General features: G+C 42.4%; 8 protein-coding genes across 16 annotated transcripts in view; 3 read left to right on the forward strand and 5 right to left on the reverse strand.

The window, feature by feature from the left end:
- The first annotated feature begins 398 nt into the window (after positions 1-398).
- On the forward strand, positions 399-30590 carry LOC121615844 (target of Nesh-SH3). Of its 8 annotated transcripts, XM_041950306.1 has the most exons (23): positions 399-681; positions 8695-8874; positions 8962-9030; positions 9170-9302; positions 10412-10602; positions 11046-11089; positions 11838-11886; positions 12712-12777; positions 12997-13074; positions 15370-17280; positions 18315-18392; positions 18787-18975; positions 19781-19846; positions 22196-22258; positions 23869-23991; positions 24362-24451; positions 24565-24774; positions 25201-25306; positions 27846-27925; positions 28489-28518; positions 28670-28828; positions 29273-29395; positions 29485-30590. In XM_041950306.1, exons 1-23 carry the CDS (start codon positions 573-575, stop codon positions 29598-29600), a joined length of 4263 nt encoding a protein of 1420 aa, XP_041806240.1. In that variant the 5' UTR covers positions 399-572; the 3' UTR covers positions 29601-30590. The 8 variants fall into 8 exon arrangements, with proteins under 8 accessions (XP_041806240.1, XP_041806242.1, XP_041806243.1 ...); XM_041950308.1 differs by lacking the exon at positions 19781-19846; XM_041950309.1 differs by lacking the exon at positions 12997-13074.
- A 1060-nt stretch (positions 30591-31650) lies between these two features.
- On the reverse strand, positions 31651-48447 carry tfg (trafficking from ER to golgi regulator). Of its 2 annotated transcripts, none has more exons than XM_041950689.1 (8): positions 48305-48447; positions 46097-46310; positions 45752-45835; positions 42750-42896; positions 39346-39513; positions 39072-39218; positions 33073-33153; positions 31651-32923 (listed from the first exon to the last, which is right to left on the reverse strand). In XM_041950689.1, the coding sequence occupies exons 2-8, from the start codon at positions 46278-46280 to the stop codon at positions 32511-32513; spliced, it is 1224 nt and encodes a 407-aa protein (XP_041806623.1). In that variant the 5' UTR covers positions 46281-46310; positions 48305-48447; the 3' UTR covers positions 31651-32510. The 2 variants fall into 2 exon arrangements, with proteins under 2 accessions (XP_041806623.1, XP_041806622.1); XM_041950688.1 differs by having other exon boundaries at positions 33058-33153.
- An 817-nt stretch (positions 48448-49264) lies between these two features.
- jagn1a (jagunal homolog 1a) lies at positions 49265-49937 on the reverse strand. The gene is made up of 2 exons (XM_041951399.1): positions 49849-49937; positions 49265-49727 (listed from the first exon to the last, which is right to left on the reverse strand). The coding sequence occupies exons 1-2, from the start codon at positions 49935-49937 to the stop codon at positions 49265-49267; spliced, it is 552 nt and encodes a 183-aa protein (XP_041807333.1).
- A 3258-nt stretch (positions 49938-53195) lies between these two features.
- col8a1a (collagen, type VIII, alpha 1a) lies at positions 53196-55727 on the reverse strand. The gene is made up of 2 exons (XM_041951231.1): positions 55424-55727; positions 53196-55132 (listed from the first exon to the last, which is right to left on the reverse strand). The coding sequence occupies exons 1-2, from the start codon at positions 55716-55718 to the stop codon at positions 53196-53198; spliced, it is 2232 nt and encodes a 743-aa protein (XP_041807165.1). The 5' UTR covers positions 55719-55727.
- A 33758-nt stretch (positions 55728-89485) lies between these two features.
- dcbld2 (discoidin, CUB and LCCL domain containing 2) lies at positions 89486-108635 on the forward strand. The gene is made up of 15 exons (XM_041950341.1): positions 89486-89804; positions 92360-92584; positions 94265-94402; positions 99680-99731; positions 99824-99896; positions 102194-102327; positions 102471-102511; positions 102816-103031; positions 104037-104161; positions 104697-104844; positions 104936-105085; positions 105179-105272; positions 105373-105422; positions 105516-105650; positions 106530-108635. The coding sequence occupies exons 1-15, from the start codon at positions 89702-89704 to the stop codon at positions 106946-106948; spliced, it is 2103 nt and encodes a 700-aa protein (XP_041806275.1). The 5' UTR covers positions 89486-89701; the 3' UTR covers positions 106949-108635.
- Positions 108636-109216: 581 nt separating this feature from the next.
- On the reverse strand, positions 109217-112668 carry tmem30c (transmembrane protein 30C). The gene is made up of 7 exons (XM_041950343.1): positions 112051-112668; positions 111691-111807; positions 111282-111389; positions 110693-110783; positions 110463-110609; positions 110151-110363; positions 109217-109948 (listed from the first exon to the last, which is right to left on the reverse strand). Exons 1-7 carry the CDS (start codon positions 112246-112248, stop codon positions 109761-109763), a joined length of 1062 nt encoding a protein of 353 aa, XP_041806277.1. The 5' UTR covers positions 112249-112668; the 3' UTR covers positions 109217-109760.
- A 150-nt stretch (positions 112669-112818) lies between these two features.
- Positions 112819-115538, reverse strand: cmss1 (cms1 ribosomal small subunit homolog). The gene is made up of 10 exons (XM_041951037.1): positions 115532-115538; positions 115243-115379; positions 114544-114615; positions 114311-114446; positions 114154-114213; positions 113966-114068; positions 113810-113870; positions 113620-113707; positions 113446-113534; positions 112819-113132 (listed from the first exon to the last, which is right to left on the reverse strand). Exons 1-10 carry the CDS (start codon positions 115536-115538, stop codon positions 113049-113051), a joined length of 837 nt encoding a protein of 278 aa, XP_041806971.1. The 3' UTR covers positions 112819-113048.
- Positions 115539-130097: 14559 nt separating this feature from the next.
- The window catches only part of LOC121616080 (filamin A-interacting protein 1-like), a 16438-nt gene continuing 2356 nt past the window's right edge, over positions 130098-144179 (forward strand). The window contains exons 1-4 of the mRNA XM_041950706.1: positions 130098-130224; positions 130390-130560; positions 130970-131148; positions 143720-144179. The exon at positions 143720-144179 is cut by the window's right edge and continues 2356 nt beyond it. Of these exons, the coding sequence (XP_041806640.1) occupies positions 130123-130224; positions 130390-130560; positions 130970-131148; positions 143720-144179 (912 nt within the window). The 5' untranslated portion in view covers positions 130098-130122. The remainder of the gene's footprint in view (positions 130225-130389; positions 130561-130969; positions 131149-143719) is intronic.

The raw sequence follows: 144179 nt of genomic DNA on the forward strand, positions 1-144179 counted from the left end.
ATCTTTGAGTGTAACATATTGTGTATGAGACAACAGAATAGTGCATATTTGCACATGAGACAAGTTAAGTAGAGGAGAGACAGAAAGAGAGAGATAGAGGGGGAGAATAAGAACAATAAAGTGTCAAGAGGACTCTGCAGATGGAAAGAAGGATTACTGGGGACACACCAGGCTAAGCAGACAAAAAGGAGACAGAAGAGGGTGGGAAGCTTACAGAAAACCTTCACTCCTTTTCCAGAGAAAAAGAGTGTGAGGTGGAGGAAGAGAGAGAAAGAAAAGGAGAGATGAGGGAGGGTAGTGCGAGTGGGTGTGTCTGGCTCCGTCTGTCCCCTCCCTCCATTGTAGAGGTATAGATGGTGCAGGAGCAGCCTGCTGAAGTCCAGTCCAGTGAACTGCACTAGTCCTGAGAGCCACCAGCTCAGAGAAGTAGTCCAGCCATTCCAGAAACCTCCAGCCCGACTCCTGCAGCTGCAGCACACTAACATTTATCCAACCAACGTAGTGAGTGACAGCCCCTTGTTTCTGTGTCTCACTTCTGAGATTCCAGCAGCTCGTCACACCTGACAGCACAGATGATGATGGGGATGCAGCAACACTCACACAGCTTTCTGGTCCTTCTCCTCGTGGTCTTCATCTCTGGGATAGTTCTCTCTGGCCCCTCAACTCCCCGCAGGAGCAGAGGTAGGTGATGCTTGCATCAGCGTTGCTGCCTTCCAATGAGACGTCCACATCAGGGGACACTGTTAGTTGCCTGCAGAGTGATGTACTGCATGGACCAATGTTTGGTCTTCATGGTCTTCTCTGCTCTTGGGTGTCCTCCCACAGTCTGACATCCATATAGTGAAAGAGAACATCAGTGTGACTGCCTGTCTATGTTAGTCCTGTAATGCACTGATGACTTTTCCATGGTCTTTCTCTGCCTTCTGCCAAATGCATGCTGGGATTGGGTTGGAAAGACAATATGTCACAGTAAGATGGATATTTGTTTCAACGATAAATGACAGGACAAAGAGTTTTGGAACCATAATGAGACAGCCGTTCACTGCAAAGTATACTGAGTGATAGATACCATTTGACACATATAGTTTGTAACATCATGAAGGAAACTGGGGAAAAAAGAGGTTAATGAAGCTTCTGATGTGCAGAAATCTCCAAATACAGACATGCAGAGCACATACAAAAGTAGTAAAGGCAACAAGTGCCTTTCCGCAGATATCTCTCCATCTCCTTTCATAAATGATATCTACCTATATAATTATTACTCGATATAACCCTGATGACCACATTTGGCTTTAATGTAGCTCTGCCATGTGTTCCTCAGAAACTTGTTTTCAGTGTCTAAAATACATAGCAAGCTGTGCCCTATTGTTGTGGCACACTGTTCTTGCAATGCGCAAGTACAGTCAAACTGGGGGGCTCAAGGAGAGTGTTGTCCAAGTTTTTCTTTTATTATAATTTTTTTAAAGAGCCATGTACCATATGTTATTTTGCCAAATTAGTGTAATAAAAGCAATACATACTGTGCCCCCCAACCCCCATACACACAAATCACCTACATTTATTGAATAGGAGATTTGTATGGATTCATATTCAGTAAATGGATTTGATGCTGACCTATGATTGGGTAAAATGCTATTGAACCCAAAGCCTGAAAGGAAAATCAGCGTTCCCATCTTGAGCCACCTGTCAGGCTTTCAAACTGCCTTGATTAGAAAGCACTGTTTTTACGATCCCTGCGGTTTATCCACATTTCCCTGAAATGAGGTGAGCAGACACAGTGAAATAGGTCAGTTACTGCTCCCAGGTTTTAATGAAAGTGTTTCCAGGTGGGGGGTCAGGGGTTAGACTTGTAGACAACCTGCCGGGATGGCTTTCCTGGAACTGCATCCACCAAGCAGAAGGTCAGATGAGTTTATAAGCTGGCTAATTATTTTCATTCATTGCCTTGTGCAAAAGATTTTATATCGTTTCAAACCCATTACATCTCTTATTAAGGGATTTTATCAAGCCACCTGAAGAGAGCCTTTCAAATTAAACACAGACAGCGCGGTAGAAAAATCATTTCTGGCCAGCAGGAACCACACATGTCCAAAACGTTTCCAAGACATCAACAGCAACATGGAAATTATCACAGCATCTTTGCACTATATAAATCACTGACAAACCAAATCACTATTTGGATGCTTTTATCAATAGTTTGAAGATAAACAGTGTCAGAGCTCTCAAACCGCTCACCCCCACATGCAGCGTTTCCTTTGCCAACATCCCATAAAGGCAAGGATTAACCAGGCGCACTTCAGTAAGTGTATCATAGCATATCGAGCCCCTTCTGTCTGATTAGGATTCCCATGACATTCTTGGAAAGCAGCAAATTTTCCACAAACGTTTTCCATATTGTCTCATTATCTCACTGCTGTGTCAGTGCACACACACACACACACACACACACACACACACACACACACACACACACACACACACACACACTGGCTTTCCATCTCTGACTCTATGCTTTGCAGCCATGCTCTATTTTGCGAGTTAAACTCGGGCACCTTTTGGAGACTTTGATGGTAGTAAAAGTGATTTGAGGTGAGCAGACTGGAGTCGGTATGAAGAGGTAAGCACAGTGGAAAAGGCTGCTTCCAGTGCGTAACTGGCTGGCCGAACTTGGCCTGCAGACAAATCTCAATGTGCAGCTTTGGAAGCTGGATGAAAGGGGCCGTGTGTCTGTTTTTGCTTTGGGAGGAGAATTAAACGTCTGTATCTGTGTCCTTCTTGGATGAAGCCTCTGGTTTCAGAATGAAATATGTTATGCAATGAGGTGTTTGCTTTCTTGCGTCATAGATATTGTAGCATAATACACAGGTGTCAGAGTTCACTGGTCTAGGCACTGTTAGATGATCTGTACTTCCCAAGCTTTTTAACTCTCATTAACATGTGTTCTTCACTAGAATAACCAGAATAAGTGTGTCTGAGACGCTCTGTATCTGAATGACTTCAGTTCACTGTAATACAAGAAATAATTTACCACTTCACTCACTTCAGGACAATATATGGCCTGGAAACTGCTGCTGAGCCAGACAAAACATGGCCACCTGTCATGTACAGATTAATGAGAGGGGAATATGAAGGAAGAGAGGAGAGGAGATTGGAGGACAAGACAGATGAATTCAAAGCACTTTAGGAAGACCAGGTCGATGGAAAGATGGCGGCGGACACATATAGGACAGCAGAGATTGAGTGAAGGAGGAGAAGGATGGGATGGAGCAACGCCACAGGGGAAGGGAAAACAGCTGTTGCTCCGCTGAATCTGACAGGGGGGATATATAGTGTGAGAGCGGAGGGACCAGCATGGAAGCCCCCGAGGCGAGGGGGAAAATCTAGGAGTGTAATCCCAGGCACGGCTCTTTCCCTCTGGGTCGCAAGATGAGGCCTCCTGTGAACCTCGGAGACGGACCGGATCAAACAGGCTCCTGCTGTATTACAGTAGATAACCAGTGTTGTCCCGGCCTGCAGGCTCAGGATATTCCCATTAGAGCAAATGTAGGTCAGGTCAGCTCACCGGCTAAATTATCTCAAACCCTCCGTGCTCTGGCTGGCACGAGCCTCAGAGAGATTTTCACACTTCATTGCCTTAAATGAAGGTGACTGTTTTACCAAGGGGCCATAAAACATCTGCCTCTGTCTCCACGGTGCAGGAAGCCAAGTCTCCTCTCCACCTCTCGTCTTCCAGGACAGAAACCCGAGAGGCTGAAATACTGTAGGCGCTGCTTTGAGTCTCTCAGAGCACCAGCTCAACAAAGGCAGGATATCACGTGTGGCACACTCTGTTTAATTGATTGCGTGGACGTGAAGATGTGTGATACATCAAGGCAAGCTGACATGACTTCATTATTCTGTGTCACCTCCAACAACCAAAACTACCACATTAGTTTCAATGAGGAGCGGAAAAGTTCTTTTCCATCGCATATTTTGAAAACAAAACAAGCCTTGGAGCCCTGTTCCAAGTTCTTTGTTTTGTTGAGGCTTTGCTTCAGATATTTATAGTTCATTAGTTCACACATCAGCATGAGTGGAAAAGTCTTGTGGTGATCTCAGTGTATTTATTCTCTGAGAGTTTACTTTAACGCAGTCCTCCTCCTCATCTGAACCACGAGAGGGGAGAGACAGTGGAGTACGAGAGGGCTGCCAACGGTGGAAATCTGTGGCTTGATAATGTCGGACAGTAAATCAGGATGTGTTGATGCCAAAACTGCGCATACCATACAGATGCACATTTTAATGTTTATTTTCAAACACCAAACACGCATAAAAATATCATGTTGCACCGCAGTTGAAAGAGAAGAGACCGTGTTAGGCTGACAGCCACATTAACCCACTCCCTCTCCCAGAGGATAGTCCATCACTGCCGATGATCCAAGATAACCGCTCTGCAGAGCCAAGAGTTTCCAGTTTGAGGGTGTTTCGTCTTTTCGGGCCAGCAGGATTACATCCTCTGGCCATTAGTCCACAACAGCATGAATTTAATACTGGAGTGTTTATTGAATGATGTGGCATTGTTTATTGCATAATCTGACGTGTTTATTGGCTGACTCCCAGCATTATGATGGATTTGCTGGGGCAGTAATCGCTGATGAATTGTTCCCTGCATGAGGAGGGGTGCTCCGCTTATGTCATGAGTTTTAATTGAAGGGATTAGTCTTCACTATGAGATTTACAGGATATTTTATAATAGACTATCACTCACATTGAGACATTCATAAAACTGACTCCAAAATCTGTGACCAACTCTCCTTAACATAGCTATTATTTATTAAGACACGGCCTCTTTTTGGCCTCTTTGTAGGTGTCTATATGTGGCCATTGTGAATCTCTTTGTCATTGTTTTGCATCTCTTTGAAGTCGCTTTACGTCTCTTTGTCGTTGTTTTGCATCTCTCTGAGGTCGTTTACATCTCTTCTTTGTTGTTTTACATCCCTTTGAAGCCGCTTTATGTCTCTTTGTTCTTTTTGCTTCTCTTTTGTGTCCCATTTTGTCTCTTTGTAGTATTTTTTTTTTGCCTCTGTAGTTGTTTTGTGCTTCCTTTTGCATCCTATTTTATGTCTCCTTGTCGTCAACATTAACATGCACTTCAAACAGAGGCCCTTTTTCTGCCTGCTGGGCCTGTTCAGTAATTCATCCATGGTAATTGAGGGTAATATTATGGATTTGATTACACTCGTGTTTCATGTCTTTTGGTGAGGTCGTAAATCTTCAGTGATCTCTTGTGTTTCACTGAGGTCACCAGCAGAGCTGCCCGCACAAGGAATTTAAATTCAAATAATCAATAAATATTTTCCTCACTATTCATTGACTCAACTTCACACAACATGACTTTGTGGCATGGCAGTATTTTTTTGTTTTTGTTTAACTAAATTATTTTTCTTTGTACTGTAGTTGATTGATTATCAGGACTGTGACTGGATCCTGGAACTACTGATAAGTCTAAACAGTCCCTAAGTGGTGTGTGGGCCAAATGGCTGGGCTTTGGACGGGTTGTCCTGGGACTGAGCCAGTGTTTGCTTGTACTGGAGTTTAAAGTTGCCAGAGGTTTCCTAATGTTTTATACACTCTGAGCCCCTTTCCTTCTGAGCCAATCTCACTTGTGTTTTATCGGAAATATTGATGAGGGAATCAAAACAAATGCAGTTTTGATAGGAAACACATAGCTGGAAAAAGCATGAGGGCATTTTTCAAAAATCCAGGGCTTCCCCCTCTTTCACTGTCAGTGTCTGTTTTGGTGTCAGCAGCTGCTGGCATTTTTCCTCATGCAAAGTTCCATTATTTCATTTAATGCTGAAATATGAGCCAAGGACATGCTGCAGGGAGTTTAGTACAAGTCATTATCCAAGCAGAAAGTCTATTGTTTTAAGCCTAGTATGTTCAGACTGCAGGCACAAGTGGCCCAAATCAATTTTTTTGCTCACACATGACTCTGATCTGTTTTTTTTATGACAGTGTGAACAGCACACATGGAAGCTGGTATTTTCAATTCTGATTTGGGCTACTTTTCATATGTGGTCCTGAATCAGATACAGGCCAGATTTGTTTTGTTGTTTTTCAATGCAACCTCAGTCTGAAGAGTCTGGAATTCATGCAGCTTTCATATTCCACACTCGCTGGAACTGGACGTCTTGCCACAAGACTCTCATGGAGAGGCGCTGACAGATCCAACCAAAACTGCACATTAACATAGAAATGAAACCGTAAACACTGATGCATGCAGGTCAGTTCAGGACTGTGACCAATCCTGACTCGGATCTGATACTGGCTACATTTAAAAAATAATGTGAACAGTAAAAAAAAAAAAAAAAATGGATCTGAACAATAAAATCCAAATTGAGCACTATGGTTGAATTTATTAATGGGCTTTGATAGAAACAGCTTAATTTGACAAACCAGTATATCTTTCGTTTACCACTGTTCACCATTTATAATCCAAGCCTGCAATGGTGTGCTTATTTATTGTTTTACATGAGTGTCGGCCAACTGTCAGTCATAAGTCACGCTTCTGCAGCGGCCCAGCTGCTCTCATCTGAGTTGTCTGTTGTTTATTAGCGTGCCTTTTACAAACTGGCTTATTACTAACATGTCCAGTTCTTGGCTAGTTTTGACACATGACAGAGGCCAGTGATGAGAGAAAAATGAGCAAATTAATGGATTCTTTGAAATTTCAGAGAGTCACTTGTCAGTTCACTAGTTACAATATGCTCCATTGAGGCTGGCTTCATATATGTGTCATTTATATGTATATAGTTAAACGCTAACATAACACGGTCATAATTACAGCCAATAATGTTAATGAGTTTGTTTGGAAGGCAACAACACTTAAATAGCATACAAAGTTGTGATAATGATAAGCACCATCTACCCCTGCCCCTCTCTGTCCCATGAGAGATGGGCAGCTGGTGTCATTGGAGTCACATCTTAATGTCTAAATACATTAACAGCTTCTTCCAGCCCCATACACAATGAATACATCCACCAAATCAACGCAGGTTAATTCTCATGGGACTTACAGACACTAAAAGCTGCCTACACAGCATCATGTAAGTGCCTGACAATAATACACATGCTTAATGCAACTGTTCGCCTTAGTCACAGCTTTGTTCACAGAGTTTCCACTGTTACTGGCCTGAGCGCTGCCCTTGACCCTCACACCTTCTGTGACCTCAGCAATCTTAAACTCCTACAAAATACCAACACTGGAATTAATTAAAAATCATAACTATAGCAAAGAAAACCATATATTCAGTCGAGAAAGTAAAAAATAAAAGTTTCTTATTTACCTTTACTAACAAAAAAGCCCAACAGATATTATTTTCAGTGTCAGTGTGTACATGTACCACTCGCACACTCTAAAAAACTGCTCTTTCCTTCTGTTGTTTTTTTGTCTGTGAATACTACCTCTCATGTGCTCCTTTCTGTTTTTGCCTACAGTATTTTGCCAAGTGGCTCTCTGCAATCTCAAGGCCTCAGACCAAGTCACGTTTCCATGGTTGCTCTGTAAAAACCAGATCACATGTAACCTCTCTTGACTCTGGTTTATTATGACCCACCCTTTGATGGCTGTCCTCATGTAATATCTGTCCCCAGGCTGTGCTGATTAGGACGATATTCTGTAGAAGTCAGTTCTGGCACAAACTGGGCAGTTTCTTGTAAAGTGACGTTAGTGTGTCTCTGTGTGTGTGCATGTGCGCGAGTGTGTGTGTGTGGGAGAGAGAGAGAAAGAAAATACCTTATTTATGAGCCAGTATAATACCGTTTTCTTGTGACCTCGACATTGCCTTGCTCCCCTCAAGTTTTTATAGTGCATGCTCACATTTAGATTTAGATTTAAAATAACAGTATGTGTGTTTCAGAAGCCCATTCTGAGCACATATCTTACACCTGCTCATATACAGGCTTCATTGTATGCAGCTTATGATGCTTGCAAGTGGCAAATGAACCCTCTATAAATGTAATGCTCTTATCAGTTAGACAGCACGCAATAAAATGTGTTATTAGCTATTTCTCCTGGGGTTGCGCCCGCTTGATAAAATCACAGTTACTGGCTTTCAGTGAAACTTACACCTCAGCAGAAGCTAGACCAGCAGCAAGTATGCTTTAACTGCATGTACTCTGTGAGTGTTCCTGTGAAGTGATGGAGAACAGAAGTGTTGAATCTGGGAAGTGCAGCTCGTTAAAACAGAAGCATTTATGTAACTCTGCGAGCTCCTCTCTTTTACGAAAGAAGAGTGAAATGGAAAGACGGAGAAGTTAAAGGCTTGTTGAGGGTTGTTGATGCTGCAGTATTTACTTTCTATTACTTGTGATATGTATTTTGATCATTTTCTGTTGCTGTCTGTATGGATTTATCCTCATTTTTGGTGACATGTTAAATTTGTGGCATTTCTCATCTATTTTTAGGAACAACTATATCAAACTTCATTTCCCATGTGCTCATGAAAAAGTGCAGATGTGCTAATTAGAAACTGCCATGATGAAAGTGACTGAAAGCTTTTTTTTTTTTTTTGAAATACTTGAATTGGACTGAAGTATCCTGAACCTCACAGCTGTATGTCATGAGTGTGGCGATATTCTTAAAACCAACAAGACTTACAGAAACTACTGGAATGTTTGTTGGAACATTTGTGTCCTCTCTTGCCTCGCCAGTGAGACGTCAGAACATGAAAGTCCGTATCAACGCCACAGGGGACACCATCGTGATGAAGTTTTTGCGTCCCAGCCCTGACACCAAGCTCGAGGGTTACATCCTGGGCTACGGCAGCAGCATGTTCTCCAAACAGTTCATCCAGCTGCCCGAGAACGGACAGCCGTACGAGACCGAGTTCGGTAAGAAAGCTTGCGGATGTGTGTGTTTGCCCTGTCAGTCGGCTCAGAGGATCTATAATCTCCAGCTCGTCCTTCCTTTGTGTTTAGATGCTGAGCCCAAGTACCTTATCGCTGTCCAGCCCATCCCAACCAATGAGGTGAAAAAGCAGTGCACAGGTAATGCTTGTACGAGGATTTCATAGGAAAAAATCCTCTCTACGGTGACCTGATACAAGTGGCATGAAGACACGAAACATGAGCACTTGAGTGTCGAGGTGGACGTGGGGGTGAAAGTCAAATGCTCATTTGTTCTCAGGTAAAGTGGAACTGGAGAAGCCGCTACACTTGGTCATCGGCTCGGTGACACCCACCTCAGTCCTCCTGTCCTGGGGGACTCTGCTGAAAACCCCCTATGAAGGCAACGTCATGAATGACTGTCTTGAGGATGGGTGAGCTCACACGCTAACACACACACACATGTCCATTCAGTCTGTTGGTGGTCCAAGCTGTGATGTTTATTGCAGCGCAAAACAAGCTCATTCAACCACTGTGCATAACGTTAATGACTCAGCAGCCTATTATTTATGACAGAGACCAAATTATGGTTGTTTCTGTGGCTTTTGTGGTCTTTTAATAAGCTTTTTAACAAGCAAGCAATACACTGTGAATCACGGCCCGTCACCTGATTCAGTCAGTGACGAGGGTGATTCTGTAAAGTCAGTTCAGTTTGAAAATGTTTTGATTAAGTGTCATTTGAACACCTCTCCTGCCGCAGAGCAAAGACAGGCGGATGACTGGTACAGACGCACAGATGTACTGAAAAGCTTCCAGCTTCAGCCTTTTCATTACATGTACGCTGGCCTTATTGTAGTTTTGGTAAGCGTAGGAACAGATGGTGGACGGATAAGTCACTCGCACTCTCTCACACACTCACGGTTGTCTGGTATAACTGCATGAACAGTAAATGATTCCCTGAAGTCTCTCAGGTTACCGAGCAGTGGATCCAGGACAGCCTGTGCACACAGGTGTTAAGGAGAGGAGTCCACCCACACAACATATGCGACACAGTTTTCCTTCTTTCGGAGAAATACCATTTTGGAAGCATTTGATGAAAAACTCATACTCTGCCTTTTGGAACAAATCTCATCTTGGTTTTATGGCTAATATTAGTTTGATATGTATCTCCGGAAGACGGGAGAGAAGCATGCATCAGCCCTTGTGGGAAAAGAGTAAATGTCTGTCACAGCATCAAAACATTGTATCCTGTCCTTGCAGTCCATGCAGGAGTTGCTAAGACATTGTCAGCATTGTCGGCATAGGCCTACATACTGAATAATAGAAGACAATGGGATTTTATGGCATTTAAAACCGCAGTTCTACCATGACATTTAAGTGTAGCTGCCCCTAAAAGCAGCCTCTTGAATGAGAGACAAATGTGAAGACAAAAACGGCATTTCCTTTCACTTCAGCTAGATATTCTATCATCTGGATGTCTGAGTTTCTCAGCAGATGTAATATTTACTGTTTATGTGTTTGTGTTGCTCTGTCTTTGGCTCAGACACTACACAGTGCGTTACCGTGAGAGGAGCAGGAAGTGGAACTACCAGACCTGCCCGACTAGCGACACGGTCATTGACAATCTGAAGCCCAACACGGTCTATGAGTTCGGCGTCCAGCCCAGCTCTAAGGATGGCACTGGCATGTGGAGCAAGCCGGTCATTCACAACATCAGCACAGGGGGCGTCGAGGGTACGTTTGACGTGAGGTTCCCACATTATATCATCCCTCACAGCCTCACTAAAAGCGCTCTCTCTCTCTATGGCCATTATAGACAAGTGTCTCTAAAAAGTTTTGTTGATCAGAATCAGGAGAGATCCATGCAGTGCTAGAAAATGACTCTCTCTGTAATGTAGAAAACAGCTCTTTTGCTAATTTAGCAGTGTTTGAGTGGCATCACATCCAGATGCTGTATCATATTTCCACCCAGCAGATACTAACTAGTGTTACTGAGTGAAAACCATCTTGCGGTTAACTATCATTAAGCCTGAGGAACTCTTTCATTCAGTCCTCTGAGACGAAATGCATCTAAAACAAAGCATGTTTGTCATGTGGTTTCATGTCGTTCCCTCACTTTCCATTAGCTCCACTGCGCTGAACTCTGCACTGATTTATATCTTGTGTCATGTTTCTAGAGAAGGCCATCGGGAAAATCTTTAAACGTCCCCTCAACCCTGTGGTATGTATTGGACACACTTTTCAATTTCTTGTCAAAGCATAACCAAAGCATTATGGCTAATATTATGCACCAGTTTTTTAGGAAATTTTAAAGTCTCATTGAATTAATATGTGGAAACACTTGCCAGTATTTGTAGAATATGCTAAATGCAATAAATGTCATACACTAGTGAGAGTACTGAGACAGCACAGGTACACTCCCTCTCCTCAAACTGAATATTTTTGGGAACAGGGTGTATATTTGGAAAAGTCGATGTGCTTTAGAGTCCGTGTTGTGCACTTCAGTGAGCTTATGCTATTCTCAGGGTTGTTTGCCTCATTAATTTTCCATCCAACTGCCGAATGGAAACAGCAGCAGTGCAGCCAGGACCGGCCAAGCCGAGGGAGCAGTCAGTTGCTCGCTAACTTCTGGAGTGGAACAAAAGAGAGGAGAGGAAAAAAAAGGGAGATGAGAAGGATAGAAGAGGAAGGATAACGGGTTGAGAGGGGAAAGGTGGCACTGATTTAGGAGAACGCGGGCCTTATGCGTCACGTGCTCCTGGCTCCGTGCTCGTAAAACGTCACAGCTGTTGAGAATCAGCCACAACACTTGCCCTTCCAGAGGGAAACTTCCAACAACAAGCTTCCCACCAGGGACTTAACCAATTTGACACGGAGAAGAGTTATGACACACTGAGAGAGAGATGGCACTGAGGTCAAATGCCACAAGACTAATTCTTCTCCTTGTCTTTTTGTCTTCCACCCCTCAGAAACCCTTAACGCCAGGTCCACACTCCTTCCCCTACGCTCCTCGCCATGGTAAGCCAATAGAGACATACTGCTTTTATCAAACCCACTGAACCCCTTTTTAATACAGCGGCAGGATTTTTAAAACAAACTGTGATTTATCGCTGCTCAGAAATGTCTGTTTCAGCCCTTCTCACTGACCCCTGCTTTAAGACTCAGTACTGGAGGAATTTTAACAAGAATGCTGATTTATTGTTTTGCACACAGGACCTCATCACGTCCAGCCTCACGTTTTTAAAAATGATGCCATGTAGCGTAAAGCTGTGTCCACGATGACGAGCCAAGCACAAAATATTATGCTGGACTGTGAACGTGACGGCTTCTTGTAGTGATGAAACCTGCGTTTTAACCTTTAGGCGCACAACTCAAAACCCTCCGTACACTACCTGCCCTGCACCGAACAGACACAGTTAGCTACTAGCTAGTGAACCTAGTGGAGCATTTGGCAATTAAAGGGCCCTCAAGAATTGATGAAGGCCAAAAACAGAGAATGGATATTAATTCATTAATTCCCCAGGTGGCCAGACTTGCCATATCAACTTAAAAGGTGATAATGTGTCAGTGTTATGTTTACAGCATGTTTCCACTGCCCTATATGGCCAAACAACCTCAGTTACTTTGGGAATTAACATATAAGAAGCATTGGCATGAATATTTTTCTGATGGGTACAATACAAAATATTATGCAGATGACACTGTTCCCTCAAAAACACATTTTACTGGTGTGAAGCAGGTTCAGGAACATAATTCTTTTACATAACTCTTTTTTTCAGGACTATGAGGACATCTTATGTGTAACTTCTTAACCTAAAGCGTCTCCTCCTTTGTCCTTGTCAGTTCACCATAACAGGACCCAGGGCAGACTGCCCCTCTCCCGGAACATAGCCCCAAAGACAACTTTTGGTAATGACTTTTCTGACCTAAAGCTGAGTTCAGAGGTCAGAAAAAACTCTTGACCTTACGTTTGACCACTCGACCTGACATCTCTATCACTATCCTGCACATCTTAGCTCATTGTTTACTGTACATACATTAGTTTTTTGGGGGGTTTTTTGCACATTTTACAGGACGTACAGTAATAACCTTTCTCCCAGGTCTACTAACGTGCACTATATTTCTCAGCTCCAACCACAACTACTAAACAGGAATCTCTGTCGACCCCTGGACCCACACTGCCTGTGGTCACCAAACAGCCAATCGGTAAACAAGTGAATCTTTTTGACGAAAGCTTCATGGCTCTCATTCCGGCTGTATGTAGTCATAGACTCGGCAGACTGTAATTGAGAGGCTGTCAATGCTTTACAGTGTCCTTTGTAATTAGCTGCATGAGCAAGAGAAGCATGATCTGAGTGAGTACAGTAGCTGGACCCTCCCTGTGGAAGCCGAAGGTGTCAGCTGTTGGGGCTGTAATGAGGGAAAGGTAGGTGGCCTTGGCTGCATGGCGTTTTAGCAAAACAACAAAGCTTGCAGGGATTCTAAAGTTCTATCGTGTCAGTTATTTTCACAGTGACTGATTTGCAAGATATTTTCTAACCAATTTGATGAAAACACACCAACCAGCCCGTAGTACTGTAGAGGATCATCCCCAGTCCTTGAGAAAAAGCACAGAGAACCTTGTTAGGTGCTGCTCAGTCAAACAGTGCTTTTCACATCATATCTCAAATATACAGACAGTGTTTTTTTTAATTTTCACCGTCTGTCTCTTATATCTTTGCCATTTGTAAATCCATCATTGCCAACTTGGGCAGATCTTGCATCAGTCGAAAACACTACATACGATATGTTGTTCAATTTCACGACTGTTTTTTCTTTCAGTATTTACAGTCTGATTATTCATCTTAATTTTTACTGATTATAAACTTGAGGCTTTTGCTTTCAACGCAGCACAGGCGATGGAGTGAAGTCTGCATGACGGAACTGCATGCACCAAACAATCCTCTCTCTCCAGCAGGACCTCGAGCAGACTTTTATCTTCTACTTTTTCTTTGTTTTACCCTGTCCCTCTGTGTCCCCTTCTCCAGCATTTATACTTCTTTATATTGGCAAGCAACCTTAGTCGTATTAAATAAAATTTGAGTTTTATCATTCAAACGCTACGTCACAATTCAGGGCTCAGATATATCTGAATATGATCAAATTTTTACTTGCGCAGCTGTTGCTCACTATCCCACAATCCATTTCGCCCCAGTCAGTTGTAACATTCAGGTGATCCTCATCAATCAGAACATATCAAACACATTGCTTGGCCAAATATTTACCAGGCATTAGATTCAAGTAGTCATCGGTCACTGGTTAACATATTGTGTAATACAGCCAAACCAGTGTACTGTTTGTCAGCTGCCCATCATGTGTTCAAGTGAAACGCCATATTTTGTTGTGCTTTGCTGAGCACCTGAGGACAACATCCTTGCGATGAACTTTAATTAGATATGATCAACTTTTATTGATTCCCAGAGGAGAAATTCAGGTGGACGAATAAGCACAGGTAAATAGAGAAAGTAAAAAAATTGAATAATTAGGTGTGTATAAATCAAGAAAAGAAATTAAAGCTGTGTGATGAGCAGCAGCAAAAATGAGCAAGGAGCACTTGAATAAATCATAGGTTTGGTGTCAGTGACTGTCTTTTCTCATTTGGGGAAGAGGGTCAGGCTCGGTCTGGCCCTCTGGCCCATTTTAATGCGCTGAATTGACTCAGAGGATCCAGTCCCTGTTCTGAGACCCAGCTATAGTTTCCATTTCTCTTTAATATACAGGCGGCAATTCCAGGAAATGATCATTTGGCAAATGTTGTGACCTCTGTTCATGGTCGGTTGGTTATTTCCACTGAATTAGCCAACAACTAAAAAAACAGAGGTATTTTAAACATTACATGGCCATAAAGTTGAGTTTAGGTGCTAAAGGCCTGGAATATTTGCTTTGTCTTCCTGCTGTTTTTTTTTTTTTTTGTTCTTTTTGCTCTCTCTCTTATTTTCTGACTTCTTTTCTCTCTCTTTTTCTTTCACTGAGGTGAACATCTGATCAGATTGAACAATCAATTTAGAATGGTCCATCAAAAACACACAGCAAGCCATCAATCAGCAACCATTAAAGCCCCGGGGCACAGCCAATGGATTTGGATGGCCGTCGATCACAGGCGTCCTGGCCCTGGTGACCAAATCTGTCTGTAGTAACACGGCTGTTACATTGCAAATACCTCCATATGGTCTGTCTGGCTTTGAAATTAGACCCCCTCGATCAGATTAGTGCCAGGCAGAAGTTATTGTGTAACCTGTGCTTCAGTCCAAGGTTAGCTCTGCGAGGCCAGGAGCTGTTGGCACTTCTGCTGATCTAAATTTCAACTGTTCCCTAACTGCCTTTTTGTCTTGCTTTCATCATTTTCTAGACAATAAAATGACTCTTTTTTTTTTTTTTATTACAGAATATTATATATTAAATTATACTTTACAGCATAGTTGTGGCTTCATGGCCATATTTTCTCTCTCTCACACAACCCAGGAGGAGGAGACCTCTCCACATCTGTCTTGCCTCCTTTCCTGGAGGTCCTGTTAGCTCCCAAGCACCATCCACCACCACACATTACAGTCACCATGGCATCTGTGCCAGTCCCCCAGACAAATGTGGAGAAACATGGAGGACATCCTCTGAGTCCACCACAACAAAAGCCCAAGTCCCAACCTCATGCACAACCTCAACCAAACCCGCGACTCCAACCGCAGTATCGACCACAGCCAAAGCCCAAAGCCCAAAAACCTAGACAAAAGCCGCAGGCGAAGGCTCAGCCTCAACCAAAACCTCAACCAAAACCCATTTTCCAAACTCAGCCACAGCCAAAATTAACATCACAACCAAAACCCCAGACCCAGCCTCAACCAAAACCCCAGACCCAGCCTCAACCAAAACCCCAGACCCAACCTCAAACAAAACCCCAGACCCAACCAAAACCCCAGACACAGCCTCAAACAAAACCCCAGACCCAACCAAAACCCCAGACCCAACCTCAACCAAAACCCCAGACCCAACCTCAATCAAAACCCCAGACCCAACCTCAACCTAAATCCCAACCAGTATTCCAGCCCATACTCCAGACCCAGCCACAACTCCATCCAACATCCCAGCCCATATTCCAGACACAACCGCCATCACAATCCCAATCAACACCCCGGGTCATACTGCAAACCGAACCACAACATCAATCAACATCCCAGCCCATACTCCAGCCCCAATCACAACCACAACTCCAACCATCATCCAGGCCCACACTCCAAACCCAGCCACAACCAACATCCAAACCAACACTCCAGACCCAACCACAACCCGAACCCCAACCTCAACCACAATCCCAACACCAACCTCAGCCAACATCCCAGCCAGTACTCCAGAGCCAACCACAACCCAAACCTCAATCAGCATCCCAGCCCATACCCAATACAGAACCTCAACCCCAACCAAGACCCCAGTCCATACCTCAGATCCAACCAACATCCCAGCCCATACTCGAGACTCAACCTCCATTACGATTTCAGCCAAAAAAATATCCCCCATCACAGCCTCAAACAACTACCCAGCTCCAGGCTGAACCACAACCTCAACCAACACTCCGGCCCAAACACCAGCCCCAACCTCAAAAACAACCACATGTAAAGAACCACACTCAGCACCAAGTTCAACCAACTCTGCAGCCCACACCTCTGGCATATCGCCAAACAGCTAAACCAACACGCAAGCACATATCTCAGACACAACACTCACTACCAATGATTCACATCCAGCCCCAACCTCAACCAGAATCCACAACTCAGTCACAAACCTACACACATCCTAAACTAAAAATCCCAAAGACTCAACTAACCACCAAGCAGAAGTCTAAGGCCCAACCAACACCTAAACCAAAGATACATTTTCCCCAGCCCAAGCCCAAGACACAACCTCAAACCAAGAGCCAACCCAAGCCAAAAACAAGTCCTCAACCAAAGAGCCAACCCAAGCCAAAAACAAGTCCTCAACCAAAGAGCCAACCCAAGCCAAAAACAAGTCCTCAACCAAAGAGCCAACCCAAGCCCCAATCACCACCTCAACCAAAAACGCAGCCAAATCCTCAACAAAAACATCAGCAAAAGCCAAAACCCCGAACAAGAGACCAACAACAACCACACCCAAAGATTCAGCCATGGCCTCAATCACATCCTCCAACAATGACCCACGCCCAACCTGTAACTCATTCTCTAGCCATTCCCCAACCACAACCTTCACCAAAGACTGAGACTCAGTCCCAACTTGAACCTCTACCCAAGCCACACCCTGCATCTAGGCCCAAACCACAACCTCAACCTGGGCTTCAGTTTCAGTCTCAGACCAGGACCTACTCTGATGCCACCAAGGTCACCCCAAGGCAGGCTGTTCCTACGGGTAAAGACCCTAATTTTTGCCATCAGCAATCCACACAATCAAATATTTAGACTTTATCTAAAATTACAAATTAAAAGGGGGCATATTGACTGAAACTGTGATTGTATTTGTATTAAGTTTTTAAGGGAAACTTGTCTCAACCAGAGAGACATTTTTATTGTCAGAATATTTTCAGATAAATTCCACAGATTTTCAGGTAATCTCGCTGAGTTGCTGAAAATCTATAATTTAAATGAAACAGATTTTATATTAACTCCTCTAAACCATGATTAAATGATCGCAACTGGTAAAACAAAGTGAGAGTCCATATACACATGTGCCATCTTAATTGGTCTCTACAAGTAAGAGTTTACCCTTCATGGATATCACGATCACAACAAATACAACCCTGATTCCAAAAAAGTTTGGACGCTCTGTGAGAGTAAATAAAAACAAAAAGCAGTTATTTGCAAATGAACTTTGTTTTCTGACAATGGTTTAAGAAGTGTAACATCCTTCATACAATCATGTGTTCACAAAGTGGTGAACCTCGCTCCATCCTCGCTTGTGAACGACTGAGCCTTTCCAGGATGCTCCTTTCATACTTAATCATGATACTATCACCTGTTACCAATCAACCTGTTTACCTGTGGAATGATCCAAACAGGTGTTTTTGGAGCGTTCCACAACTTTCCCAGTCTTTTGTTGCTCCTGTCCCAACGTGTTTGAAACGTGTTGCTGCATCAAATTCAGAATAAGCAGATATTTACAAAAAAAGTTGATGGGGCAAAACATTAAATATGTTCTCTATGGACTGTTTTCGACTGAGCATTACATTACTTTGTAAAAGGATAAGCAAATTATCACATTCTGTTTCATCTATGTTTTACACAATATCAGAGCTTTTTTGGAATCATGGTTGTACCCTTACCAGCTGCATTGATTAAAAGCCCACAATCCTTGTGTTTTTAGGGTAGGATATGCCCCCTTTGAAGGTCAAAAATATATTCATATACAAATTATCTTAGATAAATAGTGAGTTTTCTTTCATACAGCTCCTAGTCCACGGGAAGAGGGCAAGCCTCTACCAAGACCTGCCCTGGCTACAGAGAAGGCTGGTAGTTACAATCAGGGTAAACACCATGACAAGTTTGTCCCATTACCATCTCTGCTTTTGTCAAGTCACATGGAACCCAGTGCTTTCAGTTGTACGTCAAACCACTGGATGATGTCACTGCTTCCCCATCTCCATCCTACCACCCTACACCACCCCACCTCATCATTATCCGTGCCTCCATGTGTGCCTCCATTTTCAGCCCAGCACACTCGCCTCACCCTTGCCCACTCACAACCAGAGCAGTCTGGCTAGTCCATTCTCATTTATGCCTCTCTGTCATTTCATTCATCATCTACTCTTCTACATTCCTTTTCACTGATGTGCTCTATCATTTATTCCATCTAGGTAAAGCTGTCAAACTCGGAAGTGGATCGTCCCTAACCTCCCCAATTGCCTTTCTGCTCATCTAGGTACCGGCGTCCTCAGATCATCCGTTGCTGAAGTTCCTCGTTCTCCCGTTAGCTCATCAGTTCCTCCAGCAGGAAGAAACACCACGCTGTCTCGTCCCCGGGTTCTTCCTCATTCCACTCGTAATAGTGTCCAACCATTTTCTCCATCCAAGACATTCACCACCCCTCTCAGCTCCAGCACACCTGGGGGTAATGGAGCACTCTCTTCCCTTCCTGTCATTCTCTCTTCCGAAGTAGCTACCTCAGGTGATCCTCTCATGTCAGCACTCTCATGCTCTCGCCTGCAGCCGTGCATCTGCAGAAGAAGACAAACTCACGGCTTTTGATTTAGCTCATGATCTGTGTTTGAATGTATACAATAGACATTGGGGCGCTTGTGTCTTTCTCCTTCTCTCCCTCAATCTTCCGCTTCACCTCCTTGTACAGTCCATATGTTCTCCACGCTCCGCCACATGTGCTCGGTGTGTACTTCACAGTTTTACCACGAGCAGCGGCGGCGTCTCCGGGGTCAGGGTCGTTAACATGATTTACGGCCCCGCTTGCTGGCCGGGTGGGAAGTCTGGCCACAGCACTGGCCAGGACACACCACATTTTACACCAGCCATGCCAAGCCAAGCACTGTGTAGACAGTACAGCCGCCAGAGCCAGCCTCTTTTTCTTTCGCTCTCTGTATCTCTTCCTCTCTCAAACACACCCGCACACTCCCCAAAGAGTCACAGAAGAAGAGAGAGTGAGAAATGTCAAACGATAGAATTTATGCTGTAAAGTCATGCCAATTCCATCTGTATGTCCAGAACATCTGTAAAACTGGGTTGAACACACAAACAAGTCTCCAGCTTTACTGTCGCTGACATTCAACAGCAAAAAAAGTAAGAAAATAGATAGTGAGAAAGAAAGACATCAAGCATTCTTTCTTCTCTTCTTATCTGGTATCAGTATGTTTCCCACAGTGGCACAAAACATTTTATAACAGACCTTTTTCTCCCTCCAACAGCCGATGGGGCGCATCATAGGGGCATTGCTCTTCCTAAAGCTGTGGTGTGGTCCAAAGAGAAACCTGGTAAAGACAAACCAAGATAACTCTCAGCGTTCCTCACTCACTAACCTAAGAATCACTGTTATGTCCCGTCCCACACAGTCACACTGATCTGCGCTTTTGTCACAATCCTCTCATGCTTTGTGAGTTTCAACTTGTCTGTCAGTGTGACGTTTTGTGTCTGGTCGTGGTCTGTGTTGTCCAAAACGTATAGACCAGAAGCTTATACTGAGACTAAAGCTATATACAATTCTAATTTTGCCATTATTTAGTCCACCGCACATATGGACTGGGAATCAGGAACTGGTTTGAATTAATTTGAGAATAGCTTTAGCCTGCTTGTTGTGAAAGGTGAGTGTGGTTTGCCCTTTTTTATGGTCAATCACATCGGTTCCATTCTGCCAGGCAGGCTCAGTTAATTAGAGTAATTGAATCCATCTCAAGTAGTAATGCAAACCACGTCTGGACCGCATGTATTAATGGTGAAGCTCCGCTCCCTCCTTGTTGTTTGGAACTGTGAAGAGAGGCTGTGCTTCAGTCCCGTGTCACAGCTGGTGTGTGTTATTTCTGGAAACTTTGACAGTTTCAGAGGTCTTCAAGGAGTCACAAGGCTCTCTGGAAGCAACTCTACAGAAAAGAATATTTCGCCTGCCACCCTGCACACACATCCAAACACAAAGCTCCTAATGTCTGTACCTTTCTTAAAAAAAACCCTAACCCACACATAGTTCACCTCCTCCCCTACAAAGTAAATGCAATCAAATGTATCTCACCCCGAAGTGGAAGCTACGTGACAGAAACCAGCGCTCACACCACTGCCGCTGGTTTACATCACAGATGTGAGTGTGAGGCCTTTGGCACATCAGAGACTCGGCCTTCTGTTTGAGGGGTTTATTGTGTGACAGCAAGCCAAACACACCCACTGTAGAAACTGTACCAACCAGATCATATTGTATACATTGCAGACATATTGTTGACATCCATATTGTTGACATCACATCTTATCACATTACATCACCGTGGCCGCGTCTCATTTCCTGCCCAGTTAATCATGACATCACTCGTTTGAGCTGCATGTGCCCCTATCATTCCTATTTGTATATCTTGAGACTGGCATTTAAATTACGGCATCATCATATTGTGTGACTTTATGTATGAACATGTGTTTGCCATTAGCTGTCAGTTATACCATGTGTGAGTCCGAGGCACTCGTGTTTTCTCAGAGTTAATCAGTGAGACTTGTTGGCAGATGATGTTTCAGTTGTCTTGATAGTCTCAACTGCTTTCTCTTGAGACATCGCTGATTTATGCTGACCAGGAGAAGGTCAGCTCCAGGGAGGAGAAGAATCCAAGAGAAGTGTTTTTTAGGTATGCTGACCTCAACAATTGGACACTTACAGAGTCTTGTCTGCAGGATGACCAAAAATTAATATATCTGAGATAAGGAAATGGCAAATGGTGAAGGGAGTGGATGCGCTGGAAATGAATCATAACAGTTAAAATGGATTAGCCCTAAGCTCTCTGATATGAAACATGTAAAGGAAACTTCATGTGTCAAGCCTCCCGGAGCCTCTCCACCATGACTAAGATATCAGAACAAAGATTTTGACAGATTATGATTTTTTAACAATATTAAATCACGGCAAAATCCCCCATGTTAAGAAATCTGGGCTTGACAGTTTGGTGTTTTCATTACAAAGCCTTGCTCGTCCTTCTAATGCCATGTGTTCATTAAAGCAGTTTAGAGTGAAACCGATCTGGTCTTCGTCTCACAGCTTGGCTTGATCATTATTTTATTGTTTTCTCTCTGGTGCAGGAATTTTGTGGAAAATTTCGTGGTCAGCATGAGATCCAAAAATAATTTTTCATAGAAGGGAGTCAAAATCATGCAAAAATGTTATTGGACCTGCTACATTACTTTTCTGTTTGGGATTCACTGAGGATTTTGAAATTCCTCTGTTATTCTTCTGGGGATTTAGGGTGAGTTTTTAAAGCACCGGTTTATGCTGTCATGGTTATTAAACTCTTGACGTGGTTTTCATTAGTCATAGGCCATGGCAGTGCTCTGTGGCAGCACTTCACAAAGTGACTTTTCAGCATTTCACATGCAATCAGCTCGGCTTTTATGTGCTTTATTGTTGCTTGTATTATGCCTGTGTTTGTGTACTCATTTTTCAGCGCACAGTATTACTGCGGTCTTCTGCCCTGCTTCATATCGCCTATAAACTTGACAGTCTTTCATCATTATTGCATCAAAATAACCAACAACGCTTGTTTTCAGTTTTGTGTTTCTCCTTCAGGGCCGACCACCTGTTCTGTTTCAATGTGATTCTTAATCTGAAATGGACTCTTGTTTCCCACAATTCCCTGCAGTTCTGCGTCCCCCTATTCCTGTCAACAAGAGACCCAACCTGGTGGGGAAACCCAGTGACCATGGTGAGGGAAACAGCAACGGCTGTACTGACCATTGAACACTGCTGCACCGTATGTAAACTGTAATTATACACAACACCGAGCCTCGGGACGGCTGGACCGAAGCTGCTTCTGAAGCCAGTGGTTCTCAAACATTTCCTTTGGATCCAGGAAATAATTTCCCACTCTTCTATGAACCAATTTAAATTTATAAACCATTTAACGTGTCATTATTACATACCATACAAGTCAATTAGTTATTTTAATCAAGTAACATTAAGGAGCATTATCAAGGATTTCCATCTGTCGTGATAAAGCTAGTCACAGGAATAGCTCAACCTTGTAAAAAAAAAGGCTTGTTTGTTTTCTTGCTGAGAGTTAGATGAAAAAACTATTTCATGTCTGTGCTATAAATGTGAAGCTACAGCAAGGCTTAGCACAAAGACTGGAAGCAGGGGAAAACAGCTAGCCTGCAACAAAGTCTGCCAAGCAACAAGCGAAGGTCCAAGGTTGAAGCCCCCAGTTGAACCACAAGTTGCTTTTACACTCCTTTTTGATACCAATTAAACAAACGAGACATATCAAATTGACTTTGCGGTGCTGGTTATGTGGATTTTGTTACCTTTGGACACAGCCAGACTAGCTGTTTCCCCGTTTCCTGTCTTTTTGCTAAGCTAAGCTAACAGGCCGCAGCTTTATAGTTATTAGGTTTACAGACATGAGAGTGGTATCGATCTCATCTACCTCTTGGAGAGAATGTGAACGAGCACATTTCCCTAAATGTCGGACTAAAATTTCCTCAGACTGCCACAGGTCGCTGACGGGCTTGTTTTCTACATGAACAGTAAACCTGAAGCAAATGTGCATCACTTTTGTTCATTTTTCCATGTCAAAAATCTGACCGTCTTGTATTTTACGTGTTGTTGTGCTGTCTGAATGAAGCCTGCTAAACTCAATCTTCATAGCCTCGCTAGTGTGAAAGTACTCTTGTTTGTTTATTAGTCCCACATGAGGCCGATTTCATCAACTTTAGTTCCACTACGCATTTTTCCACAAGGTCAAGTCTCGGCTGCGATACTACGTCCTCTGTTATAGTTTGAGAACTACTGGCTAATGTTCTGCAAACAAAAAAGTGCTTACAACTCTGAAAAAAAGCATGCAATGAATGAAATGTACAATGATAACTGATGAGCAAAGCAGCATTAATCTTAAGACTGCAGCTCATCTCAGTGGTCTTGATGCTGAGGCTTTTTTCTGGATCTCACACTGTTTTCTCTGTTTCTGCTCCTCGTCTCTTTCTCCACGTGAGTGTACTCATGCACAAAGGCCAATGTGTGTGTGTGTGTGTGTGTGTGTGTGTGTGTGTGTGTGTGACTCAGCACATGCTCCTTAGCATCTGGGCATCCTTGGTCTCAGCAGATGTATTCTGGCAGACCTTTTTCCCCTTTAAAGAGCACAAGAGATATTACTGAACAAGCGATCTCTGATCTTTCAGCAGCCAGGAAAAGGCCACTGACTTGCTCAGTGAGGATGGCCAGAGCAGATGGATCACAACTGTGTATGACTGTGAGTCAGATGATGAGGGTGAAGAACTGATCTCTCCTCCTCCTCCTCCTCCTCCTCTCTGTCCTCAGATAAACCCATGGACCTGAAACAAGGAGACAAGGAATCCATCTTGAAGCCATTCGCTTTGGTCACAGCCAAGCCCAAGCAAGAGCGCAGACAGCAGACCACCACCTTGGCCCCGGCAGTAAACAGTACGGCCGACACAACTTTTCATGTATCTTAGGAGGAAAGTTATGACTCCTTATCGTCGCTGCTTTCATCCCCCGCAGGAAAGACTGAGTGCCTCCATGAACGAGACAACAATATCACTGAAAAAGCCCTTTTACTTAATAAGCAGGAGATGTTGCTGCAGCTTGCAGGTGTACATCGTAGTAAGAAAGAAAAGGAGAACATTTTCAATATGGAGAGGCAGCCAAAGAGCCCGAGCGCAGGCCAGAGCAGGTGCTGGGCTGGCTTGTCATTTACCAGGGCCAGAGCTGTAAAAATGAGGACAGAGAGAGCTGCCAGGGACTGCTGGCACATCAATCCAACCCCAACCCCTCTCTCCCGTTTCCTTTTCAGGCAGCCGCTTTGACATAAATGAAAACTCCTCCATATTCAGGCCCTTGCCTGCGTCAGAGGTAGACATCATGGGCAAGAAGCGCTTTATAGGTAAGACTGCTTCATCACTAAGATCTCTCACAACTCTACGACGTACCACTGCATGAATGTACGTACACGTGCATGACTAAGATAACTGCTGCTTCTGTTGTACCCGTCTGCAGCTCCCCATGTGATCTACAAGACGGATAAGAAGCCAGATGAGCCGTGCTCTATCACCTCCTCCCTCGCTTACTTTCCTGATGAGGAGGGCAGTGATCAGAACGTGACTGGTCCTCCCCGCATACCTCCATCAAACCTCACGGTGGTAACTGTGGAGGGCTGCCCGTCCTTCGTCATTCTGGACTGGCAGAAATCTGACAATGAAACCAGAGGTATGGCACATACAAACGACCTTTGTCATTTTAAATAAAATACAGAAATGGGGTTTGAAGCCCTATTTAGCAATGCTGTCGGTCTCCCAGCCACCTTGGGTCAGTGAACCTCCAGGTTAGGGTTTGCGTCGGGTTTCACTTGCTTGCAAGTTTAGTTTTGTTTTGGAAAATGACCTCTGCTGTCAAGAACTCCACCTCTACTCAGTCGTGCTGTGTTGGTGGTACAGTTGTATATTTGCAATTACTGTCTAATAATGATGCATAAAGCCTTTTAATCTAATAATAATGAACTGACATCAGCAGTGTTTGAGCTTATGTTTGGATGCTTCGGAGGCTTTTCAGCATCACACCTTAACCACAGACTTCATACCCTCCGTCAAGTTCTCTGTCAGCAAAGAAGTTGAAATGTGAAATCTCCTTTGTCAGAGTATGAAGTCGTATCCACCACGAAAGGACCAAATGGAGAGGAGGTGTCAGTGCTGACGACTAACCAGACACACACAGCCGTGGAGAATCTCAAACCAGAGAGCAGGTATGTGACTCAGACATTATCATGGTGGACAGATTATCTCATGGGACGCGGTGGATTTTTTCCTTTAGTCTTCCAGCTGGCCAGGTACTGTTACTGTGTATCGTCAAGCCAATCTTACTTATACAGCCCAATATCAGACATAGCATCAAACCAGAATATGACACCCACTCATGCAGTCGATATTGTGTGTACAGAAGAGACCAACATAGAAAATGCAGTATGGACAATCAGGATGACAAAATTAGAGATCGATTATAAACACGTCTGTAGAATGAAACTGGGGAGATGTTGAGCAGCTTCATGTGTTGCCAAGCAGACCTGAGCCACACAAACTCCTCTCCACGGTGAACACCTGGACAGACCATCAAACAGAGTAAAACTCAAGCACACCACTCGCTCAGATAAGAGAAAGGAAACAAACGCACCCAGAGGGAGAGAGAGGAGGAGAGGCTGAATCTCCGGGAGGATGACGATCTAGATCCAAAACATGTGGAATGAGGCACCGACAGCCAAAGAGAGAGAGGCCAGAGGACGGCTGATGGTCCAGCACAGAGAAGCCAGAGTGAAAAGAGAGGAGGAGGAGGAGGAGGAGGAGAGAGACAAACAAATGGAGGGCCAGTCTGATAGTCACTGGGAAGGATCCCCTTGATGGACAAAACAACTAAACTTGTGGACTTGAATCCTGTAAACTACAAACTTAGCAGGCTAAAACTTGTGACCCTAATGTCAAACTTGACGTTAACACCTGTATTCCTATATAAAATAGCGGCTAATGCAGGCTAAGATTGATTCAGAAATAAAACATAACAACTCCAGAACGAATCACGGTGAAGCAGCACCTGAGCCTCTATAATTTTTTAATTAAAATACATTGAATTGAAGAAAATTATGAATCCATAAAGTATTTATTGTGAAACTGTGACTAAATAGGACAGTAAAAGAACGATAACATATATTCTATGAAACATCCACAGAGGGAATATAATTAAATATCTCCATTCCTCTTCTAGTACTTCAGCAGCTCTCTTTTCAGTCTCCTTCCTCTGATTCCAATTTAAGCTGCTCTTCAAGCATGACATAGTTTATATAAGCATGGCACTGGGCTAGCAGAGCTCCATGCCTGCTTGCAGGCTGTTTCTGGGTTCTGGCTCTGTTGACAGTATCATACAATGTTGAGACTTCAGCACCACTCAATGCCTCCCCAAAGCTTCGTCTCTGGTTAAGTGGACCCTCGTTGTTTGCGGTGGGTTCGTAGCTTTTTTCAGTCTCTTTGCTACCTCAGATGTCATTTGGAGTTGTTCCTCAAGCGTGATATAGTTGGCATTACCTGTAGGTAACCTGCAGTTTGGCACTTTGCAGCCTGAGACCTGTTGAAGCTCTCTCAATGAGTTGCGGTTTGCGACTTCGCAGCGGTAAGAGATTAAAAGGTGGGCTCTGTCTGGAGAGAGGTAAACATGCTGTTCACATGCAGACCCAGCTGCTGCAGGTGCAGCAGGCATTTCAGGAAGAGCCGGATCGTTTCCAGCCAGCTGCATCACGGTATCACATGCACAATCAGTGAGAGTAATTTCTGGCAAGCATTCGTCGAGCAGTCAGCTCACAGGAGCACCTGTGTCACCTGATGATCAGAATGGCTACTGAATGGCTAGGACCTCCAGGTGATTTGACAGTTTGTCATGGCATGATCAAAGGAAAAAGGAAAAAGAAAACCCACCCGCCCAAGTTAACATCACCATAAGATTGTCCACATACTATAAACCTTTTGCTTAAAGGTTCCCTGTGGACTTTTTGACCTCTAGTCAAGTCAGTTTGGAGCATTTTTTCTACGAGTGAGCCCCCGTTTTGTTTGTGTCTTCATCAGCAGAGGGGGTGAAAAAGAAGACTTCTTGCTAGTAAACATGGATGTAAGCGGCCCAGATTTCATACTGAAACAGACGAATCATTTTTTATTAGGAAGGAAAGGCTTTCATCATGTTTGTTAGACCTGAAGGATGCACTGAATGTAAACATTACTGTTGTTTGTGTACATGAAAAAGGACCTTTGACAAATGCTGCATGCTTGAACTGCTGGCTCAGTACATTGGTGTGGTTCCCTGTGGATCTCACAGAGTGAGGTGAATTGAGCGTGCTTTGTTTAGAAGCATTCACTTGTGCCCTTGCAGCCCGTGCGCTGAACTACGCTTGGTTCAGCGCACACAAACTGGCCAAAATGACACAAAAGCTGAGGAAATCTGGGTGGAGAAGGTCACTGAGTTTTTAATTAGATTTCAGCATCTGGAGTCTCAGAACTCACCAGAACCCTCCCCTGGGCTGGGTTTGCTGGCCCAGCTGTCGCCCGGACATCTGAACGCAGCACGTGGAATAATCATCAGCTCTCTCTCTCTTTCTCTCTCTCTCTGTCTCTCTCAGCCATTCTTCGCCATCAAAGGCATGAAAATATTATGTGTCCCAGTTCTGGAGTTGGGAGGCATTTAGATTGAAAACTCCTCAAAGCTTGGATCATGCCTTTTATTCCATTTTTTTTTCTATTTTATTTCAGTTATGAATTCAAAGTAACACCAAGGAATGAGCTGGGAACAGGACCCTCCAGTGATCCTGTGTCTTTTAGCACAGAATCAGGCAAGTTTTACAAACCATCTCATGCATTAAGGTCATACCAGAGAAAATACCTGATAAACCCTGATGAGGAGGCTAATTAGTAGCATGTTGATGCCACCTTGCACGTTGCTAATTATCAGGCAGTGAATGCTTTGACTCTCAGAAGGTGGACTAGGCAGTTGTTAGTCTAATGATTTCAACATGGCACTGGGGTCTGACTGATGAAGACTCAGGGATCTTGTCAGCTCACCACATGTCCTCTGAGGCTCATTTCTGACAGAGGCATATCATCCACCTGGTGATCGGAGCACTCTGAGCTAAATTTGCACCGATCATAAAGCAGCTGAAGTGCAGCCCTGAGCTGGTCATGAAAACCAGTGGAATGCTTTGCTTAATTGGCCTCCTGCCCTTGTGCAATCAAAGTGCAGCCTGTTGGGGCTGAACATTGTAAATACTATTCCAAATGGGCTCTGATACAAGTCTGGGTTTGTCTAGCACAGTAATTCAAGATGTCTCATGGCTATGTGTTGATTCTAAGTTGTTTTGATGACGTTATTCATTGCAACCTTCTCTCACGTTCGCAGCCGATCCACGAGTGAGCGAGTACGTTTCAGGTGAATAATGTCTTTTTTTCCCTGCTTATCTGTTTGTTCCATCAAATTTAAGCTTTTTTAAAAAAATAGTAAAACATCACTACTTTTGTATCCTGTTTATACAGATCACAAACAGTATATTAAGCAATTGACTTTAATGGATTCCTCACAGGCAAAGATGCCATCTGGACTCAGTTCCCATTTAAATCCGATGCCTACTCTGAATGCAGTGGAAAACAGTATGTGAAGAGAACTTGGTACCGAAAGTTTGTGGGCATCCAGCTCTGCAACTCCCTGAGATACAAGATCTACCTGAGTGATTCTCTCAACGGTAATTACAGATCGAAACATTAGTCAACTATGCAGCTGCTCAGGGTCCCCAGGGGCCATCAGCAAATTACAAATCACAGTGCATCTCCAAAATACCAGCTCTGAGGGAACTTCCCTGTTGCATTAAAGCATTTTTGCATTGTTAATAGGTGGTACGGTATGTGTTACTATGTATATTTTATATAGTTACAAGAGCCCACATAGCTGCTTAATTTAAAAAAATGCATTTAATAAAGTGGATCAATAAATAGAATGAAAGAATGAAAGTGAAATCTCGAAAAATAAACATGTTTCAGTTGAAAGACAAAAGATCCAAACATCATTCTGTAGAGAATCTGGGCATCCGTAACCAGTCCTCAGCAGACTTTTAAGACAGCCAAAAACCCCAAACTAGGAACAAACAAAACAAGGGATGAAAACCTTACTTCCTCTGTCTCCTCTGTAGGGAAGTTCTACAACATTGGCGATCAGACGGGTCACGGCGAGGACCATTGTCAGTTTGTGGATTCCTTCCTGGATGGACGGACCGGCAGCCAGATGTCTGCTGACCAGCTATCCAGCCGGCTAGGTATTTGACTTCCCCATAACCATTAACCATTATCATTTTAAGTCTTCAGTTATGCAGACTCTTAACCCTCCTCTGTGTCTTTGTGCCAGGATTTTATAGGGCGATGAGGCAGGAACCTGTCAGCTTTGGAGAGATTGGAGGGAAGTCACACATTACATACGTGGGCTGGTACGAGTGTGGCACACCCATACCTGGGAAGTGGTAAGACCCCGTGGGGCTGTGCAGGAAGGATGACTTCCTTGGTGGTGATAAAGAAGAAGACGCCTGATGAGGCCTGTTCAAATTACCATGGACACTGTAGGCGGTGTATCTGTTTGAACTCTGCCTGCTCTCCCGGATATGAACCTGTACAGCACTTTTAGGTGTCATCTCTATTGAGTGCATTTGTAACATTGGTCTTAATTTCTGTATCTATCGAAAATGTCAGGACAGACAAAAGAATGCAGGAGTTTGAGTGAACCAAAATGTTGAATATACAGTAATCACAGAGAAAATGTTGGGAAGCTGGCTCCCAAAGTGTAATAACTTGTATGATATTATTTATCAAGGGGATCGTTGCTGAATATTCTGTGTGTGTTCAGGCCTTTGAGACGAGAAAGTAAAAATTGTTCCCAATACTTGCATGTCAGTGAGCACACACATTGGGCCTTTCTGTACAGAAAGGTGCCAATCATACTTTCATTGTACATCTGGACTATGTAAAATACAAGTACACACAGACATGCAGAATCGACCTTCTGCTGGCCCTAAGGGATTATTAGCAGTTGCAGTTTGCACAGTATTAAACTTCTGTTCATATATGTATATGGTGTGAAATACAATTTGTATACCAGGGATCATATAGTTTGATATATTTCAGGTAAAAGATAAAACAGCTTTACCCAAATCGAGCCCCAATGTTTCTGCGGGGTCTCTTGGCAACGAAAGATTAATGTATTTGTAATGCTTGTGCAGTCATCCTGTATTTTCTAAAAGAATAAAATATATATGAAAAGGTATAAACACACAACCTGTGCTTCAATGTGGAAGTGACATAAGCAAATGACATAATTTATGTTTTTGTGTTCAGATTTTACTACAAAGTGTACATAAAGCATCATCAGACAGACATTACCAGGTTCTTTTCCACACCTGTCATGGCTGCAGTTGTTTCTGGTGCAACATGTATGTTTTCAGCAATAAATCTTGTGTTTATATCCACTGACATCCATTTCCATTTGACTTCAATGCCTTTTATGTTAAAGGAAAAGTTCGACATGTTGGGAGATCTGTCGCGCTCCGCTTTCTTGCAGAGATGTAACATAGATGAGACGATCGATGTGCACTCTCATGTCTGTCCAGAAAATATGAAGCCCACTAATTCAGTTTAGCACAAATACTGGAAACATTGGGAAACAGCTAGCCTGTTAACAACTCTCTCTACCAGCACCTCTAAAGCTCACAAATACATATCTAGTTAGTTTAATGCACACAAAAACTTAATGCGCTAATTATTGAACTTCAGAGGCCCTGGACAGGAGATTTTGTTGCCTTTGGAGAGCCAAGTTAGTTGTTTCTCCATTTCCAGTCTTAATGCTAAGCTAAGTTAGCTGGTTGCTGGCATTAGCCATTATTTAGTGTACAGACACAAGAGTAGGCTCAACATCTCTGCAAGAAAGCTGAGCACAGCGCATTTTCCAGAACGTCACATTTCCTTTAAGGGATGATGTATAGTCACTGGCACTGTTTCCGTGCTTAAGCTCTGATCTGAGTTGGATGAAGTGTAATTCCAAATTCCACTCCACAGGCAGAGACTAACCTGAGCTAATAAATCCTTAACATTGTGCTAACCCTATCAGCACTGCACACAATTCACAGTGGACAGAAACATCTAAAAAGAGTGGTTTCAGTTCAGCACAGGGGAGGTGAAAAGTGACGCTGAATACACTAATCTACATTATCTTTAATAAACCGGGTATGCTCAATTCTTCTCACTCAGGGAGACAGCTCGACATGAAAGATCAACCACATACTCGCATGCCACATGTCCCAGCCAACCACAACCCACAGGCAGGAAAACGAAATAGGAACACCAGCATTACTGCAGTTTTCCAAATCTGGGTGGAGGAGCTGAGGAAGAGAGAAGCCAAACTTAACAGAGACATGAACTCAGCAACCACAAAGAGAGAGAGAGTGTCAAGAGAAAGGCAGCAAGACAACGCTGGGCCAAGAGCTACACAATATCAAAACAAAAGGACGAAGAAAGGACTCCGACAGGGTCTCAATCATTTATTAGGTTCAAGAAAAAAATGTTACAGTTTATACATAAACAACTAATCTCACTTGAAGGTGGAATTTGATTTATTAGTAAAAACCAGTGATAAGAGAAAGAGAAAGAGGAATAGCAAGCTTTACTGGAGGTGATATAACAAGCTAAACAAACGAAGCCTTCTTCATGACGCTGGGATCTACACCTCCCATAAGCCATCACTTAGCTAGTGTTCCCAACATGGGGCAGTTTCATTGACACATCATTAATACCGACATGGTGGTGAAGTTGATCAAAAAAAGAAAAAACACAAAACAAACAGACAAAACAAATGACAGGTGGGTAACTTTTCATTCAGACAGCGTCTCATAAATGCATCTACACACAGTAATCTCAACACAAGCGGCTGAGATGTCTGTCGTTGACATGTGTGACACAAAGGCAGAATGTGGATGCTGATCTCACTCGCGAAATGAAGCGTTACCATGAAAAGAACAATAAACAGTTTGTGCAACAGCCTGTTTTGGTCTTCCAGGTGTGTGCAAACAGACTGGTTACAGTTTTACAATGACGGAGGCGAGAGGGCAGACACCGGTGGTGGTGGAGACAGGAGGGGGGGGGGGAGAAACACAAGGAACAGACACCAGGGCCAGAACAGAGCGGTGTGTTGGAGAGACGGCATACAAACACTAACCATCAGACTGGGGGAGCTGCTTGTTTCATATTTGGATTTGATATTTGTATGGGGGTGGGGGGAATGCAGAGCAGTAGACCATATTTCCTGCACCCACGCCAAACAGTTGGAGCCACATATAGGGTGGGGGATTTGAGGGGCGTGTGAGGATCGGCAACATCCGCTATCCTCTTTTACCGGTATCCAGGGCCTGGCTGAGTGTAGCCTTGGCCGTAAGGGGGGCGGTTGCGGGCATACGGGTTAGCAGCTCCTGGTGGAGGGGTGACGGTGCTGCCTGGAGGCGGGGTGTATCCAGGGCGGGGTTGGTACCCTGAGCCAGGCTGGGAGCTGGGCGGCATGCTGTAGTTGGCAGGCTGGGAGGCCTGGGAGGTATAGTTTTGAGGAGGGAAGCTTCCCGGTGCATACTGCTGGGCTCCCTGAGATGGATGGGGCTGCTGCTGGCCACCCTGGAAGCCCGGAGCTGGGGCTGGACCAGGGGCCGGAGCCTGGGAGGAGGGAGGTGCGTAGTTCTGAAACTGCTGCTGCTGCTGCGGCGGCTGCGGCTGTGGAGGGCCAGGCTGAGGGGCTCCGGGCTGAGTGCTGTATCCTGCAGAGAGGGGGAGGAAGGGACAGAGTCTCTTTGATTCGCTCGAGAGAGAGAGAGAGAGGAGAGAGCCAGCTTACTTCACAACACAGCAGCTACCTGTTCTATTTTAAAACCCTGACCACTTTCACTCTTACCAGGGTACTGCATACCGTACTGCTGCTGCTGCGGCGGGGCACCTGGTTGCTGAGGCGGATATCCACCTGGAGCCTGGTACTGCTGGTACACCTGACCTGAAGAGACAGGAACAAGCATTATCAGCACACATGAATCACAAAAATAAGATATCTAACCAAATATGAGCCACTATCCATTACATCTATGACCCCATTTACACTTCTGTATCCAGACACAGATGCGATTCAACACACTTTCCACATACATGTGTCTCTTTTTGCCAGATCACAAATCCGACTGTAATGTGTTATTTTTTCTAGATGCAAATCAAAATCAGTTGCACAGACCAATTACTGACGTAGTTACAGTTGAGAGGGCTAAAGATTACATGTCTTGGAGAGAGATGCATTTACAGCTTTTTAACATATGACTAAAATGCAATTGGATGCAATTTTTTTTTTTTTTTTAAATCAAATAGCTATCCAAGGCACATAAAGTAAATAAGTGTAAATGGGGTCTGTGTATCTTTATGGAAACACCTGTGTATCTGGACAGAATCACACACAACTGCTTCAACGAAAAACATCTGCAACCACTTTCGTTCAAGTATTTGTTGCTAAAAGCCCAGTACCCACAGGTATCTGTCTGTGGCACTTTACAGTAAGTCTTGGCTTGGAGCTAGAGCGCAGCATGCAGCTGCCCGAGCAGACATAAACACACAGACACACAAAAGTTAAGGATGCAATCATTGGAAACTGAGGCCGACATGTGTGTCATGATCCACACAGGCAAACCTGCAGCATCGGGACAAGGAGTTGTTTTCTAGACATGTCTGTGTTTGCAGACAGTGACTTCCTGTTACACTTCACTATGACTTCACCAGTCCACACTGCGTATGTGCACATGTTGAGGACGGTCGCCATCATCTCTACAACTCAAGCCATCACGACGGTGTGCCTTAAAATGAAATGCTGTAAAGACCTCTGGGAAGCCTGGAACATCATGCTAGACTTAACAACATCTGAGCAGGATCACGACTAATCTGTAATATCTTGCTCGACATAGATGTCAATGCAAATCTTTTTTATGTTTCAAAAACATGGAAACTTTTTTCGTCCATTTGCTCATCAAGTTTTCCACCGAGTGCCTGAATGTTCAGCAAACATGCAAAGACTTGGCGAACGAGTGTTCTCCCTTAACGAGGCCGAACTCTTCTCCAGCCTGGCATATAAATTGGGGTGACGACACATGAAAAGCACAGCGAGAGAAGGCATAATGAAAGAGGGTTCACTGGTTTTTCAAGCGCTGGTGCTGATTTTCCACTGTTTGGGACGGCTGATATTGTGACAACAAGCAAAACTTGAAAGGGACAATCAAGTTACTCTTTACTGGCAGATGACCTCAATAGTCAGAAATAACCTTCTTTTGCATCCACTGAATATATAGTCCAAGCAGCTGAGGCTCAATGAACCAGTAGAGAGCATGTCATATTAGACTATATGCATTGGTCTGGGAGACACTTGACGACTAAATATTTAGCTAGAAACAGTGCACCTCTGAAGTGTATTTTTATAAGCATTGGTGTGATGTGGCAACCATCTGTTATCTCACTGACAGCACCTTTAACATGAACACCATGGTCTTTATTGTGTGAGACGGCATGTGTGTTAAATTGGCTCCTTCTCCTGTTCTCTCCGGTCTGTAACCCATCATGGGTGTTATGTAAGAGTGATGGAAGGATGCGTGGCTGTTAGACCCTTTTGCCCCGAGGAGCTCATTTCACTCCAGTGGAGCCAAGGGGTCAACTATGAGTCTGCTGAGGGCTCAGAAATGACTCGGGGCTCACTGAAGACAGAGCTGCATTGCTTCAGCAGAAAAGGCCCAGAGTTGGGAAAATGATGTTCACTGTAACAAAGAAGAGTTGGCTGTAGTTCTGCTGACCTCTAAGCATGCCGAAAGAAGGAGTCATGAGAACAAGGTCCTATTTTTAAGTAAACATTTTACACCAAACACACATCTGCCCATCTGATAAAGGGCCTTACGCTAATGTTTGAGCCGTTGCTACAACATGTGTTTACAGGTTCTTTCTTGCACAGATGTAAATTATGGCCAAGGGTCTATCAGCATCTGACAGACAACACGTCAAAATATTTACCATCTACTTATGGATCCTGTTAGCAGCAGCATTCTTAAGGTAACAAGTAACCTAAGCTTGCATGAAAAGCTAGCTTAAGGCGACCCTTAAAAAGGCCAGACATGCTCAGCTGGCATCCAATGTTCTGTATTAACTTTTACAAATTCTTGCGCATCGACTGGCTTGTTATTCTGACGAACAGTCTGCAACCAGAGGCAGGAATAATGTGAGGACAAAGACTGCGGAGTGAGGAGAGGAGGCTGGACAGGATCTAGTTTAATGTCTTTGTGTGCCAACCATCTGCAGGAAGGAGTAGATGAACTGTTTGTTGCCACGATGGACTTGGAGATGTATCTAACAACCTGCTACAAGATTACAAGATGGTATAAAGCAAAAGCTTCCAATTCCTATAATAACAATACTTTACTGATGTCTGTGGGGAAATGATCTTTGTACTTGTCTCCCTCCACAGGCAGGCAAAGTGCAGATTAAGCAGATTTAATGCTTGCTGACACAGGGGTTTTAGTTGAATCTCAGTCCGACACTAATGAGCGGTCAGCCTAATTAAAACCTCAAATCCAGCCACATTCAGTACTTGACCTAGACCAGTGGTACCCAAACATTTTGTCTGACATACCCCCCACAGCCGTATCAGATGGGTTACAGTACCTCTTCATCACACCACCTGTCTTGCTCCAAATGTTTTTGTATGACTAATAGCAAACTGGATGTTATTTAAGATTATTAAATGTAAAAAAGGGGATAATACAATTATTCCAAAACTTCCCGAAACTCTTTTTTTTAAGTAGGTTTGTCTGCATTTGTACAACTACTTGGAGAGGCCAAAGCTGAATGTTTTAAACTTTTATCTGAGGATGTCCCGTTTAAGTGTTTTTGGCCTCCATTCCAATGCGAGGCCTTTAATACTGGATGTCTGCTGTTAGAGAGTCTGAACAGGTTCTTGCATATTTGTGTAAATGTTGATGAAAAATGCATCTGACATATTGAACAGCTGTAGCTGTTCTGACACGCATTATTTTTCACAAGCTGCTTGATTCAAATACTGAAAGGCCTTGGTTCAAAAATATTGCATTAATACAATGCGACTCCTGACATCTGAAATAGGCCCGATCAGCTTGGGACAACTTCACTTTTATTCATTCTAACGTTTAGGGGTTTTATTTCACCTTTTCTGTCTCTCGCTTGCTAAGTGGTCTTCGCAAAGTTACAACTAACACAGGTCATCCTGTGCAATTGGCTCATTATATCTGGTACAGTAGGTTTTTCGTTATTGTGTATAGAAATGTAGCACAGATTTGCCTGATACCATTTTTAATCCTATTTATGTGTTTATTTTCCTCATAATCAAATGTTTTATGGTAGAATTTTCTTAAAATTATCACCTTAATTCCTGTCAGTAGGCTTGGAAAGACTGCCAATTTGTGTAACTATGAAGAGCTTGGACTCCATGATAGTATTCCTGCATCACCACATCTAAATAAGTATGGAAAACCACTCATAATCAATCATCAAATCAGCAATAATAAGTGACTAATTAGACAAGAAATGCTGTTGTTTCTTCTGGTCCTCGTGTTAATGAAGGGACAGAAAGAACCACAACAGCTTGCAGTTGGTTCGGCTGTTTGTGTGCAACATGGTGTGTCGCTGGCTAACCCAGTAACTGAATAAGTCTTCTGTCTGCATAAACTCTTATTGAACACTTTGGATAGGCCCTGCAACGCCACGCCAAACCACAAACCACCAGTTAAATGGAAGTAGTCATACCACATGTGTGCTGATGTTGCAGGTGTTCTGAGGAGTCAGCAGTGTGACTGCTCTGATAGAATGAGAATAAAATGATGAAGCTGCTGCTCTCACAGGGTCCAAAAACAGACACCTCCTTAGCTCCAGTGGTCTCTTCCTTCAGCTCTTCCAAACCACAAGCTGAGAACAATCCAATCCAATTACAGCAGTGTGATAAACAATACGATATGCACCTCTGTGGCTGCACCTGCCTGGGCCATTCTACACTACAAAAGGAGAAACAAGCCAGAGAATTCCCTAATGTTAAGTGAGATACTTTGGATAAAGGAAATGGACACTTGAGATTGGCACAAAAGACCATTTCCTCCACTGAGCTGGATCCGAGTGGTATTGTGGTGAGAACACTTAGTGAAATAAGTCTTGGTCATTTGTGCCAACATCCTGCCTGATCCTTTGTTCATTTATCTTTATCTGGGCCTTGGGTCTGGGTCCAACATGTGCATGTTAAAAATCTCACACTGTGAGAGCTGTGATACGGTCTCTGCTGAGTAAGATAAACTCTAATTCCACTGATACTCTGTTTACACAGTGTTGATTAACACTCCACAGAGCTGAGACTCAAGGATCATTTCTCGTTCAGTGAGACTTGTTGCTTCGACAGTGTGTTTTTCTTACAGTGCCTTCAGTAAAGTGTAAATCAGTGAAATGAAAGCTTCTTTAAATATAAATTGGTTAAACAGAATATTGTGTATTCATCCTATCTAATATCCCCCTCGATTTGTTCCCTCAATTGAAATCCATTGCTTTCAATTTCTTGGCTTCCTCGAGTTTGCTTGACTCAAATCAAAACAATATTCTTCCACTCCATTAACATATCACCTCATCTAACAGCTGACAGGATGGAAGTGACACTGTCTGTAATCCAGTTCGAAAAAAAAAGAAGGTATGTGGAATTTAACCAACACAGCTCACTAAACGAAGGTAATACAGTATTGTCTAGTTCATTCTTTGATGCTACTCTGTCATACATATACTACCTTACATTATTGTTGTGTTCAGAGTGGTCACAGTCAAAGCAGGGTATGACACTGTATCTCACATACAGAAAAAAGGAAGGGCCGTTGTCGTGCATAACAGGCCTGTACTGTGATGTGAAGGCCCCAGTTGAGACAGGACTGAACTGGAACGAACAACATTATAAAAATAACAAACACTGCAGTTTGAATCCATCATGTTTATGATGTTTTTTTTTTGTTTGTTTTCCGAAATTTGAATTAGTTTTAAGGTTTTTACTCCAGTACTGTGTGTGTAAGATGACTTGCAGGGACATTTTAGGTAAGTGGGGCAGAGGGGAAATTAGCAGCTGGGGGGTGGGGGGTGGGGGGGGGTTTGAATATACAAGACACAGGACCCAAAGGAACCCTGCATAGCTGTTTTGGTACAACTTCTTCTTGGGAGTATTTCCTTTATTTTACTTTGTGTATTTTTCCATTGCTTTTCATATTTATTTGCTCCTCCGACCAATGGATGACCTTCTTTGGATAACACTGTTGAATTTGATTAGGTTTTGATTTATTCTACACAAATTCTTACATTAAAAATATTACAACGCTGAATAGCTTATGAATTATGGCAAAGGTTTGAGAGGGGAATAACATGTCTGTCTGGGTGGTGGACTGCTCCATCTGCTGCAGAAGCCAAAACTACAAATGCAGAATGCTTTAAAGATTAACTACCTGGCCTGTAAATCAAATCATACCAGCTGAAACTCACCAGAGGAGTTTATAAGATCCAAAGCAGAACTTCTCTTTGTCAGACAGAAGAGCTTGGATTGGTAGTTTAGGGCAACACATTCAAACTCTCTCAGCAGGGGGTGACACTTTTATGAGGCTACGTTGGTGGCAATGTTGGGAAAACATCTCATATAACAGCACCACTGTAAAAGAGAGTGCAATTGCTTAACCACCCATACTGCAGGGTCTCCAAATGCCTGTGGTCATTAGGATATTATCCCATCATGCATTCTTTCTAACAGAGACACATACCTGCAGCAGAGCATGTGTGTGTTCGCCAATTATGGTGTATTAAATATGGCATGCGTGTATTTGGGATTTCTTAGGGTTGCATGTGCCTCACCATCCATGCCAGCTGGGGGTCCCTGCTGTACTCCAGCATAGGGAGCCTGTGGTTGTGGGGGCACTCCTGGTTGAGGGGCTGCAGACGAGGAGGAGGCAATGCTGTCAGGGGTTCCTGAGCGCTCCTCTGGTGCAACTGCTGGGGGACCTGCTCAGATAGCACAGACGGAGACAGACATACAGAGGAGACGTTATTTACATGACAGCTAATACTGAAAACTTTCAAAAATGAATAGCGTCTTCTATTTTTTTTGTAGTTGTGAAGTGTGCAATACCTGGGGCCTGGTCCTCGCTCAGGCCAAAAGCGGAGATGACATTTTTGTTGACCTCGTCCTGGTTTTTTAATGGGTCAAAGGCTGACATGCTGGCTGCACTGACAGGAGTCACCTGTTTAACTGTGGGGTCTGCTGCCACCACTTTGCCTTCGCGTCCATCCACTGATTCTACAAACACAGTCACAGAAAAATTTAAAAACCAGCAGAGACAAAGACAAAAATGCCCCGAAAATGTGTTCCGGGGCATCCAGTGTAGTCAACGGATACCTAGATAAAGGATACTTGGACTAATACTTCCTATTCCTTATGTCAGTCATTGTTCACAGTTTGATTAGCAACTTGATTTTCAAATTTGACAACAGCTCAACAATTCGGCTTATCTCAGAACGCAGATAGCTGTTAAAAAAGATAATAAAAAGCTAAATTATGTCAGATGATAGCTGAAGGCTATGCAGCTATCAGAGACTGCATTTCGGGCAATGTCTTCTGTCTTTTTTGCTTTCCATGCGGACTGTTTACCTGCATGCAACCCAAGCCCAATCAAATGTGATTGGTCAGTACTACTGGGACTACGAACAAAAACCAGAATGCTTCTGATAAGAAAAACTTTTCCCTTGCCTACAGATTCTGCATTCATATGCAGATTTCTGTTTATAAATCCCACCTGTTTGTCTCAGAATGGTGCCAGAGGACAGCACTGAAAAATTGCAAAACGTTACAGCAGCCTACTACTATGCTGTAATGACTGCACATGTAAAGGCTTTGGCCACAGTTCTGATGATAATGGAAGGCCATCTTTAAACTTGGGATGTGCATCTGTGTGTAGGTGTGAGTGACCACAATCAAACTACACAAAACCAGCATTTTTTGCAGTACCAAATTAAAGCTCCAAATGTGGTGTATAATTCCAGACAAATCTTTCCAACAATGACTGACCCTTATAAACTGTCTCAGTCTGGTGCCAACATCCCTGTGGGAAACAGATCTTACAAACTGGCAGTGAGCATGCGGAATGTGAACAAGTCTTAATTGTTAACGAGGCCGCGTGATTCTCATCAGTGGGATTAAGAAAGCTTTGAGACAAAGTTTGCGATCTTAAAAATAAGAATAACAAAAAAAAAAAGAGAAGTCAAACCACCTGGACTGTGCGTGAATGCCACTACCTATGCCATAGGTTCAAAAGATTATCTTGTCTATCATACACACACGTGCAAGAGCTGTAAATTCATTTCCAATTTAAAAACTATTAATTTAACTAATGTATTAATATTAGTATGTCTGGGTGTTTTTAAGCAATGAGCAGAAGTTTTCATGTTATAAAAGAGCAGTGGTGGACACATGCAGTGGAGGAAAGACTGCAAATGACTCAAGACATTGCAAAGAGTACATGTGTTAAATCCAATACTGAGAGCAATATTTGGCAGTTTAAAAAAAATCCCACTATATATAGGCCCGTAGTAAATTTATTTTAACATAAGCAGATAACATATACAAACAATCTTGATATGGATTCCTTATATACAGTCATGTGAAAAAATTAGGACATCCTATGAAAACGTGTGTTTTTTGGCAAATTTAAAACGCATGGATATTTAATATCTATTTTAACAATACTGGGAGATTCAAGTAATATAACTAAACAAATAAAACTGAATAATATATTTTTAAAAACGTTCTGTAAAATGTAATAAAATAAAAATGCAATTTCTGTTGAGGAATAAATTGGGACACCCCGACATTTCTTCCCTCTTAAATTGGCTGAAATCAAACACAGGTGTATCACAGCAGGTGCACATGATTACAGCATTGTCACGCAGCATTTTGAAGGAGACTTGCCCTATTCAAACTTCAGTCATTCAGTTTGGTGTACTCCTGAGTGTTGAAGTGAGAGTAAACACCATGGTGAGATCAAAATACCTGTCTGAGGCCTTCAGAAAAAAGAGTGTTGCAGCATATGAGTCTGGTAAGGGATAGAAAAAGATCGCAAAAGATCTTGAAATCAGCCATTCCACTGTACGGAAAATAGTGGAGGAGGACATTCAAAACAACTGCCAACATGCCCAGGTCTGGCCGTCCAAGCAAGTTCACCCCGAGAGTACACCGCAAGATGCTTAAAGAAGTCTCCAAAAACCCTAAAATCTGATCACAGGACCTACAGCAGGTACTGGCGACTGCTGATGTGAAAGTGCATGCTTCTACAATCAGAAAGAGACTGCACAAGTTTAACTTTCACAGAAGGTGTGCAAGGAGGAAGCCTTTGCTCTCTAAGAGAAACATTAAGGCCTGACTGAAATTTGCCAGAGAGAACACAGACAAAGAACAGGACTTCTGGAATAATGTTCTTTGGACAGATGAGTGTAGAGTTGAATTATTTGAACACCAGAACAGAGGACATGTTTGGCGCACACCGAATACTGCGTTCCAGGAAAAGAACCTCATACCAACTGTGAAGCATGGAGGTGGACGTGTCATGGCTTGGGGATGCTTTGCTGCAACAGGACCTGGCCAGCTCACCGTCAGAGAATCTACCATTAATTCTACAGTGTATCAGAGGGGGTTGAAGAACGTGTGAGACCATCAGTAAGAAAATTGAAACTGAAGCGGAGCTGGACCCTAAAACAAGACAATGCCCCTAAACGTACCCGGAAATCCACCAAGGACTGGGTGAAAACTGAGAATTGGAGAGTCCTGGAATGGCCCAGTCAAAGCCAAGATCTTAATCCCATAGAGATGCTGTGGGGTGACCTGAAATGGGCTGTGCATTAAAGAAACCCCTCAAACATCACACCGATGTCAGAGACTGGTAGGGGGTTACTAGAAGCGTCTCACTGAAGTTATTTCAGCCAAAGTGGGTAACACTAGTATTAGGGGGTAGGGTGTCCTAATGTTTTCCTATATGAATATGCATTTACGGTGATGTCTTTTGCTTAATGAGAAAAACAGTGGGTTTTTTTTGGTTGGTTGGTTTTACCTGTAATTAAATCACTTTCTTTTTCAGAGATTAATAGAAACAAGATCAGACATCGATATGTGAACATTTCTTAATGAATAACTGAGTATGTAATGGGGTGTCCTAATTTTTTCACATGACTACATACAGTACAGTACATACAGTATGTATGTATATACTGTATCTAAAGAATTGTGACCAAGATACAAACTGAGGACATTTTACAGCTGAAAAATCAACATGTCAGTGCTCTCTGGTGGACAAGCTATGTAATTGTGATACTGTTTCTATATTACCTCAATCTCAGTTTACTTCTGTACTGTAATTTCTAGTTATAAATTGGTCAACATATACAATGATACACAAATATCTGCAATAAGCTTAAATCAGCTGACTTATCATTTAGGCTCTAACATGTATATGTGTGTGTGTGCATGTATGTGTGGGTGCTTACCGCTGTCTGGTGCTGTAGCAGCCAGACCCGGTTCTGTTGGGGGCTCCAGGCTGTCCAAGAGGTTGTTGACTTTATTTCTGATCTCAATGAGCTCCCTGCGCAGGTACTTCACCTGACTAGACTCCAAAGGCCGAGGCTGACCATTCACTGCAGATAATGAGAGATGAAGAGAGATGACAAAAGTAAGTCTAATCCTTATTTGTTCGGGGATTGAGCAAAAAAAAAAAAAAAACCTCCCATCTCCATCTCTGCACAGCTGACTCCATCTGTGTGTCAGACCTCAGGGTGATGGATTGAACTTGACTCCTGATCGCTTTGACAGAAGAAAACAATCCCCTCGCCCATACCTTTATTAATGAGGCATTTTTCTACATTACTGAATCTGGATACCATTGATTCTGATTATTTTCCATTTGGAGCAATGTTGTCTTGAACTTGAACTGCTCGTTGACATACGTAGATAATGGTCTAGATCTGAATTATGGCTGCAGGGAATATCTGGATGAGACTTTACAGAAACGAGTCAGCAGCCCAGCAGATTTTGAACCAAACCAATAGTGAGCACAAAACTTAAACAAGTGATTGCAGAGGACTAAGAGCTGACAGTATACTGCTACCACAGAGCTGCGAGTTTAACTTTACATTGAGGCAAAACATTGTTGGTTTTACTATCACTATCAGATTTTTTAACTGATAAATTATGACAAACAGCTAAGTGATAAGCTATTGTCAAATAAGCATGATGGATCCATGAATTCTACAGTTCATTGGTCTGTAAAAGCTGTTTAATTCTACACTAAGTATGTGTACATTATGAATGCTAATCTGTCCCAATCCACACGCTGAATACCTGAGATTACAGAGATCATCTATCACATGGTTGAATCCACAAAGACATTCATAGTAGCAGCCAGCCAGGCTGACAGAGGGAGCTTCAGCATTGCAAATGAGCTTGGGAATGCTGGGCAAATGCACGCTAGTTAGTCAGGTTTACTTCATGAAATAAAATCATCAATCAAACCAAAAGGTCCATTATTACACTGTCAATCCACAGGAGACACAGAACAAAATTCTTCAAAATCTCCGACCCTATCCGACCTGTGCCACACAGATCAATCTACCTCCTTTCAACCCTTATATTCCCACAACAAACTCCTGTTGTGGAGTAAAATTTCCATTGCAAAACAACGGCTGCAAGAGTAGAGATCGCTTCACATTCCTTTCTCTCACAAGTTTCTCTGTTTGAGTGGATAATGCTGAACAGACAGTTGCATGGGGTCATGAGGGTCCTTCACTGAGACACGAGCAGCCACGAGATTCCAGCTACTCTCACTCGCTTTCAATCTCGACACATGTCCAAGAATATCAGTTCCACGTGAGGTCATGACATGGCACGATGAGCCAGGACTCAGATTTGATTGGGAGGAAGTCTATTTTTCTCTAAGAAAGAGAAAAATCTTACAGCACTCTGGCTAATTATAGTAGCAAGAGGACAGAGTGACTGGGAGCAGAGCACAGGAAACAACATCATGTTGTCGCTACAGATTCAAGAGTGGAGTGAGTTACTGTATTTCTAACTTTGTGTGAGACATTATGAATTTCAAATCCAGATTTGATTATTAAATTTGTAAGAAGCATGGTGCTATGTTTTGACTCACGTTTTTTTTTTTTTTTTTTTTTGACAGCTGAGACCATTATTCTGTAGACTGGATATCTTACAGATTGACTTTTACTCATGCATATGTTACTGGTATTGCCTGTATTATATACTGGTAAACCTCTACCACAACTTTATTTCCTGGCAAGAGGAAGAAAGCTCCGAAACACAATTTGGACTATCCAACAGCTAACGACTGGGACAGAGTCCTGCCTTTAACAGAATAACATTTACAGGAAATAGAATCATTCATGAACATTAACAAAAACACATGTAATGAAAAAATTGCCTGCCAGGAGATATAATCAGTGAAAGCATCAAGTTGTATTTTAATATTTACAGATTCAGATCATGTGGTGTGGATGGCCTTACACGGGCATGTATTTTTTGCCTTGATTGAAAGAAAGCTGTTCCAGACGGCATGTCTGATGAGTGCAATTCAATGTCAGATGGGATCGACTTCAGCCCTCCATCACCCCTCCAAGCACAAGTGGGTATAACACATGGATGGATGGAATATACTTCACCATTAACTCAGCTTGCGTATCTGCTTCCTCTGCTTTCATGACCACAAATTCTGTCAGTTACCAAAAATTAATCAATTTAACACAGGCAAAATTCACAAATATCATACACAAAAAAAGCTGACAGAGCCTGTATATATTTATTGTTTGTTGATGTCTGGAAAATATCCAGTTTGTTGCAAGGTTGAGTAATCAAACCAGAAAGAAATCACTATTTACCCACAAAGCTGCATGCACAGTATATGCCATGTAGTTACCAGGCTTGCTTCAACTTTGTTTAACCTGTTGTTACTGCAGACAAAAACAGGCCTCAACCTGACATCTTAGGGTGAGGCTAACTTGCTGGTTGTTTGTAAGTCCTCGTGTGTCACATAGCAACAGGACTACTGAATGACTGTGGATTTAGCTGGGCAGCCACATTACACATTTAAGATTATGATTAGAAACCAGAATAACTGGCACAAAGGGCTTTTATGAATACATCCATTGACTGCCTGCCACTTTGTCTGCTGAACCAGTGTTAAAATGCACAGAAATTCCACCCCAAAGTAATCAGAAGGGAGCCTATGCAACTTTAATTTGGAGAGTGAAGAGCTGAGGTTTGATGTGTGAAACATAAGATGGACTGCCCTCCAGTGACTAGTTGCTGTAACAGCTGACGTGAGACATCTTGGTTTTCAGTTTTCACATGATGATGCTAGCACATGATTTAAAACAGACATTAACAGGCTTGAAGTTTGGATTCCTTGAGGCAAAATTCACTTGCATTACTGTGTGTGTCTATGAAGGTGTGACAGAAAGGAAACAATTTAAAATCTTACCAAACAAAGTTAGTTTGAGTATTCTACTGCACTGGATGGCGAAGGAGAGGTCGGAGCTGTCAAAGATGGTGATGAGGTCATCATCTGGAAAAAGGGAAAAGAGAGGCCAGATTATTCACTGTGAGGGAAATTGTCTCTACCAAAGAAAACATGTTAAGATGCCAAAAAGAAACAACTTTATTACATGGTCAATTGACAAAGTGACCTGATGAAGTAATTATTATCGGGACCATGAATTATACACCAGTTTATAATAAATAGGTTAATCTGAGGAAAACTTAGTGTTCACATTCACACGTTTACCCTTGAGACAAATTAGCACAGAAGGCCTGTGTCCTGACTCACCCTCATCCTTGTATTTGATGGTAACCTCATCATTACTCTGCAGCTTTCCCCTGAAAACACGCTGCATCATCAGCACTAGCTCATCATAAGTAATGTCTTCATTATGGATAGGGATGCGTCTGATGTCATCGCCCAACTGGGCTTTGATGATCAGCTTCCCGGTCAGGTCCAGCTGGCCGTTCATGGTGCCGTCCGACCTCTTCTGCTCCCACCACTTAACAGAGGACAAGTCAGAGGAAAGGGGGTTTTACAAACAACCAACTGAACAACATGCCTGTTCTCCGAGCTTTAATTCTTATTCTGAATACTAATTAGGGCCTTTTTGAATTTTACTCCTAAAGTATGACACATTAGTAACAGTATTCCATATATTCAGAATTACAGAAGAAAAGCTATCATTCATATAATTGGTTCAGGAGGTCACAATTAACTTAACTCATCAATTGCATCAAGGTAACTGACTTTACTGACAATACTCTTTGCAGTAATAGAGTTTTGACACACTATAATGCCCGCAACATGCTGCACCCCACTGGGACAGCAAGATTAGGATTATAATTATGACAGTCACTTTGCTCGGTATCAACAGATCGCAATCATTTACAAATGCATGTAAATCCATTTTTTGGAATAAAATGTCTTTCAACATTAATTAAAATAATAACATCAATATGTATTTATCATAATAGTCAAATTGAGGCATAAGATAAGACTGGGTCTGTGGAAGTAGGTTAACAGGTCAAGGGAAGTGGTTGGTGGGAGAGTTGTTATGTATGATTAAAATGTGGTTATTACATTAACAAGGACAATGTGATTACATTTAATTAGAAGCTCCTCTTTATTGTAACAGAAGTTTATTATCTTTCTCAAAGGCAAAGTGATAATTGCAAACAGTGGAACAGAGTTTCTCTTTACTCAGGGTTGATCAAACGGTCTCTATCAACCTTTAACAATGAGGCTATCTCGCTGCAGGGTTTATACTGGTTATTATCTAAAAATCTAGTCAATGTGGCACACCACAGTTTCACACAGTGTCTCTTGAACTGTCGAGTCTAAGGGTCAAACATTACCCAGTGAGGTGGCAATAACAATTCTATGCTATTACAGAACTTTATAGAGACTTTGACCCAAAATATCAACCGTATTGATTAGAGAATCAAAGCTTCTAACTATGTTCAGTGAATCTTTTAGAAAAATAGAAAGCGATCATTTGTATGCTAGACAGGCGAAACTACCAGATATTGCTGCTATGCAATCATAGATCTGCGATGTAACTGTAACTTAACGTTACTTATCTTCATTCAGACAACGCCAACAGTCATAAACGTGATAAATTAACGTCTCTCATTGATCGTGTGTAGGTACTACTTGGATTAATTATGGCGTTATCTGATGATGTTCTACGCTGGACAGCACACGACTGTGAATTTAATTCCAGAAATGCTCCGGCTTCGACTGTTCTAGCCAGATGGATAATTGGCTGGATGCTAGGGATTGTGTGGTAGCTAACTTTTAGCATAGCGTTACACTAACGTTTGGGGCAACAACAAACTGATTGCGATCTATAATGACATTACCAAATGAACGTTTGGTGCTTTGGAAATATATATTTAGAAAGGGATCGCCAAATTTAAAGTCTAGCTGGCGTTGATTGTTAAAGACGCTCAATCGCAGAGTCATCTGTCAGTGGCCCATACACAGCAATCTACTGACTGCTAACGTTTGAGAGGCCGTTTCATCATTGTCGTGTCAATCATGACATACAAACTATGCATGCGAAGTCCAAAGCAATAATATAGTTAGTTAATTGTATAGTTCCAGGAGTTGCAGTAAAATAGAATACTTTCATTTCACTTAGTAGCATCAGTCGGCAGAAGCGGTTTCCTGTGTAATTTGTAATCGCTATCTTTCATAGGAATTCACAGTTAACTACGCCCCAAAATTAGACTTCCTTAAAGGCACAATAGATGAGTAAGTGGTCTCTTTTAAGTTGCTTCATACGAACCAGTCTCGACACCTGTTTGGGCGAGCTAGCGTAGCGTTAGCTCCCTGCGTAGCTAACGTAACATTCGTCGCTAAGCTAGCAAGCTAACTTCTTAGCTTGCTTGCTAGCAACATACCACCCAAATAGGAAGACCACAGAAACTGCTTTGTGATTAAAACTGAATAATACTATAGCCGGACCTCAAACAACTGAAAATATTTTACCTGAATCAGACGACTTGCCCACGCTGCTTTTCACAGGTTTCCCAAAACCGTGAAAATTAAGTCTGTTAGCTAGCCTAGCTAGACCCGGGTGCCAGCATCAGGAAGTGTCCTCCAAACTGTAAACGTCAACCAGTACGTGGCATTCATTGCGCGCAGCCGCAGACCATCTGGGACAAAGTACGTTGTGATTGACTCGGCTAATTGTAAAGATTATCAAACATCAGTTGTAACTAGCTGAGCTGTACTCGTTTTACTTTGATTTAGTTTACAACACACAGGTTTAATAACTGGCTTTCTGATGCTGAAGGAGAATACCTCAAAACATGACAGGACAGGCAGTTATTGGCAGTCATTTTGTTTTTATTGGCTTGGATGTAATCTGAAGGAAAAAAAAGTCAGTGTGAGAGGTAGACTTTATAAAGCAGACAACATCAGCACATCTGCATCAAATACAAACCTAGTTCCTTTACAGATACAGTAGTAATTTCTGAGCAAAACGCCTGTGTTGGAACATTTATGATTTCACTGATGCATTTGTATAAGTGTGACACCTCTAGTATCCGTTCTGTCACAATGACAGTGACAATAATATCCTTGTCCTAAATGACTTCTTTCTCTGTTTGGGTCAAAGCTGCAATGTAGAATCAGGGATGGAGAGAATGCAAAATGATTCGATTCCATGTATATGGGTGTTGCTTTGATGCCCCTCCTGATTGTTTGTGCTAGACATTTATCATCTTATATAAATAAATAATGTTATACTGAGAGAAAAATGCAGGTTCCTCCATAAATTGTAAAACTAACTAGATTTGACATCTATGTCTCAAAGAACACTGTTGTATAGCGAAGGATGTTACATGACAATGATGACTGTAGTTATAGACATGAATAAGACTCATAACTTATGTATAAATTAATGTAATAACACAGTTTTGCCCAGTCACAGCTTTCTTCTTTCCATTATTTCTTCTTCTTCTCCTGAGTGGTGTTGAACCATGAGTCTAACAGCTTTTTCATGTAATATAACTGCCAGGCGTGCACCTGGACAGCAACCACCATGATGAGGTACATAACAGTGACTGCAGAAAAGCCAAAAATGAAGCGGTAGGCCTTTCCATGGCGGTAGAGCTGCTGCGCTACAGGAAACATCTCCATCCCACCATAAATGAGAGGTGCCACAGAGAACAGGCCTGCGCTGATCATGGATATAACCAGGTAACTGATATTGTTCTTTGGAAGTGACAGGCTGCTGCAGAGCAGAGGGAGAAGGCTGAGCAGGTAGGGGTACTCCCACTGGTACGGCATGGACACTGTGTCATGTGACATCAGGTTGAAGTGGCTGACAGTCACCTGTGCAGCCACCAGCAGCCACAAGAGCAGGTGGACCAGATTTAACTTCCGTACCTCTGACTTCAGGGAAGCACTGTAAAACAGGTAACAGATAAGACAGGTGTATTAGTGATCCTTGTTGTTGTTGTCCTTGGTACTCAGAGATATCATTCATATTTGATGACCAACATCAGACATAGATAGAGGGTACTTGCCTCATTTGGTAATGTGGGACAACCCTCTCTCTGTGTTTAAAGTCACTTCCATTGGTACCAGCAGCTCTGGGGCCAACACGTGATGTCATTTTGAGAGAAACCTACTGACACCAAAAACACATCCCATTTCAGAAGCCACAACTCAACAGAACAAGGGCTGGAACTATTAATGTCAGGATTTAACCGTTTGGTCTGCAATATAGAGAAAAGTGAACACCGCAATTTCCTCAACCCCAAGGTGATGTCTTCAAATTGCTTGTTGGGCAGCAGTCCAAATATATTCAAGATATTCAAAGATGTGCATTTAACAACACACACACACACAAAAATGCTATCAGACAGGAAACAAATCTCAAGTATTCACAAAATGACATGAAATCAACCGCAGTGAGGCAGACCCTAAACCTGGCAGCAAGACATACATGTAGCACACTAAGGATGCTATTTAACCGAATTTGGTTTTCTTACTTCATTCCAACTAATAATTGAATAGTCTTACAAAACAGGTCTTGACAACTATTTAATCTGAATATGAATAATTACAGGCAGATTAGTTGGGTTGTTATACCGACTTGAAGCAGGCTAGTGCGTTAGCTGCTGTTGCTCGCTAACCTAATTCAGCATTACCTTTAAACGTAGCCGACGTACTGTGTGCTGGGCCTCATTGTGTCATTGGCAATGAGAATAGAGTTTGACACCACGTAGAATTTTGATTGTTAGAGATACTTACCGCGGCGTATTTCCTCGTTAGCTGAGCTCCTTGTTTGAGTGTGTAACAAAAGATGTGGCAGATGGATGTTGTAAACAGCTCTGCGCATGCGCACAGTCTCGACCGAACGCCCTCCCACCTCAGCATCAGCATCACACAGCCAGCTGTAGCCATGACAGAAAACACGCTTTTATGTTGTGATTTGACTTTGTTGCATTTTCCCAAACAAACTTTTGGTTAAATTTGCGCTTAGTATGCCTGGAACTCTCTCGGCTCCACTCATGGACCAGAGGTACGAACCAAGCAGGCACTTTATAACTTATTTAGGTGTATCCAATTAATCCAGTCATGATGGAGTAAACGTTTTTAACTTTCAACATGGTGTGGCTCTGGACAAATGATTGGCTAAGCATGTGGTGTCTTGCATGTCACACTGTTTTACCTGTCAACGTGGCTTGCGGCTCTCTTGCAGACTGAAAAATCATCAAAAAGCCAGAAATCACACCTGAAGTGCCAAACAGGACAGGTGTGACCCAACAATCGTGTCAGCATTTTTCAGTAAATGGCCTCCCTTTCAGTTTCTCATGGATGGGCCCACACAGTGAATTTAATCAGACAGTTTTCACTTCATATACCAGCATCAGTCAAATGGGTCTGATTTGCTCTCTGTGAGCTTTGAAATAGAGATGTCAACAGTTTCTTAATTTAACAATTTTTATTTAGAAAAAACAACATGGACAATAATAACAAATGTGAAACATTAAGACATAAAATCTTTGGTTACAACAACAATATTAGCACCATGGTTAAAAGGAGAAATATACTTTTATTTTCCTTTAAAAGTCGTCATGCTTTATGTCATTGCATGTAAATGATCAGCAGAGAAAGTAATAAATTATTGTCATAACTGTTGTTAAGAACTGCTGCAACATTCAATACAATGCAAATTTATTTTGTATTCCCTGTAAACCTGGCAGCAACACACAAAGGCAGCACACCAAGGAAACTATACGCTATTCCAACTAAAAATGGATTAGGCTTACAAAACAGTTACAGAATATAATTGGTTGCATTTTAAATTAAAAACAGTAAGTAAGATTACATTTTAGCAGTTTGTTTGACTTTTTTCCAGTACCAGGATAGACTGGAACTCTGCTTAATCCCTGTTGAGTACTATTTTGTAGTTACAACTTTACAACTGCACATGTTCACAGGCAGGGTTAAGGCTCTCTGATATTAACCATCTGTCATTCATACCTGTATAATGCTGTGGTTCATTCGGTGTTACAGAGATTCTGCACAATGTGACCTTTTCTGTATATTGTGGTGTGATGTTTATTATAGTGTATGGAGTGGTTTTTATTGTTCAGGCCAATTGGTGTGTGTGTTTGACATTTGTATTTTTACGCAAAAAATGTTTCTTTACAGCACTGCAACCATAAACCTATGCGCAAAAGTGAAAATAAAAAATTTGTATTACATTCTTACCGTTTGAATCTCACTCACAGGAGCAACTGTCTGTCAGCAACACATATCATATATGTTATCATTTAATTTGGATTGAATTTGTTTTGTATTCTGCTACGTGAGCATATTGCCATTAAAAGTTCACCTAAATGAAAACAAACAAATAAAAAAACAAATCACTTCACAATAACTCCATGCCACAAACGTTTAATCATGACAACAGTTTCATCCCACTTGGATCTTTCAGTTGAGCAAGATCTTTAAACTCCTGTGGCATTGAGTAAGTGTGCAGGCTTTTTTTATTGATTGTTCTCTGATAGCCTTGCACCTACATGATATGTGTATAACTACTATTCACCACCAACGCCGGTTGTCCCTTGTATATGTAAGACCTTAAGACACCTGCAGTGAAAGTCATTTAGGTTGCTCCAATGCTGTATTTGGCAAATTAAAAATTTCTTGCTCATAATTATTATGATTATTATTGTATACCATTAACTTTTTCACCTTTTCCTAAAGCTCATCTGCAGGTTACACGACCAGAAGTGCGTTTACCTCTAAAACATGTACCAACTGCTATAATGCGAACAGAGAGGCAGCAGCTGTATTCATACAAAGATATGCATGCATAAAAATTACATTTCCTACCAAAATGAATGTATTTATGTATTCTACTGTATTTCACATTCTTCACCACACAGGGTAGCTGCCAGGTTTGAAGAGGCACAGGGGCAAAATTTGTAACTAAAATTGGTTTGTTTTATTTTCTTTTGCATACACTCTGCACATACACACATGTTCCCTCCATGTTTTTGTAGCTAATAACAAATTGCACTCTTTAGGGTTTTTTGGCACTCTTCATTGTGAAAATACATCTGCAGCCATCTTTTAGTGTTCTTTGAATGCACTTTTGTGCATTTTTTTGAATATCTTCAAAGCTTTAAAAGAAAACTTGTTCTCCCAATTACATGGCTGTAAGGATATACAGTATAAACGCTGCTGTGTATACAGACCGACATACTTCAGATTTTCCTTGAGAAGACAGTTTGTTGTCTTTACATTACAAAATACTGCTCAGTCTAAGGCGGTCTATGATCATGTTTTATGTTATACAAAAATAAGCTCCCACTTTGGCCTTACTGAAGGCCCTCTTTTCCTGAAGTTTGTGGTTTTACATCGGATATAACAAAAACCCAGAAAAGGACGAGTGCACATACTGCCCAGCATAAAGTCCTGCAGCCTGATCTGAGGGCAGCTGAATATACACAGTGTCCCCAGGTTGTAGAGGTAGTACTGCACTCCCTGATGCTTGATCTAGGAAACCCTTTTTGTATTCGTCATACGTATACATCACTGGCTCATTGTTCCTCATTAAAGCCGCCCACACATTAGCTCCTTTGCAATGAATGTGGTAGGCAAAGTAATAAATGCCAGGCATGTCACAGGTGAAAATTCCTGTCTCAGGGTTGTAGTTTTGGCGTCCATTGTACAAGAGCTTGTCAAAGACGACAGGAGTGCCCACAGGTGGAAAGGGAGTTGTTGCTACAGCTGTGAATGCTGGCATTTCCAACCCACTGGCACCCATTACCTCTGCTCCATTGCCTCCATACTTTCCCTTCTTACCATAACTACCAGCCTTAACACCATCTAGCCCAGGGCCCATCTCAGAGAGTACTCCAGCCATGTCGGGAGACAGACCAGGTTGTCCTGGTGGGCCTGGTGGTCCAGGAGGGCCAGGTGGACCTGCTTGTCCTGGGGGTCCTGATGCTCCATCTTTCCCTGGGGGTCCTATGGGACCAGAAAGACCTGGACTCCCCTCACCTGCAATGCCTGGTGGACCTGGTGGACCAGTATCTCCTTTTGGCCCTGGAAGTCCAGGAGGCCCAAATGGTCCTGATGCACCATCCATTCCAGGGATTCCTGCAGGACCTTGAGGTCCCACTTCACCAGGTAATCCACCTTGTCCTTTTGGGCCAGGAAGTCCTGGAGGACCAGGGGTGCCAGGTAGACCTTTATGCCCACCATCTCCTTTGGCACCACTTGGTCCTGGTGCACCTCTTGGTCCAGGCTCTCCACGCTCTCCAGGCAGACCATCCTTACCGGGTATACCAGAGGGACCAGGGTCACCCTGGGCACCATCAAGCCCTTTAGGTCCTCCTTCTCCACAGTCTCCTTTAGGACCAGGTGCACCCAAACCTCCTGGGGGCCCCATGGGGCCTGGAGGACCTGGTGGACCATTTGGTCCAGGGGGTCCAAGCATACCAGGTAGCCCCCCATGGCCCTTATCTCCTTTTGGTCCTTGAGGTCCAGGTTGGCCACCCATGCCTTTGTCGCCCTTTGGTCCTGGGAGTCCAGGTTTACCAAATCCAGGTAGTCCTGGCTTTCCTGGCAAACCTGGTGGTCCTGGATGACCTTTCCCACCCGGCATGCCTGGTTGTCCTGGCAGGCCATTTTGGCCTGGCTTTCCTTGACCGGGTACACCTGGAGGGCCAGGCTGCCCTCCTTCACCAGATGGACCAGCTGGTCCTGGTTCTCCAGGATGGCCCTTGTCCCCTGGTGGTCCCTGTGGCCCTGGTGCCCCATTTAACCCAGGTTTTCCAAAACCAGGCAGCCCTCTTGGGCCAGCAGGTCCTGGGAGCCCTGGGAGCCCTTTGTGACCAGGTTGTCCTGGCTGGCCCATCCCCTTGTCTCCTTTGGGTCCTGGTAATCCTGGAAGTCCTGGTAGACCTTTGTGACCTGGTTCTCCTTTAGACCCTGGTTGGCCTGGTAATCCCTGAACCCCTGGTTTACCAATTCCTGGCAACCCAGGTGGGCCTGGGGGACCTTGAGGCCCTGGCTGTCCAGCTGGCCCTTCTTCGCCCCTTGGGCCCATTTCTCCTTGTGGTCCATTATCACCATTTCCCCCTGGCTTGCCTTGCAGTCCTGGCAACCCTGGTTTGCCCACTCCAGGCACTCCTGGTGGACCAGGAGGTCCAGGGCGTCCTGCAGGTCCTGGCTGTCCATTACCTGGAGGCCCAGGTGGTCCTGAAGGTCCCTCTGGCCCAGGTGGCCCAGCTGGGCCTGGTTCACCTTGGGGAATTCCCTCAGCACCACTAGGAATTGTCTGACCTATGAGGAATTAGATAAATATCAACGACAAATTATGAATGCGAAAATACAAGGACAAAACCTTCATGTCATGCCACATTAACACTGGGTGTTAAAAATGCTTCTCGTTAATATTTCTTATCTGGCATTTTAAGAAACAATATAACAAATAACTAACGATATGTTACTAACAATAAATAAATGTTTGTGCCCTTGTCATGTTTTAACAGCTTTTGTCACATGTTCAAGATCTGAAAATGTGGTCTTGTAAGATTGTTGGTTTTTGTTTGTTGAAAATGTTGATTTTCTCACCTTTGTCTTGGCCACCATTATAACCGCCCCCTTTACGAGCATTATCTTTGCCCTTGTGCATGGGCATTTGGGGTAGCTCCTTCCTGTAGTGGGGATACTGCATATAGGGCACCTCTTTTCCAAGGTACTGTTGTTGGGGGAAGCCTTCTTTGCCCATGCCCATGTGTTGGAGGTGCTGCACTGGTTGGTATGGCTGAGGGTGTTGCTTGTGTCCGTAGTATGCCCCACCACTCACATAAGTAAGAGCTACAAGCTGTAGCAATGCCAAGAAGAGGGGGACAGGGAGGGGAGGCATGGCCAAGGCCTGTATGGAAGGTACAGAAGAGAAGATATGAGGGAGGGCTGCATCAGTTTTTAAACCCTGTACCTTAGGAAGTGGATCAAACATTGGCATGGTAGCAGTTTAGCATTCCTTGAAATATCTTGAACCTTCAAGTGCAGGAGTCATGTGGGCAACTTCATTTGCAAAAAGCAGGCAATGGGAGGCTGTGCTGTCTCCTTCTGCTGGATATATGTTAGAACTACACAATAGTCTTGCATACAGTAGGTTTATACAAGAGTATCTTTGAGTTGCATTTACAGTGTGTGGGTGTCATCTACAGGATATTATCATGGGCAGACAAGAATCAGAAAGTTGTCCATTTCTTTTTCTGCTCAGCTTTGAAATAAATGAAATTGTGCCATTTGCAATGGACTGAAGGTGGCATTATTCTAGTATACTACAAAACCATCATAAGTACTGGAAACAATTCAACAATTTCCATTAAACAAAATTGTTGTTAACATTTTAAAGCCAAATTGATTGAAAGGTCACTGTTAAACGCAAACTTTTCCCATAAATTTCTCCAAAAAAAAAAAAAAAAAAAAAAAAACACTTGGATTTTAATATAAATGGCTCTCAGGGAATGGAGATGATGTATATTCTTCAGACTGATATGAAACCATATTAAGAATAGGATTTTGGAAAGCGCTCTTCTCAGGAATAAACTGTTAGCCAATGTCTCTAATTGTGTTTGGCTTATATCTGACACAGAAAAATGAAATGACTGTATGAAGCAGTGATACTGTACATCTTGGTTTATGATATGGTGCTGAGATAATGCCAGTTACTCTAATATACAAATGTGTTCAATTTACAATATAATGCATTGTATTGCAGTGCAGAGTATTTTCTTATGTTGATTTGTGATCTTTATTAATTGGACTGCTCATATCTTATGTCTACTGGTTCTGTACTTTCATATTTTGGTTATTTATAACCTGCTGAACAATTGGAAAATATTGTCTTTGAACAATGAGTTAAAAAGCATGTTAATTACAACTGTCTGAGCCTAAATTGAAATGTGTATGGCTAGCTGTTAGATGCTGTTTAAATAAGCCCCAAAAACACACAAATTTGCATAAAGATACACAGAAAACAATGTCACGTTCCCAGACTGAGCTGGGATAACTGGCACATACTATACTTATCCACAAGAGGGAGACACACTAAACATCATACCACAGAATAGTCTTTCAACTCCCCTGATGTCCATGCATGGAGCTGAATCTTTCATTGCAAGCAAATATATCATAGCTTTATATTTCAGCAGAAATATAATGTGATGCCACCAGTGCCATAATTAATCAGTCGTACTGTCTGAGTTCCCAGCAATACACCTTATACAAAGGTTAGGTGTACTGTCCTGTGCATGTAACATACTGACATTTTTTTACATTTATTATTTTTTGTGTTTTATTATTAATTTAGATAATAACAGCTGGAGACAACACAGGCAGCGGAGAGAAGTTCGGGATGATATCCATTTATTGTCTGACACTCAAGCATTATTTTTTTTTGTATCTTTTTGTGCGTGAAGTATTTCTGCCACCTCCTGCTCAACTCACTGTTGTTCACACCACATCTCTTGGTATTGATGAGAGCATTCTTGTTGTTCCTGCACTACTGCAACGTATGTAGTTTGACAGACAGTAAATCTCCAAACAATAAAAATTGTCAAGTGGTCTGAGTCATTCTGGAGAAAGAATGACTTTCACAATGTGATGACATGTTAGGGTGCCAGATTTTGCCATCCCTCTCGCTCCCACCATCTCCCCTCCCCTTCCCCGTGCCCTGTGTATGAACACAAACGCCACCTGTTGCTGATTGGCAGGAATAGTGTTGTGTGGCTCTGTCGGCGCCACTTTGTTTGTGTCCCATTTATAGAGCCAGGGCTGTGTACAAAGAACAACTGGAGATATTCACACAAAAAGACAAGTGAGAGAATGACAGAAAAGGTGCAGTTGTAGAGTGCAGAGTATTTAATGATTGGCATCTAAAGCCACCTACAGGTGCCTGCCAGACGTACAAGCGACACATTTGGACTTGCTCTCTCTGGTTAGCACTGGTGAAAAAGAATCCATTCATTTGATGGTGCTTGTCTAATGTCTATTCCCTCATTTTGGCCTGCATTCAGATGTCCGATCCAACAAGCACATTTTTGAACAAACAGCGTTGCGGTCCAGCTGTGCAGTGCAGACCGACTATTTATGTCTTACATCTGTAAGCTCTCTGCTTTAAATGGTCAGTAACAGAGCAAGGAGAAGTGGTTTCAAAAGTGGCTCCGCAGCCAGCAAAGAACTCACCATAAGCTGATCCTCTCTGCGTCTACTTATTCCATTCAGTCACTCTTTACAAGTGCCATTTCATCCCAGCCTCAGTCCACTCATCTCCTGCCACACTCCACGTCCAGGTTCAACCACAATCCCAGTCTCAATTTTATTACAGCTCATCTTTAGCTTTTCTTCTTCACATCCTAAACCACATCCTTAGTGTCCACTCCATCACTGGCTCTTTGGATCTTTTCCGCCCTTTGACCTTTTCTCAGCCGACTGGTGATTTTGACATGGCCGTGCCACTGTCTCTCTCGATGAGTGCTGGCCTTTCAAAGAAGCTCACCTAGTTTCCAAGGCGACAGAAGCCAGACATGCCAAAGAGTCCAGAGGCATGCCCCTAAGTTTTCCCAACAAGAGCTGGAGCCTACAGAGTTGAAGCTGTGGTCTGTTCCCAGTATCCTAATCAACAGTAGGAATCTGTGAGGTCTACAGACAGTACACAGAAGTGAAGGAAAGAATGAAGATGATCCCTGAGTGTAAGGTGTGGCAGAGACTAACCTGAGCATCAAGCCTGTTCTGTTGTCTGTGTGAGGCTGCGTTAAGGTTGCCAGGCTGCTCAAAGACCGAATGGTAATAGAAATTTACAGAGTCTAATTAGAGAAAAGAATTTGAAGTGTGTGGCAAGACAAGGCCTAAGGACATAAGTAAGCACATGGATGGTTTTATATTTATACACTGTATGCTGCAGGATACAAAGCACTGGCCTCTAAGAGGTGAGGGCTGGATGTGGGGGTTAGAAGGAAGAGGCGCACTGATCCTGAGACATTTGTCAAGTTAAAATATTCACACACACGTTTGCCAACAAATACTCAAGAGGAGTCAAGAAATCCAACAAAAGCGTTTCAAGTGCCTGAAGTGTCAAAGGTGCAAACTTTCACCCGCTGTCTAATCGCACGTCAGACACAGACGCCCTCCTCTATTTATCACAACATAGCAGGGATGCTTGAATAGCACGAGAGCCCAAACACACAGCTGAATGATTTCTATCCCATCTCTTAATGAAAGGATGAAGATAATATGATTCATAAAGAATTTATTTGATTAAAAAATGTATCAAAATCCATATTGAAATATGTGTTCATGTGGGATTACAAATAAAATGTAAATGATTAATTGCTGATAATGGACACGTACTAGTGAATATGTCTGTTCACTGCTCTAAATTAATGCACAGGCAACATAGCATCAGCCTCTATCTAATAATAGTCACCAGTGCAACGTGGGTGCAGTCAAGGCCTCTGTTAACAATTTATTGCAACACGTTAACAAGATAACATCTAATTACAAGACTGTCTTCAACATCTCTTTCAACCTGTTCGGAGAATATGACAGCTTTGATGACCTGGACACAGCTTAAAAAAGAGAAACTGAAAAGAAAAGTTAACACGGGGAGAATTCAGTTTTATTTCCAACACTGAGCGCTGTCCTTCAGTGCCTCATCCTCTGAACACACAACCTGAAAAATGTACGCTGCCCTTCTGCGATCATCTCACTTTCTGAACTTGCTACCGTAGGCTGTAACAGTACACATGGCCTGTCATTTGTTGTTATATATACAATATTGTTTGGGGGCTATGACATGGCTGAATAGCTAACTAGTCCTGTTGTTGAACATGCTGTTAAATTATATTTACTTTAACTGTACACAGTGTTATATATATATACATGAGTATATACATATATACATATATATGTATATACTTACATACATGCATAAGAGATTTAAGAAAAATAAATGTGACAGTTTTACTACCTTTTAGGAACGTCCCAGCTCAGTGTCAGTATGTGTCTGTGTGTGTGTGTGTGTAGGTGTAGGTGTTTTTAAAAGGGTAGAAATATTCCGACAAAACTTGCAACTACAGATCAGAGGGACCGCACAATGAGGGTCTGTTCAGTGTCACATAGCAACACCAGAACCTTGTCATGGCGACCACAGAGTGATGGAAACACCTCCTGTCTTTACTCGGTGTGCTTCTCTCCAACACATGATTCTACATACGTGTTGCCTCCAGAGGACCACTTTCAGACTCTCACACAAACATTGAGCAGCAGTTTCCTCGTTTTAACTTGTTACCAGAGAAAACAGGCAGAGAGAAAGGTGCAGTCATGACAAAGTGACTATAAAGAAGCCTGTTATACCGATTAAAACGCTGGTGTCATCCCCCACATCTATATCCATACAGACATCAAGTCACATATGAATGTGCCGCAGCTGTGAGGAGTCATGCTATCATGAGTAACATCCTGGGAGCTGCTTCTCACGTTCGTAAGATTTTGCAGTTTAATTTCTCACACGCTGCTGTAAAACAATCTGACTCCCTCAGCGATGACTCTTCGACATGCAGCCATTTGTGACGGCGACTAAGCAGGAACAGCAACCGTATTCAACGTTTTCATGCAGGGCGAGTGTCACCAGTGTGTGATCCAGTTCACACTGTGTCCATACTGCCCGTTTATGTGTCTGTCAAGTCTCCCACGTTGTTTGGTATTCATAGGCTGTTGCAACCACACACAATGGAAGCTTCCTATTGAAGTTAATAACTGTATTCTGCCTTGTAACATGATCATACAGCTACAGTGCAGACCAAGTCTTGAGGTCTCACTCAAAGAAGAAAGGACTCACTTGTCTGTAGCCCGTGTTGATAGTTAATGTGGCCTTAAAGCCAAAGTTTGATGCTGTCAATCCAGCATCCGTTATGCTCACGCCGCAGGCTTTGCATTTAACAATTCTTTTGTTTGGGCCTTGCTATAGCGAAAGATTATGGCAAATGTCGCAGCAGCTACAGGCACTTTCACCATGCTGTTGCTGCAGCTTGCAGTCATCTGTGGCTAGTGCACCAGATGTGTAAGCTTACGCATGATAAGATTCACTGATTGCTCACGAGTCCCGAATCACGAGTCCGAGTCGAGCTTCAAGTCTTTTAAAGGATGAGTCTTGAGTCAAGTCTCAAAGTCACCGTGTCTTTGGCTGTAAGGCAACAGCTACTCTTGTCCCCGGCCCCAAGTCGCAAACCTGAGTCCCCGTCTCTGAGTAAACATAGTTTATGTTTAGTTTTTTTATATACTTTAATATATCACACTTGCCATATCCCGTCATCTTCTGTGAGTTCTGTCACTCAAACCTAATCCAACATGTTCAGAATGAGACAACAGCCCGCAGGGACTCAGAGGTATAAACATCTGTGGTTCCAGCCCTAATTTTTCAACATCTGCTGCCAAACTCATGTGTGGCTGGTCATACACCACCGAGCTCTCAGCCTGGCCCAGACGCTCTCAAAAATAAGCAAACCTCGAAGCAGTCTACGCTGGACGTAACGTGTGTGTATGTGTGTGCATGTGTACGCCTCTGTTTCCACGACTACTTCCAGATGTCCATCTTTTTGACACACAAGCGAAGCACAGTAAATTGACCACCAGGCGTGCGACGTGAGAGGACTCATGGGCATCGTGTGTCTGTAAGATGTTGTTTTTGCTGAGTCAACCTTCACCCAGCGGAAGCTGAGGTGTTAGCTACTGCGGCCTGTAAGAGCCGCGATCACCAGAATCTCGTTAAAAGTGCAGCAGCCGTGCAACCCCACCCCCCACCCCCGAACAATTGTTGAAGAAAGAATAAGACATCAAAACTACGGTATGTCAAAATGAACCTCAGCTTCATTAGTACTTCTGATGGACCATTAGATGCTTGGAGGAGGGTAGTGAGGGAACATTAAAAACAGACATTCACATCAGGCAGACTCAAACCTGACGGTGGGATGTATTCTAAAAATAGGCTCTTCGCAAAAAAGAGAAAGAAGTCTCGTTTTCAAACTCCAAAATCTCTAATCTTTTAATCTTGTTGTAGTCTTCAAGAAAGTGACTGAAGCAACTTAAATGCTTTTAAGTTACTTATTCATCATTTATCATTTGACGTATTTTGTGATGTCAGCACTAACAATAAACAGAATAATAAGGATGGAATTATAATGTGGGGGTATAACAGCACTCAACAATGCTGGACAGGCTGCTGTTTGATTCCTCTGTCTCACACCTGTCTCAGGTGTCATGGATTTATATTGCTCATGCACACACACTCACATGTGTAAAACAGTGCACTGACACACACAAACACGCTGACAGAGCTCAGCTGATGGGACAAACTCACACAGCTAGTGTGCAACATCCCTTCTCAAAAGCACTTTCTAATCTCTCCTCTCATGAGTTAGACTGAGATGAAAATATTAGCTCTGCGTCCACTAACCCTGTGTGTCCAGACACATCTGTCTATTCTCTCTCCTCTGTCAGATCCAGCTCGCCTCTCACCGTCCCCCTTTCTTCCTGTGTCTCTGTGTGAACAGAGCGACGCCTGTTCTGCACCACCTTCGCCCTCTGCCTCATTTCTGTCTGTTTGCCCTTGCTGGCCCTTCTCTTCCTTTGGAAACATCCCGGCTCGGTGACCTGAAGCCACTCGGTGACCTGGCAGACTGTGGTGGAGGTCAGAGGGTGAGGCTGTGTGTCTCTTTAAACCACCTTGCTAGCAGGGCAGGAAGAGGCACTACAGAGGAGTCTGGTGGTGATGGGATGTGGGAGGTCAACCGTGTTAACCACAGTCTGGGCAAAGATTTAAGATAAAATGAAGCATCAACATGCACATATATTTACTTTACCTGTGCTTTACGTCTGTGTGTGTGTAGAAAGAAAGCATTATAGAAACCTTTAGAATCTAAACTATTCATTTGTTTGCCCAAATAATGTCTTTGAATTTGTCTCTCTGCATGTACCAGGCAGCCTGACCGAAAGTTAGTGTTTAAATCCCACTGAGCATGTTTCCAAACCACCCTGCCTTCCTCCCTGCACCGCAAACCATTTACAAATTTAGCCTTAAGCCAGCATTACTTTCGCACTCTTGCAATCTTGGTAAGTCCCCTGACGTTGTGGTTTCTCAGTGAAAGGGAAAAACATTTGCAGCTCCTCGGCTTCCTAAACGCAGCTTTTATCACAAAGCACACCTCATAAAATTAACACCTCTTCAAGTCGCGCTGCAAACGCGCTCGTTCAAACAAACCCCGTACACAAACCAGAGGAATAGAGCTCCTTCACACACACTCAGACACACACGGCCACAGCTGTGCAGCTTAATGACAAAAGTGTTTGCTTCTTTCCCTCTACCATTATTCTTGGTTTTCACTGGGTCCTTTTGTCCTATGCATTCCTGAAGTTTGCTGAATAATGCGCGCAGGAGGCTACAATGATGTTTGCACAGCATACACACACAAATACAAACACACACTCTGAAAGGTTGCATCTTTTGCCAAGAACCAGCTACATTTGAGGGTCTTCTGCAGTTTATTCACTGCAGGGGCATACACCGATTTTATGCTATGTTATATCAATATCGAAAGGATGACGGAGAGAAAGAAAGAAACTTTATGTGAAAGGATTACAAAGGATGAATCAGTGTTAAAAAGGAAGGTGAACAACAATGAAAACCTTCAGAAACTTGTTTAAAACAGTTTTGCACGCAATTTAATGCTGGCCAATCTGTGCTGATGCCACATATTGACAGCTAACTGAATTGGATGTAAATATTTTCCTTATATTGGTTTCACTCATAGTCATGCAAGGATTTAATTTGTAAGGCACAACTGTTTGGATGGCTGATAATCCACACTGTCTAATAAAGATCTGTTATATTATATTGTGGTATGAAATTTCACTTCAGCTGTAGCATCATGCTAACAGGCCTAAGGTGAAAACATAAATTAGTCATTGCTCAGGCTCAACATATGGACCCTCAGATCCATTCCTCAGTTTGTACGCTCCCTCTGAATATCTGATCAGGGGAAGGAATTCTGAATATACCCAAGTCCTGAATATTTCATCCGTTAGGCAAGTAAATCATTTAACAGTAGCTGTGACTGACGAGGCACCAAGTTGAGGAGTAATGTCAGAGAAAGAGCATTAAAAAGCAAATCAGGCCAGAGAGACAGAGCAGCTCAGAGAGAGAGAGACGGTGTTTGCTCTGCAGTCTCTTCTCACCAAACTGCTGCTCTTGCCCCCATCACATACATCTGACAGTTTGGCTTCAGCTTTCTGCACACACACACACATGCACACAAAACATTCGAACGCATATTTGCCTTCAGCACCGGCATCCTCTCACAGATGGATGTACAGCACATGCTTCAGCTGTGTGGAGCCCTGGAGAATGCAGACTAACTAAAGATGCTGTGTATGCAGCGGCTTGGGAAACACCACTCCAGTTTAAAAGATAAAAGACTTCTCTGCAGGATGATGATCTGCAGAAATGATGCTAACTCCTTTGTTTTAAAGGCCATATTTATGAGGCCTTTCAGAGCCCCCAGCAGAGCAAAACAGTCCTCACATGTAATTTCTGTCACTGAGACAAATTTAATGTGATATATTTAAACTAGATCTTCTTTTAAAGCTTTAATCCAAGCTGGAGTTCGATGTGTTATGTTAAAATGAACCATCCCAACTTAAAAGAGTGTGGAAAAAAGTTATTTTGAATGCTGTAAAGAGTCCCTCTGTGATCAACTATTCATCCCTGTCGATATTTGCATTCCTACCGCATAACAATTACAATGAAAGCTAACTTCTGGTTTATTCATTAGAAGGTACATTGGATGCATAACATGCAGTGTCACAACAGTGGAAACTGAACTCACAGAATGCACAAAGGGTTCATTTAAGCCAATAAAACAACTCTCAAAACAATATTTAAGAAAATACTTACAGAAATCCCATAAATCAATTCACATATAAATCACACAAATAAACTGCTGATAGAGCTTAAAATCAAATGCATACTGGATGAATACTGGATGAGAACAGACCAGTGCTTACCTTTACAAGTGGCCGTTTATAGGGAAATAATCACTGCCGTCAGACAACAGACAGAATAGCAGGCAGACAGACAACCGGACAGAGGGAACCCTGGGATATGTGCTCATAACGGACGCACACCTTGTGGACACAGCTTATATCTGCTGGAGGGTGGAGCCACTTGGGTGGGTGGGAGAGGAAGGGAGGCATGGAGGGATGGAGGCTTGACTGAGAGTAAATATAACCTCCCAAAAAGTTATGCCATCATTTATAGTGGCAAAACATGCTCACATCCCCCTGCTGAGCACCCACAGTGGATGACAATGATAAACAGGAATGTTTCCCTCATTAACGTTGTGATCTGCGGGCCACTGTGTGCATTTAAAAATAGAGCAACTCATTACTCCTGTGCATGAGCCCAGGCACACTGGAGCTGGTTGTTTAAGATCACCTGTCCTGGCACACACCTGGGAAAAAACTGTGAAACAGATGCACACACACACACAGACACACACACACACACACGCACACATACACAAAGCACAGCACACACAGAGCACAACCTTGTACTTCTATCCTTGTGAGGACCCTCATTGACATAATGCATTCCCTAGCCTCTTCCCCTAATCTCAACTAAATGCCTAACCCTAACCTAAACCTAATTCTAACCTAATCCTTAAAACCGAGTCTTAAAGTTGTAAGGACTGGCCAAAATGTCCTCTCTTTCCAAAAATGTCCTCACTTTGTGGTTAAAAACCTCCGGTCCTCACTATGTAGCACGTACAAGACGCATGTACGCACTTTACTTTTACTTACTGCTGCAATTCCCAAGTAATTTCTAGACTAAAATGTATTATTCAAAACATGAGCAAAAGAAAACGTGTTTTGCTGCAATTAAACCTCAGATTTAGCCTTCAAAATAGGTCAAAAACTAAATAAACATGATGATATTATGCAGTCAGACACATCTAACAGTATAATTGCTCAGAATGGGTTCTACTTTCAGTATTACTTTTGACTAAGTATGCTGTCTTCTTCTGTCATATTATTGAGGTAAAACAAATGTGTGACTGTAACCTAAAATAGTATATTCTATTTTCCATTGATTGAATGCGTACAGTACACTGAAACAAGAAAAAGTCTATTTTGCTTCAATCATATGAGGATCACCCTCCATAAGTTTGATGTCTGCATTTGCCCAGAAGCAGGAGGAAAAATAACATCCTTGCCGTTACGCCTATGATAGCAGCAGTGTGAAACGTTTAACCAGCATTAAATGTGGTGAAAAGCTGTGCGATGAGCACTTAGAGGAAGCATTCAGTCACAACCACGGACTAAAAATACTCTGTTTCTCAGAGGGTCTTTGTTGGCCTGTGACTGCAGACACTTTCCAGGGCAGTTTTGACACCTGTCTACAACACCTTAGTAAGTCTGACGTGTCCAGCCTCAACTATTATACAGTATGTACATATAGATACAGCTTGACCTCTTTGCACTGTACGTCAGCGATGACTGTGTGTTTTCTCTTTCATTTCCATTGCGTCAATCGCTTTGCTCCTTTTTCTTGTAATTTTAGCTATAGAACAGAGGCCAGCAGTGTTTCCTGGTTGCAGGTGGCTTAATTTGTGAGTGTATGAGGGATAGTGGGTGTGTGCGGTTCCAAAGTGACACAGTAGTGCAAAAGGGTGGATGTCCTGTTGCATTGCCAACAGCCAAGTGTCAGCTTAGTCAGCTTACTGCCCTCAATGTGACTTGGTAAGCAAGGACTATCAGTCTTTTGTGACGACGTTCTTAAGATTTTGTTTCTGCGTTGAGTGCATGTAACACAGTTAAAAACATTATTCCTTTTGTCGTATTGTCTCATATCTGTGTGAAAAAGCTCTAACGACAGCATCTTTCATTAATGAGGTGACCAGTTTAGATCCTGTTAGCTTCACTTTCATGTTTGTATCTATAATGCAGCCTATAATCATAAGATGAAATACTATGGTGCATCTCTAAGGAGCACAGCTTGTAATTGTTGCCCACCTGCCCCCTCAAACACAAAACTTATATAAATGTAATAAATGAAGCACACACACATTCACACACACACACACACACACACACACACACACAGGCACACACTTTGAGTTGCGGTGTGAAATGTACACGATAGCCAGGGGGTAATGAGTTGTGTGTGTTTACCCTCCTGCTTCAATTCTCTTCCTGTTCCATTAATGAAGCCTCAATGGGCCTCACGACTGCTTCTCACCATCCGGCCTGCACCTGTTGTACTGTATGCTGCTGCATGCGAAAGTAGACCCTGGGCACTGATTCAGTCCTGCAATTTCCATACTGTAAAACCCTCTATTTTAAGTCAACTCACCACAGCATTCAGTTTGCTCTTGTGCCAAATGAGGTCCATAACTTACAGTATAGTTAACTTAAAGCTATAAAAGTAAATATTATTACATTTGAAATAGAAGAAATTACTGTTTGTGTAATGTCAACATCGTGATGCATTTAGCAGCTAAAGAGCCATATAGCCGATAGACCAAAACTCAACTAAAAGAAAGTGGGCCTCGGATTTACATTCATGACTCCAAACTGATGCTATTGTTGCTCTGTGTCTGCTGGATGTGTAAATAAACAACTTTTTGCTAACACGTTTGCCATATCAACTTTATCTGGTGATATACATACACAGTTGTATCAATGGTGTGCGTACAGCTTGTTGCACTGCCCTCAGGTGGCCATAAAATAAGAATAATTTCAGGTTTAACATATCAAATTTATGGTATTAGATACAGATTATACTGTTTTGTTATGTCTTCTCACATGTGGAAATCCTGGCTGGTAGGTTTTGATATCAAACTCTTATATCAGGACTCAACTTCATACAGATTTTGTATATAATACGGTACTTATACTGTATATTTTGTATATCAAATGTAGCATACAACAGAAATGACCATGCATAAACCACAAGTTTAAGTATAAGGGATTAAACTAACAGCTTCGAAATACATACCTGGCTAGTACAAAGGTTTACAGTTGTATATTTGTATAGTTGCAATCATTGCCTGTGGATTTGAAGCATGAGTGAATCCTCATGAGAAGCAGGCAGACACACAATGCTCTCCTGCTATATGAGAAGAAAATAAGAACATGGCTCCTGAGTGTTCACAGCGAGCATGAACAACCCAGAATCCACACACCAACACAAACACCATCACGCGCATATTTTGTGCACACTTACCCAAACGCAGAATTGCAAGCAGCCCACACTATAGAGTGTCTTTGTTTTCCCACCAGCTGGCACGCCTCCTCTGTGCGCTGAGAAAGTTTATGATGCGTATTATGCATGACATTGTCCAGAGCCCCTGATGAGAGTTACACTAGGTATTTGTGTTTTTGCCTCAGCTTTCCCGTGGAGCACCACTTCGAGGCTGAACAAAAACATTCATTTGCTGCTGCTTTTCAATAGTCAAAACAAGTAGATGGCAGACAGAATGGCATACAGACAGAAGGCAGAGTGTGTGCAAATGTGCTGAAGTGTTCTTATTAGACTTATTAGTAACTTGCAGAGAAATCTGTGTCCAGTCTGCCATTTATCACTGTCTATCTCTTGCTCTTAGTCTCTAACCTCCACTCTTCAAACTGTGTGAGCTTCTGTGTTGTGAATGCATGCACATGGTGACCAAAGGCGTACAGGGTCCCAGCAACTCGTCGTCCCTGCTTCAGTGTTCAGCATGGCAACTGTAGATGCATTTTTTAATATTTGCACAGCTGTGAGTTTACATTTTACAGTCATAAAGCAGAGACAGTCGGCCCGTCGCCACAGTAACTCGCTGTTAGGAATCTGTTTTAAACGGTTTAAGAGTTGCTATCCCATAGTTCAGTCACATATTCAGATGAGTTTATGGCATCTGAGTTTGTGAGGCTTCCACATTCCTGACTGCTCCTCTCTTCACCATGAGGCAATCCTGGAATTTGCAGTGCAAACAGGAGTAAACATCTGAAAGTGTCCATGTCACCTCGACCGTATGGACAGAGGGCTGTGGAATTTAGACCTGCCAGAAAGCACCCAAAAATACTGGTGATCACCAACATGAAAATTACTTGATGCTGCCTACCTTGTCCAGAACCAGTGCTTTCCTTTTAAAAAAAACAGCAGCCCCATGCTGCATAATTACCTGAATACGGTCTGAAAATATTTATGTTCCTCATGCCAGATTCTGATCCCACACTAAGTTAATATTTACCCCTTCATGATGTCACCCATGTGTCCAGCTGCTGGGGGATTCTTTCAGCAGACAGCAGGTAAATCACGGTTATGCATACAATGCTTTTCAACAAGTGTGTGATCAGCTTCTTTCTTTTTAAACTTTTACTATTTTGAACTTTTGCCCCAGTGCCCAGAACAGTGAACCTTGACCTTCCCTCTGTGACCCCAGAGGTCCCGCTGAACTAACCCGTGACATGAACAATGGAGGGCCGTAAACCAAGAAACTCCAAACTACGTCAAGAGTGATTTAAGTACATACTAGACGGATCATGTTGGCACGGATGCTGCCACATCAGCACACTGCATAAATCTCACTCGAGTCATCTCAGGTCTCAAGTCTGATCAAGTCATTTTCAGCCATGCTAGCACGCTAGCTAACATGGCTTTAGGGACAGCAACATTGTTCAGTCTGTCGTCTGGACTGAAATTTCTCAACAACTGTTAGACAGATTGCCATGAAATTTGGTTTAGGCATAGTGGTGCCCAGAAAAATTAATTCAAATTACTCCGGTAATCCTTTAACTTTTCCTCCACCAACAGCAGGTCAAAATTTGAATTTGTTCCCATCAGTCTCAGTCGTACTTTTGCTAATTAGACAACATTAGCATACTGGCATTAGCATTTAACTCAGTACAGTGCAGTCTATCATTGAGTCCCCAAATAAGTGAAAAAATATACAGATGATGTGAGATAATTTCCACCAATAAAACGAGTTCAAATAATCTAACTGCACTGCAAGATCTTTTCACCAGTCTTTACAATAACCTGACTTTTAGGGCTCCAAATAAGCAAAAAATATTTGATAAGATAGATATTTTTTCTCTGGATAATTTTGTTAGCGTCAGTAGCACCAAAATGCCATACAGTATAGCAGTTTATATCATCATCATAGCTACAGATTTGATATCTAAAACATCCACAGAACTGTGCATTCAGGCCACAAAATACATATTTATTTGTAGCTGACTTGCTAACAGATAGATCTCCAGTTTCCTTACAGTTAATACAGTCCTGAACCCTTCACCATAGGTTATGATGACCATGCTGTCGCAGCCTTCAGCCCACACCTGCTACACTCAGGGTGGGTACTTCACATTTCTTGCCCCTTGCCATGGGTCCAGCAATAAATCACTGGATTTAAGAGTCCCCTGTGTCACTTCAAAAATGCCCCTCTCAACACCAACAAAGCCAGAGGTTTGTTATTCAGCTTTTTAAGAAAACAACGTTGTTGCTCACGCAGTGGGGCTCCCAGGACTCGTACCACCAACTCCCTCTCCCACAGACCTCCACCCCATGAAACAAATACACACTGTGGGGTTTAAGAACTGAGGCATTCCAGTGAGGTCAAAATCCCATAACCTTTACTTTATCTCAAAATTATCAGTCATCTGTCATGTACATTTGTCTCTACTACAGAATTTGGGTGAAGGACAACACAAACTACTTAATCACATATTTAGGCTAATTTCGTCCCAAAGTGGAACTAAATGTCTAATGTATCCCTGACTGGAGGCTCTCATGGTTTGATCCCAACCACCATGACCAGTCATTATGACCCTAAACACTCCACTCAGTCTATCCAGGGAATTTTGGCTAATGGTACAGGCAACACAAACATATATATTCATCCTATTGGACATGTGTCTGTGTCTCTAAGTGGGTAGTGGGCTTATTTAGCTTTCTGAGTTTGCTGTGAATGTACAGACAGTCCACACACTACCCCGCTCACAGCTGGCCTGTGCTGAGACAAGTCTTCACACAGCAGTGTTGCAGCAAAGCCCCCAAACAGCCACATAGGTATACACATTCACAAACACGTGCACGGTCTCTCCTCCATAGTCTCTTCATTCCACATGTTAAAAAACACACATACACAACGCCCGGCCCACAATCCTTTGCCTCAATCAACAGGCTGTAACATTCCAGTCTCTCACCCGGGGCTGTCCAACCATGACATCACTCCACCGGAGAGAGACGGGTACACCGTTTACAAGGTATGAGGTGGCCTGGTGGGTCGAGTCGGATTCAAAAGGCTCTCTCTCTCGTGGGCCCATATAAAACAGCAGTTATTTTACAGGACATCAAAAACAAACAGGGTGAATCGAATTTGTCAGAATGAATGAATATGCCTTTGTCTGAGATGACACATGTGTGGTGACTGTAATCTATGGGAGCGCCTATTTTGTAGAAATGGTTCACAATTTAGGAAATACACTTGTCTTGTGGTTAGCTTCGCTTATAGTGCTGTACGGACTAGTTCATAATGTTGACATTCGAATAGATTAATGTTCGAATGCAGGTCGTGGGGCTTTGCAGAGTGTCAGAGGGACAGACATCGGCAGACAGCTGCTGAGAGCTGGGCAGCTCTGGAGGAGAGAGCCGGGGGCAGGATGGAGCTTCTGGAGGAAAAAAGCACAGAGAGTCACACCAGATTCTGCTCTGATCCAGAGACATCTACCATCAGGAGCTCAGGGTTTATTTATTGAAGTTTCTGGATTAAAAAGTGGAGCAGCGAGCCGCAGAGGTGCTGACTTGTACTGTAATTAGTCTCTCTCCGTTGACTGCTTACTGGAGAGGAAATGTGCTTCATGAACGTACAGAGAGGAGGGTGTCACACGGGGTAATTTGTCATCCCGACCTTTCATCCCACATGACATGAATGCAACATTAATTTGCAGATGTGAAATTTGAAAGTTTGATTGAAAGGAGTAAATAAGCACATGTACCAGAATGATGAACTATCCCCACAATGTGTTCCTGGTACTGTGACCCCGGTCAACAGGTTTTGTTATTGGAGGAAATCTTTATGGGAATGTAAAGTCACACCTGCTGGATAATCCAAAACACCCTACAGTCACACATATGTACAGAACCCCACATACTCCCTCATCACACTATGGTACTACTGCCTCGGTGCTATACACTTGCACGCACAACTCGGCAAACAGGCAGACTCGTATGAGTGATATACTGTGAGACATGTGAGGCAGACAGACAGTCTGTGGATGCATGTCACATTTGATTTACTGGTAAGCGTGGGAGAAACAAGTGAGTGGCAGAGGCATAAGGTGTTTTAGTACACGGTCATGCATGAACAGACAAGTGGACAGATGTTTCAGGCCTGTTCTTCTGTATTTAAATGAGCGCCAGTCGAACTTGAGATGATGGAAAACATGATGGAAATGTGCCGTGAGTGTGTTAGAAATTAGAGGTTGCAGTCTCCTTACCAGCACAGACCTGATGTTTTCATCTGCTGTAATTTTTCGTCGCGTCAGAGGAGCAGAAGCCTCAATGGACATTTACATTTATGTAGATTTATTTACTTGCAAAGTCTGTTTACAATATTTCTAGTGTCTCCATCAGTTTTTTTATACACAAATTGAAAATGCACAAAAAACAGGTGGATGGGAATGCACTTTTTCTCCCGTGAGTTGCTCCCGTGAGAATACTCACAATTATTCACTATGGCGATTACCACTATCGTCGTCACTGATTTTAGCCAAATTCATAGCTTGATATGAATCCTAGGATATGACCTCACACACGAATTGCAGAATTTTGCTGCTGAAAGGTTGGGGGTTAAAAAGCAATTTTGACTTGCCATGTAACAGATGTAGCTGCACACAAGCTCCACATGCATGTCTTGTAAACATGCTGTAGCACACGCTCACATACACTCTAAGATACAAGTTTTTCATATGATTGCTGACTCGCCTCTATTTTTCTTCATCAAATAAATAAATAGGTAATAAAGTTGTTTTCCCCATTAGGTGAAAGGGTTGGGTATTGAGCCATAAACACAGGTGCTTGCTGAAGGACATTGTGTGTAGGGTATTCTGCAGTGAGGTGTTAGTATGTATGGAATGCTCATAGGACTCAATGTTGACATGGGACAAACAGATAGCGTACTGGGATACAACATATGGGGACAGGACAGCTCTGGCTTCAGCAGTTTGCCATGCCTCCTATGTGGTACACGATAGCAAATGTAAGACAGAAGCCATTCAGTTTTGGTACGAGTGTGTGGTCAGAGAAAGACAAAACAAGCCTTTACAAAGTGACAAATGAATGGACAATGATACGTGTATCAATCTTACTATTAAGTCCTAATAAAAACACGATGACGAATGTCTTAATATGGATGATAAATCCAATTAAGATTAAGATCAAAACGAGTTCTGTCCCCAAAAACAAAAATTACTTGACTGATGATTTTTACTCTGCCAACATACATACATAGTCAGAAAGAGTGCCACATGCTGACACTACAACCAAACTGCACACAGTAAGTGAATTCACACTCTGCTTCACTTTATTTCATGCAGTCCACTCTCTGAAACTAACCCACCCATCATCTCAGGTTTCTGTCAACTGGTGTGCTAACACAAAAGCACTACTTAATGTTTGCCTTGTGACTTGAAGCACACTGAAATAATCTGTATAATGACTGTAAATGTTGGCACTCCTGGTAACAGGGGAGAACAGTTAGCATACAGTCTGCAGTCCCATATGGCCTATATATCAAGCAGTCCACTGTACTACCTTCTGTTATTTCACCCTACACACACTGCTGCCATCATTAAATGTCACACTGTGGGCTCTGGCATGTCAGGCAAGCATGTCAGCTATAATATGCTTGAAAGAAATGCAGCCCCAAAATGTAGTTTTGAAACTGTGACAGTGGCAGCGGTAGTAGCGGTAGTAGTAGTAGCAGTGGTAGCATTAGCAGTAGTAGTAGTGCAAGCATTAGTAGTAATAGCAGTCACAGAAGAAGTAGTAGTAGCAGTAACAGTAGTAGCAGTAATAGCAGTAGCAGCAGCAGCAGCAGTAGTAGTATTAGTGCTAACAGCAGCAGCAGCAGTAGCATGCTGATTGTAGTAGTGGTAGCATAGTAATTGTAGTAGCTTTTCTGCCCTCAATATGTAAGTAGCTGCCCAGCTGCAGTGAGCCAAACAGTAAATTTTTTACTGAAATGTGAAATGGTAGATCGAGTATTGGACAAAATATAACAAATTCAATGTTAGTGATTACAAATCAGATAAAGATACCATGAACCAGTGCATAAAGACTCGTAAAAAATTAGAATCTAATTAATCAAGTAAAATGTACGCAGGGATCAAAAGAGTTAAAGTAAAAAGAGTAAAATACATTTAGAGTTAGCTCAACAGTTTAGTAGAATGTTATATTGGCTGTACACGAGCCTGATACAGCTAGTGCTAAATCAGTTAGCGTTAAATTAATTGTAGACACACTAATTAAACTAATAAAACTAATAAAAGCAATGACAAGATAGCTACAATTAATGGAGCATCTATAACAGGGGTTCTCAAACTTATTACTTAAAGGTCTGCATCGGATTTTGCAAGGTCAGAGGTCCAGAACGATTGGTGTCAACAAAATAACATTTAATCAATTAATCCAGCATGAAATTGAGGCAGACAAGGCTCAGACAGTTAGTCCAAAATAATTTCCGACTCAGACATATTCTTACGAGTACAGTAGTTGTAGAAATTGTGTGTCAGAGAAAAGGAGAAACATTCTGTATCCGCGATTTAGGAGCTGAGAGCAAATTTTCTAGTCTAAGAACAATGCACAACACTCTCTCAGTTAACGTCGCCATGACGACAATGTCAATGATAGCGAAATCAACCACATTAAAACCACATTCATCTGGGAACAGGATCAGTGTGAATGATCTTGAGCCACGCTGTATTTTTAACAGGGAGTGACCGAGCTGGTGGGTTGATGGTGGGTCCACAGAGTAGAGAAGATGGAGTTAGATTATAATCTGTTTCTTTAGAGCCGATGACCTATGTATTACTGGGAATTTCCTTGGATTTAACCATGTGAAGAGCTTATGGACATCCTCCTATGTGAAGGTGAGAGGGAAGAGAGGGACAGTGGGTCATCAGTGTGTGCGGTAGGGGAGCTCAAACCTAGTGCAAAAAGTGTTGAGTTAACTAGTCCTGGGGACGGGATGATGGCAGGGCTTTCCTCATTGTAATCTGTGATGTTCCTGACTGTGTTCCAGATGACTGCAGGGTCACCGGTGCTTGAATGTGGTCCGGCCTGGCTTTACAGATCTGATGGCCTTCTTGAGGTTCTGTCTAGGCAGCCTGAAAGTGTCCATGCCACTGTCCCTGAATCCTTGTTGTTTGTAGTGCTTGTGGTTATTGTACCTTCTGATTGGTTTTGGTTGGGAGGCAGCATTGTTGGTATGTTTTTACTGCATCCCCTCACCAGTTGTTAGGGGATAAACATGCTGCAGTGTTCTGGTCAGCTTTGATCAGTCAGTGTCCACGTAAATCTACAGCAGTGTTGATAATGTTGTCATGCAGCCACGTTTCTCAGAAGAATAAAGCTCAGTCTGGACCTATCCATAAAAGTAGACAGACTTCATTCATTTTATTGCAGAGAGAGCACATGTTTGACATGCAGATGGCCAGGAGTGGTGTATGGTGTCCTCTCTTCATTGGCACCGGCTCGACGACCCCTATAACGCCGCACACACCTATGTGCCGGGCAGCCTTCCCAGTTTCCTACGGCGAGTATGCAGTCATGAATTTCCTCTGATGGACTCACAACAGTTGGAGATGTAAGCACTGGCGTTAATTCCCTGATGTTGAGGGGCATATTCCGCTTGCAGCTGCAGCACATAATGGGGGAAAAAGATTTTAAAATCTGGAGTGCTGAAACGCTGTGGCTGCCAACACAGAAGTCAGGCGCAAAACAAACAAACAAAGAAAAGCTATCATTCTGGCCTCACACCAAACAAGGATTTAAAGGCCAAAAACTGCAGAGAGAATGTGTGTGTTGGGATAACAGGCTGTTGGACAGATGGGTCCCATTTTGGTGCAATGGGACATATTTTGGACTATTGGGGTTTTGGAATAATGACCGTTAATGACAGTCCCCATCATATTTCCTTTCCAAACATCTCAGGCATTATTAAGTGCTATTTTAAGCACATGTCAAGACAGACAGACAGACAGACAGGGAAGTTAGTTTGAGACTTCTTAAAACCTTTGTCAGGTGTTGGGTAGTTTAACAAAACAAAAAATGGGGTTTTAGGAAACCCAAACACAGATATGGCAAGCTGATTAAAGCATATTCATGTACACACATACACATGGACACAATTATAATAGGGGGCTGGTTGGGGCATGTGACTTAAGGCTGAAACAGTTATTTGCATAATTGATCAATTTATTGATTATTTCTTCATTATTTGATTAGTTGTTTGGTCTACAAAATGTCAGAAAGTACTTAAAAATGAACCTCAGACCAAGAATCCAAAAATCTAATCCATAATTAACAATGAACCTAAAGAAGAGAAACTGACAAAAGCAGCAATTTCTCACATTAGAGAAGCTGAAACTGGAGAATGTTGGGGTTTCTGCTTAATAATTGCCTAAACTGACACCAAACAAAAAATGGGGTTTTAGGAAACCCAAACCTAACCCAGCTCGGTCTATGCTTATGCCAAAAACCCTCTCTGGTTCTTGGGTTCTATAAACAGTTTAAACTGCCCTCTTCTCAGCTAGAGTGAAATCTCACCACCAAAACCAAACTGTCTCTTCAGTCTGATTCTGCTTCTCATGGGAAACTATCAACAGAGGAACCAGAAGTAATCCACAATACTGCCCAGGTTACAGAATCATGATGCCTGTGGTATTAAGCTGGACCACATTAGGCCTGATTCATTTTCTATAGACTTTTTAGCTTGGAGAAACCAAGTAAGACCAGATGGAAAGGGACACATCCAGGAATTAGCCAGAAAAATTCACATTACAGCATTTTCTTTGGGGGGGGGGGGGGGGGGGGGGGGGGGGGGGGGGGGGGGGGGGGGGGGGGGGGGGGGGGGTGATCAGATCACTCTGCACTGGCAAATAACCTGAGTTGGTATCGGGAGAGATAAAGCCAGAGTGGTGCATTTCTACAGATGGCATGTACTAGTATAAAAACACAACTCCATGGAAAATTTATATTAACATTTGCTTCTGGAGATTTTGTTTTAAATGTGTAACAACAGAAAAAAACAACAACAACACACAAGTGTGTTAATTGTTTTTTTTTTTTAATCTCATCCAAAAGCTGTTCTAAAATTATGAAAGGTTAAAAATGTCTAAATAGAATTAAATCAGTCATGAAATAAAGTGAAACACACATTGCTGTGTGTATTTCCATTTTAGGACACACGGTGCCCTAATTAAATGAAAACAAGTTGTTCAGCTTTTTGCCTTTATTAACCAAGTTAACTGTTTCTATTGTGACATGAATTTCCCATGCCACATTAAAATCAAATCACCAAAGGGGTGTCCTAAATTTCAGTGTTTTAGCAGAGAGTAACATCAACCTGCCATTGATAGAAGCAATTTTCATAAGGCAAGGAAGCTTTTATTTCTCAAAGGTGGAAACACATTGTCCATGCCAAAGTGAAAGATGTCTTGTTTCACTTCGGGCATTTTAAGCCTTCCCTATGAAGGGCTCTCCTCTAGACCGTTTTCTTCATCCATCCACTGGCGTTTCTATGTAAAGGCTGGTTGATTGCTGTTAAATTCACTGTAAGTTATTTATTTTGAGACGTTCATGTGGCTCCATTCCTGATACAACGGGTACTTTCACCTTAGAGAGAAATGTGGGGTAAGTTATGGAGCAATGTGTCATGTCTCGTCAGATCTGCTAAGTGTTTTTGTTCACGAGCCTCATGTCTTGTCTTACACTTCCTGTTTTATTGTGAAACCTAACTCTCCTCTCGTTTCAGGCCCCTTGACTTCCTGGTGTGTTTCCCGCCTGTCTGATTGTCTACCCCGCCCTAATTGTCTCCACCTGTTCATTGTTACCTCATGTATATATAGTCCGCGTCTCCCTTTGTCCTGTGCCAGATTGTCTCATGCCATGTCCTTGTACCCAGCTGTGATTTTTCTAGCTTCCTTGATCCTTGTCTGCCTGTTGTTCATAGCGTCTTAGTAAGTTCTTGTTGATTCTTAGTATTTTTCTTGCTTTGATCTGTTTTTTGTTGTTACTTTGTTCCAGCCGATTGAGCCCTTTTTGAGTTTAGATTATTCTGCCAAATTATCCTTAGCGTCCTTTGTTTGTACTTTTCTGCCATACCTTGTATGAGCTGTTGTTATATACTGAGCGCCTTTTGTAAATTAAATCATTCTTTTATTTTGAAACCTGCTGTGGTGTCTGAGTCTGTATTTTAAGTCCAGAAACCTCGTGCCTCCGGGCTTGTCACAATGCTGCATATAAAATCTAGCACTATAACAGGAGCAGCAGGTGACAATATTCTGACTTTGCTCTAATCACTAATGCAATCTTCAACTGCTAGTTGCCATTTGGGAGAGCATACAATAAAACGTGCACTGTAAACAATGTGTGGAGGAGCTTCTTTGAAACACATATGTAAACATTAGACCACACACACACACACACACACACACATGCAAACATGTTCCATATACAGTACAAGGGAGTGTGACCAGACGGACCTCCTACAAGTTGACCTTTGAACCTCAGAAAAGGTATAGAAATTGCAGTTTATGTACTTTGTCTTGGAAAATGAAACGCCCATAAAATATGCTTCTCTTCCCCCATTAAAAACTGGTACCAGAACCAATAATACGACTATTTTTCCCTCAACTGAAGCATTTCATTCTTTTTCTGAATCTGGTTAAATGGGCAGAGAATATCTTAAAAAGAATGGAGTCTCGGGCTGGGTGCCAGGGAGATGAAACTTTGTATTGAGTGTTTGAATAATGAATGAATTTGGCCTGGAAATATTTACACGGGGTGTTCATGCAGAATGAAAAAGAAAATACACAGCACCTGGACAAGGAATGTGTCCAGAAAGCCAAGACTGGATCCTGGGCAGTCAGAGCTAGCCCAGCCCAGGTCCAAGTATCTCAGCCACAAGAAGCGCTCTGGGCCTTGAACCAAGACTAGATATTGCAGAACACTCAGAGAGGTAGAAAAACAACAGATTAAAAAATCTGTCCTAGTTTTAAGCTTTAAACTCCTGTCCTCCTGTCCTGGATAGAAACCAGGACCACATCTTGCTGTGAATGTATGCATGACTGTAGACTGAGAGACCAGAAAAATAGAAACATGCACACAATGAAACAAAATCCAAAAATCATCCTAAATTATAATTCACAAAGCAAGTCTATTTAGGTTCAGGCTTTCTATATGTGTCTGGCCATTCAGCGCACAACAGTAATTTGACAACTAGATAAGCTCTTAAGAACTGATTTAAAGATCCCTCTAGAAACAGTATGCAGGTACAGGTATACCGACAGAAACACAGATATGGCAAGCTGATTAAAGCATATTCATGTACACACATACACATGGACACAATTATAATAGGGGGCTGGTTGGGGCATGTGACTTAAGGCTGAAACAGTTATTTGCATAATTGATCAATTTATTGATTATTTCTTCATTATTTGATTAGTTGTTTGGTCTACAAAATGTCAGAAAGTACTTAAAAATGAACCTCAGACCAAGAATCCAAAAATCTAATCCATAATTAACAATGAAACAATGAACCTAAAGAAGAGAAACTGACAAAAGCAGCAATTTCTCACATTAGAGAAGCTGAAACTGGAGAATGTTGGGGTTTCTGCTTAATAATTGCCTAAACTGACACCACAGAAAGTTGTTGAATCAGTGTTGACATGTGTGGAAGAAATACTTCATTAAAAGTATCAGTACCACAGTGTAGAAATACTCTGTTACAAGTGCAAGTCCCACATTCAGAACCTACTTAAGTAAAAGCACAAAAGTAATAGCATCAAAATTGACTTAAATGGACCAGCGTGTAGGATTTAGTGGTATCTAGCAGTGAGGTTATTGAATCCCCATTGCTTCGTCCTCCCTTTTCTGGGTGTGTAGGAGAACCTATGGGGGAAGTTGATAAAGATATAAAGGGCTCATTCTCAGGTAATAAAAATAGTTTTAAAATTGAAAGCCTTATTATGCCGAATGGCCCATTTGTAGGCCCACACTAGTAGTTGTTTCCACCTCTTTCCAGGCTTAATGCTAAGCTAAGCTAATCAGCTGCTGCCTCCGGCTTCGTGCGAATGAACAGACATGACAGTGGTCTCGATTTTCTCAGTCTATTCTAAGCAGGAAAGCAAATAAGCACATTTCCCCAAACTGTTCCTTCAATGGAAACAGTGACGCAGGAGACCACTAAACCTGCAATATTTTCGTTTTTAGCATATTTACATATACTCGTAACACAATCTAGAGTACATCATTTATCAGTCTATAATGCCTTCTTTGTGGTTTTGCATGTGTTTTTGTGTGCACATAAAGCTGAATGAGCTCCTTGTTCTGTTGTTTATTAGCGTGTATTCCCAGTGAAGATGAGGTCCCAGTCGAGGCAAAATGACACCCATCATTTACAGTCACCCTCGGTTTGGAGGCTCTGCTGCTGATTATTTAGTCTTCAGATAAAAAGAGCTTGTTCCCAAAGTTCCCACTGAAAACTACAGCAAATTTTCCAAGTTAAAAGACAACCATCTGTTCTCCGGGTCTGATTACTGCTGTTGGTATGTCTTCCATAAAATGTCTATTTGTGTGAGGAGGTGTGTAGGAAGTTGATGTATGTACACATGTCGACTGTCCCACTGGAGGGTGCTGTGGTGTGAACAGACAGTGGTTAATGGTTATACAGCGGTGGACCACCAGCCGTGATCTCCCATAAGGCTGTGGGCAGGATACAGACACTGACTCATTAAGTCTCACGTGTTTATTTAATGGAACAAAAAAATACGGAGCAAACTGGTAGCTAGAAAACCATGTTTCCTTTCACATCACTAAAACCACAGACAAATACAGACCTTAAACACTTAAAACTAGGCTGTTCCTCTGCCTAATGTCTATGTTGATGGATGGGGGATGACATAACACACATGCACTTGTGTGTAGTCAGACACATGAATGCAAACGAAAGGTACATGCATGGAAAACACACACACACACACACACACACACACACACACAGCTTGTACTGTTACTGCCATAACCAAAGCTACATTGATTGTGCTGAACATAAATCTAAAGGGGGAAAAATAATCATGTGGATTGCCAACATTAATCAGACCTGAAACACACGTGTGCAATGCTGCTATACTATATCACCCAGGAGTCACTGACAGGCAAAGTCAAGCACAGGTCTTCTTTCACTGTGCATGTTGTGGAAACTGCTCAATGAAAATCACTTAATGCCTGAAATATCCTCAAATCAACTTGACCATTTCTTTTTATTCTTCAACCTGGGCCGGACAGTCGGTCGGAGACACTTAATATGACACTACTAAACAGAAACTTTGAGCTTCTGGTCTTCCCATAAATCCACCTGGAATCTTGCTGACAGCCAAAGGTTGTTTTGCACATATCTGGGGACACAATTCTGGTGAGAAATCTGGAGGCCACGGTCTTTTCTTTATTAAATCAGCAGTTAAAGAATAACTTACAGGTGACTGACTTGAACTTATCTATGCCCTATACTGCCTCCCAGTGGACATACTTTTTAGTGCACAAATTTAACAGGTGGCGCTGTATGTTAAAAGACTTGCAACAGTCATTACAACACATTCAATTAAATGTTTTCCTAATCATTGATTTTGTCAAATACTGCACGTCCGGATCTTGATGGTACTTATTTGGATTCATCACAAAGGTCCAGAGTACCTGCGGGTTGGAGTCACCATGGAAACTCTTGACCCTGTGGTCACTGTCAGGACCTTGGTTGAATTCTTCAAAGTCCAGTCCTCCCTTTACGACTGAGTGTGTTTGAATACCAATCGCATCTACTGACCCTCTCAAGCTGACCGGTCAAGAACAGCTACATGCTGAGACTTCAAACGTTTGCAGGTCATTCCATGAATTTCCCTCAACAGCAGATCAATATCTTTAATAACCTTGTTCCATATGGTATTTGGCTTATGTCCTTCGAATGATGTGTCCATTTCTGTGTATAGAAGAGAACTGAAGATTGTTGATTCTTGAAACATTAAATTTAGCTGCTTTTACTTGCTCTTCTACACAATCAAAGAGCAACAGTAATTTATTTCTACATAGACGTCAAGTTCACATGCAGGCTGAATATAAACGGTCCCTCTCTAACACAGGGGGCAGAGGGGACAGTGTGAACACTCCTCTGTGAACATAGTATTTAAGTATCAATATTACCAGTAAGACTTGTTTTGAGTATCGATAGTGTAAATTTGACCATATTTGGTGATGTACCAAGATCATATTCTCTTCTTATAGCATGGTGAGAGGGGCTGTTAATGATTCATGTCAGTTTGGGTAACATCCTCCTCTCACCCACCTCCTTGATGGGGTCCTGAGGGCAGTCCAGGACAGAGCCAGCTCTCCTTTAGTCTTTTTGTGTCTTTCTCAGAGCTCCCACAGCCCCAGCAGACCTCTGCGGAGAAGACTGCAGATACCACCACAGGGTCATAACATGTTCTTAACAGTGTCTTGCACACTCAGAAGGACCTCGGTTTTCTCAGCAGATGGAGACGACTTTGGCCCTTCTTGTACGTGACATCTGCGTTGTTAGTCCGGACCAATCTGATGTTGAGGTGAACACCCAGGTTGTACTCGCCCACAGTCTCTATGTCTAATCCTTGGATGTTAACCGGTGTAGTCTGTGACACCGTCCTGCGTAAGTCTGTCAACATCTCCTTTGATGGTTCAGTTCACAGTTTAAGTTGTTGATGACGTTGAGGACCGGCAGAATATGAATGAATTTAAAAAATGTGTGCATCCATTGTTTCTCACCAGTGGAAGAGGTCCAGTCTGTTCTGAGAGTGATGGTCAGTCAGCTTGCCAACCCCTGGCAACGAGCCGAAAAGTCTGTAATTCATAGTTCACCTGCTCTCTGAATAGTCACGGAGAAGAACAAAGCTTGTCTGTTGGATGCAAGGGTATATATTTTTTGGTCAACTGTTGTATTGAGTCCCAGAAGAGGAGTTTTAGTTGAGATAAGGACTCATTCACTAGTAACTGAACTGCTGGTTTTGCACTAACTGCCTCCTTGGTGGCATTTTCTAGTTCAGCGTCAAGTTGTCATTATGGATTTTCCGCATTTTTTGGAATCTGTTCACACTTACATAGACTCATGAAAATAAGATTAGTTTTGCAACAACAAAAAAAAAATATTAAAATGCAATGTAAGTTCTTTTTGTTGTTGTTGCTGCTGCTGTTTTTAAAGTCCTGCCCCCCCAGAAAAATTTTGGCCCTTGGACAAATGCAGCTGAGGACCCCTGCCACCTCGTGTTATGAATAAGCTACAACATAATTTCTATTTTGAAACGAACTTTCTATCGATCAGTAATTTGTTAGTGATGTTGAATATGCAGTGTAACTAGAGATTATTCTCAGCAGTTGTGTCCCCAGTTGAATGTGGCTTTAATGTGGCTTATTTTCCTATCGCTGACGTTGTTTTCATGGCGACGTTAAATACGGGAAAGGGAAATGCACTTGTTACAACAGCAAGAATACAGAGCAGAGGTAGAAAAAAGAACAAATAGATGATAAAAAAAACAGCATTGCTTTGTGAAATATGGTTCAATTTCCAAGTGGATTTCGAATCGCACATGAGAAAAATATGAATAATAAAATACAGTGTCTTTGTACTGTTGCAATATATAAGCACAGTAAAAATACATAATATTGCACAGGTTAAGCTTCACAGATAAAATGGATACTAGCCTAGGCTGACATAAATAATGGAGTAGTGCAAAAAGCAGGTCTGTGATGTTGTGATGTGGAACAGCATCAACACAGTGCTGCGTTAAATGATGCTGGAGTCAAACAGTCTGACAGCTGTCGGGATGAAGGACCCGCAGTAGTGCTCCTTCTTACAAAGTGGATGCAGCAGTGTGTTGCTGACGGAGCTGCTTCAGGCCCCCGCTGTCTCATGCATAATTTGCTTCTCTGCTGGTGGTGTGCAGCACAAGTAACTATTCCCCTTATTAGTTCTGAGAATTTACACAACTAACATGTTTGTTAGACTAGCCCCGTGTTTTCACGTGCATGAGGTTTAGTTGTGCAACATTGAGGACATACCCCTCCAGGAAGCTTAGATGCTTTAATGTTTGCAGAAATTTTGTCTGTCTGTTGTGACAATGGAGTATTCTTTGCTGCAGTCTGTCAGGACAGGGCTCTTCAATTCTGCACCTTACTGTACAGCTTTTAGCAATATCTACTTGACTTACACTGCTGTTTATATATTACAGGACAGTTAACATTATAGTCCTGCAGTTAGTCTCTGTTCTCAGTTCTATTTTATATTTTTTTCCATTTCATTTAGTCTACTGTAGTTATTGTTCATACTTCTGCCTTTTAATTGTACTCGTTTCTCACCTACCTCATTAGTTTTTGTGATTTATGTGAAGTGGCTGCAGTTTCCCTTTGGCATTATACTCCAGACTCTCTCTATACATGATAGTACATAGTACAGGGAAGCTTGGTTGTGCCTATTGTTTCCTGTATTGTTTCCTGAGTTGATTGTTGCCCAGACTGGTAATCAGCGGGTACAGACATGACCCAGGCATGTGATGACTGAGCTCTCACAAAGGGCTGTGCAAAGCCCCTTTCCACCTGACAGTGGAAATGGAAGATAAGATCTCTTGTTACTCCACTTGCCGTCACTATCAAAAACCTACACACACTTATTCAAACATGTAAAGTATGAACTGATGCTTTGGCTTGCATTAAAACAAGTAAGTTATATAAATAATGAGTTGCAGGAACAATATGGTCTTTATGCTGAAGGTTAGGCATATATAATAGGTGGTGTGAGACACTGAGGGAGTGATAGTTTCAGATATTACAGCAAGTGTGCTCCAGCCAGCTGTTTCCAACCTGTTATAATACCCTGTGACCACAGAGGGGCACAGTCTAGTTTCAGCTGTCCTCAGCAGTGGACTGGACAACATTTCTCTCAAAATATCCAGTGTTCCAGCAGAGGTCCTCAATGCAGCAGTTTATCACACAGTTCATGATGACAACCAGTTAAAAATGTTGTTGTTTAAAAGCTTTTTGGCCAGTATAATAAAATGAACCAGCGCAGAAATCCCTTGTGTTGCTCCAAGACGCAAGAAAACACTGGGCAATAATAGTAATGTGTAACTGGATGTTGTTTAGTTAAGATAGTAGCTCTGCTAAGCTATCTGAAGGCAACATCTGATCAGTGTGAAGTATCAGACAGAGACTAGTCTTTGTATTTGCAAAACCTCCAGGGCTGAAAATTAGATTAGCGTTATGCATGCAACAACGTTAAGAGTGAAGAGGATGAAGTCTGACGTAATGGTAGAATCATGACCATACTGGATCTTTTCATCAAGGGTGGACATAGTTTCATGAACAATTTAATCCACAAATCATAATATAATACAGCAGCCCTGCAATGAAGACCCTGCTTTTTACTTTCAATGTTGGATATTTGTTGAGTAAGCTCAAATTGTATTGGGGAAAATATTAGAAAAGAAGCACAATGTAATAGAGTCCAATACTGCACCACCATAAACTAAGACCATGTACATTACACCCTAATATTCTGCTTCTTATACTCTAACAGCTCAAAAAACATACTGAACATTGTTTCATCAGCTTGATACCTCAAACTTTTCCTAATTTCATGAGGAAATAAATAAATCTGATTTTGAGGTGATGGTATGTCTCAGAAGAAAACAGCCCATTACTTCTGTTTGTGGCCTCAGCTGGAAAACACAATTTCTTTCGGGGGGCTGGAGCCGGTCTGTTGGGATTTCTGTTATTGAGGTTTTAGAGCAGTTTGTTCATAAGAGGTTCAAAAGGGAGCTGAAGCTCCCTGTGGTCTAACCGACCCCCAACACAAGTCATGTCTCTATGCAGGACTATATACTGTGCACTTCTTTGTAGCCACTTTATTAGGCATACCTGTTCAATATAATGCAGTCCAATACAACTGCCCCTACGCTTTAACACTGTCAAAGGCCTGTTGATTCAATGATATACTGTACCAGACTACATTATATTTACAGGCTGATATTCTGACAAATCAGAAACACCTCTCAATATACTGTCAAGCACGACATCACCTTTAACTATGACCTCCTACAAATAGACTCATACATTTCTGACAATGTCAACAAAAACTGACCACTGAATTGCAATTTAGACTGCACAGGTGTACCTAATAAAGTGGCCACTGTGTAAGTTTATTGCATACATAGTCCATACAACATATAAAACATGAAGTATTTCCCTAGCTGGTGTAATAACAACGCTTTATGGTAATTTCTGTATTTTTTCACCTTCAGACCCGTTTGTGGCAAAGAGCGAGGTCACCACTTCTATATGCTGGGTTTTAATATGGTCGGAAGCAAAGAAGGACAAACATTTGAAGGCAATATACACCTTGATGCAGGGATGTTCCACTGGACCACAGCAGACTGAACATCTATTTTTATTGTTTTTCCAAACCTGCATAATAGTGTGTTATCTATATTTGACTTTCAAGTGAGTTTGCCAGAATGTCCCTCAGGGGGACATCTTGATAAGCAAGCCCGCCGCTGTGAATATATTGGAGTTCCTCTTGTGCTGGTTACAGATTAGAATTGAGAATTTAAAAAGGAAACACTGAGGCGGAGGCTGCGTACGTGTGAGAGAACGTGGACAATCTCAGCACGAGTGACTGTGCGGCTGCTTCTCCAAACATTACACTTTCTTACACCCTCATGGACATCTGCCTGCAGTCTGCACACAGAGATGTAGAAACACAGTCACACACACACACACACACACACACACACACACACTGGCCCATCTATCCAAAATAAAAAACTCTGAATCATCCGACACATTACTCACAGGCTACAGGCTAAAAACTGTGTTTGTTGCTACGTGTTACTATTGGTTACTCTGACAGTTGCATCACATCAAAGCTTGTTGCCAAGTGAGGGTGTGCTGCAGAACAATAATAAGTGAATATTTCTTCCCATTAATGCTGTTTGGCTATTCTGAAATGTCCAGCTAAAGCCTGGGCGTATGATGTATGCCACCCAGTCATTAATCATACACCATCAACTTCTGTCTGTACAGTCGTGCTCAAATACCTCTGCATTGGGTGTTTTTTTTTAATATCTCAATACGCAGATTCTCGTGTGCCAGATTGGGTGAACTGACATGAGGCTCACAGGTGAAAGGACGACACATTAACGGACCGATTGAGGGTGGGTGGGTAGAGTTCAATTAGCTCACACAGATCTTTATGCTTTATAAAACAGCTGCATTCCAGAGACACACGGGAGTCTCTAGGTTACATAAGTTTCAGTGAATGACCAACAACACAATGGTTAGGTTGCTTTCACTGCTGTGTCATTCACCACAGATGGAAAGTAGCAGTAAGTGCTGCACTTCTGCAGCTGTATTGTGAGACTTCATATATTCACTTGTCTGCTTTCACTCCTTTGCATTTGTCTGGTTGGATTAACTTGCAACTTTGGAGATTATGTAAAATTCTTAATGTTAGAAGCTCAGATAAGATATAGTCACATTTTTATTTATAAGGAAAACTTTGTTCCTAAGATGCTCATTATACCTGCACAGAACAAAATAACCATAGTGCAATATAGAGCTATACAATATAGGCCTATCATATATCTATACACCATATAGTATGTGTCATATCTTTGGTTTTAGAGCATCTTGCCCAAAGGACTGCAGTTGGAAAATCTGCTGGTGAGCAAACAGCGGAACATTTACAGAAACATTGATTCATGCGAATTGTCTTTATAAATGAAATGAAACATAGAATATTGCATATGCACTAGAATTAGAATATAAGTAGAATAAAAATGAGTGAAACAGTGGCACAGTGCTCAAATGAGGAAAAAAATTATGAATGGTTTCAATTTTTCAATTAAGCAATAAATTAGCATGTTATGTGAAAACCTCCTCCCATGGGTATCAATAAGGTTTTTATTTCATCTTATACATCATGAGCACAGAAATGTACAGTATGAAAAGAGAGTGAAACACTGTGTGAACTGACTGAATGAACTGTGTGAAGGGGGATCACACTGCAGGTAGGAAGTGTGTGTGTTTGAAGCAAATGATAATAGTGAACAATGCTTAAGTTTAATGTACCCAGGAACATGTCAAGATGCCAAGATATGAGGTAAAAACAGACAAATAAAAACAGCTGGAATTAAAGCAAAACGACCGACAGTAAACTCTGTTATTGTGAAAACAAGCAGGATTAAATAACATCTCATAATAATGAAGTGAGTTTTTAGAGAATGACTGAATAATTTCATTGCTACATTGCATATTTTGTCCACTTGTGGCGCTCCATTTGGACCACTTACAACATTAAAATACCGCTTAATAATTCAACACTCTGAAATAGGATTGAGACAGCAGAGAATTCTTCACAGCAGACATGCAGAGACATGTCACAGTACTAACAACATCAACGACGGCTCCTTTCTATTCCCAATAAACCGTGACAGTGTGACAGTGAGGCAGCACGAAAGAAACCACAACCCTGAAACTGAAGCAGCTAACTGGAATCCAGCCATCATTCATTTCACTACTGACACCTGTGCTTTTTTTTCACATTGACATTTCACATGTCAAAATGTCTTGTGTGAAAAAGTCTGTCCTCACAGTGAGTCATTTCATTTTTAAAACTGAAGTACACCATTAGGGACTTTTACTTGTGATGTATTTTAGAGTATTTTCCATTGTGAGTAAGTGCAATGATTAATCAACTATATATATAGATAGATCACCAACTATTGTGATAGTCAAATTTAAGAAAAGCTTTGTTTCAGCTTTAGTTTTAAAGATGCTAAACAGGACTGTGGATGACTTGAAGTTATATTGTCTCAACAGTCAGAAGTATTAGCATTATGAGCAAATGAATAAAAAGAAATGCATTCAAACATGTGAGGCCATTTTATTGTAACAGCCTTCTATGTCTTTATTCTCCACCATGTATGTTCCTAGAATATTACATCTTAATAATCTGAATATTACAAATGAACTCTCGTTGCCATATGTTATAGATACTATCTAAAAACCTTAATTATGGGCTCTTTTGTGGGCTCTGTTGTCTAAACTTTTAATATGTTTACAGTCGCTGCAAGTGAGTTTTAAATTATTGTTTTTATTACAAGAGTGCAACATCAAAGGGTGACTTTGGAGGGGGTGTTGTTAGGTCCGGGATCAGACCACTTGGGGGACTCGGGTATCCCAGTTCCAGATCAGGAGGAGGAGCCTCGGTGGAGGAAGTGGCTCCACACAGCCTGGATGTGTGTGTGTGAAGCAGTTACCTCCATAGTGAGAGTGTCGCTAATCACTGGATTGTTCAACGACAAGACGTCCTCGCGAGGCAACCGCACGCGGACTCGCTCTCGAGGAGCTGGGGCTCGGCTTCTGTATTTGCCCCTCGGGACAGGTTGAAGCGGTGCAGCCGGTCCAGAAGCGAGCATTATGCATTCGGACTGCAGGCTGCTATGGGCAGAGCGGTAATGGTGGGCAGGGGACCGACAGGGGCCGGGGTTCTCGTCCTGTCGATTCTCATCATTCTCACCGCGGAAGGCTGTCGAGCGCAGAAAGGTTGGTGCCACACAGCTGCGGTGACAACTGGGGGAGCCGAGCGGAACCGCAGCGACATGCGGCCATGCTGGTTTAAAGTGTGAACACGGCCGTTTGTGTGTTTAGAGTTGATCTTAAAGGACTGTACGTTGTTATTGTCCGCCGAACTTAAACCTGCCTTACATGGCCGTGTGTACGTGGAGTTCCGCTTGGTTTACGCCGCTTGCCGCCGCCCGTCCTGGTGTGTTTGGGGAAAGACGGGTGTAGTTGAACCGGGTGAACCGGTTCTAAAAGGAGAATTGTAAAGGAGCAACTGCTGCTTGCTGGATCACTTCCTTGCTGAATAAACGTCTGGCTTTAACGGATTTCCTAAAAGTTTAAATCGCACTCTGTTAGCTTATTTGCGTTTCTTGATAAGCTAGCTACCTTTAAATTGCCAGATTTGTTAATGGAGTCTGGGGTTAAGTTCCCTGAGCGAGACAACAGCACAGTTGGGAGCTTGTGGCCTTGTTTCTAGCTTCAGGTAGCCCATTTGCGAATTAACCGTGAACTCACCGCTACAGTCGAATAAAGATCAATATGTTTTGATGGTCGTCGGGTTGCTTTACACCATATTGTAGCTAAATGCGAATATTTAGTAGTTTTTTTAGAGCCTACAGCCAGCCTCAGGTGGCCAGAGATTGGGGGTGGGGTAGCATGAGTGTAAACACGTGGACACAGTTTGTCATAATTCTGAACTCCACATGAAGTATAAGTGAGTTTTCATCATCTGCTGGTGTGTTGTGTGACAATCTTCTCAGTTGGTCTGGTGATAAAACAGCGAGGTTGATTCCTGATTGAATTAAGCTGATGTTCTAGTTTGTTTTTGAGCATGAGGGGTGACTCCAGAAGGGGGGGGGGGGGTGATGATCTGAACTCTGCAGAGTGCCATGCAGTTGTTCAGGATCTGTGAGTCAGAGTGAGGGAAGCAGCTTTTGTTTTTGTCCCGTTCATCTGGACAGTGTCCACTGAGAGGCTCTTACGTAACCCCAGAACATCCACTTAGCACCCTGGAGCGTGACTGTTGAGTGTTATCTCAGAGCCCTGAGTCCACAGCATCAACGGGCACAATGGCCCTGCTCTCTGACATCTCAGAAGACACACAAACACGCCTCTCCGCTTCAAAAAACGCCTGAGCTCATAATTTTCGTGAAATTGATTTCAGGATTCGTTAAATTGCCTTAAATTTTTAACTGTGTGGTTTTTAACTGCCAAAAAAAGCAAATAAAGTCAAGATTCTGCTGCTTAGATTTTATGTTTTGGTCAGAACAGCCAAAAGTTTTGATTGTCTATAAAACCCAAAGCCAACTTCTCTGTTGAACATAATTACGATACGTTACATTCATTTGGCACATGCTGCTATTCAGAGTAGGCTGCAACTAATTATTATTTTTATCATCAATTAATCTGCCAGTTATTTTCTCGATCAATAGGTCTATAAAACATCCTGATACCTCCAAATGTCTTGTTTTGTTTGACCAACAGTCCCATCACCCAAGGCTGTTCAGTTTACTATAGCATGACAAAGTAAAGCTGAAATTCTCACATTTGAAAAGGTGGAACTGAGGAATATTTACCATTTTTGTTTCATAGATGACTATAATCAGTTGTCAAAATAATTGGCGATTAATTTTCTGTCAACTGACTAATTGATTGACTCATCATTTCAGCCGCGATCCAAAGCAACAATGTAAAATGTGGACAGGAGTTGAACCACAAACCCAGTGATCTAGGGCCAAACATCTCTTCTCACCTCAGCTACAGTCGCCCCAGATTTCGACTTACATGGCCGGTGTTAGTTCAGCCGTTTAAACAGCACTCACCTGTTGTACTAACCTGCAGAAAGAAATGCAAACATGCAAAGCCGTGTGAATGAATAGAAGGAAATGCTTCGATTTATTACTGTGCTAAGGAAATTAAGTAGTGTCACTAATGTAGCATTTATAGATGTACTAGAACATGTATTTATACTCTTAGGTACACCTGTAAACAGATTGTTGTCACAGTGGAGCCCCCCCTCCCCAATTTACAGATACATGAAAAGTTTCATCATATCACATGAAAAAGATGTAGCTAGGATTGCATTAGTCAATCTGACTTCCTTGCCCTTTCTGCAGCGTTCAGTATGGAACACACATCTTTTAAAATGTTTAACAAATGTGTATTTTCACTTTTATAAAAAGGCTTAGTCGTTCCTTACAACAGCTGGACCCTGTAGCTTTCAGCAAAAGCAGCAAGCCGATGGAAGTAGTGCATTTGTCGGAGACTGTTCTCAGCTGCAGATTAATACACATTTCTTCTACTGAGTGTTCTTCCTGAGTGTTTATGGCAACAGGACGGCGTATGTGGGATTCACTCAAAATAAAGTACAGTGGTGCGTGTTCGTCGTAATGAAGGGACACGTCACCCAGTGCAACAGTGTGGCTCATTGATGGGTTTTTAAGCCCTGTGGCACCGACAGTGCTTGGCAATAGAATTAATTCTTTTTTCTGGGTTTGGTTCATTTTAATTTGCTGAAACTCCGTGTTGTCCTCCAGGTGATGGCTGTGGCCCCAGTGTGCTTGGCCCCAGCAGCGGGACTCTGTCCTCTCTGGGTTACCCGGGGACGTACCCGAACAACACGGTGTGTGAGTGGGAGATCAGCGTGCCCCGCGGCAACCGGATCCACTTCCGCTTCGCCGAGCTGGACATACAAGACAGCGACTGCCAGGTCAACTACCTCCGCCTCTACAACGGCATTGGACCCGAGAGGAGTGAGATTGGTGAGAGTGATGAGCTGATGCAAGACTGATTTGTGGGAGAAGCCCAATTTAAGCAATTACTGACCAGTTCTGACCAATATGAAAATATTGTCCACCACAGTCCACTTAAATACAACAGGCTACCAATACACAATGAGGAAGTCCTGCTAGTCTCAAATTAAGGCACCAGTATACTACAGAAGAGCTACTTGTTGGACTGTCAAATAGCTTCAGAAACCCCCTCTGCTCACACTTTTCTGACACTGGAAAAGGGTCCGACCATTTCTGTGACTCTCCAATACAGACGATCCAACTTACAGCGACGTCACGCTGTGATTGGTCAGCTGGAGGTGAGGAAGGAGCCGGGGCCAGGCTCCGAATCTCATCTTATCTCATGCATTCTGTAGATACTTTGCATGCACAGAAGAAACCGGGTTATGTCAGGAAACTTGAGAATAAACATGTGCTGCAGTTACCTGCACTGCATACAGCTCAGTGTTCAGAGTTCTCAGTGATGCCGACTGTGTTTTTGAACCAAGGCTGGAATATTTTAAACTTTATTAAAGATATATGACTCTGCAGCCTGAAGAGAAGAAGTGTTCAGTGTTATTATTTCATCACCAGTCAGATTGTACATTTTCAAGGCTATATAATTGATTTTTTTGTTGCTGGTAAGATTTTCAAACACCATAGAGGTTTTTTTTTTAAACGTGAAACATGACAGTGTTTTGGATACAAGGGCAAGGAGAACATTTGCTTTCACCCATGTGCACTGCTTTCTCTGCCATACTTTCTCTGTCTGAGGTATTTGCTTACACGATGCTGGAGAAATCAATATACAATACTAGGTTACTCCAGTTCATGTAAACTCAGTGAATGACATCGGCCACATGACAGGCTTACAGTCACTGTTGGTCTCATGCCGGAGCGCCACCGGCACACTCCCAATGAGAGTCGCCGGTGATGAGAATTGAGATAAATATGTATGGTTTAATAGAAAGTGCAAATGAGGAATTTAATGGGTCATTTCTTGATTTTTATGATGCTTTAAAAATATCATACTCTGAGTGTGTTTGAGGGGTGAGCAGAATATGACCCACAACGATTTCTCTGAAGTGCTCAAGGCTTAAATAGTACACCCCAGGATATCTGCAGCTCTTGTATATATATTGAATTTAGTTTCCTCAAGAGGAGGTGTGACAAGGTATTGAAAAAATGCTCAATTTAATTAACAAAAGTCTTCCATATTTCCTCCTGCCTGCCTTGGCGGTGATGTTAGCTATCTGTCGGGAGATGATGTACACTAAACTAAAAGTGGGACTGATGGCAAACACTGTCACTACTGCTGGGTACAGTAAAAAGAAAGCACTGACTCATAATGGGCCAATTTTGATTTTTAGCAAAAACTTAAAGAATTAATCATTTTTCTGTGCTTTATTCATCCATCCATTCATTTTCTGACACTTTTCTGGGTCCAGGTCATTGATTTAATTAATTATATAATTAGGCGTTATCGTTATATACTGCTAGGAAGTACTGAAGAAATGTGATGATAATCCAGAGTGTATATTCCAGTTGTGTTGTTTCACCAACCACAATTGTTTGAGCATTAATATCTGATGTTGTTATTAAACACATTAAACAGAACTAACCAGAGTCTCTTTGTCCCGTATCCCCGTGGCTGCCCGCGCTGTTTAACAGTGAAGTACTGCGGTCTGGGTCTGAAGGTCAAACAGCTGATCGAGTCCACTGGCAACCAGGTCACTGTCCAGTTCATGAGCGGGACCCACCACAGCGGACGCGGATTCTACCTGTCCTACTCCACCACCGAGCACACAGGTAAGACGCTCTCAGCTCACTCACCTGCCTGTGTCTCATCTGCTGATCATCAGCCCGGGGGGGATTTGGGGGCAGACTGGAATGATGTTTTCTTGGAGTCATCTCAGTGTCGAGCCTGGTTACATTACTGTTTTGGCCCTTGGCGTAAGAGTTGCTTTGGAGACTGCGTGTGTGTGTGTGTGTGTGTTAGTATGTGTGTGTGTCAAAGTCTAATGTGAGTCTTATGACAGCTGTTTCATTCTGCATCACCTCCATAGTTTTAACTGTTCTCAAACAATTAGATTATCCTGGAAGGGCTTGTACACAGGTCAGGTAATGTGTTGTGCATCACTGCTCTTCAGGATTTGTAGAATTCCTGAAGCCATGTTTCATCCTGTACTAAGATGATTTTTTTTCAAGTTGAAACATGACACTTGGAGATTCGCAAATGCTTTGACAACTGTCTCTTTACCATGTGCACATATTCAGTAACATGAATGCACTTAAATGTCTGATGTGTATGGCGGTTTTACAGTGACCTGAGGTGCACCTTGTGAGACAGCTGGATTTGCAAGGTCACATGAGCTCCGCAGTGGTTCAGAGACTGTTCATTTGAAAACAGCAGCAGCAGCTCCTAAATTGGCTAGCGTAGACGCTGCTATTGTGTCAGTTACATCAGAACCGGAGAGTATTTCTTCATTGAAAGAAGAACAAAGAACAGCTGACGGCTTTTCTTCATGGAAAAGATGTTGTCGCTCTTCTCCTGACCGGCTCCGCCATGAGTCCTGCTAATCACGTGGTTTGTTGATCTGATTGGTTAAAATAAGCCGGTGATCGACAGATGTTGCATCCAATCACCCGTCAAGTATTTTTTGAATGTGAGAAGTATCATCAAGTCGTTAGGGGTCATCATCCGTGGACCATGAATGTAATTTCCATCCCTAAAGCCACACTGCTGTTAGCCGTCGCTAACAGTAATGTTTTTGTTTCGTTTTATGAGGTGAGATGCAGAATTTAAACTGTGTTCTCTGTCTGTATGGGTCTGTCAGGCTGACTTCATTACGGATGGGGTCTAATTATTCTCGGATAAATTTGGATTGGGCCTGACTGTCCTCAGGTCCCTTTTTGGATGAGGCATCTTTCTGAAAATGAATGTTGGGTTTAAGTAGGTTTTCCACTGGTTCGTTTTGGATTGAGTTTTGGGCCCCTGAGGATCTCTAAACCACATTTCAGCAAACACAACATGATGTGTTTTGTACAATGTTAGCGCATTTTCTGTTTTGTTATTGTGTTTTGTTTAGTGTTGCTGTGCTTGCAAGTCAGGGCCAATGCATATTATTGGATCAAAGAAGAGTGTGTACATTTTCCATGATCCTGTAAACAGAGCCTGCAGTTCACAAAACGGGAGAGTAACAGCTAAAGATGTCTTGGGTTGAACTCTGTCTGCAGTTTTGCTGGAGGCCAAATGAGCGTACACTACATGCCATTTACAATGTGGTGTTTGCTCAGTGTTGAGAGTGTAGTTAAGCACACACAAGAGATAAGGAGCTGCTCTGCTGTGAATGGTATATTCCGATCAGTCACATATCTGGAATTCCAGCTGCAGCGTGCACGGTCGTCATGCTAGTGGGCACCGGTCATCATCTCAAGTTATTGTTTTTTTCCCCTTTCAATGTGAGAACTGACAGTGCTGAGTACAGACGGGCACCAGCAGATGTGTGTATACTGTAGCTGTACAAAAAGATTTCTCTAGCCGTACTCAACCGTCAGCGCGTCTGAGTCTGGGTTTTGTCACATCACAGTTTTACAGCCCTCCATGTCTGGGCGAAATGTGAATTGTGGCTTTTTTCAATGGAGTGTGGCTGGTAAAAGATAGCAGAGAGGGACAAGCGAGAATGAGGACTGACCTTTCCGGATTGAGAAGAGTTAGAGACGGCATTCAGACAGAACAGGAACAAGGGGAAGTGAGACTAACTAAGTAATAATATTTTGTGGTTTTATTATAAGGCCCCCCTATGAGACACTGCTAACATTTCTCTCATGTGATTTCTTATAACTGAAGAAGTGCCTTAATGGGCTCTTTTCAGACATTAGTTAAGTTAATCTGATGGTAATTTAACATGTTGGACTCGTGTCTGAACCATTGTCTGGGTCACTTTAAGTAGTCATGAGGAAAATCTCACCATGTCGGACCTTGAAACATTTCCGTATCACTTTTGACACGGCGAAAGTCTGCCGCCCTGCCGCCAGAAGGCAGCGCAAGGTTAAACGTGCAGCAAGAGAGAGTAAAGGTTCGTCTTTTATTACCTGAACTTATCTGTTATGCACAAAGAAAATGAAGACAGATAAAAAAAAACTAACAGTGAATGAGCCAATTGTGTGTTCTTTATGAGAATCCTCTTGTAGTGCGACCATAGCAAAAGAGGTTAAAACCACAGTGATAAGCTGAACTCTGTCATCTTCACTGTGAGCTGAGATTTCACAGGGAGTAAGAAGGGGTCCCATCTTAAAGTCCTGTCATGTGCATTATCAAATATTCTACAACAAGCAGCAGACTTCACTGTAACAGTGTCAAAAGATGAAAACATTCACTGTGAGAGGTGATGAGCCTTCCTCGCAGTCATGATGATCATTAACTAAGACTTCGACTGTAAAGTCTAGAGTCTATCTGTCTATTGACACTATCAGTGAATCAACCTGTGAGCGAGCAGAAAAGCTCTTCTTCCTTAGTTTTATGATGTGAGCATTGTGGCTCTTTCCATCATGTGTCCCATAATGTCTGAATAAAGCTGTACACTACACTGGTCACGTAAATTGCAGTTTCTGCTTACAGTCACTCACTCGATTGTGTTGTGCATGTGACGATGCCTCACAACGACACTTTCCAAGCCAGCTGAGGAGTGTTTACCTCCACCTGTTCACAAGGGAACAGAGCACATGATGTTATGACGAGGTTTCTGTGTGAAGAAATGTTAATAACAGAAACAGCTGAGTTTACCAATGATAGTGTAGAGTTGACATTGCCAATAGTGTATATTCTATTTAGGATATCATTCATAAAAATACAAATCTTGAATGACTCAAATGGCCATTCATCATTCACGTACTCATTTTAGAAAATATTCACATTCATGGTTGAAGAGTTTGAACTGTATAGATTGAAAAATTCCTCAAAACATGTGCTGCTTGGCTGACTGTAGTTGTAAATAAATGTTTCCTGCCGTGTTTGCTGTACAAACATACATACAACAGACAGAGAGAGAGACAGAGAGAGAGACAGACAGAGAGAGAGAGACACATAGATGATAATGATGAAGAAGTTTGTTTATTCACAAACTGCATCATGTCTTAGATCATCTTTCAGTGTGCCAAAGGCTCCACGATCAAAAAGACTTTCCCATTCCGGAGATCTGCAACTCATTACTTTGATTAGAAATTTTGATTATTTTTTGATGAATTGGTCGGTTGAAATATCAATAAATCAATAAATAGTGAAAAATCACAGTTTCCCAGAGCCCAACGTAACATCTTCAAACTTCCTGTTGTGAGTGACCAACTATACAAAATCCAAAGATATTAAATTTACAGAGATATGGACCAGAGCAAAGCTGCACATCCTGACATTTGAGAAGCTGGAATGAGGGAGTTTCTTGCTAAATCACTGGAATGAATAATAAACCATCAAAGTTATTGGCGATTAATTTTCTCTTGATCCATTAATAAATACTTGATTAATCCAGAATAGTTTTAGCTCTGCTAGCATCACTTGCATACTTAGACGTTCCACAGGTCCCTCTGCAGCCACAGTACACGGAATAAAACCTCCGAAAAGTTTTCATACTGATTACAAATTACAAAAAGTTTTTTGTGCGTCAGCCAGACGTCTGTCATGTGTTGGCGCTCTCGTCTTTACACAAATGACCTCAGATGACCTTTGCATGACGAAAATACAAAAATGGTTTATGTCAGATGTGACAAAGAACAACACCAAACCTTGGTACTTGACAGCTATTTGATGGCATCACCTGATACAAGAATTTTGTTGCACAGTCCACGAGTCGCTGCAGGAGATTCTGCTGTCTGACATTAAAGCGTTTTCTCTTGATAAGAACGTTTCAGAAGGTTTTCAGTCACTTCAGTAAGCAGGTCGTGTGTGCAGCAGAGGAAGAATTCTGTCGATGTGATCGGCGACTGAATCACAGTGGGAGGCAAACAAGGCCGGCAACTCGCACCCCCCCAAAGAACTGATGCGTGTTTTTCTTGTCACGTAATGATCATGCAGATGAGCGTGGGAGGACAGTTTGCACAGCTAAGTACATCGGTCACCATGGCGACTTGAGGTTGTTGGGGGTATTTGTCAGTTTGACTCATGTTGGTTTACCAGATAAAGGAGCTTTTTGATAATGTGGTGAAGACTTGGCGAGACTGCGCCCCCCCCCACCCCACCCCCCACTGGGATTACATAGAACTCCCAGCAGCCCACAGCATCCTGTTGGACATATGTGGTGTGCCTCATCACTCAAACATTCATGTCATTAGGAAACCCGACACACAAGCGCGCACACACACATTTTTGTGCTGCACGACTTTGATGTTCTCATAATTGAAGCTGAAATCGATCAGCCAGTTGACAGAACGTTACTCAGCGACAGTGATTTTGACCCAGATATCACTCATATGCTACATTTAAATGGATGGATGGAAAGCTAACTGCAACTCATTTCAGGTCTAGAAAATGGCCGGAACTGAAATGATTAGTTGATTATCCATGGACAGAAAAATATTCTTTTTTAATATTCAGTGAACCATTTAAAACATCTTTCAAGCAGAAATGGTAAAGAAAGGCCAAACATCCTGTAGTTTCAGCCTCTCAAATGTAAGGATTTGCTGCTTTTCTCTGTTTTACATCATTGTAATTGAATATCTTTGGGGTTTTAAACTGTTTGGACATGATGTCACCTTGAGCTGTGTGCTTTTTCAGTTATAGCCTTAACAGTTTACCAAAAGAAATGATCACCAGATTAATCGATAATGAAAATAAGTGTTTGTTGCAGCCATAATTGGGAGAATTGCTTTGCATCGAGCCAATTGCAAAGTGTTTCCAGGGGACGATTGTGATGACTGCCCTCCGTTGCTTTAAACACTTAAAGCACCGGATAATTAAATAGATGAATTTCCTGGAACAGGTTGGCGGCTGTCGTCTGGCCAGAGAGGGAAACAGACAGAGAAGGGGGTGACGGCTGAGCAGGAGCATGCAGGGAAACCAGTTCTGACACTGTTTGTCTTCCTCTTTTGCAGATCTAATCACCTGCCTAGACAAAGGAACTGATTTCCCCGAGGCAGAGTTCAGGTAAATAACGTTTGCTTTGTGTGGACATGTGTGCAGTGATCAAGCTGTCTGATATTCACTGTTTGTGTGTGTGTGTGTGTCTCTCTGCTTAGTAAATACTGTCCAGCAGGCTGTTTGACATCCACAGAGGAAATTTCTGGAACTATACCTAATGGATACAGAGAGGTGAGTACAGACAGGATATGTACATACTTGCAGCATGTTTTTTTGTGCTAGCCTCTGTCCTCACATCACATTTCCAGGTGAGTCACGGAGCCCATCGGCCTCCTGCTGTTTGGTCACCATCCCCACTGTTCCCCCACGCGAACCGCCAGACCATTGGCATTCGCTTACTCATGTTTTCATGGCCTCTCTCTGCCGCCACCCGTTACCGTGCTGCATGTCTGCACATCTTTCCGTTGGATTCAGTAAGATCCTCTTCTTGTTGCTTGTGTAAACGGGCCCCTGCCCTGTGGTATGCAAGTCCTGGACTGATGACCTCACAGCACCCCCGCTGCGCGTGAGGTCATGGGCGCCGAGTCTCTGGCTGATGACCTCATGCTCTGGGTTTGTTGAGGGAGGGAGGGGTGTTGCTGGCTGATGGGAGGACTGGGAGGAGTGTTGGGGTGTGCTTCGGGGAGTGAGGTGCCCCACAGGAACAGAGGAGGGGCAGGGTCAGCGGGTGAAAGGGAGGTGAGATAATAGTTTGGCCGAAAATAATAACCCTTTAATCCGGTCCAGCTGCGAGCGGGTGCTGAGCAGAGCTGTGTGTGGAGTGTGTGTTCTGGAGAGTGAGTCAGTGTGAGTGAGGAGCTGGAGAAAACCTCTGTGTGTGCATGCCGAGGGCTTTTGTTTTTTTCATATGCAGCATGTGCAAGTGATTCATTCATGCTTGTGTTTTAGGTGTGTGTGTCTCTCTCAGCTGTAATACACAGATTGTGGAGACATACTTCAGCGTGTATCACACAGGGGTCAGTTGCCCCACCCAGACCAGACCCTACAGCTCACTGTCTCTTTTTGAAACCTGTTTCAGGAGCCTCTTACCGTGATCCGTGCGCTGGCTCTTATATTTCCACATCCCACTAATCACGTATCTGCGCGTGCACCTTTGTGTTAGCGTGGTTTCCTCTGTCGGAGGCAGGGTGCAGCGGTTTGGAGCGGGGCTTTGTGTTTGTGTTAGTGGTTTGGTATGGCGCTTTTTAGGATGTGGTGTGTGTGCTTTTGGGAAGTTTAAGAGTCACAGGGCAAGTGTTGATTACTTGTGGCGACATTTGACAACCGTGTGTGTGTGTGTGTGTCTGTACACGTGCACATGCGCTCGTCACTCTGTGGGTCACCAGAGCTTTCCCACAATCCCGTCAGCTGTGAATTCCAGTGTGGGCCTTTTTTCCAGTAATAAAATTCCACGTCGCTGCGCCAGCTGTTCATGGGAAGGAGCTTGTGACCAGAGCGTAATCTGGTTTTGTCCATTATTCAGTGATGTGGCAGCAGGTTTGGACAGGAATGCCGCCGGCAGTGAATCATTACCATTGGTGCCTCTCGGTATCCTCTCTACAGAGGAGTGACATCATGCTGACTCATCAGCCTTTATCTGCCTCAGTCTGAAGGTTCAGACCTCATTCTCTGTGGTCGCAGAGTGAGACAGTACTGCCTGTTCCTGCTCACTTACCTGCAAGCTGAAACTGTCCAACACCACATTATTTTATGACCGATATCAATACAGATATTTATGTTTGTTTGTTTTTTTTACACTGTCTGTGCTCTCCAGTGGCCAAACTTTGTGACGAATACATGTAACATATACACAGATACTGCTGATATGCTGGCCTGGACGATTCATTGATGAAGCTCTAAACATAATCAGTGTTTGTTTTGGCAAATCCAGCTCATTAGATACAAATCAAGGTATTGTATTCCATCACATTAATGCTTGAACCTCATCAAATCCAGTTCGACCATCAGAAAGTCCTGATTTACAGCATCCACCCACAATCCTGCAGACTGCTACAGCATGTACACGCACTGGTGTCAATATTAGGAGTCAGGATGGGAATAATGTTGATATTAAAGCAAAGCTATGCAGCCTCGTCCTAACTAGTATGTAAAAAAGGGGTGAAAAAAATATAATAATAGTAAGTCTGTGAGCTAAGATAAAACATACTCCAGTTAAGTTTGCCTGCTAATTGTTTAAAGCTGTTACAGTACAAATTGACAGACAAATAACTGAACTGACCTCCCTTTCTATCTCTGCACATCCACTTTCCAACATCCAATCAGACATCACACAGCCACACAAAGAGCAGCACAGCGACAGTTTGTGTTTCCTCTCATGCAATAATTATTTTAAACAAAGCTTTTAATCAGTCGTCAGTCTACTTTGCCCAATCTTCACAGTTCATCAGATGTGGTGGAGACTGGGTTACTGGCGCTGTTTGCTGTAATGGAAATAGAAAGTGTCCCTTTTGTCTCCGTTCTTGCTGCAGTCCTCGCCGCTGTGTGTGGCAGCCGTCCACGCAGGTGTGGTGTCCAACGCCGTGGGCGGGAGGATCTCCGTGGTCAGCAGCAAAGGCATTCCTCACTACGAGGCCACACTGGCTAACAATGTCACTTCCACTGGGTAAGAGCTTCAGGCACTGTGGCACCCAAACATGCCTCACGCCATCCTTCTTCTGCTTTGGGTGGATGGTTCTGTCACTTCCTCTTTTCACGTACTGATCTGTGTCTTAACTTGACCATCTGTTCCCACACTTGTCTCTTCAGAGGAACTTTGTCGAACAGTCTCTTCACCTTCAGGACCAACGGTGAGTTTCTCTTGTTTCTGTGGCACCACCAGGAGCTCGAATAGTCCTGTAAATGTAATTATTACCGCCAGGATCTGTAATTTTAATTAAGTGTAAATCTTGCCATGTCCGTAATTTTTATTAGTCTGCAGCACGAAATCTGGAGTGAATTACCTGCTGTTTTCACACATGCTCACAGTTCAGACGGGATTATCACCTGCCTTGAAATCTCTATTGCAGCTAAAGGAATTATACGCAAACATGTAAGAAAATGTGTACATGATGATTAATGATGTTATGAATGATGATAAACGGCCTCTCGCAGGCTGCTATGGAACGCTGGGTTTAGAGTCTGGCGGTGTGGCGGACACTCAGCTCTCTGCCTCCTCCGTGTGGGAGTGGAACAACATCATTGGCCAGCAGAGTGTGTGGGCGCCATCGGGGGCGCGGCTCAAAAAGGCGGGGCCGCCCTGGTCGCCCTCTCAGAGTGACCAACAGCAGTGGCTGCAGGTGGATCTCAAGAGGGAGAAGAGGATCACAGGTACACGACGACATACATTCACGTACAAACACACGCACTAGCGCCGTGTTTAAAGGATAACTTTCGTTTTTTACAACCTGGACCTTATTTCTAGCATTAAATACGCCCATTTACTCACCCAGACAACTTCAATGGCATTTGGAGTCGTTTTGAAGAAATTAGCCCCAGAGAAGCGGCGTGTATATCCGTATAATGCGAGTACTTGGGGCACCCATGAGCAGCCTCTATATAACGCATAATTAGCAGCGAAACTGCAGCCAAACAACAACAAACAGCTGCACGTCCACGAGTAGACGGTAACTGGTGGTGTTCTTGTGGACAATGTTCATCGATGACAACAGAGGAGGAATGCCTCTGTTGCTCAGAGTTTATTGTTTGTTGTTGTTTGGCCAGCTGTTCCTCTCTCTGCCTCCGCGTCCTCCTTTCAACGAGCTCCTCGTCCGTGTACTCTGGCTCAAAACGGTAAGGACATCCATCATAAACAAAGTCATCGTCCACCACCTCAGAGCCGGAAAAATATTCACCCATTTTGTAAAAAATAACAGTCGCGATCTACAGCTAAACTAGCCGACCGCCGCAGAGTCAGCCGTGTTGTGGCTGGCTGCTTCGGAAATGACATCATCCACGTCAGAGGTAGTTGTCTAGAGACGCCGGATGTTAATAACATGCCACCACGGGCTCAGAGGGGAATAGCGCCAGCATATCATAACAAAATATTGGAATATGAACGAGTTTCGCCGCAGATTATGCGCTATATAGAGGCTGCGCATGGATGCCCCAATTACTCGCATTATACGGATATACGCGCCGCTCCTCTGGGGCTAATTTCTTCAAAACGACTCCAAATGCCACCAAAGTTGTCGGGGTGTCTAAATGGTCGTATTTAATGCTAGAAATAAGGTCCAGGTTGTAAAAAACGAAAGTTATCCTTTAAGCACAGCCTCGTAGAGCCACAAGCCACACGACCGCACATCATCCACTTGTTTCTGCTGTCCGTTCATCAAGGTATCGCCACCACCGGCTCTACCCTGAGAGAGTACCAGTACTATGTTTCAGCATACCGGGTCCTGTACAGTAACGATGGCCAGCAGTGGTACATCTACAGGGAAGCAAATTCTACACAAGACAAGGTAATGAGAGCACCGAATCAATAAGCCCTGCTTGCTCAACAATTACATCACTGGCCTTTATGTTTTTTTTTCCTTCAAATTAGTGCAAATGGACAAAAATGTCACTTTAGAAGGCTGCAGGGACATTTACTTGGACTGTTTCCATAGCAACTGGTATTGACTAAGAGATGTTTATGGCAGGAAGTGAAGGCAGTCAGTGGTTTGAGTTAAGTGCTGTGGTAGACAAGTCAGGGCACTTGGGCATTAATAATGAATGGATATGGATTTAGTGGCTGGGTTGTTAGACTGGAACTGCTGTCTACGAGCTGCTCTCTGCTGGGATCCTCACAGGCTCTTATTGTGCCGGGGAAAGTAGTTATTAGCTTGCCAAGTTGGAAAATAATCAGCTTATGGCTTCTAATGCATTTGTTCAGTCTGAAACAAGAATTGCTGCGCTAAACTTTTCCCCCTCCAAACTACTACTACTACTGCTACGGGGCTGTAGTCGGGTTTAAATGTTTGCCACAAATGAGAGTTTGTTCTCATTTTGTCGCAGGTTTTTCAAGGCAACATCAACTACCTGCATGAGGTGAGGAATAACTTCATTCCTCCAATTGAGGCCCGCTTCGTGAGGATAAATCCAACCCTATGGCACCAGAGAATCGCGCTCAAGCTGGAGCTGCTTGGCTGCCAGATTCCTGCAGGTAGGTGGAGGTGGCTGATTTGTAGATAAACAAATGTTCTGACTGAGTTCTAAATTTTCTCCTCTAATATGAGATTGATTTATTTTTACAGCGAGGAGGAGGACCGAGCTGAGCACGGAGCTGAGGCCGAGGAGTCGTCTTACTCCTCCGCCCGCTGGTACAAAACGCCCGCCCCACCTCGGCCAAACCACGCACACCCCAGACATCCGAAACACGACTATGCCTCCTCACACCGGCAAAGGTGCGCTTGGTTTTTGATTTAAAAATGAAGGTTAATTGATCCCTAATAGAGATGTTGGCCATCTGGTGTTTATTGTGGTGTTTCTGCTCTTAGATGTGGCCCTGGCAGCGGTCCTGGTGCCTGTGTTGGTCATGGTTCTGACCGCCCTCATCGTGATTGTGGTTTGTGCTTTGCACTGGAGGAATAAGTACGTATGTATTCTCATTATCATGCAAAGACAAAAAAAAAATCCCCCCTTTGAAAACTTAAGTTTTGTCCTCCATAACTGTATTCATTTCTCTTCATAGGAAAAAGAACTCTGAAGGAACGTATGATCTTCCTCATTGGGATCGCACAGGTATATAATCTCTCTTTATCACGTATGTATACATGTGTTTTTATGAGAGTTTGCTGGCGAAACTGACTGCATCTGGATGTGCTTCTGCTGCAGACTGGTGGAAAAGCATGAAGCAGCTGCTGCCCTCCAAGATGGTGGAGACGGAGGATTCGGTGCGGTACAGCAGCAGCGAGGTGGGCCGGCTAACGGGGAGAGGCGCTGTACCCAGACTACATGCAGAACCTGCAGGTAAATACTGTTCAATATGGTGACTCACGAGTATTCAGGCTTGGTGTGTTTCTTGAGAGATGCTTCCATTGTGTCTGTGTCGAGGCTTCAGCTGCATTCAATATTTTGAATGTGGTGAAATCCACCTTTTTTACGCTGGCTTGTGGTCTCCTCCTCCTCCTCCTCTTTATTGCTGCAATTCTTCTTTTGAACAGGACAGAACAAGCACCAGCAGTTGTGCTCAGACTGCCACAGCCGACCATGTGTTTTTTGCTTTAGTATCTGCTTTCTGTAATGTCACATCATTGTTGTTATCATTGAAAAGTCAAAGTCATCCTCACACCTGCAGGTCTTTCCAGCAGAAGCAATGAAGACGTTTTTTCTCTTTTACTGTGAAATTGTACTGTTGTACACAGCAGTTTCCTTGTTGCTCCGCTTTAAAGAAACTGGGCTTCTGACCCCTGTAGATTTCTGTTGTTGGACATAATTTGAATGTCAGTGTATATTTGCACTATTTAGTTGTACATATTTTCCAGTATACTGTTATGATTGGCCAAACAGTCATAAAATCTGCAGGAAAACCCTGCAGTTGGTTGTAGCCAGATCAGCAAGACAAGGAGAAAACATGTCAGTGTAACTGCATCAATTGAGGATCACAAAAAGAGTTCAGGAATAGATCTTTTTAGGTTATAGTTTGGCTAGCTTATCCAAAAAGTGACAGGATGAGCCTGTGTGAGCCGGCGAGAACGTGCATCAGGCGGCACACAACACTGTGTGTGACTGCAGGACGTAACGCACTGCCCCCGGGTGATGTACAAAGTTTTCAGGGAGTCCCTTTTGCGGGCAGTCTGGATAAACTTTAAAACTGGTTATTAACACACTATCACACGGTCTTTTCAGAATATGCTCAGCCCCTGGTGAGCGGTGTGACAACATTAGGCGCCCGGTCGACCTTTAAACCAGATGAGGGGCCCGACCCAGGATACTCAGATCCTGACCTGTACGACGCTCCCATCTCACCAGACGTGTACCACGCCTACGCAGAGCCCCTGCCAGCTTCGGGGTCTGAATACGCCACACCCATTGTGGTTGATATGGGTTGCCACCCATCAGGGGGCTCCTCTTTGAACCAGGCCTCCACGGTGTGCAGTTTCATGGGTGCCGGGCCGACCTCCCTGCTCACACGGACGGACAGTAGCCATTCAGGGAGGTCGGCTTATGATACGCCCAAGAACGCCACTGGACAGGTCACACCCACTGAGGATCTGACCTATCAGGTACCTCAGAGTAACACTCAGAAACCAGCAGGACTGAGCTGAAGAGTCTGGATGCACATGGCCTTAAATCTGCCCCTCACTGCCAACACAACCCGACGGACAAATACGGAGCGGTTGTTAAAGGGAGGAGGTGTGAACGCGCGAGCCCCAGAGCCTGGGCTTGAGTCTTGAATGAACACTACCTTAGCTTTAGATTCATCTGGAGATGTCTGTATTGCCTAAATGTTTCTGCATGGCCACAATCTGCTTGTGTAGTGCCATTACAGTCCAATCACTGAAACCACAACGATGAATGTGTTTGTGCCAGGTGTGAGAGGCGGGGATGGAGGGATGGATGGAGGCAGGAAGGATGAAAAGGAGAAAGCTGACTACTATTTGATAAAGACTTTGTCCCTGTTCTGTGATCCTTAGTAGTTCTTTCATTCTGTGAAACTGTGATTTCCATTATGTCATTATTATCCTGTTAAATACTGAACCAGGTTCAGCTGAAACGTCCCTCATGACTCACATCCAGGCGATCTAAGGGTTTTCTTACTGAATTAACTGCATGTTGCATTAAGTGCCCACTTCCAAGGTCAAAGAATTCCTTCCTTCTAGAGAAACTGGTACGTTTTGTCTTACTTTATTTAGAAGCATGACTTGAAATTGTGTATATTTCTAGTAATTCCATTACTGCAAACCTGTTAAAACTCTCAGATGATTTACTGATATTTATTTTTATTTCACATCCTGCTGATAAGGAGAAACTCTTATTAAAAATGGCCCACCACTACCCTCACTGAGTACAGATGAAAGAATTGGTGGTTGCACTGTTGTGGACGCCTCACTGACAGGAAGTAGTATTTTTTTTTTTCCTTTTTTTTTGATGAACCTTGTCAGAGATGTTTGTTAACTTGAACAGGCCGATCAGGAGGATCGATCCAGTGAACTCCCCAAAGAGAAAATACTTTTTGTCAGACCAAATGCTGCCTTTCTCTGTGTTCATGCAATGTTAATTCACAACAGAACCAACTCTCGAGATTGTGCCAACAGTGCAAGTCCAGCCAAATAAACATTAAAGCAGTCTTAATGTAGGGGGGAAAAAACAGTTTTTAAAATCCTGGTTAGCTGTTGTCGAGCAAAAAAGGTACAGAGAAAAGAGGGAGATGGGTAAATCTGTTACAGCTGATCATTTCTTAGAGTTTCATGTGTGTTTGTCCTGAACCATTTGATTTTATTCGTGCATCGTGGTGATTGTCTCGTGTTGAAATGGGAGTTTAATCTGTCCTAATGCATTCAAGTGTGACTTGTTCCTTCCTTGGACCTTTGTGCATCGACATCTGTATGTGTTGTAAGCTGTGTCGACATTTCAGTCGTGTTTTTTGTTGTTGTCGTTGGACTGGTTTGATGCGGCTTATAGTTGTAGTAGGACGTGTTCAGTCGTTGTCTGTAGCACCAGTAGACTGCATTCCTCTCCACTCGTGGTACTAATCTGACCAAACACTCTGTGACAGGAGTGCAGATGGAGAAAAATGGAACAAGCTGCTTTCTAACATTACTGAACAGCAACCTCACCTGGGGAATGGTGTTATTCACACAGGTGTGCCACCAATCATGCTTTGATTATGCTCAGTAACCGAGGCAATCTACGTAGTTTTGGTGCTGCCTGGTCACAGAGGGATTGTGTTAATGTGGCTCTCACTGATTGTATATAGAGAAATAAAGAGTTTTAAAAGAAAGTCTTTTTATTACAATCTTCAGCTGTCATTTAAAACAACAAAATATTATAGACCATAACAGACAGTACAAATGATTGTTCCTACACACACCTGCAGCTGACATTTACAGATTTCATGATTCCACTTCAAGTACAGGTAATTCAAGTGTGAGAGTTTAGCATCTTTTCCTTGCTCAAAAATCAGTTTGATTTTTAGCCATGCTAGCGGCCTGGCTGCAGGGATCAGCCGGTCCACCACTTCTGTCCACGCTGAAATATCTCAGCTGGGAGGATTCCCACAAAAAGTCTGGACAGAAATACGTTCCCCTCAGCATGAACTGAAATCATTTTTGGTGATTCATCAAGCGCCATCACCCAAATTTATATTTTTGACTGCATCGCATCACTTTCAGCTGTACTTTGAGAAAGGCACTAATGAGCAAATGTTTGCATTTTCAGCACGAAGTTGAAAGCAGTGCAGCTGCTAGCATGGCTGCAGACTCTTAGTTTTGTTTTAATGTATAAAAGCATAATTTTTACCATATATGCTTCCATATTCCAACACTGGCTGCCCTGGCTTCACTTAATCGTGCTGTAATTAAAAACCTTGTCCACAACATTACAAATTTATTCACTCTTCTGGATTAGCATCGCAGGGCTCATCTGACAGGTGTTCTTCTACTTTGGATTAACAGACATTAATGAAGCCTTACAGCCATAGAGATTGGATTGTTCATTAAATAATCGATAAATTATATCACAATTATATTAATAAATATTAACAGTGCATGAACAAAATGGTGTGTATTAAAAAACGCAGAGTAAAATCAACATGTAAAGGAAGCTTGAAGCCTGTGCTGACGCAGCCAGCCGTCAGGGGGCCGTTCAGAGCAATGTCATCACAATAAAAGCGCTAACGCGAGGGTCACTTTGTAGAAAGTAATTTCACAGATGTCAAACTTAATTCTTCTTTGGTTTTCCAGCACATTTGGTATTGCACCAAATGAACATTATTTTTGAACCCTTCTCCTTAGCTTCATTTGCTCACATCAATATTCTCGTCATTTCAGATGTCTCTTTGAAACAGCTGCTAAGCAGCGCGACAATTATCACATTTCAGCTGCTTGTTCTTCACCGTGCCGGCGCACCTCTTACCCTTCATTCCACCATGTTCCTCCCATTCTTCCCGAACTTCCACCAGACCACCGTGAGGATGATGGCTATGAGTAGGATCAGGCTGCTGGTTACTAGGTAAGCGATGGGCAGGAAATGGTTCTGACCTCCGAACCAGGTCAGCGTGGTCAGAATGACTTCCTTTCTGCCCTGGAAGTACTGCACAGGGAAGTCTGGGGAGGCAGAGGTCAAGGCTAAAAGAAGGCGATCATTAAGAGAAGCTCAATGGAACACAGTGGTCTTAAAATAGCCCCCGTCCATCGCTTGTGTTTAACAGCAGATAAGACAAAGAAACAAATGCACACAATGGGACACGTGTGACCTAGTTTAACCCACGCCAAGGTTCCCACGAAAGACACAGCAGGGAAAGGATACTGTAGACTATGTCGATAGTATAATTCCCAGCTGGCAGACCGTCAGTGAAGAGCTCGTTGGCTCGGTTTAAAACCCCATAGAGCTTCTTGAAGTTGGGGAAGGCTGCCTCTCTCATCCATACGATGAGGTCATCATTGATGAAGCCGTTGTTGGTCGGGTCCAGGGGATCGAGGTCATACACGGGCCTCTGCCAGTACGGAGGCTGCGCTGTGCCTATGAAGCGATCACAAACCAGACACGACAAATGATGTCTGCGATACTGGAGTACTGACTAAAACATCAAATGCTGATTCTGGCGTACATCGAGGTTACCTTCAAACACTTGAGCCAGAGTCAGGTTGCCCGTCGCTGGGTTGCGGAACTTGATGTTTTTGTCCGTGTACCAGGTGATGCCCCCCCGCAGCAGAGGGACCCGAACTGTGCCACCGCCGGGTCTGTGATAGTTCAGAGTGAAGGAGTCTGGGAGAACAGATGTGGGTTAAGAGGAGGGGGGAGGAAGGTGGACGTGGTGACTGATGACGTGTGACGTGAGTGGAGCTTACCGTTGAACATACTGTTGGCCACAGCACCACAGGGGGCGATGGGGAGTCCATTTTGGTCATGTGTAAAGGGCATGCAGTAAGAGCTGGGGCTCTGAACAGGAAGCAACGTTCATGGACACACTCAGGAAGATTATTTCATATAATAACATTTAATGTTATCTACTTTACTTTTTATGGCAGCTGTACTTTACTGGTTACTCTACAGATTCAGGTTTTACATGCAAATTGTGACTAGTTTACAATTTATTCTTATTTTATTTAAATCATACCACCCAACAGTACATCAAATAACTAAAATTAGCTTCACTGACTACAATATTAAAATGCTGCATTCACAGTGATTCATCTATTCATCTAATTGAAATTATGATAACACTAAGGGGCCACTTTGCTGCTTAAATACTGCTTTTATTTTTGATATTTTAAATAGTTAGCTGTTACTTACACATTCTTCCTTGAGTGAGAGTTTGAATGCAGGATTTACTTGTACGAGAGTATTTTTACGTTGTAGTATTGCACTCACTCAGGACAAAAAGGGGCACTTGTGTTACTGTGATGAAGTAATACAACAAAAGAATTGTGGAGCCACCTTTAAGTTTTTCTTCCTGCCGACCATCTGTGCATCATCTCTGGAGTCCATGTATCTCCGGAGGTTCTGATGGAAGTTTCGGAGGCCATAGTAGAAAAAGACGTCTCCCTGGAACAGCGGCAGGGTGCAGTGGGTGAACAAACAGAAACGCTGAGACTGGTCAGGCTGAATTCTGTCTCTGACCGACTTTAAGCTTCACACTTCACACAAATGAAAGCGCTGAAAATGCTGCATGCAACAGTTTTGGAATAAAGCAGTCTGACAAAGCAATCTCATCTCCATCAGTCACTTACAAGCTTTTTCTAAGCTGTCAAGCACGCATGCGCTATTTCCATCTCTAGAAAAAGCTCGTAAGTGGACCTCATGAGGAGAGAGTTTTGTCACTCTGTTGTGTGTAAGCGATTGTTACCTTGAATGCGCTCTTAATGGGAAACACCACCGTGCAGCTGCAGGTTTCAGCTGCCTTGCTCACATTTTTTCGCTTTTCAAAACAACTATTGCATGTGCCGGCCTCGGTGTAGTCCATCTGAGAAGACAGGAGACAGTTCATTAAAGAGCAAAGTAAACTGAGTCAACTCTTCCTGGATCTTTCTCCTGTCTGTCACTCCCTTTTTTATTGCACACAAGGGCATTCAGTCTCTTTCTCTCTCTCTCTCTCTTTTACACATATACTGTTTGGGCATTTTACTACAATATTTCCACAGATCAAAAACAAAACAAAAAAATGACCAAATAAGCAAACAATTTCCAGAAACACACAAACACTCACCTTCAGTTCCTGTGTGCGCTGCACTGTGATAAGCAGCCATACTCCCAGCAGCATGCATATCAAAGCCATAAAGTAGAAGAACGGCAGCACGGTGTTAGCTGTTAGCATGGGAGACCAGGCAGGCAGCCTCTGCTGTTTGAAAGCCGAGTTGTCCGGCCTCCGAGCTGAGGGGCCAGGGCTGCCCTTCACTTTGCCCATTAGAGGTGCCTTCGCTTGGGGAGGGAAGAGGAACTTGGAGAGCTTTAGAGGCAAGACGTGTCAGAGAAGGTGCTGCTCTATCTCCTCTTCCTGTTCTTTATTTCAGCGGTATCTCTCTGCGCCCACACACACAAACACACACACACACGTCTGCTTGCCAAGAGATTTTCCCAGCAGGCCTTGCAGGGCAGGGAGACCGTTGTGGCCTGTTACTTATTAACCACAATCCTTTACCTAACTACCTCTTTCTGTTTTCTGTTGCGTCCATTTTTTTCTTCATGGTTCATGGTTCGCTGCTTCCTTCCTACGAGACAAACACAACTTTCTGTTGGTTCACATCAAAGTGACACAGAAGGCTATTTTATATCTTGATGCTAATTTGCTGTGGGAGCTAATCTGCTAGTTCTGTGTCCCCTTCATGCTGCTTTAAAATGCTCTATCAAAAGGATGTTATGATAAATGGGACTTCCTGGTGGGCAAGTAAACTCATGACCTCACATTCTCAGTAGGAGGGACTTCCCAAGGTCAGACTAAACAAACAGAAGGATGCTGGTTTCATTCTGAGTCCGTTTATTCAATCCATCACACTGGGACATCGCATTGGACGACAAGAGCGAACAAACAACACCGCACATTTGATGAGGCCTCTGAAAATAGTCAAAGCACAGCACAGATTTCACACTGACACGAAGGGAAAACAAACAGGATGAGGCCCCTTCAGCGTGTTGTGAGGAACATCAGTGTGGAGCTTTAAACATCGAGCCGTCGTGTGGATTATCAGCACGCTGTACAATGCAGAGTTAAAAAAGGCCAATTTTCACTTTGTCTTCTTTGCAAGCTTTCAGGGTGCCGCTCTCCAGCAGCTTCATAAAGTCCAGTTTGACCTGGAACAGACATGTGCGTACTGTATGAGATATAACATAGAAATGTAGAGTTGCTGGAAAAAAGATTGTAAGGCATATATGGTAAAAATACTTAATAATCGATGTCTGATTTCCACAAAGAAGTTCAATAATCATTAGATTCTTACAGCTACATCTACCTCCAGATTCAGAATCTGTGAATATACAAATTAGTACTTCAAAAGCTTAAACAATGTTTCCTACTTAAAATATCAAATAGTTAATTAGTTTGTTTTGACTGATTACACAGCATGATTTCACTATCTTTTCAGCCCAGCAGGGGGCAGTAGCTCACCTCAGGAATGTCCACCATCCTTCGGAGCTTCTGGTCCCTCCAGTTCCAGTCCAGAACCAGGTGTCTCAAGGCCCGCAAGTTCAAACCCTCTGAACAAAAATAGGAGTTTTCATACAAGAACAAGACGTCAAACGCTTTGAAGTTAAACAGTAGGACCATAATGCGAACGCTGACCTTTCTCAATAAGAGCATTGATCCTGCCAGGTGTCCCCACTCCTATATGAGTGACCCCCTTCTGAAGCTGCTTCACCTGCTCCTCAATCTGTGCAGACAAGAGACAGAGAACTGTTGAGAAAACCAGTCATTGTGGCACAATCCTCGTGCTACATGATGGACATCGTGACTGGGAAATCATCTCCGGTACCTTGATATGTTTCGCAAAAAGTTTTATTGCTTTGGCTCCACCCTTGAAGGCTGTGAGCTGCCTGGGGACGACACGGGACAAACAGCAACTCATGAAAACAAACCTAAAAAGGCATGGGGTCGGAAATTCAACAAAGACCGCTGGCGTGCCACTTACTTGATGAGCTCAATGGTTCGCAGAGCAGAGCTACAGACGATGAGCAGGACCACGGAGCCTTTTTCGGTATGCTGCTTTTGAAGCTTGGCCCACTTGGGACACACTAGGAATAACACAGACAAGAGGAAATGAACGTGTGTTCAAAAGTGATGAGCTGACAGAGGATTTTAGTTAAAAATGCCACTCACCCTGTTTCAGGTATGAGGAGAGGGTGTGCGACAAGTCGTTACTGGACAGGAAGCAGGAGTCTGGAAGATGCGGGAGGGCAGAGGTGACCTCGGTGAATCAACAGATCAGCAGATATTAACTGAACTCTGGTGTTAAAGGGGACTCGCCCCGACTCACCCGACAATTTCAGCTCCTCCTGCTCGATCACAGAGCGCTTGTCTGAAAAGTACTGTGTAACCAGGCTCTGCAGGTCTGCCGGACAGCCAGGTTTCGGCTCGGAAGAGGACAAGACATCTGTAATCGTCTTCTTCTTCTGGTCAACAAAACATGTCATATGTAGAATTAACATTGACAGACAAAAACCAGTGACTGTCATCCCTCTTTACAACAGCAGGTGTCACCACACTCACCTTCCTCTTTTTTTTAAGTTTAGTTGACTTTTCATCCTCTTTCTCGCTCTTCTGAGGAATAACACACTCGTTCTGTGGAAAATGACACATGCAGAACACACAATTCAGGCAAAGTGCTTGTATGTGTGTTAGTATTAACTAGTGCTTTGAGTGCATTTTAAATTATGAACTCGAGAAATTAGTTCTGAATAATCCTCAGGAGCAAAAAAAAAAGGAAGAGCCGTTCCATCATAATTAAGCAGATCAAATCTGTGCAGTATGTACTGTATTAAACCTGATTCAAAATCCATCCACATGCTGCGATGACATCAACAGATCTACAAGCTACAGCTGCTTTGTTGGATCGCACCAACAGTCTAAACATTAAAGATATTCTATTTACAAATGACTTAAAACAGGAAAAAGCAGCAAACCCTCACAATGGCAACACCGGAACCAGAAAATGTCTGACATTTCTGCTTGAAAATGAATTTAAATAATGACAGGTAATTGTTTATCAAAAGGGTTGCCAATACATCACATTGGTATTTTTAATACAGTGTTACAGGCAGATTTTGTGCTATTAATTTGATGCATTTCCTGATATCTATTCAGTCTAACAGAATAATATCCTGGCAATGTCCACAGAGCGGGTTGGAAGAAAACAGCTTTCTAATTATGCTCTGTAAAAACCCTCTGAAGGCCATAACACTATAATACCTGTTTGCTGTTTTTCTTCTTCTTCTTGGCCTTAACTGTTTTCTCTGTTAACCTCTTCCTCTTCTCTGGTTTTGTCTGTGTGTTTGGTTTTTCTGTTGGCTGCTTCTCTTGCGTCTCCTCCTCTGCCTCAGATGGATCTGGAGAAAAAGAGGGAGAAATTTCCTCATTACGGGTCTGGATTCAGGGGTAACTTAGTGCAAGATGACTTATTAAGAGGCAACACAGGGCTGAGAACACATTTCACATTGGGGTACGTCTAACTACAATGCCATCTTAAAAACAGACGTACTCCCCATGGACACAAGCATATGGAGTTGAAATCTGTTTCCATAGTCTGGCCCCCGTACCAGAGGTTTGCCGTCGGCACATTATTTCCTGGACTGTTTAGGTTGCTCATGGGGTGTGAGAGTCCAGGCAGCACATTTCAGTCACCACAGAAAAGCAGAAATACACAAACTTTCCCTGAGATAACAACGATGCAGCAGACCTCAATCCACGCATCTGGTTATATTTAGCCTCTCTGTTGCTACCACTTCTCCGTGCATACCTCTCATCTCATGCTATGAGGTCATGCTCAGACCCTCTGGCGTATATGCATGCTTGTTCAAAATACTTTAGCTTTAAAAAACAGATGCCGGGGTGAACTTGGCAGTAAGTCTGTGGGTTTCATTGCAGTGTCCTTCCTGTATGTGCACTTTTCAAATATCAGCACTTCTGCTTTGTAGTTCTCCCTGTGGACCTTCAATATCAAACAACAGCCGACGTCAATGCTTCTTTTCTTTATTATGTGGACAAGGATCAGATCTGTCACAAGTATCTGTAAGAACCAAAGTTTGAGTGTGGTGACGAATGACTACTTAACGTCTATGAGATTTCAGAGAAATCTGCATGTGTCGCTGTATGGGTTGAAATTTGAAGCATGCTGTGCTTCTTGTCAAAACCAGTAGCATCAGAACAGGTTATATCATTAACCACGAATGGAAAACAACTGCTGTGACCTCATTCACTGGGGGTGTGGCCAGAAGTGCTACAAGATTCACTGGCTCAACCACGGGCGGTGTAATATGTGGACGACACTTCTGGATCTGAAAGAGAAGCCAATGTGGAAATGCTTTAAACCTGCATTTATTCTAATGGCCAGCAGGGGGCAACTCTGCTGGTTGCAAAGCTTATGAGAAAATGACCCAACTTCTCATTTGATTTATTACTTCAGTAAACAAGTTTCCTAATGAGTTTATGGTCTCACGCAGTAGTTTCAAGTCGTTGGAAAAACCTCAGAGCTGTAATTTCTGCCAAGAAGCACACTCACAGTTATTCTCAAGGGTTCGACACAAGTGTCCCACATAGTTTTTACACCAACAGACACACCATGAAGACTACACCTTTTGGAGCATGTCCAAAAATGTTCATATAACCCGTCTTAAAGAAAACAATCTAAGCATAAGGGCTACAACAAAATGGACCTATATCAACTTAGTAGCAGATAATCTAAATTACTACCCCTACTTGGAAGATGAACCTTTCCAATGCGTATAGCAAAAGATGAAACAGGATGATTCACTTTAAGAAACAGGCAGCTAAGGGTGAATTAATACTACGTCCAATATATGCTCTGCTACATATTTTGTAATGAGACAATATCCCACGTGTCAGAAGTGTCAAAAAACCACTCAAGATGTAAAATATGGAAGAGTCAATAAACCATTGGCTGCAAGGGTAAATGTGTGCAAAGCCACCGTTGCTGGTAGTTAAAATCCAATATTGACACTAATGCGGTTAAATAATTTTTAGCCTTTATTAAATTTTACTTTTAAACAAACCAAACAAACTGTAAATACATAACACTGCAAAAGTAGCTAATTTAGGCTGTCTAAATGATGTGGTCCAGGGCGGGGGGGCAGCCACACATTAACATTCCTGAGTTGAAATAAGTCGGTTTTCCTGTTCTCCACATTCTGCTCGTGTGCATGCAGTATCATTTTTCAGGCGTGTATTATACTAAAGCACTGACCACTTAAAAAAACAAAAACAAAACAAAAACAAATGACAGTATTTCAGCACTTCAACATGTTTCTGACCGACCACAGTGGGTTGCTGCTGCAGGCCAGCAGCAAAAAAAGGACACCACCTGACGCCAGATTTTCTGCCTCATCCTCTAATTTCCCATTTCACTGTAATCACCCAATCTTTCAATCTATCATCACACACTTCCCTCGTTGTTGGTTATTTTTCCTCTACAACTCTTCCTTGGGGTCATTATAGTCAAGGACCATATAAAAGAAAAAAAAAAAAAACAATGCCACGATGGATGGATGGATGGATGAGAGATATTAGTGCACTCTTGCCCTCTCATTCTCTCCAGGTCTTTTTATTTTTATTATTCCATAACCGCACCCCTTTTCCACTTCATCCCTCACTCCAAGATCTTCATCCTCATTTGTTAGAGTCATCTGTCCAGGCGTACAGTGCGTCTGCTGAAAGACCACCCCCACTATTGATGGGCCAAAGCAACCATTCTCCACTCTCTCTCTCTCTCTGTTAGTACTTGTCCCTTTCTCGCTCTCATGCTGGACTGTTAGAGGGAAAGTCAGGATACACAGGTGCCAGGGAACAGGGACCAGAGGGCAAGGGCAAGAAGGAAGACCAATTATAGAGGTGAGGAGGACTTTATGCAAGGATATTAGAGATAAATGGATTGTACTTAAAGCGAAGTCCAGATTTATATATGACCAGTGAGCGGTCCAGCAGCGGGTAAGTGTTTTTTTCCATGCTCGGTTGTTTGTGTTCACCAAAGAGGAAGGGTGCTTTGTAATAACATGGTACCCATCTACAGTATCTGTCCTAAGATATCAAAATCATCATGGATGCAGCTTTGAGCATGAGAGGGATAACTGCGACCAGTTCGTAAATGTTTTAGAGGAGCTGGCAGTATAGTTTGGCTTCATTTAGTTAAAAGCAGCAAGGTAAAACGCCTGGCTTATGAGAACAAACCTAACAATTCGTTCATCTTTCTAATGTGATTTGCAGCATCTACAGGAACAATCTATGTGCTTGAGTTGACAACATGAAAGGCAATAGCCTGACATTGCTGTTTTGCACTCAATGAGCTGTGAAATACTCTACAATACAATCAGGCGGTGGGTTCAGAAGTTAGCGAAACCCTCAGATGAGGAGGATATGCTGACGTGACACTGCCGTTAAACCTAAAACACATTTCTAATCTCACCGATGGCACGAGGACAAGCCTAACACACTGGCCCAGGAGCAATTCAGCAACACTCTGCGTGATGATTCGCTGATTCAGCATGTATTTGATTTGGTGTTATGCAGGGAATGGGGTATCTGGATAATTCATCAACTCCAGGGTGCTTCTACTCAGTTAGCACAAAGGGCACAACACACATATTGGTGCTCGGATGTGTGTCAACAACGTAAGATCAGAGAGGTTGTAAGGTGTCGAGAGGGATAATGGTTTCCCCTTGTGGGACAGTACTACAATATCATTTCCTTCTGAAGTGACTGTGAAGAGGGCACTACAAATAGATGCCTATTAGAGGGTTAGATCACAGAAGTACAAAGAAGCATACTCTCAGTTTATTATATACAGCAGCTGGATAAAACTAATGCAACAGCCATGAAATGAACCCTTCTTCATAAAGGCTATAATGCTCAGTTTAGTTATATTGAGAGGTGTTTCTATTATTTAGTCTACCCTCATTGATATGAATGGGTTGGGTATAATATCATAAACAGCTCTGAGTATGATGCAACAGAATTTGACAGTATCATAAACTATAGCTTCCAAAATAGCCATAAAGTTGAATCAATGCCTCTATAAAACAGGAGTAAACAAAAACTGAACATGATAACCTTCATGAAGGCATGATTTATTGTAAGACTGCTTTATTAGACTGCAGTAGGTTGAGCTAGGTGTACCTAATAACCTGGCCATTGAGTGTATATGATAGCGTATGTTCAGTGAACTACTCACAGTCATGGGACACTCTTTCTAGAAAGAAATTTAGCTGATGAATTTTTTAATGTCATTTTTCTCTGTTCAGTGAGAAACACAAACAAAATTCCATTCGGCCCTGTTGTAGTGAAGCGGAGCCAATAATCTTAGACATGTGAAAACCTGGTATTAACTTAAAACTGTTGGTTGCATGGGTGAAAACTATTTTTTGGCTGATTTGGGTGAGCCAACCATTTAAACAGTAAATGGTCCCATCAGGCACAAACCTAAAAATGTGACTGGGGTATCTATACTTGTCTACCAGCCTGAAAATTAGCTGTGGTTTCCTCCTCCTTTGTAAATGCTGTTGAAACACAACATTTACTGGGGAAGCTCTATGTTTACTGGGGCCCGGGGGCCTGATTTATGTTAAGTCATCCAATCTGTACATGCAATCTGTCTGTAGTTAGTGGCTGATTTGTTAAAGGCTCAAAAAAAATGCATGGTGAGCGGCACATATCACCGACTGATCACACACAAAGTGCGCCTCTAATGGCAAGCAAACTGTGCTGAGGACGATGCGTCTACCTATTAATAGTAAGGGCCTGAACTGAGACACAAAGGGTTTAGTAAATGTGGCTCTAATGTAGATCTCCACTGACTGCACATCACTGCTGGGGTAAAACATCCCAACAAACCTGACATAAGATGGGCAACAAATTAAAGGGAAAACCAAAGTATAACTGTCTTAGTAAGTGTTGGGCCGTCACTAGCCCGCAGAACAGCTGCAGCGCTCCTTGGTATAGATCATACAAGTCTTAGGACGCTATTGGAGGGATGAGCACCATTTTCCAAAAGATATTCCCTCATTTAATATTCTGATGACAGTGGTGAAAGTGGTGTTTGTTCCAAACTCTCCCTGGTTTTATTGGGTTAAGATCTGGTGACCTGCCATGACTTAATTGTATAATGCGGTACACTTAGAGAATCATGTGCATTTATTATGTTTCTTCACTCATTTATGGAGGGTTCTTCTTTAATTTGTCCCCCACGTTCAATTGTACCATAACAATGGATTGCACAGGTATTGTGGTAGTTAAGTGAGAGGGCAAGAAAATCTTTCGTCAATACTTTGTATTACTTCCTGCAAAATTTTGCATTCATAGATTGATGCCTAATGCAATACCTTAGGCAATGTAAAAATCAATAGACTCTATTTAAATTGCTATATAAAAGACAATCAGGGGTTCTAGCAATTCTTACTTTCAGGAAGTGAAGGAAGGAACCCACAGATGAATATATGAACCAAGAATAGAATAATGGTGGATGAATGGAGGTTGTGGCTAATTCAATGCATTCTGGGTAAATTAAACAGTAGTGAGGAAACCAAGCTAACTCTACTGTTTGCTGTCCTCAAACTGAAGATGTGTGCAGAACCCTGTTTCAATAGGTTTAAAGTGCTGCCTGCAGAGAGCAGACGTTGACCTGTGAGAAGGTCAATATCTTCAGTGTCTGCTAAGCGTTACCCCCCAGCATCCTCCATACCATAGTCGCTCCAGATGGCGGAGTCGGTAGGAGGAGCTGAGTATGCTTTCAGACACATACAGGCCAACGAGCTTACAGCTCAGATAACCATAGATCAATGAAAGTCAGTGGCTACGAAGAGGGCTCAGATGTAGGGAAATGGGGCCGCCTGGTCATCTGTAATGGGTGATCAATAGAGGTGACTGGTTTTAATGGATGGTCAATGGCGCTGACTGGATGTAATGGGGATCAATCGACTGGTTCCAGGAAACAGCTGATTGTTACAGTTCCAGACAAATAGCACTCAGTATCGGTTATTAGTTTTTAAGGGCGATGTGCTCACTTGTGTAAACTGGCACTGTGCCTACAAACTGCTTAAAACTGTGTTGGCTATGCCCTGAGAAAAGCTCTTAATTACCATCACAGTTCAGTCTATTAGTCTGATTAAAGATAACACTTTGGCCTGTACAGAGGGATAAGACAAATCAATTCTACCTCTAATCCTCCTGCAATCCAAACACACCCAAAAATATCCAGGGATGGCCACCCCAACCCCCAAAGATACTGCGTGATATTTCTGTTGTGTGCGTCTATAAAAACAATATGATGCTCACCGTGAAATCAATTCAGCGGTTGTTTAAACAATCAATAACTCATCTCAAGACATGTACTATTGCCCGATCTTGGGAGTGGTGTGGGTGGCTGAGTGCGTGTAGCAGTTATTGGTTTTGGAGGCCTGCAGCTTCCTCTCTAAAGCCACAATTTGAACATGTGTTATTGTTAAATCAATGGGGACCTTAGGCTGCACCCAAAAAAATTACCAAGCAGGCTGTAGTGCAGAATAGAATACCAGTCTGGTTACAAATCCATTAGCTTCCAACGCTTTGCTGTTCAACCCATTCACTCCATTGCACTCATATTTAGGCAAACTGAAGCTGAAATAAAGCCAAAAAAGTCCTTCAGGGATTCACACAGATTTACTAACTTGTCAAATGAGGGTTGGTAGGGGTATCTGTTATCTGGCTCTTCTTTTTGTTTGGGTTTGTTAGGACATTTAACCTTTTTACCAACAAGGCTCATAAGCTTAGATAAACTGCAGGGCTGGTTTACCGCCAGCAGGGGGAGTTTTGGATGCACAGTAAGGCCAACACCTATCACCAATTTTTGCAACCATATCTTCCATATTTTCCATCCTGTAACTCTCTTGTGACAGGCGTGGTGTACAACACTCACACCCTCACACATACCCACAGACTCACACCTTATTAAGTCAGAAAGTCTGGATCAGTAAATCAAATGCTTTTCTTCCTCTGAAACAATGCACACCCAGAGCTCTCTACTTCATGTAGTATGTTTTATCGCAGCCAAGAGCAGTCACACAGTAATCACCTTTGTAAGAAAGAGGTGTTCAACAGTATGCAGGTTTTGATTTGAGCACGGTAGATCTAATTGACCTTAAGTTCACCTTAAAACTGAGTTTAATGTTCTAAGGACAGTGCAGAATTTTTCAATTTTAATTCCCCCAGCAATTGTTTTACATGATTACAAAGTAGGGAAAGACCTTGAATTTGTGCATATCCATCTAATGTCTCTGGATGTGCGTGGCTACGTGTCATGTCGCAGCTTGTCCTCCTCTCTCTTACAGTTAAACCGAAGGTCTCCTGTCTGCCTCTCAGTAATTAAGTCTGAAACGAAAGGGCTAAATCGTAGAAAGGGTTCAGCTATATTGACCTGTTTCAGTGACATACTTCATTTCCTGGTCTGTTCTATTCATCATTCAGTGTCTTATAGTCCCCTTTCATGTACTGGGACACTCTGACATTCACGTGTTTCAGTCAAGCCAATCCTGGTTGGCAGAGTGTGATAGGAGCTCCTAATGGTGTAGCACAGGAGATGCTAATCAGAGACATGAGGTTATGTAAATAACTCAAAGCTTTTAAGCTTTTGCAAGAGCCAAATGAGGAAACCATTCCTACCTTGCCTTGACAGCACATTGCAACTTATGTAACGTGGATACTGCTAACTTATTTAGGCTGCCAAACTTTAGCTTAAGTAACTTACAGTCTCCCTCTGGCTTTGTTTTTTTACTTACAGACCTAATCCTTATCTTTGCATCCATTCCTCTCTTGCTCTTTTCTAAATCCCCTAACAGCAAGTATCACATGAATGATATATGTAACACTGCTCCCATCCTTCGTTCTCTATCTATCACCAGCACAAGCCTCTGATGCAATACATGTGGAATCCAGCACTATCAGAGTGAGGGTAGAGGTTAAATGTATTCATGTAACACGAGTATGCTTGTCCTAAAGCCCAAACATTGGTGCAAATGGTGGAATTTCACATCTTCGTTATTCAATAAACAGTCTTACTGTCAAGAAAGTCTTGCTCAACAAAAGTAACTTCTACAGGACGAACCTTACATCATAACAAAACAATGTGGACCATATTTCATTACATCACCGACCACCGAATGGTCGTTGTTTTGGTTTCCACAATTATGGTAACCACTGATTTATCAACCTTAGTCACGGTAATGTAGGAAAGACCACCTTCGAGAATTAAGCCACACAAAACAAATAACCAAACAGGTTGATTTGGAAAGAAGATTAAAAACATTTATTAAGATGGTAAGTCTAATGTCAGATGTCAAGTAGTTATAAATAAAATGCAAATATTATACTTAATATTCAGAAAACAGAAAAGCTTTTACCATATGTCATATATATAAATAACAGCACACTACTGCATTACCTCATACTGTTAACACTCTTTCATTTTAGTCCAACAGCCAACACCACCATAATATAGACTTCAGAGATCACTTGAACACTGACAGTTATACGGCAGCGTACCTGATGGCACTAAAGTGTGTTCCTCCCTCACAGAGCTGGTGAATAGGAACATATTTGATTCCAAGAGGAGCCAAAGGTTCAGATCACAAATGAAGCTCTTAAAGGATTGTAATCATTAGAAAATGCTTGCACTTTGTGTTTGTCATCAACCCTAAACCCAACATTCAATAGTCTTGAAAGCCTCGAGCACTTTAAGTGGCACAGACGGCAGGAACACTGCCACATCTGGCACTTAAAACTTATCAATGGCAATAAAAGGGGAATGGGAGTCATACTCAAATATTTAACACCTTCTGTCAGGCACATTAAACAAAACACACCCAAATAATGAAAGAGTACAGTATTTAAGGCAGAAAATAACTGTTTAGAGATCACAGTTGCTATATTTTAAAAAAATCACTGTTGCAAAAAAGCTGATATGTGTATAGTTTCTAAATCTTTCTCTGCTGACATAACTGAATGTGCATGAACTGGACAAAACTGTAAGGACAACCTTGATGTAAAAAATAAGAGTCAAAGATTAGGCAGGTGCTATAAAATGTCTTACCAAACTTATCTTTTGAGCCCATCCACCAGACTGAAAGGATCATGGTAAAACTAAATTGGTTTCTCATAAGAATTAGGTATGCACCAGTCATTTATCTCTCCCAGCACTGATTCTGATACCTCCACCAAGTCAAGATACTGAGTCCATACTCATACAAATATGCTCTATACTATGGTAAATTCCCTGGTCATGAAAATTCAATAGTCTAACACTTAGAACAGTGCAGTGAATGTCATTAGGGAGAGTTATTATAACAGCTACAGTGGAGGTGGTTGATTGTCATCTAATGCTCTCTCTATACTAAAGTAATCAGTATGTGAAGCAATTAGCAATAAGTGCAGTCTAACCACACTCACACAGTACAACAGTAGCATTTCTGGTGACAGAATAAATTCATGTGCTGTTCAATATCTCCCGCGCTCTCTAGCTGGCTTGCTAACTGAATCATTTTCTCTGTTACAACACTGTTACCAATCTTCCCTGCAGTACTGGTCTCGTGCCAAAACATACATCAACCATACAAAATGCATATTACAGAGTGTAGTGCCAACTTGACCCTGGAAACTGGAGACGAAAGAGGACTCTAGGGCAGAGAATGAGTCAGCCACCCATGGCAGGTGGATATAAAGTGGATATGAGCTGCTCATGGGAAATGGATAGCAAGAGCAGGGGTCTCAAACTTAAATTACCTGGAGGCCACAGGCTAGGTTGTTTTTTTCTGGGGTTACTGAGAGTACTGAGCATCACACTGCTCAGTACTCTCAGCGCTCTGCTTTGTCGGTCTATTCTGTACACAGGACATGTATAGCATGTCTGGTCTCGTGAGACAGATCCCTCCTCTGGAGCTCTTGCTGAGGTTTCTTTGATTTATTTCACTGTTAAAGGTTTTTTACTGTAAAGTTCCTTGAGGCAAATTTGTGATATTGGGCTATAGAAATAAATGTTTGGACATCATTTCATGTCCTCCTCCCCTTGAAGTATCAAGGCAGGTGAGGGAGGTATATTGGGAATATAGGGCCCTATGATTTCTTCCACAAAGAAAACAGACTGACTCTCAGAATCTGATCATAAAAACAGACTTAACTGTAAAACACAGAATATTAAGGAAATTGGCAACATGTGGATGCAATTTATTTTAAAAATCAAGCTTTTCCCCACAATTATAAGCCGATTGAACACAAAAAAACCTATACTGCTGTCTTGGTGTCACACACACGCCGAACAGATCTTCTGAGAGCGAGAGAGAAATGTAGTCATCACTTCAACAAACACCCAGAAGTGAAACGGAGTCAGATATTCTGATGGAAAATTGAAAAAGCTACGCCTGTTTCTGGTCAAGCAGTGCAAACAGGGAGGAGTGTTGGCCGGATGTGTGAGTAGCCTCCGTCAGGGTCTGTGTTTGAGCTGCACATGGAGGTTGTCCTGCAGAAGACCCGTTGTGTCACGTCAAATTCAGTGATGTTCATTACATTTTCAATCATTTCTGACTGAATTGCTGAAACGTTGAAATCATCCACCACATGATTAGACAGTCTTTCTCATGAAAAAACGTGTTTAAATCATCAAAGACAGAATTCTGAAGAATGTAATTGGAAAACACAGAATTTGAAAAAAAAAAAAAGAAATCTGGAAAAAATTAAAACAGATTTTATAGGGTCCCTGTGAAGAATATTTTCACATCCAACTCAATGAATTAAGAGTTTGTTCTGACTAAACCGCAGCTGGTGATTGCTGGAGCAGTGGAAATACAAAGAAAGGCTTTATTTTGTTTCTGTCGAGGTTGAAGGAAGTGTGTTTTACAATGAGTTAACTTGCCAATTAAGATCGTCTCAGTCCAGCAAAAGAGAGAAACTTAATTTCAGAAGGTGAATGGCCATATTATATATATACATTTTCATTTTCTTGACATTTTGTGAGTTTATGTTGTTTCTTTGACGATAAAAGCTAAGAGAGCTTGTGAAACGTTGCAGTTTTGACTGGGAGAGCATCCAGTGAATGAGATTATTTTTTGGTAGTGTTAATGGTTTATTCCGAGGGCAGCCGGTGCCCTTTTGAGCAGACAGGGGCAGGCAGGAGGGATGCAGGCATGGTGCCCCTGGATTGTGTTCAGATAAATAAACAAAGGCAGCCAAGCCACATGTACGACTGCCAACCTGACTGCCAGCGGACAGTCCTCAGCGGGGCAACCGTGGCAACCATTATTAAGGCGGACTCTGGCTCTGAGCCAGAACGTAAGTTCAGAGGTATTTTCACATGTCTGGCATCGTGTGGAAGTGTGTTTAGACATCAGTATGCATGTGCTTGTCTAGACGCTGTAACCACACAAAGAAAGAACATAGTCTGACTCATGTCATGCTCAGACTCCATCACCAGTTGAAGGGCAAGGACACAGAAGGATGTATCTTGGCCTCACTACTCACACTAACAGCACCATATGATGGGCAGAGAAAGAAATATATATACAGCACATACACTCATGCCTTAGGAAAACAGGCTCAAGGCCACCACAGCTCCACTGCATTTCGTCATCTTGGCCAACCCTGTGTTAAACCTATGTAAGATGACTGATGAAGGTTCTCTTCAGTCCAAAACCACGGCCATTTTCTGTCTTTGAATCTGGGCCTCTGGACAAAGAATACCAAATCAATAGAAGATATGATCATTTTTAGTTCATGTCATTAATTGCATTGGAGAGTTTTGTGAAAAAAAAGTCTAATATATGTATGTATAATCTTTATTTCAACTTCAGTTCCTGAGTACAGTAAGTTTTGATAGTTTAAAAGTGACCTAATGAAAGCTCAATTGTTTTTAGAGCTTCCATCATCCCTTCCTGTTACTGATAAAAAGTGGAGCAGAGGAATTCGGGGGCCAGCTAAGACTGCTTCATCTGTCTTCCTGATTGATACAGAGAGGGTATCAAATGGAAGGGTCAGTCACTCTTTCACACAGAGGCCAAGAGCAAATACATCTATGCAGACTCCACTTATTAAGTAAGCTAACACTCTCACAAGGATTCAATATCTGAAGGTGTTATTCGCTACATTTTCAACCAGCTAAAGGGATTTCTGTTTGGTGTTTTTCTTGCTCAGTGTTTGTCCCTGATGTACAAGTGTTCATCTTGTTTGGAGAGACTCAAGGTTGATCTCAGGCCTTGGTGACGGCAAGCAGATGCTCCGCCTGTCTGTGTGCTTGTGTAAGAGAAAGAACGACTGACAAAAAAAGTAAGGGGGTGAGAGAGAGAGAAAGTAAGACTCTCACTCCTGTTCAGTAACAGAATTACTAATAGCAGCAGTGAAAAGGTCTGAGGAGGTCTTAAAACAACTGCAGCGAAAATACAGACATTTAGACATTTCTTAATATTTCCCCTAATTGCTTTTCGCAGTTTACCTCAAGATGGGAAAAACAAGGGCCTTCAGTTACTTATCTAAAGAAACTTGACCAACAGCGAGGGAATAGGCGTTCCCGGCCACTGTGAGAGTTTGGACCGGAGAAGCAGAGCTGAAGAGCAGAGCGATGACATCATCTTTCACTAATATGAACCTTCTTGCTTTCGGCCTCTAAATGAGATGAGAACACCAAGTCTGAGAAATCTGGCTAGCCAACACTCGATGTGATTTTCCTCAATAACACACATTAGACCCACAGACACACACACATCTTACTCTCATGTGGTCAGTAATCAGGGTCCTACTTTTTGGCAACCTTTAGTCCCTTTGTCTGCCATGCTGACAGTGATTTGCTATGAATGTGCTAAGAGTAAGACTATGAGATGACATAAGCCTCACACAAAGTAATGCCAGGCGTGGGCCTATCCGTTTCAGTAACACTAACTGTTATGACAAGAGGCCTTCTGACTTTGGATTAGCCCATAAAGGTTTATATAATCTGCATAAACGGGTCGCTAATTAAAATCACACAATAACCACTTGTGCTGCTAAGACACAATGTATGACCTTGTTTAAAGAGGTACTGCACATGTAAAGGTGTTTTCTGAGCCACAAACTAAATTAAATGAGTGCACTGTGATACAACACAAGTTTTTAAAAATCTGCATTTCATGAGTTGAAAATAGTTCATCACAACATCTACAGTTTTAAATCTTCCTGAACTTTGAAGGGCCAATGCTGACATAGAGGCAACCAGTTCAGACTTATTTACATCATGAAATTCATATAGAAATCAATGTTAATGCCCTCTAATAAGAGGTGGGCGGCCCACCTCCAGCCCCCAGCCTTGAGTGGGAATATGTGAAACTGTGCTCATTTTCAAATACATGGTGATTAAGACTCATTGTTCACAGGAGTTTATCCTCGTTTTTTTTTTTTTTTATTAACCCTCTACTTAGTAATTTTCAGTTTTGCTGCAGTGGTTCAGACTTGTGCTTTTAACGGCTGTAGAAGAACCACCAAACTGCATTCTTTCCCTTGAGGATGATCCCATGATAAACAGCAGGGATATGGCTATGTACTGACACTCTCCCACAGACACACATGCACACACTCTGGAGAGCCTCAGCCTCTCTGAGCTGATAGTTTAGATACAACACAGAAACCACACAAAACCCAAGGCCATGAATGTGCTTTTAGTCACTGTGAAACCTCCAGCAGACTCTCTGTATTTCTAGCATGGACCTGGAGAGTCGATGCTCATGGCCAGTTAGCTCTGACTACCTGCACTGCAACACAGAGCAGTGGTCGATCTGTCACACTGTCTGTAAGTCTTTCTGGTCAGTGTCTCATTATCGCCCATGATGCACTGCCATTTCTTTGCATGTAGCACTGGTGCCAAAGAGTTTGAAATTTTTTAGCACAGGCCACGAAATTGTAGCACAGGTATAAATCGTCTGTTACTGTCTCTAAAAACAACCACAGGTAGTGCAGTTCATCTCAACAGGCATGTGACTGGCGAAGGACATGACTGTTGCATACAGGGCACCATCCAAACCTTAACGATCATGCATACTTGATCATACAGTATTTGTGAGGTCTTTTTTTGTATTCGTGATTCACGCATGACATGGGAAGCGGTCTAACAGCTAAAAACTAGAATCCAAAAGATTTCTTTGTTCTTGAAAATAGTGACAGATTGAAGCCATGGTCTGTGAGCAGCCATCACTTAATAAAAAGACTCATTATTAGAGGCTCGTCTCCTGGAATCATTTCTGATCTGATACTATATTAAGCTAACTTATAACTTTATTATTTAAGTGACATATCAGTAAAATGCTGAAAATGATATCAATCATCATCAATCTTTTTAGACATTTTTATTGGATTAGAGTTAGATTTGTATTGTTCAGCTCTCTTGTCTAAACATGCAGTCCCGAGCCAATTCCCTAGTGTTTTTATGGTCAGTTGTGCAAAACTGTAACATTAATTTATCAGAATATTTAATATGCTACAACCCTGCTGATACATTGGATATATTATTTTTTTTGTTTTTCATCATGTGTGACTTAACATGTGAATATTCACTAAATATGCAATCACAAAGAAATGTGATCTTTTATCTTTTTTTAGTGTTTGTTGTAAGGCTAGGAATTGTGGGAATTGGTGTTGGATATATGGACTCTATACGGCAGAGACATGACTTTGAATCATGTGACACACGGCAACCAAGTAGAAAAGGTGGTTTTGTAGCACATGCATATATGTCGCACTGTACAGCCCGACTATGCAGCCATGAGGCCATGCCCCTTACAGTGTGTAGTCCTCACATGAATATGTTAAATCAGCTGGGATGGAGAGAGCTAGCAGAATTTTTGACTGTAGTAACTTTTTCACCTCTTTGATAGAAGCTCATATGTCTCTTTGAGCCCATGTTCAGCTGCCACCTCCGATCATTTCTCATTCTCTAGTTCCTCCTATGGACTTAAAGCCATGCAACCACTTAGTAAAAGTGGCACAGTGCTCTCTTGGAATCAAGATGATCTAGAGAAATACAAATCACAGACTCCCTTCCGCCCCATCCAGGCCCCAAAAATCACTACTCAGAAGGCCAACATGCGAGACGAGAGACAGAGGCGGCACGGCCGACGCACAAGAGAAGACCTGTCCCGTGACGACTTGTTGTTTCTGCTAAGTATTCTGGAGGGGGAGCTACAGGTAGGATTATTTGTTCACATGCTGCATACACATTCATCCTGTAGCTGAAACCATCTCGCGTGAAACTCAAAAGTCACATAACTAAAGTCACAACTGCACTATGACTGCGACTGCAGCTATACTGAAGTTAAACCCGGCGTTCTCCTGCACTGTTTGTCCCACTAGGCCAGGGATGAGGTAATTGTTGTGTTGAAATCGGAGAAGACAGACTCAGCTCTACTGGGGGCCCAATATGGTTTCAGCGGACCGGAGAAGGTGCTGCGTGCCCTGCAGAGAGACTCCCTCCAGGCCCAGCAGTACCACCTGCAGGATGTGTACAAAAAACCAATTGCTGAGGTACCAAGAGCCAATAGTAAGAAACTAGACACCATATGGAGCGGATAATCAAATTTAATGAGGTGAATGCATTACTGTCTGACATAAGAGGTGAATGCATTACTGTCTGCGTTATTGCACAGATTTGTTGTTGTTGTTATTTGTTATGCATGTGCTCGATCTGTTCTTCTGCAATGACTATAAACCTGTAAATTGAAGGGTTGCTGAGGATTATCTTAAGCAACCAGTGCATTGCTCAAAAAAATTGCATTACTGTGTAACAAAAAATAAGTCTTAAATCTAAAAATTTACAATTAATTGACATATTATGTAGGTGTTCTCACACTGGGAGACCCTTCCACAAGTCAAGGTCCACTGTCACCTTTCTCTTTACAGCTCACTGTGTTGTTTTTTTCCCCTTCTCCCTCAGCTAAACCACATGGTGGAGACCCAGAAGCGCTCATCTGAACGGATGCTGGAGCAGCTCCTGGAGGTGTCCTGCTCTCACAGCGGCGCCCTACGCAGGCTAGAGGAGCAAGAGAAGAGCCACAGGGCTTTTATCCATAAGAGCAACTGCCTTACCACTCTACTGGAGCAGGACAGAGAGAGGTTGGTGCACCAAACCCTAGAGGTTCAAAAGAATGCCTGACAAAAGACAACGCTGATATTTTATAGTTACCACTGAACTGGTAGCCTATGTTGAAGCTAGACTTTTACAAATGGCCATGCCTTTCAGAATCCCTCCTGATGTAAATAGATGAGGATTTACAGCCGGTGCAGAGGAGGCTAAGGGATTAAAGTATTCCGGCACACCAGAACAAACCAGATCGGAGCTCTGTGATGTACACTTGTGCAGGCTTAGATTCTTTTCGTCTACGTTGGCCTGTAATGCTCTTCATGGCTGAGTGAAAGAGCAAAGGCGCTGTTGGCTGCTGCATTTCTACCACCCCAGTGCATGTGACCTCAAGACTGTACTTAGAGTTACACCACTCAGACACAGTCCATTACATCCTGGACTTGGTTAGACCTTGCGGCCAGCCTGGCTCTGTTCACTCTCCCTTGTAAACACATAAACATGCAGTCGCATGCAATTACATGTACAGTCTAAATTGGCACCCTACTGCCCAATTCAACAGTCCCATACAGAACAGGATGAATCCTTCTACTAAACTAAGTAAATGGGCTGAGGGTTTGCTAGCGGGTAGAAAGATTCCCTTCCCAAATGGAGAACATATTTAGATGTGGCCTATGGGTATAGCTAGGTCTAACATGACAGTGGTCACTGGTTCTCCTATGCAATTTGAGGCCCACAACGGGGCTGTTGTGTTGAAGTCCCTGGTTGTCTCGGCTCATGTACCATCCGAGTCCACTCTGTAATCTAGCTGTGTAGAGACTGGCCCCGCACTGGGCTTGCAGCCTTGGGAGGAGACTACTTGTCTGCATCTGTGTGCCAAAATGAAAACGCTTTACTGATCCACCACAGGCACACACGCAATTAAAGACCAAAAATAGTCATGCCAGCAGAGTGATTAAGTTTACTAGAATTCTGTCTATTCAAATACAATGTGGAAACCTTAAACATGCACACATGAAGGCTTTGTGGTTCATCTTGGCCTAATGATGATTAATACATGAGTAGACAGCATGTCTGTGGTGCAGTGTGAACCCTGTGTGGCTCAAACATTTCTGACTGCTCGAACATTGAGGATTTTCATCTCACCGCCTTCCCCTCTTTATGAATTCCTTTTAAGAATATGCATCTTCCAAAAAAAAAACTAACAAAAAGAACAACACTTCTAACATTGACTGAAGTACGCGCTGACAGCATGATGAAATAGTATCACTACAATGTTAAGTTGCACCGTCTGGGATGTCAACAGGTGTTTGTCTCAGACCAAAGTCACTTCATGCTACTCAACTTTTATTCTTCTCTCATCTTTCCTTTGGTGACCTCTTATCTGAGGCTGAAACAATTAGATGATTAATCGATTAGTAGATCATCAAACCATTACTCTACTACTATTTTGTTAAACAATGAACTGTTTTAGTCATTTTTACGACAGAAAAGGCAAACACTACCTAGCCTTGACTTCTCAACTTTGAACATTTGCTGCTTTTCTTTGTCTTGGGCCTAGCCTTGGGCTTTTGAAAATTCGGAATTAACTGGGAAAATAACCAGCAGATTAATAGATGCTGAAAAGAATAGTTGAAGCTCTACTCCTATTCCTTAAAACCCAATAAATGGCCTGTTCCTTATTGCACATTCACAATCAATCCATCATTCCACACATCAATGCTCTTTTGCCTGTAGACATTTAAATTTGTTCGAAGGAACACTTGAAAAATAGTTTCTATTCCTCTTCTTTGTTTTTCCAACTGCGCTTCAGCTTCTTTGAGCTTGGCACAAATAGGTTTGAGCTGAGTCAATGCTTGCATTTATCCACAGGGTAAACAACACAAGGCACATGGCGATACGCCTGTCCCTTTCATCTCTCTCTCCATTCTGTCCTCCTTACATCTTGCTCTGCAGTAGCCTAAATATTTAACTGAAAGAATTTCCACTCCTACTCCAAATCCTCTTCAACTATCTTTCAATCTCCCTCCCCGTTTCTTTTCAAAGCATATGCTTCGAGCCAAGAGAACCACTCAGCCTGGCTTAAAATCACCAACCCGCTCTCTTTTTCATTTTCCTGAGAAAGTAGCTCCACAAGGTGCCATGTGCAGAGCAGATGACCTGTTTCACTGTGAACTATACGGTAAATTCCAGTCACGGCATATAATCACTTTATGCCATAGTATGATCCCTGTTGCGTGTCAGAGGATGATTACATCTGCACATCACAATGCAGCAATCTGGTTGTTCCAACCTCAGCTATCAGAACATGCTTTAACTCTCTGTGTGTTTCCTACGGTCTGTCGCTGGGCTGGCAGCATCTCAGCATTAACCACACACACATGTTCAACACACAAAAGACATCCATACTCTCATCTAGTTCTGAATCACAAACTTCACAGGCTCCATTCTGCACTTCTAAAGTCCATCCTGATTCCACTCGAACACATGTGGCCTTCTCATCAATACATAAAGTGCTCCAGATATAGGAAAGGAATGCAGATCATTTACAAAATATTATTTAAAAAGACAAAGAGTCTACAGCCATGCCAGCAGCTCTGTGAGGCTATGGTTAGACATAGCAGTGCTTTGGGTTCAATGCTAAAGTCAGCTGACAAGCTAAAGTTTGCTGACCCAAAGTACGTATAACGCTGACCATGTTCGTCATCTCAGTTTCATGTGTTAGCGTGTGGACGTTTGTTTAATAGCACTAAACACAAAGCACACCGGAGGCTGATAGAATGTCATTAGTTTTGCAATTATGCAGTCATAAACCAAAGTTTTAGACAAATTAATTTTTTGATCTGTGGATCACAAAAGTTATTACAATTCATCCTGAAAGAAACATGAACATCTTTACCAATTTTCACATTAATCCATTTCAGGGGACATCATCATCATTACAACTTATCTATTGCAGGCCATAAATGAATGCACAAAATTTCATGGCATCTGATCAAACAGTGGTAGAGACATCCACCTGCTGAAGGTGTTCAGGAAAAAGTCAAGCTATCATAAAAGTCAGTAGGATTTCTCTTCTGGGGACCACGAATGGTGGTAAAAAAATTAACACAAATCCATCAAATGGAGTAACTGCTCCATACAAGCACACTGCTAGCATGGCTAACAACCAGTCAATGAAAGATACAAAAAAAAAAAAAAAAACCCTCTCTGGCTAAACATGGTGGAGGAAGCGTTTTGTAGACTTTGCTCAAAGGAAAAGGATAAAGTAAACTTGGCTGTGCCGTGGTGGAAACCCACAGCTGTTCTGTCCATCCCTCACACTCAAATCCACCATCTGCCGGCTCAGCCAATAACGTGTCAGAAGAAGATGTGCATAAATTACCATAGGAGTCTGGCCGTGCATCACTTCAGAGCAGAACCGCTGTTCTGATTGCAAGCTGTTGGGCCCATTTATTAGCTATACCAAGCATATGAGGTCAGTTTAGTCATTCCTTCAAATTTATTAAACATGCTGATAAATGAAGAGAAGAAAGCCAGGACAGAGTGTGTGAACAGCTGCTTCTTTTTTGCATTTTCAATATGCCTTTTCTATGACCCTATACAGCTGTGCTAAGTACAACTGGAGGATTTGTCAAAGGCAGAAGCTAAAAAGAAATCAATATCTCTAAATTACATCCCTGAATGAAAATAGGAGCAATGACAAGAGTGCTTCTCTCATATATGGGGCATATTACATTTTGGCAATGTTTGAGGGTTTTTTCTTGGAAATGCCTTTGAGGGATCGGATCATGCTTGTAATTGAGGACAGGCAATGCAATGCCAACGGGACCTTGTGAACTCTGGTTTGGGAGTTGGTCTGTGGATAGGATATACAAGGAATGAGGCGGATTTCTCTCTCACATTCCACAGCCAGAGAAATGTCTCATCTTACTGAGACTTTATCTGACAAAAGAGTCTTTAGGTTCAAAGCTGAATAACTAAGCTAAGTTGATTTACTGACCACACCCTCATGTGATCTGCAGCTACCATTAAGAGTGGAGTGTCACTGCTTTTATACTGTGGCAGGAAGATTTGGAAAGGATTTTAACAGTTTCCATTCACTTCCAGCACAAACAAAACAGCCTACCACGGCCAAAAAGCTGTTTGAAAGAGCAGAATTGTAGAAATGTCCTTCACCTGCAAAATTATTCTGAAATAAATGCAACTCTGCCCTTCTTCATTTAATTTGTATATTCATTTAAAGACCATAATTGAGTTCAGATGCACTTCTACCATGAATATTACATCAATAACCACTTCTTAACCAAAACATTTTGTAAAAATTAAGTAATTTGCTTATGTACTTGAAAAACTGCTCAGTAACCAAAGTATTTGCGACTACTGTGAGGACTGTAGTGTTTCCATGTTTTAAAATCCCCTTTAAAAAATGCAGTAGAGATTATTGTATATAATCTATACTGTAATCTGTCAACACCATTATAAAGTTTGACTATGAAAATGAGAAATGTCTTGTGATGACTGCTCATCATGTACTAGCCATGGTAAAGGATGACCAGCAAAACTTTCACATTTTCATATTCAGGACGCTAAATGGACTCGGTTTTTAACCCCTTTTTCCATTTATGAAATCAAATACAATTTTCATAAAATCTAGGACACACACTGAAATGAACAAAACTCTCCATAAAAATGAAGCTCTTTATTTAGCCAAGGAAATGAAAATATAAATTGGGTATACAACCACAATTCCAAAAAAGTTGTGTAAAGCATAAACAGAAAGCAATTGCTTGCAAACAAACTGTGACAGTTTGTGTTCCTTCTCCATTTCATGGTTTCTAATACTGGGAGGAGTCTGGTGGGTGCAGGAAAACCGAATGATACACAAGCTTCATCGGGTCACTCAGATAATCTGTAAAACATGGCAGATTAAGTGTTACTTACATTATAGTGTCATGTTTTATCAGGGCCAACCATGTGTAACTGCAGATAAATTGGTCTTGAATGAAGCATGTAGGCATGTGGTGATCACAGTACTAATGTGATGGTGATGACAGTATGATAAGAGGACACTAAAATGACACTTAATTTCATAAAGTGACTAATGCAGTGATCCACCTACTGTATTAATGTACAATGGGGAGTATTCAACACTTTTCTTACATAAAATTGAGTCCAGACATTAATATTGACTCAGTTAAACTAAACAGATAAGGAAATTGCAACATTCCATAAAAAAAGTTATGTGCAATAAAATGGAATGACACACAAAAACTTTTGTCACCAAGAAAGTACTGAACATACTGAAATATATTTGGTGGTGGAGAAGTGTTTGTTTGCAATGACAGCTTCAAGATGCTTCCTGTACGAAGAAACTAATCTCTCACAGAGTTCAGGTTGGATATAGACACATTCCTCCACACAGTCTTTAAATCTTGAAGATTCTGAGGTACCCGCTTGATCTTCAATTCCTCCCACAAATCTTCTACAGAGTTTAAGTCTGATGATTGAATGGGCCATTCCAGCAACTTCATTTTCTTCCCCTGGAACCGACTGGCATTTCATCCTTATCATTCTGTTGGATGGCAACAGATGCTTCTCAAGTTTCCCAGTAAATGGCTCCATTCATCTTCCCTTCGATAACTTGGATTCTGCCAGTACCATGAGAAGAGAAAGGGCAACACACCATGATGCGTCTTCTCAATTCCATGTAAATAGCTGCATTGGAAATACAGTATGTTTCATGAAAAAACATCCACTGCAATTCTTGAATCTTGCTTGTTAGAGTGAAACACATATACAATTTGTAAGTGATCGGACTACGGTTACCGACATTAACATTGACAATGACATTTTTCCTTCTGTTATTTGCTCTCTATAATAATCACTTCCACTGTTGATGTAGCCTGATAAAAGTATTGTGACATTTGGGAAGTTCCTTATAGCATATTTATTTTAGTATTTATGGTAATTCATACACACACACACACACACACACACACACACACACACACACACACACACACACACACACACACACACACACACACACACACACACACACACACATTCTGTGTTTCTGCAACCATTCTCAGTAATTGCACCAATCATGCTTTTTATCTAGAACCATAGGATTCACCATAGGACAGTGGTAGGCCTCAGTGGTGATGGATCACATCCACATCACACATCACTGAAGACTGTCCTAGAGAGAAGGAATGCCATTGAGTCTGGAATAACATTTATGTACACCAAACAATATGACATAAGTAAAATACCTGGCAATGTTACATTATAAGTGCAACTGCTAATGGCTGCAATAGTTAATTGTTAAAACTTTATCAAAAGTAGCCCTCATATGTCAGACTACAAACCTATACTACTGGTATACTACTACTCCTACTCCTAAGTCCTCCACTGTCCTGGTGGTATGTTTGTGTGGTGGGACAGCCTGGTGATGTGTTGGCCTGCATGCAGGAAACAGTTACAGTAACTCCAACATCATCTCAAATGTGTAGTTATGGCAACAACTACAAACCGTGCAAAATAAGGATAACAAATAATTTTTATCATGGAGGAAGAAATTTATTACATCAAACATTTGACGTTGACCGTAACTTGTGCCATGACCAAAAGCTCTTAAATTCAGCTTATGTTCCTGGTGGAAAAAGTGACATTTTCCTAGTGAAACTCTGTGTTGTGTGTTGCAGTACTAACACTAATACATTGCAGTAACACTAAGTGTATGTGTGAGTCAGAATGGTCTTATTTGTCTCAGCCTGACTTTACACACACTGTCCATTGTGCCACTACAGCTTTCAGCTATGAGCAAGTTAGCGGCTAACAAGCTAACCTGAAAAAATTAACAGTAAAGCCACTTTAAAAAAATGGTAAAACTTACAGGTTCCAAGTTTAAAGTTGTATCGATCCATCCTTGAGCTTCAGTTCTGAAGTGAACCCTGCTTTGTACTAGATCTCATTGAGAATCCATTTCGCCTGACGTTGTGGCTTCTTCGCACTGACTGAGTCATGACGCTGGCGGTGAAAAAATGAGCTATGTGTTTCCGGTTACGCAGAGGACATCAGTTGAGTAGGTGGTCCTTCAATGTGGCTCAAGACAAATTCACGTTTGTGATCATATGCAGACATGCATCGGATCTCAATGTGTCCTCAATGCATCTTGGGTGCATTCCCACCTAGACCTGTCCATTTGTGATTGGATCACCCAAGAGGCAAGCAATTAATAGTAGGTGTAAATAGGGTCCTAATAGCCTGAGGGTGGAAGCTCTTACTGAGCCTCTCAGAGTGGCCTGGTGTATCCCAGCATTGACTAAAAGTTGTGTTATACAGATGTGATGAACCGAGGTGAGATAACGCTTTGTTGTGTGCAGCTTCTAAAACCTAACTAGGAGCTGACTTCCTGCACATCCCACAAACTAAAACTGTTGCGTAAAAACAATATAACCCGTCCTGAGGGTAGCCTTACCATTGGTGTTGGGAGTAACACATTACAAAAGCAGCTAACAACAATATCAACCCTTTACTAATATTCAATAGAGGGAACAAGAACCTGAGCACATTGTAATTCAAAACAGCTGCTGTCAAGACACGTACCAGTTCTTTCAGCTAAGGTGTGTGAGGTGTGTGTGTGTGTGTGTGTGTGTGTGTGTGTGTGTGTGTGTCCGGAGAGCAGCACTGTCTGCTCCATCTAGGTTGCAAATATGTAGATAATTTATCCAGTGCCTTTATATTGGGCATCAACCTAGTATTTAGGTGCGCACTGTCAAAACATTTAAGCATAAATAAACACTACAGGTTACACCCGGGGGAAAGCTGCATAGATTAAAAGACAGCATATCCGCTGTGCAAGACACTAGAGTAGGAAAAGCTGATAAAGATTGTTAGCAAAACCCCTGCCGAAACCAATCATACGGTACACTGACATTGACACAAAGACCACTTTATGCTGAGGCTATAGTAGATAGTGTTATTGTTACGAAACATAATCATAACATACAACGGTAGTCATACCACTGTAGTTATTTGGTGAAAGTAACACAAAAGTACTGTAATCAATAGCGTATTACTCAACAGACAGTAACATATCTTATGAAATGGCAGTATGTAGCAATGTATTACATTTTGACAGTAACCTGCCAAAGACCGCTTACCATAATAACAGCTAAGTGCATTCAACATCAAGTAATCACCACTAGAAAGGAAAAACAAGTCAAGATGAAATGCTATCAACCACACAGTGAACTTTGCCTTTGCCTTTGAAACAGGCAGTCGCCATTATAATTGATCAATTAAGCGATTAAAGAGAGTGCCAACAAGGCGCAGAATACACACATTACATCACCAAGTTACATAACTGCCGTGGTGAGTAACTCCATATATCAAGGCTGTATAGTCCTTAAAGAGAATAATTCATGTGTTAAGATGAGAACACAGTTTGGGGTATGCTGCAGACCTACTCTCTACTTTTGACTACATTGTTGGCTCACTAAACTGATAGATAAAATGTTTTGCAATAAAAACAAAGGTGTCAAAGTGATACCTGATCAAGAGATTGATTGACATTGCTAACACACTTATAAACAGTGTGATTGTTCCTCGTCCTCTGCCTGTATCTAAGAAGTCCACAGAAATTAATATGGTCTGTCTTTTTGCTGCACAAATATACTGCACTGTCTCACAAGTTTTCATAGATTTCTTTAAGGATATGAACAATATTCATGGTTGGTGTAAAAATGCTTGAGAAAGGTTTAAAGGTATAAGAACCGGACACCTGCCAAAGGCATCTCCTAACAGAAATAGGGGGTAGCATATCACCAAATAACTGCTAACTGCTGCTCACTATACTCTTTGCTGTAATTATCTTTGGCTGTAGCTACCAGCTGCTATTTGCTAGTTAGCTCAGTTATCTATGCAGCTAGTGGCACTATTACTTGACCGAGAGCTTGGAGCACCTGAGGATTGTTGCTGTTTACACTGCAGGCAAGGGAACCGCCTCGGCAGCCTCCCAGTAAACACAGCCAAATCTGGACAGAACACAGCCTCTGAGACCTAAGGAGGCCAGTTCGATGACAGGGAAAATAGTGCCGAGGTGATTTACAGCAGCTCCAAGCAGAACTCTGACTCTGGGGATGCAGAAGACGCGGCAGAGGGGTACAGGAGAGCCATGAAGCAAGAGGGGTGGGAAAGAAATGTTGGGCATCAGTAGCGTGTGGAGCCAGACTATTTTCACATCCAACTTGGAGAATCAAACAAGAGTTAGTTATTGTTGGAACAGCGGAAGGACAACCAAGACGGGTTTTTTTTGGTTTTCGTTGCGTTCGAATTAAGCGTGTTTTATGATTAGTTACCTTGGCAATCAAGCTTGTCTTAGTTCAATAAAAGACAGAAACTTGAATTCAGAGAGTGTACGGTGTGAGAATATTTCCTTTCTTGAAAGTTGAGAAGGAAGATATTAGAGTTTATTTTGTTAATTTATTAGACTACAAAAGCTAGGAGCGCTTGTGAAACACAGCAAACCCACATACATCTCCCAGCTGAAGCTATAATATTGGAATATTGCCTCTTGAGGTACAAAGGGCGGGCCAGGGCCAGCTGGTTATCACGCTATTCTTCAGTAGATATCTCTGCAACACAATACATGGATATCTTTGACGTACTATCAGAACTGTTACTTCTTCACATTCTGTTGATAATGATTTTTTGAACATTTTTAACTAAAATTCTGGCCATATCTTACACACTGTACCTTTAAGTGTGTCCTTTAGGCTGTAAATTCTTGTGCGATGACGACATGACACAGGGGAAACAGTTCTGCTTTAATTGAGGACTAGATGGGTTTGCATGACAGAAAGAAATACCACCAGAGGTATATTTCCCGAGTGAAAGCTGGAACTAGGAGCCATAGTGCCAGTAAGTGTTCCCGGAAGGGAACATGCATCATACACACAAGTCCTACATGTTTGCTTTCTCATCTGGAATAGCACTATCATCTAGCCAGGCAAAATATCATTTATTTTTCCATTATGATTTTTGTCATTCTTGTTGTGACAGATGAGGCTAGCAGTGAGAATAATGAGAGTATAATCTGTCATCCCTCCCTGCTCCACTGAGCACATAGATTTGACTTGAGTAATACCATAAGAGAACACAGCGATACAGAGGAAATTGATGACGGCAAGAGAAAAAAAAATGCAACAGGGACCTAAAAGCAAGAAGATAAGGTGAGGAACAAAATGATAGAAAAAGATAGACAGGCAGCGTAGGGGGCAGAGAGAGAGAGCGCAAGAGAGACATATGGATGTAATTGAGGGCCAATGAACTGATGATGTCATCTCACAGTCAGGTTATCAGGCCCCAGGCAAAGCAGCTACAACACACAAAACATGCCTCCCCTCTTAAAACATATGGGAACATGCACATACACATAACATATAATACAATATGCATGCTTCTAGATGAACTACAATTCCTAGAACATGCCAAGTGAAGCCCAGCGGTTACACTGCATGGTTAACATGTTTGCTGAGGCTAATCCTGCAAACTGAGAGTATTAGCCTTTCCAGTTTGAATTGTGATTGAAGCTTTAGTTTTCTACACACACACACACACACACACACACACACACACACACACACACACACACACACACACACACACACACACACACACACACACACACACACACACACACACACACACACACACACACTCTCTCTCTCTCTGTCCTTCCCATTAGCCTCTTTGGCACGGCTACACAATGACCTCATCGGGAATGGGCTAAACTCCAGTAACAACACGCACATAGACACACAATTGTGCGCACACACTCACTCACTCACTGACTCTCACACGTACGCGCGCACACACACACACAGCAGTAGAGCCTGTACAGTCCCATATAAGGACTTGCTGATGATGTAATGGGCGCCACTGACTGTGAGTGAGAGTCAGTGTGCAGAGCACTTCTCATAATGTTTGGTTTTCCGGATGGAATGTCCACATCACTGGGATCTCCGGGAAAGGCAGAGGTGAAAGAGTAGAGACAATCTATTCTCTGAGGATTTTAAAGGACTGAGGCCAACAACAGAGTACAGGTAGGAACAGTCAAAAGACTTGTGAACAAGGGAAAGATATAATGTGTATTTAGTAACGTTCACTTAAAAGCTTCTTTTTCAACTGCAAAACGAGGTTACGGGCAAAGTAAGTAGAGGCCAGTTCAGCAGAGGTTTAACAGAGAGAATGCTTTACAATGCCAAGTTGATCTCAAACAGCAAAAGTGAGAACTTCAAAGAGTATCTAAGTTGTACATTTAAAGAAAGTAAATTAAGTTTCACTCTGAAACTTTTAAACTGAAACCTGTGGCATTTAATTTTTAAGTTTTCAGTTTTTCCAGTTTTTTGCTTTTTACCAACAATTTTGAGGTTATATAGTGTAGTCTCTTAATCTATGTATTGCAGCAATATACAATTTACATGTTCAATTTCCAGACCAGCAATCATTTCAATTTGGAAAGTTGGGTGGGTAGGTTTAATGAAGTATTTGTGAATTAAACCACCCACCCACACATATACACATTATAGCTGTGTGATATGTCTCTTAATAGCAAAGGTACAGACTATATATATACACACAGCCTGTACTTTTTACCTTTAACACAGTCTTAGCTGCCCTAAAGATCTCCTCCACAAATCAATAGCAACTCTCCACATTCAATTTTTTAAATAAAAAAAAAGAATTGAGAACATTGAGAACGTTTTCAACATGGACACATAGGAAAGCATGCATCAATAAGTTGTGAAATGACAAACATGATATGTTGACTGTGAACATAAATGCAAGTAGACCTAAATGCCTTGATTCCAAATAGTAAAAATCATCGGTGAGAGATCACTCTGAAGTGCGCCTACTTGCAATGACACATGACACTAAATGTACGATGCGCATTAAATGCATTTGTACATTGCTAGTGCGCATTTAGAGAAATGTGAGGAATGACAGCACTTGGTAAATGTAGCCCGTCTGTAATTACTTATGGAACCGGGGGGAATTCCTGCCTCTCCTAGCTGGAAATAGGGTAGCATTCTATGTGCACAGAAGGAGGGTGACTGGGTGCAGTTTTGAGGGTACTCAAGGATAGAGGAACTTCTTAATTAACAAACATTCCCTGCCAAGGGACCATCTGCCATGATAGTAAAAACATCCTACAGAATGTATGCTGCCTGGAGAAAAGTGCACAACAACATGAAATACATGGGCATGTCTGCATGTTTTAACAGGTTTACAGGTAGGCACACACACAAATTAGACACATATACACATAGACAGATGGACAAAAGAGAAAAGAAAAATATTCCTAGCTTCTCTACAGGTTTTATTATGGAGGAAATTGTGATTTAAATTCTTGTGAAAATTAAAAATGTTTATACTGGGAATACACAACTATTATTGATGTTTACAAGTTGTGGCCAAGACGTAAAGCAAAAGCATAAAAAAGTGGCCTTGGAGGCTGAAATAAGAGTCAGTTACACAATAAAACCAAACCACAACATCCTGTCTGACATTAGTATCGTGTTTCTTTCTCTATAGACTCAAGCTCCTGATTGTGAAGGAGAGAGAATACCAGGAGATAAAGGAGAAGAAAAGTGAAAGAGAAGTATCAAGTCTAAAGGATGAACTCTCCAAGCTGAAGGTTTTTGCACTGCTGGTTGTGAAGGAGCAACAGCATCTGGGCGAACTGCTGCAGGAACAGAGGTGTCGTGTCAAAGAACTGACCGCCATCACTGACCACATAAAGCAGGAGGTCAGTGCTGCTTACCCAAGTGCAAAACAAGAGGAGCTCAAATCCCTGCATCTGGAGGTGGAGCGCCATCACCAAGTTTCCATCCTCAACCAAAGCCAGAACACCATGACAGCCCCGAGTCTGCTTTCAGAGGTTGAGGTACTGAGGAGAAGGGTTGTGGAAATGGAGGGAAAGGACGAGGAGCTGCTACGCATGTGGGACCAGTGTCGAGACCTGGACCGCAGACTAGCACGGGAGACCAGCCAC

Source organism: Chelmon rostratus, chromosome 13 (genome assembly GCF_017976325.1).
Source record: "Chelmon rostratus isolate fCheRos1 chromosome 13, fCheRos1.pri, whole genome shotgun sequence".
Classification (NCBI taxonomy): domain Eukaryota; kingdom Metazoa; phylum Chordata; class Actinopteri; order Chaetodontiformes; family Chaetodontidae; genus Chelmon; species Chelmon rostratus.

Excerpts from the sequence above, each read along its gene's own strand:
- LOC121615844 (XM_041950306.1), top strand. The coding sequence starts at position 573 with ATGATGATGGGGATGCAGCAACACTCACACAGCTTTCTGGTCCTTCTC. Across the intron at positions 682-8,694 it reads AACTCCCCGCAGGAGCAGAG|TGAGACGTCAGAACATGAAA; the intron begins GTAGGTGATGCT and ends TTGCCTCGCCAG. Across the intron at positions 12,778-12,996 it reads AGCCCCAAAGACAACTTTTG|CTCCAACCACAACTACTAAA; the intron begins GTAATGACTTTT and ends TATATTTCTCAG.
- tfg (XM_041950688.1), bottom strand. The coding sequence starts at position 46,280 with ATGAACGGCCAGCTGGACCTGACCGGGAAGCTGATCATCAAAGCCCAG. Across the intron at positions 39,514-42,749 it reads TGCTACAGCACCAGACAGCG|AATCAGTGGATGGACGCGAA; the intron begins GTAAGCACCCAC and ends CTGTGTTTGTAG. Across the intron at positions 33,154-39,071 it reads ACCCCCAGCTGGCATGGATG|GTCAGGTGTACCAGCAGTAC; the intron begins GTGAGGCACATG and ends CTGTCTCTTCAG.
- jagn1a (XM_041951399.1), bottom strand. The coding sequence starts at position 49,937 with ATGACATCACGTGTTGGCCCCAGAGCTGCTGGTACCAATGGAAGTGAC. Across the intron at positions 49,728-49,848 it reads GTCCCACATTACCAAATGAG|TGCTTCCCTGAAGTCAGAGG; the intron begins GCAAGTACCCTC and ends CCTGTTTTACAG.
- col8a1a (XM_041951231.1), bottom strand. The coding sequence starts at position 55,718 with ATGCCTCCCCTCCCTGTCCCCCTCTTCTTGGCATTGCTACAGCTTGTA. Across the intron at positions 55,133-55,423 it reads TAATGGTGGCCAAGACAAAG|GTCAGACAATTCCTAGTGGT; the intron begins GTGAGAAAATCA and ends AATTCCTCATAG.
- dcbld2 (XM_041950341.1), top strand. The coding sequence starts at position 89,702 with ATGGGCAGAGCGGTAATGGTGGGCAGGGGACCGACAGGGGCCGGGGTT. Across the intron at positions 92,585-94,264 it reads ACCCGAGAGGAGTGAGATTG|TGAAGTACTGCGGTCTGGGT; the intron begins GTGAGAGTGATG and ends GCTGTTTAACAG. Across the intron at positions 105,651-106,529 it reads ACTACATGCAGAACCTGCAG|AATATGCTCAGCCCCTGGTG; the intron begins GTAAATACTGTT and ends CGGTCTTTTCAG.
- tmem30c (XM_041950343.1), bottom strand. The coding sequence starts at position 112,248 with ATGGGCAAAGTGAAGGGCAGCCCTGGCCCCTCAGCTCGGAGGCCGGAC. Across the intron at positions 110,784-111,281 it reads GCAGGAAGAAAAACTTAAAG|AGCCCCAGCTCTTACTGCAT; the intron begins GTGGCTCCACAA and ends CTTCCTGTTCAG. Across the intron at positions 109,949-110,150 it reads TACTATCGACATAGTCTACA|ACTTCCCTGTGCAGTACTTC; the intron begins GTATCCTTTCCC and ends CTGCCTCCCCAG.
- cmss1 (XM_041951037.1), bottom strand. Across the intron at positions 114,069-114,153 it reads CTCCTCATACCTGAAACAGG|TGTGTCCCAAGTGGGCCAAG; the intron begins GTGAGTGGCATT and ends TGTTATTCCTAG. Across the intron at positions 113,535-113,619 it reads CAATGCTCTTATTGAGAAAG|AGGGTTTGAACTTGCGGGCC; the intron begins GTCAGCGTTCGC and ends ATTTTTGTTCAG.